The sequence below is a fragment of the Pinus tabuliformis genome, chromosome 4_2 (assembly GCF_031772625.1).
Source record: "Pinus tabuliformis cultivar Carrire ecotype Pingquan chromosome 4_2, CPIR1, whole genome shotgun sequence".
Classification (NCBI taxonomy): Eukaryota; Viridiplantae; Streptophyta; class Pinopsida; order Pinales; family Pinaceae; genus Pinus; species Pinus tabuliformis.
This window is the reverse complement of record NC_142304.1, coordinates 1,189,560,782-1,189,704,960: the sequence shown is the minus strand read 5'-3', so window position 1 is coordinate 1,189,704,960 and position 144,179 is coordinate 1,189,560,782.

The window sequence follows — 144,179 nt, the reverse complement described above, 5'->3', positions numbered from 1 at the left end:
ATGCATCGATGTGAGTGTATGACTAGTTACGTGTCAATTTATGTCGCTTACATGTATCGTTGTAGTATGCTTGGTTGCATGTATCATTCTTGCAGGTTTGATTTCAAATATTGTCCATTCATGCTTGGTCATGTGTGTTTATGCATATGTGTGAATGGTCATGCATCACTTATGCATGTTCATGTTTGCATGTGGTCAAGAATATAGTGACGTAATGATGGTAGTTTTCATGCATGAGGTCGTGATGTGTGTTGTTGTTGAGGTCATGCATTGATGATTGGACCCTAGCTAGAATGCGGTTGGATGGTCATATGCTTATGTTCTTTTTTTCTATATGCTATCATGATTATGTTATACATGTATCACACTAATTTGTTGGTCTTGCATACAAGGTATTCTCCCTGAGCTATATTAAGGTACATTGGCTTAATGTGATTTGGTTTCATTGAAATGATATACCTCACAGGAAGAAATATCAAATGTCTAGCAAAATGGTTGACTACAAAGAGTATCCCTATGGATTCAAAGAGCAGTATGGTGTTGGGAACCCTTCCGATTTGGCAGTTATATTGAGAAGCTTGAAGGAAGAAATAAGGAGTTGTAAGGTAGATAATGACATAATCATATAGGCACAGGAAAAGATAGCAGAGGTAAATGCAGTCATACTTCACAGCTTGTCATATTTGCAGCGACGGGGACCGCTTCAAATCAACCATGAGTAGGAGGATAGAACTAATGGGGCATATGGTAGTCAGTCACATAGGGGTCACAGATCAAATAGAGATGACATAGTGAGAGATGGAAAATTGTTGGACACTCCAGATAGGAGAAGGGATAGTCATAGGTACTGTTCTAGTTCTGGTTCCGACAGATATGATGATCGATATCATTACCACCCTTACAGGAGGAGTGATAAGGGGTATTTTCCAGATGAGTTTAAGAAAGAAAATCCACCTATTTTTGATGGAGAGGTAAAGAAATCACAAGATGCAGAAGCATGGTTGTTAGGCATGAAGAAGTTCTTCAGGTTGCATGACTACTCAAAGAACATGAAGGCTACATTTAGTCTCAAAGGTAAAGCAGACATTTGGTGGGAAGATGTGAAGAACATAAGAGATATACATGAGGAATATTTGACTTGGAGTGAGTTTGAGCGGCTATTCAAGAAGAAGTACTTGTTAGAGAGATACTTTGATGACATGGCGTAAGAATTCTATGAGCTAAAGATGGGATCCATGATAGATGATGAGTATACTAGCAGGTTCTTGGAGTTGCTAAGTTATGTGCCTTACCTCAAGGAGGATAAGGCCACGATTAAGGGCAGTGATAAGGGGTATTTTCCAGATGAGTTTAAGAAAGAAAATCCACCTATTTTTGATGGAGAGGTAAAGAAATCACAAGATGCAGAAGCATGGTTGTTAGGCATGAAGAAGTTCTTCAGGTTGCATGACTACTCAAAGAACATGAAGGCTACATTTAGTCTCAAAGGTAAAGCAGACATTTGGTGGGAAGATGTGAAGAACATAAGAGATATACATGAGGAATATTTGACTTGGAGTGAGTTTGAGCGGCTATTCAAGAAGAAGTACTTGTTAGAGAGATACTTTGATGACAGGGCGTAAGAATTCTATGAGCTAAAGATGGGATCCATGATAGATGATGAGTATACTAGCAGGTTCTTGGAGTTGCTAAGTTATGTGCCTTACCTCAAGGAGGATAAGGCCACGATTAAGAGATTTACCAGTGAGTTACTGATGGAATTTAAAGATAGGATCGGGTTCAAAAAGCCTAGATCATTAGTAGAAGCCATTTGGAAGCTGAAGCATTGCTAAGAATAGTCGAAGCGCCGAATTGAGACAAAGCCAGATTGGAGAGGTAATGCAAAGAATAAAGGAAAATGGGATAATAATTGAGTAAGAACACAAGATTAAGGTAACAAGGAGAATGTTGCACCACTTAAGAAGTTCAACTCATCAGATAGAGGACAGGGACACAGATCTGAGGAGAAGAATAAGGAGCCCGTGCAATGTTGGACTTGTGGAGGAGATCATTGCAGGATGGATTGTCCATAGTATAAGAGTGGTAGGCCTAAGATATACAATGTGTTGGAGGCACAAACCATTGGTGGTGTTGGTCAGATTATTCCACGTATCTATGCAACATTGGATAACAAACAGGCAGAGCATTAGGCATCTATCATTGAGATGGATGGTAAGCTTTGTGATCAAGTTATTTCTATTTTGACTGACCCTGGATCTAATTATAGCTATGTTAGTCCTGAATTGGTGGATAAGTGTGGTTTGAGTAAGGAAGTGCATGAAAAGTCTTGGTTAGTGTAGTTGGCTACAGGTACAAAGAAGCGAGTTCATCATTTGGTAAGAGCTTGTGAATTTGATTTGAATGGTATGCCTACAACATCACATTTGAATGTATTACCATTGGGATCATACAATATGTTGTTCGGCATGGATTGGTTGTATCTTCATAGAACCAAGGTATACTATTATGAAAAATCCATCAATTTTGTTGATGACAATGGAGAACCAAGAGTCTTACAGGGTAAGAAGAAAGCCATAACAGTTAGGATGGTGATAGCTATGCAAGAAAAGCGTAGCCACAGGAAAGGGTGTAAGCTATTCACAATGCACATTTATAGTGATAAGGGTAAGGAAGTTGAGGATATGGATGTGTTGAGCAGGTACCTAGTTTTATAGCAGTTCAAAGATGTATTTCCTAAGGACATTTTAGAGTTTCCACCTCACAAGGAGGTAGAATTTTCTATTGATTTAGTGCCAGGGTAAGCTCCAACATCAAAAGAACCTTACTGGATGAGCACCCCTGAGTTGGTTGAGTTAAAGTTGCAATTGAAGGAAATGTTGGACAAGGGGTACATCAGGGTGAGTGTATCACCATGGGGCACACCAGTATTGTTTGTGAAGAAGAAAGATGGTAGTCTCAAATTATGAATTGACTATCAAGAACAGGTACCCTTTGTTGAGGATTGATGACTTGTTCGATCAGCTAAAGGGAGCAACAGTGTTCTCGAAGATTTATTTGAGATCCAAATACCATCAGGTACGCATCAAAGAGGAGGACATTTAGAGGACTACGTTTAGGACCATGTATGGGCATTATGAGTTGGTTGTTGTTCCATTTGGCTTAACTAATTCCCCAACTACATTTATGCGTTTGATGAATAATGTGTTGTGTCCATATTTGGATAAGTTTTTTATTGTGTTCATTGATGATATATTAGTATATTCTAAAAATGAGGAAGAGCATGCTGAGCATTTAGCAACAGTGTTGAGGTTGTTGAGGGAGCATTAGTTGTATGCTAAGCTCAACAAGTGTAGTTTCTTTCAAACTGAGGTATACTACTTGGGGCATGTTGTCTCTAAGGAGGGAATTGCAGTAGATCTAGAGAAGATAAGGGCCATCATGGAGTGGGTAGCTCCTAAGAGTGTGGATGAGGTGAGATATTTCATGGGTTTGGCAGGCTATTATAGGAGGTTCATCAGGAAATTCTCACAGATTTCTTATCCTATTACATCATTGCAGAGGAAATGTAAGAAGTTTGAATGGATTGAGGAGTGTGAAGCTATCTTTAAGAAACTTAAGTAGTTGTTGACACATGCACCAGTGCTACATATTGCAGATCCAGAAAAAGAGTTTGTGTTATGCATAGATGCTTGCAAGAGAGGGCTTGGTGGAGTCCTTATGCAGGATGGGCATGTGGTATGTTATGAGTCCCGGAGACTAAACAAGCACGAGTAGAACTACACGACACATGATCTTGGGTTGAGAACGATTATACATGCATTGAAGATGCATAGACACTATCTTCTTGGCAGGAGGTTTGTGGTGAGCACCAGTATTGTAGCAATAATGCTGCAACTCTTCCGGATTTAAGCAGGAACGCAATAGATTACAGAGATAACCATAAATACAGAGATGCGATAACCATAAAAACAGAGATGCAACAGAAATAATAATATGCGACAACCATAAAAATAGAGATGCTGCGGAAATAATGCTTCATTTCATTAATGGAGAATACTGAAATATGCTTACAAATAGAAATAACCCAGCTAGGGCGATGGTAGCTTATCTCTGAGAAGAGATGTGTCGGCTACATGCCTCTGAACTGTTTTGAACTATGTTACAATGAGGCTCGAGGGCCTATTTATTGTTGAGAAACAATGGAAAACCCTTCACATTCCAAAACCTAACCCTAGAAGATGAAACGCCAAATTGTGGGCCCCGTTTTCGGGTAAGTTGGTACATCAACTTCCCGGGGTCGCGAATTGGTCATACTATCTCCGTTTGACGTGCATGATAACCCGTTGGAAAGATCTCTCCGAGGACTACGACGAAAAAGACGATTTTTATCAGAAAAATCGCTGCGGTGGATTTCCCAAAAAACGTCGTTTAGGGCCTCAAAACGGCTCCAGAAGTTTAGGACCCGAAAAACTGCTAAAAATAGTAAACTTTGCTATAATTAAGGAAACTGATAAAAACTGTAAGAAGAACTAGAGGGGATCCCAGTGGAATAAGCGGGTGGCCACCAATATCCACCTGGATCATTCCTCCCCCCTTAGGAAGCAATGGTCCCCATTGCGTTGAGTTCCTCCATGAGATGAGGGAACTTCTGCTGTACTTGGTCCCTGGTGAGCCACTTGCCCTGGTGAAGGAGTTGTCCTGCTTTGACAACTTGATACAGTTGGATATTCTACTGGTGAGTGTGCTTGATCTGTGTGTCCATGATCCGATCAGTTGCAACTTGTTCCATGCAAGCTGGATTTAACTCTGTGGGTGTGAGTTGTTCTGCAATGTCGGACATGTCTAGTAATGGTGGAAAGTATGGCCGAAGGCGGTCGACATTGAACACCGGGTGCAGGCCAAGGAATGGGGGAATGCTGAGCTCAAATGCATTGTCTCCCATCGCTTTGGTAATGGTGTAAGGACCATGTCGAAGTGGTCTGAGTTTCTGATGGGTTCTGGTAAGGCGCTCCCTCTGCAGATGTAACCAAACTTTGTCGCCCACCTGAAACTTGTGTGGTACCCCTCCAGGTAACGAGAAGTTGTTCCTATGTTCTGTCATGACTGTATCCCTCTGTTGCTGCTGCTGTGTGGAGGAACCCTTCACGGGGGTCATGGATGTAGCAACGATCTTCCCCTTACTTTGGGAACGAACCAGACAGAAAATAAATTTCCTAGTCTGTGAGATGAGCTTGCTGCCTTTCTTAGCAGTGATCAAAGAGGTGGCGGTAGGTGGGGCTACCTCTGGTATCCTGCATAATGAATTATCCAAAGAAATGATGACAGCGCGAGGCCTTGACTCATACACAGCATGTCGTCTCCACAAGTATGGCTGGCCTAATAGTACATCACAAACATCCAGAGGTGTAACATCACACAATACCTCGTCTGTGAAGGGCTTGATGCTGTAGGGAAGGCGGCACTGCTGGCGAACTTTGAGATCTCGTCCTTCGTGAAGCCAACCGATACTGTACGGCTGTGGGTGTGGTGTAGTTGGTAGGCCCAACCGCTTCACGACCTCTGCTGAAATGAGGTTCTTTTGGCTGCCACTGTCGACAATGAATTGCAGCGGTGAACCCTTCACCCACATCTGTGAGTGGAAAAGACGTTCCCCCTCCTCTGGATCTTCGGGCTCATTTTTCTTGATCTTGGCAGTAGCAACAGTGGCACTGGGATCCGCATCAATAATCTGCTTCCCTTTGTCACTCCCCTTGTCGGGTTCTGACTCAGAGTCGGAACATGCATCTGATTCGGAAGCCTTCAACTCAGCCACCAGCGACTGCTTGGTCCGACACTCACTTGTGTTATGAGTGGGACTCTTGTGGAACTCACACCACTTTCCTGTGTCCTTCTTCGGCTTCGTGGTGTTGTTCTTTTCTTGCAGCTTCAACGGGTTGTCTTGGGTCACCCCGCCTTGGCTTTGTCCTTTGGGCTTTGGCTTTGCAGATCCAAAGTCTCGCTTCTTTTGTTTGAACTTTTGCTCGATTTTGACAGCGTATCGGTATGCTGTGCCGAGTGAGGAGATGTTCAAGAACTCCATCTCTTCCTGGATGTATCTGTGTAGGCAGCCGCGGTATTTGAGTACCAGATGCAGCTCAGAATCTTTGATACCCAACTGTGTGCGAAGGGTATGAAAAATGTTTGTGAACTCCGGCACATCTTGGTCTCGTCCCTGCCGCAGTGTGGTCCATTTGATGTATTTGTCCTCATAGCTTCCGACGGGGTAGTACTACTCCTTGATGGCATCCCGGAAGTCATTCCAAGTGGGTGCAGTTGAAAATAGTGAGCCTGTACTTTCATCCTTCTGCTCGCAATAGGTTTCCCACCAGTCCTTGACGTGGGGGGCTGCTTTGAGAAGAGTGAAAACAATCTTCTCCCGACTTGAAAATTCGTGAACAGAAAAATACCCATCTAGCAGATTTAACTATTTATCTACGGCATCTGCGTCTATTTGACCCTCGAAGATGGGGATTTCAAAATTAACTTGTACCTTAAACGGTGCGGCGTTTCCAGAGTAGCTGTTGGAAGCCGATGCGTCGCCTCTGGGTAGCCGCTGAAGGATCTGCGCAAAGCTATCCATCATCGCGTTCCTTTGTCGCTCGAGCACTTCTTCGAGCAAGATTTTGATAGGATCTCCTGCCCCCTTGTCTTTCTTCTCATCCGCCATGGGAGGACGTCGAGATTTGCAAGGCTGGTCTTACAAAGGTTCGACCAGTTCAAGCCCTAACTCCTTATATCCCGACCTTGTTGGGGACATGCAAAGAAAAACAGAGAAAAAGCAGACCGCTCTTATACCACTGATCCGGATTTAAGCAGGAACGCAATAGATTACAGAGATAACCATAAATACAGAGATGCGATAACCATAAAAACAGAGATGCAACAGAAATAATAATATGCGACAACCATAAAAATAGAGATGCTGCGGAAATAATGCTTCATTTCATTAATGGAGAATACTGAAATATGCTTACAAATAGAAATAACCCAGCTAGGGCGATGGTAGCTTATCTCTGAGAAGAGATGTGTCAGCTACATGCCTCTGAACTGTTTTGAACTGTGTTACAATGAGGCTCGAGAGCCTATTTATTGTTGAGAAACAATGGAAAACCCTTCACATTCCAAAACCTAACCCTAGAAGATGAAACGCCAAATTGTGGGCCCCATTTTCGGGTAAGTTGGTACATCAACTTCCCGGGGTCGCGAATTGGTCATACTATCTCCGTTTGACGTGCATGATAGCCCGTTGGAAAGATCTCTCCGAGGACTACGACGGAAAAGATGATTTTTATCAAAAAAATCGCTGGCGGTGGATTTCCCAAAAAACGTCGTTTAGGGCCTCAAAACGGCTCCGGAAGTTTAGGACCCGAAAAACTGCTAAAAATAGTAAACTTTGCTATAATTAAGGAAACTGATAAAAACTGTAAGAAGCACTAGAGGGGATCCCAGTGGAATTAGCGGGTGGCCACCAATATCCACCTGGATCATGGGGCTTCCTTCTTTACTTTTATCAACCCAGTAGTTCGTAACAAACTTGGAAGCGACAGTGCTATATGCACAAGTACTAGCTCTTACTGCAGGCTGTCACTTGGTTAGCTGGCGCAAGATCGCTAGGAGCTTAAGACAACTTCTATGAATTCTTAGAAGAAGCTTTTAACTGTGATGAAAGAAAGCTAATGCTATAGAGGCTATTCTATTTGCAGAAAGAGAAGGAAAACTGAAACGTAACGCAAACCCTAGCAAACCCTAATTTACCTGTTAACCCTACTTTTGCAAGAAAGGAGATGGAAACTGATGAAATGAGTGCTATTGACTACTGAAGAGGTAAATTGCATTTATTCAAGCGACTTCTGAATAGAAATGAGAAAAAAACATCTTTTTGTGCTTTTGATTGTTTTTATGTGAAATCATTATGCTTGTGATTTATCTGGTTGTGATTGTGCAGAGGTTTGGTGGCGAAAGAAGGTGAAGTGGTTGTTGCAGAGGTGGAGGAAGGTGTGGAGAGGTCATAAGAGGACCCTAGTACCCTTCTGAATACTTTCATAGCGATCAGGCTTCGAAAAATCACTCACAGGAAGTTCTACAGGAGGCTGCAGGGGATCTATAGGAGGAGGCCGAGAGCTATTTTTGGAGTTTTGAAGGTGGAAAAATGATAGGAAAGGGAACTGAAGGCTAGATGAAGGTGTTAAGGTGTCTAGAACTTGTCTAGGAAGATCAAGAATGAACGTGATGGTTCAATTTGTTCAAATGGAAAGAAAGAAGCATATGGGGAAAAACGCAGAAATTAGGGCAAATTGGCAAAATGTTGCGAATGACTTGGGAAATCTATGAGAAGTGAGCTGGTGTTGGCTATTTTATGGATGGATGGTGAGCTGAGATGTCCTGCAAGATATCTACACATTTACTTATCAAAACTAACCAAATAAAGAACTAACTATACCATGAAAACAGAACTTCTTCTAGCTTGACCTAATTTCTGACTTACAAACAGAAAATGTTGAATGGTAACCCGTGAACAGAAAAGCATGCAGGGAGAACTCTGGTAAAATAACAGGAAATGATATAAGCAACTGAATCTGAACCAATATATCAATCTTTTCAAATCAAGTTATCACACTAGCAGTTGCATGGAAGAGAAAAAATTGTGTTTTTGGTGGCAGCAGAAGTGCCTTGACCTCAAATCATAGTCCCAGGAAGGGAGAAAGGAGATCAGGGCCTACTGTTGGCCTTTTTGAATCTTATTCTGTCACTACAGTAACCTACTTGAGCAACTGAAACAAAAACAACTATACTAACCATCAAAAGCAACCTAATCTAACAAAGTAAAATGAATCTATGCAACATAAATTAACTCATGAACTGAAGCAAAAACATATAAGTACACAGTAGGAGGTGTTGGGCAGCTTGGGTTGGGCCCTAACCCAAGAGCTTCAGCCCTCTGAAAGAGATCAGTGCTGGCTCAAAAACTATTTCATCTTCATTATCAAAAATAGCAGTTACATTACATAAACTGTTCTAAAAAAGGAACTCGAAAATGAGCTGAACACAATGCTACACAAAAGTGCAAAAATCTACTAATAACTGGCTAACCTACTGAGGCTCTAAGCCTTCCTATTTATACAAATGGAGTCCTTCAATAGTCCTCCTAAAATCAAGGAACTTGGTTTCCTAGGACTGGAGATAAACAACAGTGCTTCTTTACTTGCTCGGCCGCCCCTTGGAATCATCAATGTGGACCTTTGTGCTCCGAGTTGCGGATGGAGGATTTGAGGAAAAGGTTCATAAATGCAGGAGACACCCCCCCTACAAATCCTCTTCCCTGCTTTCCTCAAGTTTTGGCTGCCATTTGCTCATAAATCCCTTGACTTTGTCCAAAATTGGTCAAAAATCTGCATAAAACATACATTAGACTACATGGCAAAGTGACTATCCCAATTCACTCTATTAGCATAAATATATTCAAAAACATGCAATAAACTAATGAGAATGGTGGATTAAGTCGAAATAAGAGGCAGAATGAGCCCATATAATTACCCATTTCTGGGGCTCATCAATTTGTACCCATGAGTGATCACATTGGATTGAGGTATTTGTTTTACCAACCGAATCTGAACTCCAGACAGGCTAGATGGTTGGCCATGATCAACGAGTTTGATTTCAAGATTAGGTACATCAAAGGGGAATAGAACAAAGTGGTAGATGATCTTAGAAGGTAGGTACAGGTAAATCACTTGGAAGCTATGAGATCCTATGGGACTGACTTACAGGGTAGGATCTTGTGGGTAGGTCAGCAGGATGTCAGATATATGGATATTGTGCATAGGTTGCAACAGAGTACATGTACAGGTAGTGATACAAGTATTGGTAAATTTTATGTTACAGGTATAGGTGCAGGTGCAAAGGATATGGATTATTGTCTTATAATAGATGGATTGGTCAGGTTCTGAGACATGATATATGTGGCAAATAGCAATGAGCTCAAGAAGGTGATCTTGAGGGAGTTTCATGTGAAATTGTATTCGGGTCACCCAGGGTATCAAATGACACTGACAGCAGTGAAGATATTTTACTATTAGCCGAATCTGAAGAGAGATGTAGTAGAGTTTGTGGCTAGATGTTTTGATTTTCAGCGAGTGAAATTAGAATGTAAGAATCTAGGTGGACTGCTATAGCTGATTGTGATTCCAGAATGGAAATGGGAGGTCATTTCCATGGAATTCATCACAGGGTTTCCAAAGATAGTGAGACAACATGATTCCATCATGGTTATTGTGGACAGGTTGATAAAGGTTGCACACTTCATCCGATTAAGTCTACATTCTCAGCTAGCGATGTAGCATAGATATTCATTAGAGATGTGATCAGATTACATGGTGTTCCAAAGAATATTGTGTCAGATAGGGATGTGAAGTTCACTTCCAAGTTTTGGAAGGAATTGTTTGTAGGTTTGGGTACAAAGTTGTCTTTCAGTACAACTTATCATCCGTAGACAGATGGAAAGACAAAGAGGGTCAACAGGATATTGGAGGAAATGTTGAGGATGTATGTAATACATCAACAATAGAAGTGGGAAGAGTATCTTCCCTCGGTTATTTCACGTACAACAAAGAATATCAAGAGTCATTGAGGATGAGTCATTGTATGGGTGGAGTTGTAACACTCCCATCAGTTGGAGTGATCAGGTTAGCAGGGTCTTGATTGGACCAGATACGTTGACAAACATGGAACAAGAAATGTAGGTTATAAAGAGGAATCTAAAGGCATCACAGGATAGGCAAAAGAGTTATGCAGATAATAACAGGTTGTTCAAGGAGTTCTAGGTTGGGGAACATGTGTACTTGCACATAAAACCGAAGAAGAGATCCTTGCGGATTGGATCACGTGCCAAGCTAGCACCATGGTTTTGTGAACCCTTCAGTATCATTGAGAGGATTGGGCCAATAGCCTATCGACTTGCACTTCCTCGGATAGTGAAATTCCATGATGTTTTCCATGTATCTTTGCTTAAGAAGTATGTTAAGGATGCTGATCATGTGATTGAATGGTCTATATTATAGGTGGAACTAGATGGAGAATTCCAATCAGAGCCTAAGTGTATATTATAGAAAAAGGTCCTCATGCTCTGCAACCGAGAAATAAAGCAAGTTAAGGTGTAGTGGAAGCACTTTGGGCCTGATGAAGCTACATGGGAGATGGCAGATCATATGCGAGCTATGTATCCTTCTTTATTTTCTAGTTGAGTCAAAGTAGCTTTTGGCTTGGTGTTTTGGTCTAATTTTGGTATATGTTTTGATGATGTTGGTTTATGTACATATGTATATGGAGGTAAATACCGCCACGAGCTGTGCTATAAATCTCCATGCGGTATGTTGTTATGATGTTGTTATGTTGGTTTGCTTTCAGTAGGGTGATCATTGTAAATACTGCATCGAGCTAAGTTATAAAGCTCCATCAACAATATATATTTTGCTTACAACAGTTTTGTGGTTATAGGTGTTGTTGAACACTGAGGACGGTGTTCCCCCAAGGGGGAGGGTTCTGTAACAACACTGGTGAAAATTCCATGTAATAAAAGTAAATAAAGACAAAATAATAAACACAGATGATGGGATACTTATTCCAAGTTGAATGTTGGGTAGAATCCTAGTGATGGGGATCACTTGTGATTGGTTATGGCTAAGGAAATTGGCAAAGGAAATGACTAAGGCTTTCGAAAGGCAAAATGGCATTTTGGCACATTCATTTATGAAAATAATGGAAATTAGGAGAAAAGGGAGATGAAAGGTCACAGGTTGCATGTGAGGAGGAAAATGAAGGAAAATAATGGAAAATGAAGAAAATAGAGGCCTCATTCATAAAAAGGCTTATGAGGATCAGTTGGTAACCTTTTGTTAGTTCAGTGTTGGATCTCTCTCTCATACTCTTGGAGAATTAGAGTTTTCTTGGAGCACTCTTGGAGGGTGTGGCATATTTGGATTCTTGGAAAAAGAAGGCAAAGGAAGAGTAGGAAAGCATAAGAGGGCATCAAGATTAACAGCTACATCATATTTGTTTGCAGGGACCGAGTTGAATGTATGTTTCCTTCACTAGTTTTGGCATGCATGGCATATGCATGTGGATGTTTGGTTGTGATCTGTCATTGGAATCGAGGATGGCTGATATTGACAATGGATTGCCTAATGTTGCCATTTCCTGGATAGCCATGGTGATTGTGGGTTTATTTCCTTTTTGTGTTTTTGGTTGGTTCTCATGTTTCCTTAGCTTGGGTTGAGTTATTAGTCCCATACCCTGTTAGAAAATTGTATATTACAGATCAATGAAACACATAACATATTGCAGAAATATAAACACAAAAAACACATAAAACCAGAGAGACACAGATATACATGGTTCACCCAGTTTGGGCTACATCCACCCCGAACAGCCAGTCCTTCCTTTCTATTATCCAGCAAAATGAAGAGACACAACCTACAGCAGATCCGCTGTAATATCCTTTGTTTTCTCTCACAGTCTCACCTCTCTGTTTCTCGGTCAGAGAATACACATTTATTTTACAGCCTCAATACAATGCCCTCATACATAGAGAGGGGTTGCCTTCTAGGGAAAAAAACCATAAACTAAACATAAGTTCTACCGTCAGATCATCCGCTTAATGAACGGGCCAGATTGACTAGAAATTACTATACTTTTACAAGGCAATTTTACATCTGTTTTTAGCTTCGGGGGCGTTGCCCCCGAAACCCTCGCGGGGGACCGCTGGCCCCCATACCCCCCAGCTGGGGGGGGATTAGCCCCCCTGGACCTTCGCGAGGGGGACAAGTCCCCCCCACACCCCCCACGTGGAGGAGTGTACAAACTTCCTGGGGTATACATCCGGCTGAAACAAATACCTCTAAATAATCATGCTCCACACCCAACATAGCCTTGGTTGGACAAACACTCTATAGCCCTAGAAAAACTTGGGTTGAGTTACTATTCTTGTAGCCCAGGTTAGAAAAACACTCTGGAGCCCTTGGTGGGTTGATTTACTAGTCCCGTAGCCTTGCTTGGACAAACACTCTAGTGATCCAGGTGGATATTGGTGGCCACCTGCCAAGTCCACCTGGACCCCCACCATTGTCTTTCTCAGCATTTTCAGTTTCCTTAATTGTAGTACAACTTACTATTTTTAGCAGTTTTTCGGGTCCTGAACTTCCAGAGCCGTTTTGAGGCCCTAAACGACGTTTTTTGGGAAATCTACCGCTAGCGATTTTTCTGATAAAAATCATCTTTTCCGTTGTAGTCCTCGGAGAGATCTTTCCAACAGGCTATCATGCACGTCAAACGGAGATAGTATGACCAATTCGCGACCCCGGGAAGTTGATGTACCAACTTACCCAAAAACGGGGCCCACAATTTGGCGTTTCATCTTCTAGGGTTAGGTTTTGGAATGTGACGGGTTTTCTATTGTTTCTCAACAATAAATAGGCCTCCGAGCCTCATTGTAAGATAGTTCAGAGGCATGTAGCCATCACATCTCTTCTCAGAGATAAGCTACCATCGCCCTAGCTAGTTTATTTCCATTTCTGTTGTAAGCATATTTGAGTATTTTCCATTAATGAAATGAAGTATTATTTCCGCTGCATCTTTGTGTATATGGTTATCTCTGTAATTTGTTGCGTTCCTGTTTAAATCCGGATCAGTGGTATCAGAGCGGTCTGCTTTTTCTCTGTTTTTCTTTGCATGTCCCCAACAAGGTCGGGATATAAGGAGTTAGGGCTTGAACTGGTTGAACCTTTGCAAGACCAGCCTCGCAAATCCCGACGGCCTCCCATGGCGGACGAGAAGAAAGACGAAGGGGTAGGAGATCCCATCAAAATATTGCTTGAAGAAGCCCTCGAGCGACAACGGAACGCGATGATGGACAGTTTTGCCCAGATCCTTCAGCGGCTACCAAGAAGCAACGCATCGGCTTCCAGCAGCTACTCTGGAAACGCCACACCCTTTAAGGTACAAGTTAATTTTGAAATCCCCATATTCGAAGGTCAGATAGACGCAGATGCCGTAGATAAATGGTTAAATCTGCTAGAGGGTTATTTTTCTGTTCATGAATTTTCGAGTCGGGAAAAGATTGTTTTTGCTCTCCTCAAAGCAGCCCCCCACGTCAAGGACTGGTGGGAAACCTACTGCGAGCAGAAGGATGAAAGTACTGGCTCACTATTTTCAGCCGCACCCACCTGGGATTCGTTCCAGGATGCTATCAAGGAGCAGTACTACCCTGTCGGGAGCTATGAGGATGAATACATAAAGTGGACCACGCTGCGGCAGGGAAGGGACCAAGACGTGCCGGAGTTCACCAATCTTTTCCATACCCTTCGCACAAAGTTGGGTATCAAGGATTCGGAGCAACATTTGATACTCAAATACCGTGGTTGCCTGCACAAGTACATCCAGGAAGAAATACAATTCCTAAACATCCCCTCGCTCGGCGCAGCATACCGGTATGCCGTCAAGGTCGAGCAGAAGTTTAAACAAAAGAAGCGAGACTTTGGATCTGTGAATCCAAAGCAGGGGAAAGGTGGCCCTAAACCACAGAACAAAGGACAAATCCAAGGCGGGACAGCCCAAGACAACCAGCCGAAGCTGCAAGCAAAGAACAGCGCCGCGAAGCCGAGAAAGGACACTGGAAAATGGTGCGAGTTCCATAAGAGCTCCACTCACAACACAAGTGAGTGTCGGGCCAAGCAGTCACTGGTGGCTGAGCTAAAGGTTTCAGAATCAGATGCATGTTCCGACTCGGAGTCAGAACCCGATAAGGGGTATGAAAAAGGGAAGCAGATCATTGATGCGGACCCCAGCGCCACTGTTGCTACCGCAAAGATCCAGAAAAATGAACCCGAAGATCCAGAGGAGGAGGAGCGTCTCTTCCACTCCCAGATGTGGGTAAAGGGCTCCCCGATACAGTTCATTGTTGATAGCGGGAGTCAAAAGAACCTCATTTCGGCAGAGGTCGTGAAGAGGTTGGGCTTACCGACCACAGCACATCCACAACCATACACCATTGGGTGGCTTCACCAAGGACGAGATCTTCGCGTGAGCCAGCAGTGTCGCCTTCCATACAACATCAAGCCCTTCACGGATGAGGTATTGTGTGACATTGCTCCCCTTGAAGTTTGTGATGTATTACTAGGACAACCATACTTGTGGAAGCGACATGCTGTGTATGAATCGAGGCCCCGTGCAGTTATTATTACATTGGGAAATAATTTGTTCAGGATACCAGAGGTAGCACCACCTGCCGCCCTCTCTTTGATTACTGCAAAACAATGCAGTAAGATCATTTCCAAAACCAGGAAATTTGTTTTCCTGATGATACGCCCTCAAGGAAAGAAGAAGACAGTGGCCGTGGCCTCCAAACGGGGCCCCTCTGCACGACAACTACAGATGGACAAGATTGTGGAGGAGTACGAGGACATCTTCACCTCCCCGGCAGGGGTTCCTCTGCACTGTCAAGTCAAGCACTCCATCGATCTGACCCCAGGTGCACCGCTACCCAATGGACCAATTTATCGGCGCTCCGTTCTGGAGAACGATGAAATCAAGAGGCAGATTCAGGAGCTCCTGCAGAAAGGTCACATCCGTCCGAGTTCATCGCCCTGTGGGAGCCCGATCGTGTTGGTACAGAAGAAGGATGGGACGTGGAGACTCTGTATTGACTATCGGGCGCTGAACAAGATCACTGTCCGTAATAGGTACCCGATCCCACGGATTGATGACCTCCTAGACCAACTAAAGGGGGCGAAATATTTCAGCAAGATCGATCTGAAGTCAGGATATCACCAGGTACCAATCGAACCCTCAGATGTGTGGAAGACTGCCTTCAAATCCAAGGAGGGCCTCTTCGAATGGTTGGTCATGCCTTTCGGATTGACGAATGCTCCTGCAACCTTTATGAGGCTAATGGATGACATCTTGCGGCCATTCACCAACTCCTTTGTAGTAGTATACTTGGATGACATTCTGATCTTCAGCCAGAGTTGGGAAGAGCACCTCCACCACATCCGACAGGTTCTCCAAACACTGCGGCAACACAAGCTATGTGCCAATTTGGAGAAATGCACTTTTGGCATGACCGAGGTTCAGTATCTGGGATACATCATTGATGAACAGGGGGTGCATGTCGATCCAGCCAAGGTCCAAGTCATTCGGGATTGGCCCTCTCCAACCACTCTAACAGAGCTCCGCAGCTTTCTAGGTCTTGCCAACTTCTACCGCAGGTTTGTGTTGGGGTTTTCTCATATTTCTTGGCCCTTGAGTCAAGTCACCAAGGGCGGGGTGAAAGCAAAATTCTTTTGGTCTGAATCTCAACAGAAGGCATTCAGGGAGTTGAAGGATCGCCTCTGCACGGCACCAGTGCTCGCGTTACCAGATTTACAACAACCATTTGAGGTCGAGACAGATGCCTCTGACTATGCTATTGGGGCAGTCCTTACTCAACATGGACATCCAGTGGCATATCACAGTGAAACACTTTCAGACACAGTCCGGAAGTACCCCACTTATGATAAAGAGATGTATTCCATTGTACAAGCCTGCCGACAATGGAAGCATTACATTTTGGGGAAGGAAACGGTCATCCACACAGACCACCGACCTCTGCAATTCATACAGACCCAAGGGAAATTGCAGAATGATCGCCATCAGAAGTGGTCTACATACCTGCAACAGTTTCACTTGAATATCAAGTACAAAAAGGGCAGCACCAATAATGTTGCAGATTGCCTCAGTCGACCACCGATCATGGCGCTAACCACCGTGCTCAACTCTTGCGGGCACGAGACTTCTGATTGGCCACTTCTCTACAAAAGCGACCCAGAATTCGGCCACACATACCAGACACTCTTGGAGGGTCGGCAGGTTGCAGATTTTCACCTCCAGGATGCCCTATTATGCCACCTCGGTCACCTTTGTGTTCCTTCAAGCGAGCGTGCCAAGATGATTTGGGAAGCACACTACAGTCGGGCTGCTGGGCATTTCGGGGTCGAGAAAACAGTGGCAGTACTGCAAAATTATTTCTATTGGCCGAATCTTCGACAGGATGTTGGGAAGTACATCCGATCATGTACTGCCTGTGCCATTGCCAAACCGACCATTAAGAAGCAAGGCCTCTACACCCCGTTGCCTACCCCTAGTCGACCTTGGGAATCCATCTCCATGGATTACATGTCAGGCCTTCCTTCCACTAAGCATGGAAATGACTGTGTTTTTGTGGTCGTCGACAGGTTCTCAAAGATGGCCATTATGATGGCCTGCAAGAAGAATATCACAGCAGAAGCCACTGCTAAACTCTTCTTTGAACGAGTGTGGGTGCACTTTGGGATCCCACAGTCTATCATCTCAGATCGGGACAGTCGGTTTCTCAGCACATTTTGGTTCAGTCTCTGGTCAATGATGGACACCAAACTCACGAAGTCCACAGCCTTCCATCCTCAAACTGATGGCCAGACAGAGGTTGTCAATAGGATGATTGTGCACATTCTGCGCATGTATAACTCAAAGCATCCACGCACATGGGACGAGAGCCTCCCCTATGTTCAGCATAGCTACAACCGAGCTCTTCACAGCTCCACTGGCCATAGCCCTTTTCAGGTGGGTTTGGGATTCCAGCCACTATGCCCCATTGATGTGGCCATGCCACTTGCAGCTACTCACATGAATTCAGCTCATGTCCAGTCCGAAACAGATAAGGCCACCAGCTTCATTGAGCGCATCCAACATATTCGCCAGCAGGTCCATGAAATTCTTGAGAAATCAAATGCCAAGTACAAGCAGCGACATGATCAACATCGGGTGCCACACAAGTTTCAGGTGGGCGACAAAGTCTGGTTGCATTTGCAAAAGGAACGCCTTACTGGAGCCTATCGGAAATTGAGACCACTCCGATATGGTCCTTACACCATTACTAAGGCTATGGGAGACAATGCATTTGAGCTCAGCATTCCCCCATTCCTTGGTCTGCACCCAGTGTTCAATGTGGACCGCCTTCGGCCATACTTTCCACCATTGCTAGACACATCCGACATTGCAGAACAGCTCAAACCCACAGAATTAAATCCAAATTGCATGGAACAAGCTGCAACTGATCGGATCATGGACACACAGATCAAGAACACTCGCCAACAGAATATCCAACTGTATCGAGTTGTCAAAGCAGGCCAACTCCTTCAGCAGGGCAAGTGGCTCACCAGGGAACAAGTTCAGCAGAAGTTTCCTCATCTCATGGAGGATCTCAACGCAATGGGGACCCTAAGGGGGGAGGAATGATCCAGGTGGATATTGGTGGCCACCTGCCAAGTCCACCTGGACCCCCACCATTGTCTTTCTCAGCATTTTCAGTTTCCTTAATTGTAGCACAACTTACTATTTTTAGCAGTTTTTCGGGTCCTGAACTTCCGGAGCCGTTTTGAGGCCCTAAACGACGTTTTTTGGGAAATCTACCGCTAGCGATTTTTCTGATAAAAATCGTCTTTTCCGTCGTAGTCCTCGGAGAGATCTTTCCAACAGGCTATCATGCACGTCAAACGGAGATAGTATGACCAATTCACGACCCCGGGAAGTTGATGTACCAACTTACCCAAAAACGGGGCCCACAATTTGGCGTTTCATCTTCTAGGGTTAGGTTTTGGAATGTGACGGGTTTTCTATTGTTTCTCAACAATAAATAGGCCTCCGAGCCTCATTGTAAGATAGTTCAGAGGCATGTAGCCATCACATCTCTTCTCAGAGATAAGCTACCATCGCCCTAGCTAGTTTATTTCCATTTCTGTTGTAAGCATATTTGAGTATTTTCCATTAATGAAATGAAGTATTATTTCCGCTGCATCTTTGTGTATATGGTTATCTCTGTAATTTGTTGCGTTCCTGTTTAAATCCGGATCATCTAGAGCCCAGTAAAAGCTGTGGGTTGTGTTACTAGTCCCATAGCTAGGTTGGATAAATGCTCTGGAGCCCTGAATGGCTAGGATAGAGATCGATCTGATGATAGTTTTGTGATGTATGACTGTGAGGTGGAACCACTGTTTGATGGGTTGAGGTGGATGGCCTATGGAATCCCTGGATGAGTTTTGATTGATGTGTTCTATGAGATCCCACATTCATGCTTGGAATATGGCATGATGGTGAATGAATGAAGAGAGATTTGGATCAACCATTCTACGGTCGCATGGAACATGGAAGTCCCATCACGGGTTTGGATTTTGCATCATTAATGAAAGATTATTTCTCATGGTATTTCTATGAGTATTATTATGGACTAAATGTGGTTTATATGACTGTGATTTCATGGATAATTCTATCCCTATTATGCTGGTTATTTATATGTTTTATGACAACAACCATGTGTGGCACCCATTGTGTTTTTACTTGTAATTGAATGATAAATGTATCTATGACCTAATGGATAGAATGGTAGTTTATGTGTTGAGGCATAAATGGTTCTTAGTGATTCTCAGCTAAGTATGAGACCCCTATGCTCAGAATTGTTAATTACACTTGTAGATTACACATTTGCAATATGTTTGACGAAATGCCTGTCATGGCTAGTAGGGTTCCAATCAAGGTCTTGAAGAAGTATTTTCTTTAGTATTATCATTTCCATGTTATTTTACTGATCTGTAGAGATGGTTCAATTTTGGGCAGTGATTTGGGCTTTGGGCCTAAAAAAGTGGCTCAAATCTCTGAGTCATTGGCTTAGCATTAACAATTTTGGTCTCTGGTCCTTGGTAGGAAAGTATCTAAGAGCGACTTTGGGTTTCTGGTCGCCCTCATGCCTATAGCATGGGAGCGACTAAGCCTTAAATTGTCCAAAATCTCAGTGGGACCCCAAGGCAAGCTGTCTAAAGTATTGGATTGGTTCCTAAGGGTCCTGTAGCTGATGATTAATGTCTGTATGGTGTGTTCCCTGGGTTCGACTTCCTTAACGTAACTTAGGAGGTCGAATCATATCCTAGTGGCCTCTTGTCGCATGTTTACCCTAATTGGCCGGTTGCTTGGGTAGATGTGGGAGGAGGGTGTTACATTCCTTTTGTTCTATCTCTTCGAGGGAATTAGTTGCAATAACTTCTTGTTCAATTGTTTTTTCATTTTCTGTTGTTTATGTCGTTTTCTGCTTCTCCTTTGGAATTTCCACTACTGTGACCTCAACTTCTTTATCTTCCACAACAAAATATTATGTTTTTTCAATTTCAACCCTTTGTTCCTTTTGAGAAACAACAAAAGGATCTGAAGTGATTTGGTTGAAATTAAACTGAAAAAATTTAGAAGTCTTTAACTGTTCAAATGAAATGTTGAGATGGAGACCCTTTTCTTTTAGGAAAATTTCCAACAAATTTTCCCTAAACTTTTGCAATTGGTCTCTTGTTTCACTATTTAAGAGTTTTCCTCTTTCAATAGCCTATTGAAAGTTATCAATGTATATAAAATATCATCAAAAGGGGGTTCCTGATGAGTAAAAAATTTCATATAACTGACTATTATATAATGACTACTAATAATTCCATTAGGATCATAGTCATAATGAGGCAAAGAAAATAACTAAACTTCTTGAAGCTCTTCGGCTTCTTTAAATATGTGCCCTTTGTCTTAGATACTTATGTCAATGAACTTGATTGGAAAACCAAGCCAACTTTTCTTTTGTAGTTTAATCAAATTTTTGGCTTGGCCATTTAAAACAACTTTATTAGTGACTTCTCTTAGGGAAAAAAAAATTGCGATATAATGGGGCAAAAGGTGGGGACCAACTTCACTTCCAAAAACTATGACATAAGAAAATAGCTACTCCACAAACCAATGACCAATTGACTCTAGGCCTTCTCTCAAATTTTGATTAATTCTGAGATGTATTTTTCCAAACAGGATTTCATGGAAGGGAATCAAAAAATAATGGAAGATATCCAAAAAAATGGTATTTAAAATTAGACTCCCATAGGATAGGAGCATAATTTTGGATGGGTAGCTTTTGATCAAACAGGTAGTTTCATTTCATGAGTGGGAATGGAACCAAGGCAATGAAAATATCCATCAAATAGGCAGACATGTAGAAAATATATTTATAACTGGGGGAGATGATAATGACAACTTTAATGTATCTGTGATATTCTGTGACAAGATCTCAACCCAATTTAGACGTTTCCCCTCATTTAAAATGCTATGGATTATTTAGGTCCATTTAATTTTGGAATGTTCAGGATCTTGCTCCCCATATATTGTGGTTAGCATTTTGATAAGAAATCTTATGGTTTTCTTAAAAATAGTTATGGGATATTCCTTATTTTCTCTGAGTCTAAAACCTTGATTTTCTTCCCTCAACCAATCCTCAATCACTCTGTCATAATTCTCTCCACATTTCTTGAAGACATTGCCTCATAATTTCTTAAGGAACTCAACATTAAGATGAATTTCAGGGGGGGATGAGCATGTATATGGCCGATAGGACTTTAGATTTCCTTGAGGCTATGAAAATTTGTGATGGTTTGCTATTGTTTGGGTTTTAATATAACTTGAGAGAAAATCCATGAAACCATGTCATAATCGGGAAAAATTCTGGCCCTAGCTACTACTTTGTGTAACTTTGTTGTTATGATTGCTTCAAACTGATTGTTCTTTGTTTGAGAAGATATTATATTGCTTAACCATTATTTTTCTTGAAAGAAACCAAAAATTTCCTCCGATCTCATCAAACCTGCTTTTTGTGTTTTGTATGTTGAGATTGAGATGAGGAACAGATTGAAGCTGGCTTCCTCTAGTAGTATATTCTCCATTTTCTTAAGTTTCTCCTTTATTTTCTCCATCTGTTGTGTTACTACTACATATTTTCCAATGACCCATTTTTCAGATAACGACATTGAAATATTAATCCATTTTCATCAAAGTAGGGGCATCTACATAAAAAATCAAATCCAACAATGGAAAAGATGATGTAACCTTTGTTAGGACCCTAATATTAATGATTGACTATTTATAGACTAATTTTTGAATTCCCCCCTTCCCTCCATAAACAAAAAACATATCCATGACCACCCCTTGAATCAAGGAAGAGGAAATAAAAAAAAGCACAATAATATGACCTAATTTATGTCCAGTTTGGATAGTTATATACCATCCTCCCTGATGCTCCTAACCCTTATTTAAGTGACTTGGTCACACCTAGAGCATCCCACACAATAGATGGGGTGATCAGATTGGTAACCTACAACTAACTACATCCATGTCCACTAGGTCCAAATGAATATGACCAACAATATGGAGGAACTATTACCTCCTACATTCATCCCCTACTATTTCCTTTTTGCATCGCTTCCCAAGGAGGTAGTATCACTTCTCATAACTCCACCTATTGAAGAAGCTAGTTGGGTTGACTGACTAGTCAAATGGGAAAATGGCTAGTTGGCCCAACCGACTAGCCTCAATGTAACATATTGTAATACGAAAATTGAATAACTAATGATATACTAGACAATGTGATTAATTTGATAGTTAGACCCTTGTAACTATCTTATCAGCCTATATACCTGTCGGTATACCAATGTAAAAGGTGATTCCACATATAATAAAGAATACATATATGTGACTTGGTTATCTCCCCATTACTGTGTCTTGTCTATCTTACACACTTTCATGTATGTTTACTCATGTCTATCTACTGGTAAAAATGAACACATTTCGCTAGGTTACAACATTGGTTCAGTTGCCGGTAGAAAGAACTCGAGCCCAATATAATATGAAAGCATAAATGTTAGCCCTAAATGGGATAGATTTATGGTGGGAAGTGAATATTAATAACTATTTGAAAAATTATTCACGAAGGAATCAATTGTTTATCCTAGAAGCCAGGTCTAACTTCTTAAAAAAAACACATGAGCATTTTATCGAAGGAGCTCCGATAGAGACTAAAAAAGGTTACCCATGAAAAAACCTCAAAATCAAACTAACACCAAGTTGCTATTGAAACTATCAAACAATGATAGAACGAATTTACACGAGTGGCATGAGTCGATCTTGGAAGACTACTGCGAAGAATAAGAATTAGAAGACCGAACTTCTCTCGAACATATAAAACCTGTATTCTACAATGATCTACACGATGGTTTCTTCTGCACAATCCCAATCCTATTACATAAATTACTCCTAGAGAAAGGTGCAGACCACATTGTTGAATATCTCCCACTAGGGATTCCAACTAACATCGACTAGAAGAGAGACCAGATGAAGTGGCACAAGTTTTTGGATTTTTTGTGTAAAAAAAAGAAATAAGCATGGGATTATTTTTTATGTAAATAAGTATGATCGAAAAATACTCTCTCGTGAACCAACACTAGTCAGTTCAACATCGGGGGAGGGGGGTGGGTGTAGAAGATTGTGAGGAATAAAAAGGAAAATAAAAGAATGAAAGAAAAAGTTGGAGAAGTATTGCAGTTGACGAAAATGGAAGGGAAGAAGTCGTCTGTCAAGAAGCAACAACAAGAAAATAACTGACCAAATAGTGACCGACAATACAAACAATTGACTGATATACAAAAATTAGCAAGGGACCTGAGACAACATCGACGAGAACAAATTAGAGAACAAGAATACCAGAAGAAAAGAATGAAGAATCGGGAGCATGAGAGCGAATATGCACGTGACTCCTCAGAAGAGTTGAGAGGCGTAGCACCGCTTGCCCTAATAGGGAACGAAGGTCTACGGATAACTCAAAGAGAGCAAGTAGACAATATGGAAGTCGATCATTCTTGTCCAACAATAAGAAATACTCCGAGGAGATCCTTGTTGAGTCCCAACATTAGAAAATTCCTAGTCGAAAGTAAAACAATAAGAGGATAACCGGTCAAACATCCAAAACAACTTAGATTATACTTCTAAGTATAATTCCTTGGAGCGAACTCAGTCTGATGAAAAGATCATAGAGCTCAACCAACAAACAACCCATGTTTCAACTGAGTCGCAACAAGGAAACGTAGGTGGAGTACCAGTTGTTAATACATCTATAACTAATCCAGGTACCACCTCTATCCCGACTACTCAGTAAATGTAGATTTGACCACAACAACCAGTCCAACAACCAAGGAAAAGAAGAAACATGTCGATATCACTACTAAGTATGTTGAGATTAAGCTTGCTAGTGGCAAACAAATCTTTCAGGTTATGGAACATTTTGTCAAAGTTTCTAATAAACGAATCCAAAAAAGAAATAAATATATTGATAAGCCTCAATGCTTACAGGAACAAGAAAGGGAGACTTGGCTAAAGTTCCAAATCCATGCAACATAAAAATTAAACATTCCCGCCCCAACCAAGAGTGATGATCATCTCATTGCTATACAACAGTTCGTAGACTAGTTGATCGACCAAAATGTCTAGCTTAATGCACAAGTGTTGTACTTGTAGTCCCGACCTACACTTGTTGCTACTCCTAGCTTTATGCAAGCTTTGCATAAGGCCTACGATGACTTTTTAGTAGCAAAACAAAGATTGGAAGCTATACTTGATAAAGGATCTGCTATCACTGCTACTCTAAATAATTAGCCTTCCTATTTGGCTATTTTTCACTCGAAGATAAGGACCCAAGAAATGCTTTTCAAAGACCTCCTAACCAAGCAAGGCCTCAAATTCTAGAGCTCAACAGACAATAAACACTCAATTGGAACAAGAGAAGGAAAATTATGCACAACTTTTGCAACAACATTATCAATGGTTGTGTGAAGGAAATAAATCCCAACATGAAGCTTAAAATGCCTTAGGTTTCCTACAAAAAATTCTGCAACAGGTGAAGAGTATCGAGAAAAATATACCTTTCAATCAGAGGATAGAAGACTCTACAACAATAGAAGACAATGTGCAATAATTGTCCAACCTCATAGAGTCAAGTGTAAAATATCGAGTAGTAGACTACCATGCTCAAGGTCAATCCAAACTCACTCTGCCATGGTCAAGGTCAGTCCAAGAACCAACGTTGGAGGTAACCTAAAAATAATAACATCCAACCTTTCCTTCCATGTATAACTAGTGAGAATCTTACCAATTTTAACTAGCCAACCAATGATCCTTTTTTCCATGACCCGAATTGGCCTTCCATGCTAACTGAACTTCCATTAAACATCCCCAAATTTTAGGGAAATTTTGGAGAAGATGTTGCCTTTTTTTCTTCTAGATAAGGTGATTATTGAGGTCATGATTATGGATGATTTGAAGCACCGTTATGGATGGTTCAGTGTGTTTATAGTTGTTCCAACACACACTAGTTTTTCAACTCGGTGGTATGTTGATCAACCTTAGAATACCCATTTTACATTCATATCACTCATGGATATTTTCCTTTCATACTTCCAATTACCCATTTTTCATGATAACGACATTGAAATATTAACCCATTTTCATTAAAGTAGGGCCATATATGTAACAGATCAGATCCAACAGTGGCATAGATGATGTAACCTTTGTTAGGACCATAAGCTTAATGATTGATTATTTACAGACTAATTTTTGAATTCACTCCTTCCTCCCATCCCCAAAAATGTATACATGACCACCCTTGAACCAAGGAATAAGAAATAAAAAGCACAATAATATGACCTAAGTTATGCCCAATTTGAATATTTATATACCATCCTCCTTGATGCTCCTCACTCTTCTTTAGGTGACTTAGTTTCACCTAGAGCATCCCACACAATAGATGGGGTGATCAGATTGGTAACCTATAACTAACCACATCCATGTCCACTAAAACCAAATGAATATGGCCAACCATAGGCAGGAACTAGTACCTACTACATTTACCCCCACTGGATCCTTTTTGCATCACCTCCCAAGGAGGTACTAACACTTCTTACGACTCCACCCATCAAAATTAGCCTATGTTTGGGCAGGCTTGTGCTAGTCTCACTTATCCAAGTGTTATGGAAAACCCTTACTATTTATTTCACTATACATAACCTAGTGCCTAAACCCCATTGATCAACCAACATCTCCACACCAAGGGTAGGTGTATACACAAAAAATGTGGCCAATCCGTTAATATAAAATATAAAAGGAATAAAGGGAAGGGTAAACAAAATTCCCAATACCAAGAAAACCTAGAAGGATAGGGTGAACAAATTAATTCTAACATTGGGGGAAACTAGAACACCAAAACAAAACTCAAGATTCGTAGCCTAAGAAGGGAAAACCTATTCAAACCAATAAACTTTTGCCTATTACTGTGTTTATGGGAATTATATTGATGCGTGTCCCTTCCTTTTTTAAATGCATAGTTCATGGGAAGAAACTTATAATGCTAAGCATGCTAACCACTACCCAATTCATCTATCCAACTAAAATCTTCACAACTAGCTATGCTACGAAATCCTCCCATTATCCAAGGATACATGGCCACTAATGAAGGAAATATTTTTGTGCCACCTCTAGTTCCCAACTAACATAGGAACAAAATATATAAAATCCTTTACATGCATTCAAACGATATAAACTTGACCACATGGTTATTTCAATATGGTCCTCCACCTAAGACATAATCAGTTGAATTTTTGGAGCCTTTTTTGTCCACCAATGGATATTTACAAATTCCTATACCTCTCATTGATCCTCAACCCAAGGTCACAAATATCCCATTATGACGTAATGCACCCAATGCTCCTTTTTGGGCCACCCATAATTATACTATAGTGGGTGGCTTAACCCAATCCCTTGTGGCTATGTCAACTTTAGAGGTTCTTCAAAAATTCCAATTTAAAGGAAGTCCATACTATCTTTCTGGGTGTTATGGATACACCAAAAAATTACATGATTGTCTTTGACATCAATAAAATTGGATCCCTTCACCTACCTTCTTTCATTGCTTTCCCAATCCTATTCTCCATAAAGAATGTTATCATTCAATGATACATTGTTGATGAGGGCACATACATCTATGTGATGTTTTCCCAAGTGTAGAATAAATTAGGCTCTCCTGACTTGATCCAATCTACAATCACCCTTTATGTGTATGATGGAAGACCTTCTCAACCTAAATTGTTGTATCAAAACTATCCCATCTAGGTCACCATCAAGCAAGTCCTACTTAACATATAGGTTATTGACGCACCATTAGAGTATAAACTCTTCTTGGGCCATAGCTTCATGTATGCAATGAAGGTTGTTTACTCATCCATTTGCCACACAGTGAGCATGTAGAAATTAATGTGTAGATTCAATACTACTCATGAAATTTGCTAAATCACAAGACTTGAAGCTACTCTACTGATATGCAAAAGTTAATTCACCATCTAGAACAAGAATCATAGACATGAAAAAGGAAACATCATACATTCACAAAGATTTATCTAGGGGGAAGAAACTGATCAAAACCCCTTACTATATATATTGCATTAATCAGATAATAGAGATGAAATACATATGCTTTCTCAAGCCCGAGCACACCCTAAAAGTTTATAGTCTATCCCTCTTCCTGACTGACTGAATCTGGCCAAAACTTAGCCAATTTTCAAGCCCTCCAAGCTCCTATTTCCTTAAGTTGTTCCCTTGGGAAATTGCCCCTATTTTTTAAGAATTTCACACTCTGGATTTCACAATTCCTTTAGGTATTTCCTCTGACTTCATGCACCACATGTACACTTTGGAATAGTCTACAACTGAGAATACATTCCCTTAAAATATCCATCTCAATTGGGTAACTCGAATTCTCTGCATGCATGAGCTAATTTAGACTGATTGATTAGTTATTTGGATGAGCACTGAGTGTGGTTGAAGTTCCACTTCCAGAACTTGACCTTCCACTAGTTCCTCCAACAATTAGAAATAGTTTAACTGAAAATAACTCAATTTAATTGAATTAAATTGATACAACTGAAATTAACTCAACCAAAGATCCTAAAATTTAGGAACCTGTTGCACACAATTGAAATTCATGCCCCTAACTTGAATTAATTGAGCTAGATTCCTATTTTTTAGTAATCAACTCAAGTAAACTAAAATTCATTTAATTAACTCGAATTGAGTGTTGTTAACTAAGTGACAAGAGCCATGTCACCTCAGTTAACTCCTCCAAGTTTTTTGTTGATGTGGAATTTTGAATTTCCTCAATTTGATTAAGGAAAAATTCAAAATTGAGGATTTTTTGTTGCATTTTCAACACTCCCTCTCAGTAAGAAAGGGATTATCAACCACCCCTATCCTACACCTATGTAATTTATTACATGCAACACCTTTCACTGTTGTTGCTGCTACTGCAATATATACGACCGAGAAGCATGCAAAAAAAAATTGAATCAACTGTGTCTGCAACTATCTACTGGGAAACGTGTGCTGCTACTGACTCTACTACTCAGCCTCCTGCTTTACTGTCAAAACTCCTTAGTATTTGACTGAAACTGATCCTCCTGCTACTGAATATTATGGGCCCTCATAGAAAGGTAATGATCCATGAGGAGAATGCCTCGATGGATCCTACCCAAATTTCTACAACTCTTGGACTAAGGATCTACATCGCTCCACCTCACTCTTGGAGGTATAGTTGCCTGTGCTCCCTCTGCCTACTTGGTTCAAACTCTCCCCTTGTTGGAGATCTCTACTTGATTGGATTTATCCACTCTTCCTCTTGTTTGCTTCTCCATTTTTGGCTACTCCACAACTTCCCGAGGCTTCTTATGAGGCTACATGTTGAGAGGTAAATCATGCTCCCTCTCAACCACCATATCTATATTCTATGCCTTGCTCCTCAAGGATTTGCATACATCTTCTACCTCAAGTGCATACAAGTTCTTGAATCGAACCCTGATCTGCTTCACCTATCTCATGGCTATGTGTATTAGGAATTCATTTCCTTTGTTGAAGATCACATCATAACCACGGTCTTCCAAAACTAAAACGGAGACAAGACTCTTCTTTAGACCAGGAATAAACATCACATCCTTGAGTCTGAAAGGGGAGCTTGACTCCCTCTAAAAGGTGTCTGTACCAATCCCAATCACACTGTACCTTCCTTCGTCTCCAAACTCAATGTTCATATGTGGTACTTTCTCCTCCAAGTCACTAAAAAAACCTCTATTCCTTATTATGTGGAACAAGGCACCACTTTACAAGTACCTGTTGTGGCCACAACTACCACCCTATCAAAACATGCTCTGATAGCAAATTTTAAATGGGCCCCCTATAAGTCTGATCTATCATCTCTTTGAATGATCCTTTCATCCTAGTAATTTTAACTCTATGGAGGGCCTAATCTTCCATTCACAAAGGGGTAAAGCCCTTCGACCGATCCCTCGCTTAAGCCCTTCATTCCTATGTTTATCGGGATGTGTTTAACCCCTCAAAACCCTCATCGCATTATTATTCCCACCACAATGCCTTATGGTGGAAATCCTTTAAAAAGCATGCATAACCCCTTTTCGGGGCCTATCACAATAACACAAGGCACTCATGGCTTCCAGACTGACATGTTTTATTAACTCAAATGTATGCATCTCGGGTCCGGAGCCCATCGCAGATCGCTATCAGGCCGGCCCCAAAACCATGTGTATAAGCAGCGCACCCCTGGTCTCCAGACCCGCCGGCCCTATGAACCGCATTATATATATTGTTGGGTCTGGTCCCAATCACATATTGCATATCGGCGGAGCCTCGGGCCTTATACATATTACGCGCAGCGATATAGCGGACCCACCGACCTATCAAATACAATATATATTTTTTCGAGTTCGGAGCATTTCGCATATCGCAATTGGCGGGGTCCCAAGGCTTGAACACAAGGTGCATAGCGATGTGGCGGACCCGCCGATCCTATTCAACATATCATATAATATATCAGGTTCGGAGCATTTCACATATCGCAATTGGCCCGGTCCAAAGTTTCATATATAGCACACCATAACCTCCCAGACCTGCCGATGATTACAGAACCTGAGCGTATAACATTTCAAGTCCGGCGTTATGGCTAGACATGGTTTTCCCCGTATATTCCTTTGTTTCTCAAAAATATTGAAATCTCGGTTTTCAAAGGCAAGCCTGTATTGCGGACCCGCCAGCAGTATTAACATATATATATATATATATATATATATATATATATATATATATATATATATATATATATATATATTATATATATATATATATATATATATATATATATATATATATATATATATATATATATATATATATATTTTCGGGTCTGGGGCCATATCGCATATCGCATATCGGCAGAGCCCCGAGCTCATGCCTATTGCGATAGGCGATATGCCAGACCCAACAATATTTATAAGCACCGATATATAACATTTGAGTTCCGGTTTGAGTGATCAGGGCGGGGTTTTTCCTTGTTTTCCTGTGTTTTCCAAATTTTCTGAAATAACAAAGGGATTGGGTTTTCAGTGTAGAAGGCAGCGCTTGTGCTTTATATGAATATTTCTATTATATTGTTCATAATCATGAAGCTAATGATGGCTATCTCCACAGGTGAGAAGCAAAAGATGCAGGAGTGGATTTGAAGAGCCATATGTGCAGAAGCATTGGGTTTGAAGGTCTAGTCTCAAGCATTATGAGTCGGAGCCCCATGCGTTGGTTGTACAGTCCGAGAGAAAAGTTGGCTTGGTCTTCATCATGAGGAAGCGACACACAACCACCCCTTTTGCCCGCATCTATCACTTCTTCATGAAACTAATCGCTCCAACAGATATGCTTCCTATACGACAACGGTTACGCCAACGGTTTTATCTCTGCATACTTGATCTGCATATCGAAAGCAGCAGGGAAGATGAAGAGGCGGGGTAGACCCAGAGTCAAGGGCTTTTGCATAAATATTTCCTCTGAAGAGGAGAAAGGGCTTTTGATTTTCGGGAAGAACAGGTTGCTTTATTGTGAATAAGTAGGACCGTTTTCGAGGGAAGAAGGAGCTTGTAGTTTGAGACTCATTGTATTGTTTTGGATCAAAGTGTTGTTACTGGCATGGATGTAAATGTGATTTATATTTATGCATATTGATGATTTACACTTCACTATTAGTCTTGTTAAATTTAATATGATTAAGTTTCATGGTTAACTTGTGAATGGTCTCTAATTTGAAACAAAGTTAAACATCAGTTGTAGTTTTAATTTCATAGAAGAATGTGGATTCCTATATGAGTGATTGGATTGCAATCTAGCTTTAATACAGTCTTGTCTAGCTTTGAATTCAGTGATTGATTCATCTAGAGTTGAATCTATGCATGATGTTTAACCTTCTTTGTCACGCTCCTGCTGAAGATATATATGATGTTTAAACCTCTGTATTATGCTCTTGCAGGATAGATTAGGATAGCTAGGACTAGATTAGAGTAGTAGAAGTAGTATAGATAGGATTTAATACATAGTGGTTAGCTGTTTTATTTTGTTGATTTAATTGAGGTCTTCCTCCCGAAAGCAATCTTTCGACATGTTCAAGCAGTTTACGGGGTCCCTTAAAACCCGTTGGAGCTAGCCAATCCAAATGAAAGCAGGTCTAATTGGGGCTTGCGATCGAGTTAGTTCCCCTTGTTGGCATAGTTCACATTTGCTATGTCAACAAATTGGCACTAGAAGGAGGGCCTAAACCGCCCTCTCCATCTTTTCAAGATTTCATCTATAAGTGCCATACATGGATTCAAAAAGGTTAATGTATGGATCGTAAAGGTCGGAGAGATCTTGCCACACATTTGAAAGAGCCTTATTTTGGAGAAACAGAAACCCCTCTAAGTCCTGTTTCTAGGTCACCCAAGGAAGAGAGACTGTGGGAGTATCCTGCCACTCAAGAACAACTAGTCAGAGCACTTACTCGGGCTTATGCTTGTTCCCTCTCTCAGCTTCCCATCTTTCACTCTTTACCTCCAACAACTAAGAGAAAACCAACGATTTTTACCCTGAGCGAAGATACATCTGCAACTATTTCTCTTGAAGATATTGTGATAGAATCCTTGCAAAGTATTGAAACCCCTTGGGAAGAAATTCCTGAGGATTCCCCTTCTAAAGGTAACTCCTCGCTTGATTTTGAGAATCCCAACGGAGAAGCCTCCAACCAAAAATTCCTTGTCCATAATATGGCCAACGTCCCTCCTCGAGGTGGGAATCAAACTCCACCTCCTTTCAGGAGCACTCCCCCCCAGCTGGCACAAGATGTTGTAGCGGTACCTGGTCAGCAACATCTCTTACCCAAAAATACAAAAATAGTGTTACACAATTTCGACCCTGAGCGGGGAGATACCGCTGATAACCATATTCACTCTTTCTTCCTAGCCTTGCGTAGGTTGGGGGTTGCCAATGAAGATGTGGTATGCCGCCTATTCTCTTTTACTTTGACTGGTGTAGCCTCCACATGGTATTTCAGTTTGAGAATAGGGTCGATTACCTCTTGGGATGCTTTTCAGCAGGCCTTTTTGGACAAATTTGGTGATGACAAAACACCTGCGGCCTTAGTTTTAGAATTATCCCGTCTAAAAATGGAAACCAAGGAGAAGGTTAAGGATTTTAATATCCGATTCAACACCTTATTCAATAGAATCCCAGCCACTACTAGACCTATTGAGGAAGTGCTCATGGAGTTCTATGTATCCGCTCTCCCTGTCCCTACAACGATGTGGGTTAAAAGGAGTAATGTGCAGACCTTGCAAGGTGTTGTCGATGAAGCAGTGAAAGTTGAAAATGAAATTATTAGCCTCATAGCATGCCACCCTACAACTGGAGAAAAGAAATCCCCTCAGACATCCAAGAAGAATAATGGAAGTGATAACAAAGGGGCTGAAACTAAAGACAAGGACACCACGGATGTGGAAGAGTTGCATTGGATCATTAAGAAACTTACGAACATAGTTATTGATATGAGAAGGAATCATGGAGAGAGTACTAGTGGTAAGGGAGGAGATTATAATAACATAAAAGCCTTCAAACCTTTCTACCATAATAAAATAGAAGGTGGGCATGGTTAGCTTGCATTGCCTGCTCCACCTAATGAAGGGGCTTTAAACACAGAAGAATTGGCTCTGATTAGATCGCTCCTCAAAAAAGAAGAATCTATACTGGAGCTCAAGCTAGAACAAGGAGATGAGGAGGAATACCAAGTGGAAGAACCCTTAGATAAGGAAACCCAAATTCTGTTGGATTTCCATAGTGATGAGAATGACGACGAGGGGGATAACACCGTAGAAATCAACGCTAACGAAATCCACACATGCAGTAAATGGTCGCTTCCAGGTGCGACAAAGCCCTTAGACTAAACAAAGCAAGATGTTCGCCCTATGAAAGCATCCGTACCCAGAGCTCCTGTCGAGAAGAGTGAGCCTGGTGGTCAATCCAAGAATACGCCTATTGCAAGTCACCCAGAGAAAGAAAATGCATCTCCCACTACAACGAAGGCTACTCAACATGGTAAAATCCCACTTAAAAATGGCAAGACAGGTATGTTTACTCTACCCTATCCTATTTATAACATTGATTATAATATTGTGGATGATCTCAAGAAGTCTAGGGCCAATATCACATATTTTGACTTGTTAAAATTAACGCAGCAAAGAGATTTACTGTTGAAAGATATGAATGAGCGGAATGGAAAAAAACCCCACCACCTCAAGCACCCAAACCAAGAAGCCAATGTCCAAACCTGTTAGTACCACTAGCACAGCCCAAATACCATCAGCTATGGAGGCCACGTTATCCAAAATGAACCGAAAACCCCAAGATGTCAGCGCAGCCATGATAGGGAGGAAATCTAAATCTATGACTCCACCATTCCTCATTACGTTTGAAATTTTCAACATGAACGTCCACAATTGCTTGGTAGATTCCGACGCCTCATCCACTGTCATGCCTTATGCTGTCACTAAAAGACTTCAGGCCATACTTGAAAAACTAGAACTCGAATCATGCAATTAGATAGGACAAATGTGATAGTAATTGGAGAATTGAAGGATGTGTTGATTCGAATGGCTGCTAAACCACAGTATACACAGGTCATCGATATAGTGGTAGTCGATATACCTGAGGCCTATGGAATGCTACTTAGCAGGGACTGGTCAGCAAAATTGAATGGATACTTCTCGACTGATTGGTCCCATCTCTTGCTGCCTCAAAAGGAAAAGGGTGATATGTTGAGAGTCGATAGGGAAAGATACATGAAGTATGTGGTAACGGAACTAAATGGTCCTAATGAACCTGTAATGTTTACCAACTCCATCCTTGGGAACTATAGTTTCAATGTTTATACTACAGAAACCTGTTTTGGAGAGTTTCATGCAGAAACCGTTGAAGAAACTTTGACACACACAGTGGGAAATTCCCTCCCATAACCCAACTAATGAGTTATCCTGTATTATAGTTAATGATAGGACCAATTTATCATATACTAGTTTAATTGATGTAACATTAGATGCAATATCCTGGACACTCTATTTTGATGGTTCTAATTGCCTTGAAGGTGTAGGTGCTGGAAGTATTCTCATTGACCCACAAGGGAGCCAACATCTAATGGCCAGCCGGTTGGAGTTTGTATTCACCAACAACATAGCGGAATATGAAGGCCTGCTGCAAGGCCTGAAGAAAGCCATTGGTATGAATGTGAAAAATCTTAAAGTCTTTAGTGACTTGCAGATCATCATAGATCAGGTAAGAAAAAGGATACATTGCAATTCTCCATACCTGGTGAGGTACCAGCATGAGGTATGGGATTTAATTGAAAGTTTTGATTCCTTTAATATTACATACATACCACGAGGCCAAAACCAAGATGTTGATCTGATGGCTGATATGGCTGCTAAACTTTTGCCTAATTTTAGATTGAAGAAAAATAAATGTTTTGTTGAGTTGATTTTCAGACTATCCGTTCCTGATAACATCTCGAATTGGCAGGTTTTTGAAGATGACGAGCTAATCCTTGAGTTCCTACACTGTAAGAAGACATTCAAGAGTGCAGTCATTGACGAAAGGGAGCATGACAAGCTTATGAATGAAAGGGAAGATGAGGAAAAGGATCAGCCCAATGTGATTCCAAAATCAGTGGTTAGGATGGAGCACTTGTATGACTTGCATGATAAATTCAAGAAACCTACTAACTGAAAAACACACAGCTCATCCATGAAGTATGAAATGGTCAACCTTGGGACTGAAAAGGACCAAAAAAATGTCAATCTGGGCCTGGGGTGCTCTCCGCAAGAAAAGGTTGCATTTGTCAAACTATTTAAAGAATACAAGGATGTCTTTGCATGGACATATGAAGACCTAAAGACCTTTGATACCAGTATTATGCAACATGTGATCCCTTTGGAAAAGGAGGCCAAGCCCTACTGACAAAAGCTGCGTAAAATGCATCCAAGCCTACAACCATTGGTGAAGAAAGAACTGAACAAGATGTTGGATGCTAATATCATATTCCCAGTCAGACACACCCGCTGGGTAGCTAAACTCATGCCAGTGAGAAAGAAAAATGGAGACATCAGGCTATGTATTGATTTCATAAATCTAAATAGAGCATCTCAAAAGGACAACTATCCTGTCCCTTCTATGGAACACATCCTTCAGTGCGTTTCTGGGTCTGAAATGTTGTCCCTATTATATGGGTTTTCAGGATATAATCGGGTACTAGTATCGCATGGGGATCAGCTTAAGATAGCCTTCAACACCAACTGGGACACCTACACATACCGAAAAATGCCTTTTGGGCTCATTAACGTGGGTGCCACATTCTAGAGAGCTATGGACATAGCCTTCTAAGGGTTGATGAATAGATCGGTAGTGGTGTACATGGATGATGTCACTGTGTATTCATATCGCAGAAGGGATCACATTTATCACCTGAGGCAGATTTTCGAAAGATGCTGAAGGTATGGAATTTCCTTGAATCCCAAGAGGAGCATCTTTGCAGCCACAAAGGGGAAAATACTAGGTCATATCCTTTCTAAAGACGGGATTGTGATTGATCCTGAAAGAATACATACCATCATGAGAATATAGTCCCCTGCCAATAAAAAATCCATGCAATCTTTCTTCGGGAGGATTAATTTCATTAGAAAGTTCGTCTTAGGCTTTGTAGAAATAATACGCCCCTTGCAGCTGATGATGAAGAAAGATGTTGCGTACAAATGGAGCAATGAAGCCAAGGGAGCGATTCGGCAAATCAGGAAATCCATTGCTAAGGCTCCTGCACTAGTCAGCCTTGATTTCAGCAGAGGATTCTTCTTATACACCTTTTCTTCTGACCTTTCATATGCCGCAATCCTCACTGAAAAAAAATTATGACGGCAATGAAGTCCCCATTTCCTACATGAGTTCAAATCACCAAGGAGCGGAACTGAATTATCCAGACGTGGAGAAACAGTGCTACGCATTTTTCAAGGCCATTAAACATTTTCGCCCTTACTTAATAAAGGCCAAGACCAAAGTCATCATGCCCCATCCTGCTATAAGAGCCCTCTTCGTGGAGAAAGAAAAGGGTGAACGAAGAGGGAACTAGATAACCGCCCTACAAGAGTTCAACCTGGAGATAAAGTCGACACAAATGGCTCGGGGGCAGGGACTTTGCAGGCTGGTGGCAGAAGCCTTAGCAGACCAAAAGGAGGCACCCGAAGAATCAGGAACGCTGAGTGTGCAATATGCACAAAGGGAACTCAGGGAGGAGCTCTTATGGAGTAACGAAGCACTGATGTATGAGCAAGAAGCATCATAAACCTTTTTGGACCCCGAGTCATGGTACCACGACATACGCTTCTATCTAGTGCAGGCTTTGTGTCCTGAACACATGGATGTGTCACAGAGGAGAGCTCTCATATTAAAATCCAATCTGTATTATTTGGCCGACAGCATCTTGTACAGAAAAAATCATGATGGAATCTAGCTGAGGTGTTTAGAGAAAGATGATGCCAGCCACGTATTGAAATAAATGCAGGACGGCCCAGCAGGGGGTCATTATGGCGGAGAGACCACTACCCACAAAATATTGAGAGCTAGATATTATTGGCCCACAGTGTTCAGAGACTCGCATGCCTATGCTCACAAATGCAAGGCATGCCAAACCGCTGCAGGACGAGAAAGAAAGCCCGTTGTTCCCCTCAGGCCTGTCATGATTTATTGACCGTTCCAGCAATGGGGCCTAGACGTCATAGGTGAGATCACTCCAAACTCCTCACAACAGCACAAGTATATACTCACAACAACTGATTACTTCACTAGATGGACCGAAGCCATCCCGCTCCGGAAGGTGAACGAAGATGAGGTAATATCATTCATTGAGAAATTCATTATCAACAGGTATGGCATCCCTGATGCTCTCATCTTTGATAACGCTTCTTATTTTTCATCTCTGAGACTGACTGAGTTTTCCATTGATAAGTCAATCCACATAAAATATGCAACAAACTATTATCCCCAGGGAAACGAAGTTGTAGAGTCTTCCAATAAGAACCTTATCCGCATAATCCACAAGACAGTCGCTGATAACCAGAGGAACTGGCACAACGCCTTGACAAATTCCCTTTGGGCTAATAGGGTCACCCCTAAAGTGGCCTTAGGAAACTCTCCATACTTCCTAGTCTATGGACAGGAAGCCATCTTACCCCAAACGTTGCCCTTCCATCATTACAGCTCTCCCAAGCTTCAAGAGGAACCCCTTCAACCCCGCTTCAAGAAAGGATCGACCAACTGATGAAGTTGGAGGAATTAAGGGATAGAGCCAGAATTAAATTCAAAAATCACCAAATGATTGTAAAAAGATGGTTTGATCATCATCTGGCGGGAGATAAAGATCTCCAAGTAGGGGAACTGGTTCCGAAATGGGACAAGCTGAGTGAGCCAAAGGGTAAACACACAAAATTCCAACACTTATGGCTGGGCCCATTCCAAGTCATTGAAAAGATTGGTCAAGGGACTTACAGGTTGAAAACATTACAAGGGGAGACTGAAAAGCTCCCTGTTAATGGCCAGCATTTGAAGAGATACTTCCAGTAGCCACTGCATTGGTGGTTTCCTCCTGAGTATGTTAGAGTTCATTTCTTTTTGTTAATAGTTTAGATGTATTTCTGTCCTTTCCTTTGTTTTCTGCCAAGTCTAGTTTCCTGCCATTTTGAATTACATTTTTGTCAGCCAGCCAATTGTAATCCTCCAATCTCGTTCTACCTTTCAGATTTTCCCTCATTCGCTACTCTTGGCCTTTCCCTGCCTCATTAACTTGTTGATGATTCTGGTGTTCCTGAATCCATCATTTCCCCGCAAACCAAAAAAACTTTCTATCAACCCATGTGCACTTGAGAATCAGCAGTGGAATGCAAACCGAAACCCCTTATTGGCATCTGTTGGGAACTAGGTTAGATCTGTTGATAACTTGGATATCTGGAGCATGTAAAGGCATCTTTATAAAACAAAAAAATATGTAACTACAGCTGGACTGGCATGGAGGAACTCTGTATTTAAATAAATCCCACTCAGACCTAGCCTATACTTGCTTATAAGGTTTACAACCATTCTCCATTGGTCCCATCAACCACACTAAATGGTCCAATACCTGTTACTCACAAGTAAAATTCCTTTCATGGGCTAAGCTCACTGTCTCATTCCCTGTGGCAAATCTAATTGTGCTCTAGTCCTTGTGCCTGAAACTGGGAGGACTTATCTAAAAGGAAATGAAATGTCAAGTCCTTGTGCCAATCTGGAAGGACAGGTTGTTTGGGAATCTGGTTAGAGTAAGGACTGTTGCTAGACTCAGAGTATTGGTTGACACAACAAGCCCAACCTTGCTTAAGCGGTTTAAAAATATGGCATGATCCATGACTGCGCCCCATTCAATCAATAAATATAGCACTAAAATTCTCATATAAAGTGCAAGAAAAACATGTCTACATCAAGCTTGATGAGAAATAAAGAGCTGAGGTACACACCTAAACAGGTATGGACAGACCAGTGATGGCCCCAAAGGGATTTTTGAAAGTGGGAAATAGGTAAAGGAAGGTCAATAAACCCCATAATACTACCATTGGAGAATTCCTGTCAAAATCATATTAGCAAGTAGAAGCTATTTGTCTCTATCCCCTCTGAAGTAATAATGTTTAAGTGGAACCCATGCTTGTCCATCTGTGTAGTTTGCATTTCAAATTTATTTTAACATCTTGGTGTTCTATTGATCTAAAGGTTATTTGGAAACAAAGATAATTGGTTCACCCAGCGGTTGGCCATTTTTTGTCGTTGTTAGTGCCTAAATCTACCTCAAGCTGAAAGAAGGCAGGTCTAGTGTAACATCAAACCACACTTAACCTGGTAGCTAGCCCTAACAGGTCGGGAGAGGGCTCTCTCCTTATCAATCTCAGTGGAGATGAATGAATCAAATATAGATTTTAGGCTAGGTATAGTAGCTCAAGGGATTTGATTGGACTTGTTTTGGGTTGAAAACAGCAAGAGAAAGGGTGATTGGACTATGGAATTAATGTCAGTGTCTGCCGGCAAACCTAGGGCAAATTAAGTGCCATGTTCAGCCAAGTGAAGATTGTAAATGTTAGAAGTATGAGGAAGAAAGCCCGCTTCCCTATAGGCATCAGACAAAGGATGAATCTGCAACAACAACTTTAGATGAAAGAGAATCACGAGGTTGCTCAATAGAGCATCTAGCCAAAGATGAATTCTGCTAAGACAACCATTACAACTAACAGCAAAATCATCACGAAAGGAGCATCATTATGGATAAATTCCTAATATATCACTTAGATAATGCTGAAAAAAAGGAGAAAAACATAATGTGTATATGAATTACAGGAGAAAAACATACTAAACATCAGCACCGTGATGAATCCCAGGCCTAAAGGGAAAAAACTACTTTATTATGATATTCAATAAAACTTTACACAGTCCAAATGCTTCTTCCTATTGCAAAAATCGAACCTTTACACTATGAAATTCATAAAATATATACATTTTCTCATCCCTGTACTAAGGGAATTGAGCTCAACCATCTTCTTCAAAATAGAATCAGTTACATTAAACTTGGACCGAATTTCTGAAAATAGGTGTTGAAGATGAACTCGTATATCCTAAACCATAGCACCTGTTACAAAAATGAAAGAGGTTTTTGTAGATAAGGTCATGATGGAGAAAAATCTCTCTCAAATTTTGGAAATTCGTTTCCATTTGCTCGGAATCTGAAAATCATCTCTAAAACAGAAAATCATTAAAAATTTAAATTTGTGAAAATGAGCTGTAAAGATCTAGTAACATATCAAAATTCACGACACCTGTGAATAAACTGAAAGAGGTTTTTGTTATATGGCTCGTGGTTAACAAAAAAATCCTTGGGTTTTGCAAAATTACTTTCCATCTGCTATAAAATGGCACCGCACTAAAATGACTAAAACAGTTAAAAATATGAAAAATTTACTTTGTTTTAATGTAGGCTCTAAATATCACTACATATCTCCCACATAGTAGCACATGTGCATAAAATGAAGGAGGCTTTTGTTAGAAAATTATATATTACGGAGCAATGGAACACATAAAATATTGCAGAAATATAAACACAGAAAACGCACAAAACAAGAGAGACACAGATATACGTGGTTCACCCAGTTTGGGCTACGTCCTCCTCGAACAGCCAGTCCTTCCTTTCTATTATCCAGCAAAATGAAGAGATACAACCTACAGCAAATCCGCTGTAATATCCTCTGTTTTCTCTCACAGCCTCACCTCTCTGTTTCTCGCTCACAGAATACACACCTATCACACAGCCTCAAATACAATACCCTCATACAAAGAGAGGGGTTTCCTTCTAGGGCAAAAAACCCTAAACTAAACATAAGTTCTACCGTCAGATCATCCGCCTAATGAACGGCCCAGATTGACTAGAAATTACTATACTTTTACAAGGCAATTTTACAGCTGTTTTTAGCTTCGGGGGTGCTGCCCCCGAAACCCCCGCCAGGGGGGCTGGACCCCCCCTGCAGCGAATATTTTACGGGCGGCGTTGCCGCCCCCATTTCGAACTGGGGTCCTATGTGGCGATACCTTTGAATATAGAAGATAATCAGGCTCCACACCCAACAATCTCCCACTTGGAGAATGATTGTAGCAACTCCACCGCTGCTCCATTTGTTGGACAATGACTCCTCTTTGGACCTGGTTGTTTCTCATCTTCATCGTCATCCTTAAAGACCAACTGAAACTGAGCATATTCTCAGTTTCTCCCTGGTTACAACTTTTGTTAGCATATCTGCAGGATTCTGGCTAGTGTGTATCTTTTCCAGCTTCAACTCTCCATCTTCCAACACTGATCGTATGAAATGATACTTGAGCTGTATGTGTTTAGTCCTGGAATGAAACGCTGAGTTCTTTGCAAGATGAATGGCACTTTGGGTATCACTGTATAACGTGCCCATATCATGCTCCTTACCCAATTCACCCATAAACCTTTGTAACCAAATCATTTCTTTACTAGCCTCTGTAGCAGCAACATACTCTGCTTCTGTTGTTGAAAGTGCAACAACACTTTGGATTTTTGAAACCCAACTGACAGCTGTTCCTCCAACAGTAAATACATATCTTGTAGTGCTCCTCCTGTTATCTCTGTCACCTGCCATATCTGCATCAACATATCCTTGTAGGGAGATGTTTGAAGCACCAAAGCATAATGCTTGATTTGTGGTACCTTTCAAATATCTGAGAATCCATTTCACTGCCATCCAATGCTCCTTTCCTGGATTGTTCATGTACCTGCTTACAACTCCCACTGCATGTGCAATATCAGGCCTTGTGCAGACCATTGCATACATTAAGCTTCCAACTGCTGATGCATATGGAACTTTAGACATATAATCCATGTCTTCTTGGGTCTTTGGGCACATTTCCTTGCTAAGTTTGAAATGGCTAGCAAAAGGTGTACTAACTGGTTTTGCATGGTGCATGTTAAATCTTTTCAACACCTTTTGTATGTACTCATTCTGAGACAATTTTAATTTACGATTTTTCCTGTCTCTAGTTATTCTCATACCAAGGATTTGTTTCGCAGCTCCCAAATCCTTCATTGCAAATGAATTTGCCAATTTTCTTTTGAGCACATTTATTTCCTACATGTTAGATCCTGCAACAAGCATGTCATCTAGATACAGTAACAATATAATATAGCTGCCATCATTTTGCTTTTTCAAATAAACACAATGATCAAAGTGACATCTAGTATAACCTTGTTCAGACATAAACTTGTCAAATTTTAGATACCACTGCCTTGGAGCCTGTTTTAAGCCATACAAGCTCTTCTTCAACCTGCACACTAGTTTCTCCTTCCCTTTCACCTCATATCCTTGTGGCTGCTGCATATATATCTCTTCCTCCAAATCCCCATGGAGAAAGGTTGTCTTTACATCTAACTGCTCAAGATGCAAATCTTCAGCTGCTACAAGACGTAAAATAGTTCTGATTGAAGTCATTTTAACAACAGGAGAAAATATTTCATCAAAATCAATACCTTTCTTCTGTGCAAACCCCTTCACCACAAGTCTAGCTTTATACCTCTGTTTTCCTCCATCTTCTTCCTTCAGCCTGTAAACCCATTTATTCTTCAATGTAGTTTTTCCTACAGGCAACCTGACTAAATCCCAAGTCTGGTTATGCATTAAGGAGTCCATCTCTTCATCCATGGCTACCTCCCACTTCTTCCTGCTTTCAACCTGCATTGCTTCTTCATAACATTCGGGTTCACCGGAATCAGTCAACAATAAATAATATAATGAAGGAGAGTATCGTTCAGGGGGTCTACCTATCCTGGTAGATCTTCTAACACCACTTTCAGGTGTTTGGGGTGCCTGTTGTTGTTGTGGTGGTTGCTGTTGTTGTGGTTGTTGATTATTATTATTTTCAAGCACCTTTACTTTTTCAGTGATTTCATCAAGAACTGCGTATTACTTGTTTTCCTTTTCCTGCAACTGATTCTTATACAAGACCTTTTCATTGAATATTACATCTCTGCTCCTAATGATTTTGTGATTTTTGTAATCATATAAGCGATAACCAAAATCATTAACACCATATCCAATAAAGGTACATTTCTTTGACTTTGCCTCAAGCTTTGTTCTATTTTCTTTATCAATATGGACAAAGGCCTCACAACCAAAAGGCTTTAAAATAGAGTAGTTTACCTTTTTACCTGTCCATGCTTCCTCTGGAACACCACCATTCAAGGAACTTGAAGGCCCTCTGTTTATTAGATAAACAGCAGTATCTACAGCATCTGCCCAAAACTGTAAAGGCAATCCTGCATGCAATCTCATGCACCTTGCACGCTCCATGATTGTTCTGTTCATCCTTTCTGACACACCATTTTCTTGTGGTGTTCTTGGAACTGTCTTCTCTCTGCGAATTCCATGCTCTGAACAGTACCTATCAAACTCTTTGCTGCAATATTCACCTCCATTGTCTGATCTAAGACACTTCAATTTCTTTCCTGTCTCAATCTCAACCAAAGCTTTCCATTTCTTGAAAGTATCAAATACATCAGATTTATTCTTAATACAATAAATCCAAGTTTTTCTAGTTGCATCATCAATAAAAGTAACATAATAACGAGAGCCACCGAGAGATGATACCTGAGCAGGTCCCCATACGTCTGTATGCACAAGCTCTAATTTTTCGTTCTTCTTTTCTTTCCCAACTCTGAGAAATCTGACTCTCTTCTGTTTTCCATAAATGCAGTTCTCACAGAAGTCCAAATCAACATTCTTCAAACCCGGCAACAAATTCCTTGAGTGAAGAATCTTCATCCCCTTTTCACTCATGTGTCCGAGCCTATGATGCCATAATGCTGCATCTGCTCCTCTGGAAGTTAAAGCATTAACAGAGTTAGAAATACCATTGCATAAATACAATGTACCAACCTTTTCGCCTTTTGCTATTACCAGGGCTCCTTTAGTGACCTTCCAAGCTCTATCTGTGAAAGTTGTCACACAACCTTCACCGCCTAACTGCCCTGTTGAAATCAAATTTTTCTTTAGATCTGGAACATGCCTTACCTCCTTTAATAGCCATTGGTTTCCATTCTGCTGTTTTACAAGAACCTTACCCATTCCAACGATTTTACAGGGTTTATCATCACCTAGACGAACTTGTCCAAAATCTCCTTGAACATAGTCATGAAAGTATTTCTTATCAGGTGTGGCATGGAATGAAGCCCCTGAATCTACCACCCAGGAATCAGTAATATTTTCGAAAGAAAGAATCAAAGCATCTTGTAACACCTCACCTGTCACATTTGCTTCATGATTGTTTTCTTGCTGTGCATCTCCTTCTTTTCCCTTCCGAGATCTACAGTCTTTCTTTAGGTGTCCTTTCTTTCCACATTTCCAGCACACTATCCCCGATCTGGACTTGGATCTGCCTTTCCTTGATTTACTGCGACATCCTGAGCTCTTTCCTCTTTCCATTTTTCTTACTCTAGACTCTACACTCTAAGCATTTCCCGATGTCTCACCGGAGCTTTTCCGTCGCATTTCCTCGCTAAGGATAGCACCAACAACATCATCAAACTTTAAAGTACTAGATCCAGAAACAGAGTTACTAATGGCCATTACCAAACCATTCCAACTTTCTGGTAATGAGCACAAGAATAACAGAGCTCTAACTTCATCATCAAAGTTTACCCCTACAGAACTTAACTGACTTGTAACTGTATTAAAATCATTTAAATGGTTTGCAACAGATCCACCTTCCGACATATTCATATTAAATAACCGTTTCATAAGAAATACCTTGTTTGAGGCCAAGGGTTTTTCATATAGTTTCGACAACGTCTGCATCAAACCCTCTGTCGTGGTTTCCTTCGAAATGTTGAAGGCGACTGACGCAGCAAGGCACAACCGTATTGTTCTGAGTGCCTTTCTATCGAGAAGGTTCCATTCTTCGTCTTTCATACTCGTCGGCATCTTTGTTTTTCCACCCAATGGTAGGTATAGATCTTTCTGATACAGATAATCTTCCATCTGCATCCACAGCGAGAAGTTTTGGCCATTAAATTTCTCGACCCTAAACTTACCATCTTCCGCCATTGCTCCCACTCGAACCAGGAACCCTTCTTTCCTGCGAGTTTATCAGCAAAATAGACCTTCGGCTCTGATACCAGTTGTTAGACAATTATATATTACGGAGCAATGGAACACATAAAATATTGCAGAAATATAAACACAGAAAACGCACAAAACAAGAGAGACACAGATATACGTGGTTCACCCAGTTTGGGCTACGTCCACCTCGAACAACCAGTCCTTCCTTTCTATTATCCAGCAAAATGAAGAGATACAACCTACAGCAAATCCGCTGTAATATCCTCTGTTTTCTCTCACAGTCTCACCTCTCTGTTTCTCGCTCACAGAATACACACCTATCACACAGCCTCAAATACAATAACCTCATACAAAGAGAGGGGTTGCCTTCTAGGGCAAAAAACCCTAAACTAAACATAAGTTCTACCGTCAGATCATCCGCCTAATGAACGGCCCAGATTGACTAGAAATTACTATACTTTTACAAGGAAATTTTACAGCTGTTTTTAGCTTCGGGGGCGCTGCCCCCGAAACCCCCCGCCAGGGGGGGCTCCCAAAGGTCGCAGCCGCCCCCCCTGGTGTTATAGACATTTTTGTGCCTTACAGCATGAAGCATGAAATGTCAATAATCTAAGGGATCCAAAGTCCCTAAACATGATGTTCCTACCCCTAGAGGAACAAGGTCAGCAAACCAACAGCTCTGAATATCAGTTCTCCACCTGAAAACACTCAAAAACAAGCAATTCTGGAATCAATTCAACTGCTCCACTAAGCAACTGCGCTGAATGTCAAGTGCTCCATGGTGTACCTGCGTTGAAATGCAAAATCAATGAAGGCCACCTGCGCTGAGCGAGATTGGACAAGTGGCACAGTGAGTCATTGCTCAGGAATCTTCCAAAATGACACTTGGATCAGGGAATTCGCCTTGTGATGAGTAAGAGGCTCTGTTTCTCCAAGTGGAAGCAAGATCCTCCAAGTGGACTCAAGAACTGAAGATTAACTGAAGAGAGAGAGGACACAAGGCAGCTACACATCAGTTGCAAGCTGACTCATCCTTTCTCAATTCATCTATATATGGAGCTCTCTCCTATGAGCTCTGGAGGCTGGAATTTTGTGCAAGCAAAGAAATGCTGTTGGTTTCATCATAGAACTATTGGGTGATTGCTTGAAGGAGGTGAAGAGGAGATTTCTCTCTGCTGGGAGGTGTTGCTGGATTGGGCCTTCTATGGTTGTAACACTCTCAGAACTTTACTTCTTCCATTAATAAAAGCTGTTGAGGTTCTTCTATATGCATTTGTTTCAATGATGTATTGTTATGATTGTATATTTGATTTATTCTAATCCTTGAATCAATTATGAATGTATGCTTCTTGTAGTTTCCCTCTCTTGCCATTTTGCAGGATCTCATTGTAGCTGGGCCAGTGAAAGAGCAAGGAGCTGGGAGCAAGCAGCAAGGAGAGAAGATTGGATCAACCATTAAGCGCAAGACATCGGTTAGTGGATCCCTTTCTCCCCTTTTACTTTCATAAAGAAGGAAATCTTAAATAGCTTTGTTTTCAGTTGTTGCTGAGGTACTATCACCCTTAGAGTGGGATAGGGTCATCCGAGTCGGATACTTTTCCCTACAACACCTGGACCCCCCTGCAGCGAATATTTTACGGGCGGCGTTGCTGCCCCCATTTCGAACTGGGGTCCTATGTGGCGATACCTTTGAATATAGAAGATAATCAGGCTCCACACCCAACAGCTTTTTTTATTTGGTATGTGGTGGACAAAAACCTCGTTCACTTTTGTAAAATTCCTATCCAAAATGATTTTGTAGTAAACTTGTCCCTGTGTGCAACAACTGACCTCAAAACATGCATAACCAAGAATCAATCATTCATTTCGATCATATCTTATGATCCAGAAACCGGTTACAGGAGTGTGATATACCGTTGGAAATGTTTTTCCAAGATTCTTCTGATGAAAACATTTGTGACATGTTTTGTGTTGAATATCGTGTGAAAAACATCTAACCAAACCAAACCTAGTAAGAGCTCATGTTGATCCCTGGTGATAGGCTGCAAAGACTAGCACTAACATCGACCTTATTGGGGATGGCAGCTCCTTGGAGGTGTCAAGAACACCGTAGACCAAGTGCTTCATCCATTGGGCAATACGGTCAAACAGCTGCAAACTCAAAACAACTCATACCAATCCAAACATACACATATTGAAACCTGTACATAACAAATATTGGAAACTGAAATGTTGCCTTTGGCAGCTTATTTATATACAAATCTACCCTACTTTGCTGCAAAACCAATAGATCAAGTGATGTTGTAATTCTAGATCAACCAATCAAGTAATTGTGACAAGGATGCTGCTTGAAAGTGCTTCAACCAGGACACAAATGTAAATGCTGACAACCATCCATGCACAAACTGAAGTTGGTTGTGTGAAAGACAATCTGACTTATCATTCAAACTAAAAAAATACTGCATATATGTGACACTAGGATCAAAGAAACCAGACTTTTTTTGCTGCCCTAACTCCTCAACACAGACCTCCAACTGCAAAATGTCAATGCAAACATCCACGGGTAGCTCTATTGTTTCTTGTTTTGAAGGAGGGAGAGTTTCCAAGAACTTTTTGGGATCTCGGAATTCATATGATTGGATTTGATCCTTTAAATGTTGAATCGCCTTCTCAAAATTTTCAACAACTAACTCAAAGAAACCAATTTTAGCTTTAGGAGGAAACTTCAAAGATCTCAAACATTGAAGCACAGTAATGAAAAATACTTCATCAATTTCAATATCCACTAACTGATCTCTAACTTCTTTTAAAACTTCACAAAACACAGGGTTTGCCACATACCCTACCATTTTATTTTAGTGCATGAACAGATCAGTGAGCGTTGGAATCTCTGGATTGAGTTGGAGTCGCTAGGTGAATGTTTTAGCCTTCATATGTGTCTGACTATTGTCCACCATCAGCAATTAGATCTGCAACTTGAATGATCTTTCCCGGAGAAGATCTGTCACCTCTTCCCCAGTATGGTCGCCACTATGTTAGTGCCTAAATCTACCTCAGGCTGAAAGAAGGTAGGTCTAGGGTAACATCAAACCACGCTTAACCTGGTAGCTAGCCCTACCAGGTTGGGAGAGGGCTCTCTCCTTGTCAATCTCAGTGGAGATGAATGAATCAAATATAGATTTTAGGCTAGGTATAGTAGCTCAGAGGATTTGATTGGATTTGTTTTGGGTCGAAAACAACAAGAGAAAGGGTGATTGGACTATGGAATCGATGTCAGTTTCTGCCGGAAAACCTAGGGCAAATTAAGTGCCATGTTCAGCCAAGTGAAGATTGTAAATGTGAGAAGTATGAGGGAGAAAGCCCGCTGCCCTACAGGCATCAGAAAAAGGATGAATCTGCAACAACAACTTTAGATGAAAGAGAATCACGAGGTTTCTCAATAGAGCATTTAGCCAAGGATGAATTCTGCTAAGACAGCCATTACAACTAACAGCAAAATCATCACGAAAGGAGCATCATTATGGATGAATTCCTAATATATCACTTAGATAATGCTGAAACAAAGGAAAAAAACATAATGTGTAAATGAATTACAGGAGAAAAACATACTAAACATCAGCACCGTGATGAATCCCAGGCCTAAAGGGCAAAAATTGCTTTATTATGATATTCAATAAAACTTTACACAGTCCAAATGCTTCTTCCTGTTGCAAAATCAAACCTCTACACTATGAAATTCATAAAATATATACATTTTCTCATCCCAGTACTAAGGGAATTGAGCTCAACCATCTTCTTCAAAATAGAATCAGTTACATTAAACTTGGATCGAATTTTTGAAAATAGGTGTTGAAGATGAACTCGTATCTCCTAAACCATAGTACCTGTTACAAAAATAAAAGAGGTTTTTGTAGATAAGGTCACTTTGGAGAAAACCCTCTCTCAAATTTTGGAAATTCATTTCCAGTTGCTCGAAATCTGTGTCACAAAATCATCTCTAAAACATAAAATCATTAAAAATTTAAATATATAAAAATGAGCTGTAAATATCTAGTCACATATCCAAATTCACGACACCTGTGAATAAACTGAAAGAGGTGTTTTTTATATGGCTTGTGGTTAAAAAAATCCTTCTTGGGTTTTGTAAAATTTCTTTCCGTCTGTTGTAAAATGGCACTACACTAAAATGACTAAAACAATAAAAAGTATGAAAATTTTGCTTTGTTTTAATGTAGGCTCCAAATATCACTGCATATCTCCCACATAGTAGCACCTGTACATAGACTGAAGGAGGTTTTTGTTATTTGGTATGTGATGGAAAAAAACCTCTTTCACTTTTTTAAAATTCCTGTCCAAAATGATTTTGTAGTAAACTTGTCCCTGTGTGCAACAACTGACCTCAAAACATGCATAACCAAGAATCAATCATTCATTTCGATCATATCTTATGATCCAAAAACCGATTATAGGAGTGTGATATACCGTTGGAAATATTTTTCCAAGATTCTTATGATGGACACATTTGTGACATGTTTTCTACTGAATATCATGTGCAAAACATCTAATCAAACCAAACCTAATAAGAGCTCATGTTGATTCCTGGTGACAGGCTACGAAGATTGGCACTAACAGTGGCCAAAACTACCTCCCTATTAAAACATGCTCTAATAGAAAATTTTAAATGGGCCCCCTATAAGTCTGATCTATCATCTCTTTGAATGATCCTTTCATCCCAGTAATTTTAACTCTATGGAAGGCCCAATCTTCCATTCACAAAGGGGTAAAGCCCTTCAACCAATCCCTCGCTTAAGCCCTTCATTCCTATGTTTATCTGGATGTGTTTAACCCCTCAAAACCATCATTGCATTATTATTCCCACCACAATGCCTTATGGCGGAAATCCTTCACAAAGCATGCATAACCCCTTTTCGGGGCCTATCGCAATAACACAAGGCATTCATGGCTTCCAAACCGACGGGTTTTATTAACTCAAATGTATGCATCTCAGGTCCAGAGCCCATCGCAGATCGCTATCGGCCCAGCCCCAAAACCATGTGTATAAACAGCGCACCCCTGGTCTTCGGACCCACCAACCCTATGAACCGCATTGTATATATTGTCGGGTCTGGCCCCAATCGCATATCGCATATCAGCGGAGCCCCGGGCCTTATACATATTACATGCAACGATATAGTGGACCTGCCGACCTATCAAATACAATATATATATATATATATATATATATATATATATATATATATATATATATATATATATATATATATATATATATATATATATATATATATATATATATATATATATATATATATATATATATATATATATATATTCGGGTTCGGAGCATTTCGCATATCGCAATCGGCGGGGTCCCAAGGCTTGAACACAAGTTGCGTAGTGATGTGGCAGACCTGCCGATCCTATTAAGCATATCATATAATATATCGGGTCCGGAGAATTTCGCATATCGCAATCAGCCCGATCCAAAGTTTCATATATAGTGCACCATAACCTCCCGGACCTACCGATGATTACAGAACCTGAGTGTATAAAATTTCAAGTCCGACGTTATGGCTGGACATGGTTTTCCCTGTATATTCCTTTGTTTTTCAAAAATATTGAAATCTCAGTTTTCAAAGGCAAGCCTGTATTGCAGACCCGCCAGTAGTATTAACGTATATATATATATATATATATATATATATATATATATATATATATATATATATATATATATATATATATGTTTTCAGATTCAGGGCCATATCACATATCGCATATCGGCAGGGCCCCGAGCTCATGCCTATTGCGATAGGCGATATGACGAACCCAGTGATATTTATAAGCGCCGATATATAACATTTGAGTTCTGGTTTGAGTGATCAAGCGGGGTTTATCCTTGTTTTCTTGTGTTTTCCAAATTTTCCGAAATAACAAAGGGATTGGGTTTTCAGTGTAGAAGGCAACGCTTGTGCTTTATATGAATATTTCTGTTATATTGTTCATAATCATGAAGCTAATGATGGCTATCTCCACAGGTGAGAAGAAAAAGACGTAGGAGTGGATTCGAAGAGCCATAAGTGCAGAAGTGTTTGGTTTGAAGGTTTGGTCTCAAGTGTTCTAAGTTGGAGCCCCACGCGTTGGTTGTACAGTCTGAGAGCAAAGCTAGCCCGGTCTTCATCATGAGGAAGCGACACACAGCCACCCCTTTTGCCCGCATCTGTCACTTCTTCATGAAACTAATCGCTCCAGCAGATATGCTTCCTATGCGACAGCGGTTACGCTGATGGTTTTATCTCTACATACTCGATCTGCATATCGAAAGCAGCAGGGAAGATGAAGAGGCGGGGTAGACCCAGAGTCAAGGGATTTTGCATAAATATTGCCTATGAAGAGGAGAAAGGGCTTTTGATTTTCAAGAAGAACAAGTTGCTTTATTGGGAATAAGGAGGACCATTTTTTAGGGAAGAAGGAACTTGTAGTTTGAGACTCATTGTATTGTTTTGGATCAGAGTGTTGTTACAGGCATGGATGTAAATGTGATTTATATTTATGCATATTGATGATTTACACTTCACTATTAGTCTTTTTAAATTGACTGTGATTAAGTTTCATGGTTAACTTGTGAACGGTCTCTGATTTGAAACAAAGTTAAACATCAGTTGTAGTTTTAATTTCATAGAAGAATGTGGATTCCTATATGAGTGATTGGATTGCATCTAGCTTTAATACAGTCTTGTCTAGCTGTGACTTCAGTGATTGATTCATCTAGACTTGAATCTATGAATGATGTTTAACCTTCTTTGTCACGCTCCTGTTGAACATATATATGATGTTTAAACCTCTGTATTATGCTCTTGCATGATATATTAGGATAACTAGGACTAGATTAGAGTAGTAGAAGTAGTATAGATAGGATTTAATACATAGTGGTTAGCTGTTTTATTTTGTTGATTTAACTGAGGTCTTCCTCCCAGAAGTAATCTTATGACATGTTCAAGCAGTTTACGGGGTCCCTTAAAACCCTTCGAAGCTAGACAATCCAAATGAAAGCAGGTCTAATTGGGGCTTGTGATCGGGTCAGTTCCCCTTGTTGGCATAGTGCACATTTTCTATGTCAACAGTACCACATGCTCCCAATCATTGTGCTTGTCATGCATGCGATGAGAGTGAAGTAAAGCTTGAACTGTGAAGCTAAATCTTCACCCACTGTTGCTACTGCAGACTCCTTCTTTCTTTCCTTCTTGTGTGGACACTTCATGGCATAGTGTCTGAATTCATGACAGTGAAAGCACTTGATTTTGGACAAGTCTTTCTTCTTTCCCTCTTGGCTGGAATTAACCTCACCTTGGGACTTCTTCCCCTGGCCTTCCTTCCTTTGCTGACTAATGAAAATTCCTCTTCCTCTTCTTTGGATGAGGTCCCATATCTAGTATTTCACCTTATTTCCTCCTGCACCAAGTCAGACCATAGGCGCTCCCAATTTGGTAGTTTCTCCCTCCCATTCACCGAATCTTGGTAGTTGTGCCAGCTCTTGGGAAGGCCTAGAAGGGCTAGGCTCACCAAATAATCCTCTACGACAGTAACACCAACTTGACAAAGTTCATAATGACATTGTGTGAACCTACTTAGGTACTACAAAATAGTCTTGTTCCTTTGCATCTTGATATTTTGAAGCTTGTCCTTGAGTGCTAGCTTCCTGTGGTCACTACTATTATGGAAAAAATATGTCAGTGCTTGCCACATGGCTTACGAAGTCTCTTTCCCATTGATATTCGAGGCAATATGGTCTCGTACTCCCTCCAATATGATTCTCCTTGCCTTGGATACACACGTATTCCATTATGCTAGATCCTTAGCATGAGATGCTGCTGGTTTCACGATATCATTATTAATGAATTCATTCAAACCATTATCCTTGAGTAATGCATCCATGCATTATTTCCATGAAACATAATTCAAGCTTCCCCAAGGGAATACCTGAGCCTAAGTCTATTGAAATCCATCTTCTTAGTCTTGAAGAAAACCTGCAACACTGATTTGCAAATTTGAACCTCCTGCAATGACAACTTCAAAATATCTGCTCTACAGTGATTCCAACTCTGTTACCATGTAGAAATTAATGTGTAGATTAAATATTGCTTATGAAATTTTCTAAATCACAATACATGAAGCTACTCTACTGATCTACGAAAGTTAATTCACCATCTAGAACAACAATAATATACATGCAAAAGGAAACATCACACATGCGCACATATTTATCTAGGGGAAAGAAACTGCTCAAAACCCCTTACTATTTATATTGCATTAATCAGAGAATAGAGATGAAATACATATGCTTTCTCAAGCTTGAGCACACCTTGCAAGAGTATAATCTATCCCTCTGCCTGACTAATTGACTCTAGCCAATACTTAGCCAATTTTCAACCCCTCCAAGCTCTTATTTCTTTTTACTGTTCCCTTGGGAAATTGCCCCTATTTTTTAGGAATTTGACACTCTGTATTGCACAATTCCTTTAGGTTCTTCCTCTAACTACATGCACCACCTATACACTTCAGAATAATCTACAACTGATAGTACACTGCCTTGAAATATCCATATCAATTAGGTAACTTGAACATTCTGATGCATGATCTAATTGAGGTTGATTTATTAGTTATGTGGATGATTGTTGAGTGTGGTTGAAGTTCCATTTCCACAATTTGACCTTCTATTAGTTCCTCCAACAGTTAGAAATAGCTTAACTAAACATAACTCAATTTAACTGAATTAAATTGCCACAACTGAAATTAACTCAACCTAAGCTCCTAAAATTTAGGAACCCACTGTACACAACTAAACTTCATGCCCCTAACTCGAATTAATTAAGATAGACTCCTATTTTTTAAGAATAAACTCAAGTAAAATTAACTTCAACTCATTAACTCGAATTAACTATTCTTAATTGAGTGACAAGAGCCATGTCACCTCAGTTAACTCCTCCAAGTTGTCTGTTGACGTGGAATTTCAAATTTCCTTAGTTTGAGTAAGGAAAAAATCATAATTGAGACTTTCTTTTAAGAGAGCTTCATGTTAGAGTCCTATAGTGATAGGATTCATAATTTTGAATTGGCTAAGGTTAAACCTTGTAATATTGTACATACCTTTGCTTTCTGCAAATGTTTTCCATATTAAACATTAAAAAATGTAAAGAGGGTATGTCCTAAAAGAAACATCAAAGGACAAAAAGAATAAGAAAAGATCAAAAAATGAAAATATATGAACCCCAAAAACAAAAACAGGTCATGAAAGTGTGCAAGCCTAAATGCCACTACTCTTTTACTGCTTTACTGTCTTAAATAATGGTTGTGTGCAGCTTGTCATATGCCACAACCCATGGTAGTCAAACTACTTAATCTTGAATATTTCATGCTTTTAATTTTATGTTTATAGCTAGAGAATAAAATCTGACCAAACATCTTAATCTTAGCAGATCATTAGATAGGTATAGAAAACAAAAGGAGCTCATCAGTTTAATCTGAGCCCTTGGAAGATATAAGGTTAGAATTAGATAGTTTAATTTACAAAAGAAAAATGAATGATAAGGGTTTGCTAACCTAAATGCACCCAAATAAAATGAAGAAAAAATGTTAGGGTAAGTAATGGGTAAGTAGAACAAAGGTTGCAGAACTATAAAGTTGATTGGACAATAGCACAATTATCATGCTTAATCATATCTTTCAATGTGTAAGAGCAGTTAAGAAAGCAAAAAACAATGGTATATAAGTTGATTTAATTAGCTCCCCCTCATTCATTTCATCCCTAGACTTACTAATTTTCCCATTTACAAGTATGTTCTAGTACTAAAAATCTTTCAAGTCATAAAGGTTCTCTGACTTTTGGTGGGACCGGACCCTCGGGTTAGTGACTTATGGACATCAAGTATTAGAACTCCCTTCATAAAATTCATTTCCCTTAATTACCATAATAAAACCCCTTTTCCTAAGGTTAAACTCCATTTTCCTATGAAAAGTAAACAACTCCATGTTAAATTCCATTTCATTCAAAATACCCACAAAAAGATTTTATCCTAAGTATAAAGTGTATGTGAATAAAATGCACAAATATTACATTATGCTTAGTGGTACGTTCACTCCGCTAATTTCATTTCATATTAATTCTTAACATAATAAAATAGCTCCCTATATATCTTTTCCCATATATAAATAAATCCCTTATGAAATACCCCAACCCTTAGTTTAGCTATAAACTATACTTTTATCCCATATCCCCGACAAAACCCTCTTAACTCACCAGTTCTCGGTAAAGTTAAGATAATCTCTTCATTAAACCCCGCTCGATCAGTTAATCCCATGATTAAAATCCTAAATAATCCCAAACCACCAAGGATTAAAGCCCCCCCCTGAAACCTTTGCCCACTTCATCCGTGCACATCAGTCACCCGATTGTTGTCTGATTGTCAGCGCCCAAATCCAATACTAGAGGCCAGCCCAGATCTCTCATATTTTTTCCATCCAGTTATGACCATGCTAACATGAAGCCCTCCACCCAGGATAAGCCAAGAAATCAAAAGAGTGCTCCAATTGTCCAAGCAAAGTAAGGTGGGATATTGGTACCTTTACCAAAATCACACTGAAATAAGAATCTATGGTTGCCATCTTGCCCCATACAAACTGCCCAAATACCTCCCCATGAGGTTATTTTATCTAGAGTATTATAGGCAGATAATGAACTCTGATAATGTCAACTTTGTCTCAAACAAGAAAATAACTCAGTTTAAGGTCAAAAATCAGTTAGGCCCTTTCATTTTCAATTCTAGGGAAGCAGGGGAGGAAGCAGATCAAATTCTGCAACAAATGAAATTCCATAACAGTTTCATCTGGAGGTATGACCCTCAAGGGCTTATAACCAAACCAAGACAAAATTCCAAATTGGGACCTTACATTCATCACCCCATACCAGAAATAGGGAGATATGCCAATCAATCTGAGTGGTTGGAAAACACTCTCATAGACAAGGATAATACAAAGGTAGATGTTGAAAACACCTTGTTTGACTTATAGAGACAGCTTGATGAAAGCTCATTCTTGTAGGTACCAGGGCAAGAAGGAACCATGAGTACCCTTACTATTTTGCAGACTCATCAGAATGAGGAAAAGAATCCCAAAAGGAACAGAGAGGGAGCCTCCAGTTTAGGTATGGACACTTCCAATGTGTAGTATGAATCCAACTAGGGCAAAAGGCCTAGGCTCAATCCCATTTTAGAATAGGAAGACACAAAAGGCTCGGTAGAAATAACTAATACTAAGTTAGACATGAGGAAGGGCACAACTCCATCCGGAGAAACACAGGAGCCATCTACTTCACAAACTCAAATGTTAGAAAGACAGCTCAATGTAGAAGTCTCCTCACTTAATAAGCCTGTTGATAAAGATAGGGACATTAAGGACAGGTTCAAAGAAATCAAAATGAAAAATGAGAAACTAAAGGCACAATCCTATGCATAGTATCTCAAACTTACACCCACCAATCAAACTAGGTCGATGTCAACTTTTGACATCAAGGAAGGAAAGATGCAAATGTCCTTCATAAAGCCAATTGCACAACAACCAAGAACATCAAAAAATTTCAAGAAGATAGACTTTGAGGTATTGGCAAGTGATATTCATCCCATTGACCAAATTTAATTTCACAAACAGGCTAGAGAAATTATTTACTCCACCCTTACAGGAAAATCCATAGCTTCCCATCAGTTGCAAAATTCATTGAATAACATCTCAGTCTAGTATTAGTTGGAAAAGGCCTCCTCATAGGCCAAAGACACCAGAATCAAGTCTTTAGAAGACTTGATAATTGAATTGGGACATGATCCCAAAGACATCAAGGCTACTAAACAACTAATCAAAAAGAAGAATGATGACATTGCAGCGCTCAAGAAGCAGTTGAAAATACCTCAACTATAGCACCCCCAGACACAGGAAGTCTTGGAAAACCAAACAAGGCATGAAGAGTTGATGGACTTAGTCCTCAAACTAAATAATCAGTTGAGGGAGACAGAAAAGGAATTGGATAGCTTAATCCAATTAAAGCAAACTGATCTCGGCACTACCTCGGTGAATGTCATCCCAGCAATCACCACGACTGTTCCTTCCATATTAGCAGCCTCATTGGCTCTCACAACTCCAATGGACACAACACAACCAGTTTCCACAGAATCTACATCAACAACAGGTACATCAGGGGATGAAGCAGCAAAGTTGGCTAAATCTATGGAAGAAATATCCATACAGACAACAAAGATGAATAAGCTCAAAGAAAAGGTGACAAGCTTGGAAACTGATTACAATCTTGCCAAAATCATGCACAAAGAAGAAGTGCAAAAGTATACCAGGTTGAGTGAAAGATTGAAAGCATTTGAAAAGGACTTGACACTGAAAGAACCCCTTGGGCAGGTTAAGGAACAGCTATGGGCCAATATCATTGACTCCGTTAATGATATTTAGCCATCTATTTAGGTAATTTTTTAGCAAATAGATTTGATAAAGCTGGCCATAGAGGCCATCCAGATAGTAAGAGAAGAATTAGGACAAATTCCAGAAGAGGCTACCAGAATTATCCAATTCCTTAATAGCAAGAATAAGTATGAACTTCAGGAATTGGAAATAGAAGACAAAAAAGAGACAATTTTGGAGGTCAGAAAGGTCCTCTCCAAGAGGAACTTGATGCAGAATTTAGAGGATAAGTGTCAGAATATGCAGATAGCCATTAAAATATTTATGGCTAAGTTCCAAATTTTGAGAGAGAAGGGATTACCCATTCCCTTAGTGATAAATGACAAGATCATGACATAAGAGGATTACAACAAGAAAATCAAAGAGGTAGCAAAGGATCAGGTAAATACTTCATCAATAAAGGAATTTCCAACATGCAAAGTACTCTACCAAATATTTGAAAACTTGTTTTACCTCCAACATGAGGTGAAACACTTGTTTATCAATAAGCCTACGTTTTCCAAATACACCGAGGCAAATGAAGTATATAGAAATATGCTAAAAATCCAATTACTTGATGCTAAAACATGGGAGAAATTAATTGATTTACTATAGAAATATGCAGTAAAATGGTTAATGTAAAGTCAAAGTAAAACAACATGGTAAAATGATGAAGAGAGATCAGCAAAGTCAAAGTGTATCAGTATAAAAGTGTATCAGATGAAAGCCTAAAGTAAATGAAGCTTACAGCATGAAAGATCAAACAATAAAGCAACATAAAGGGATAAAAATCAAAGCATAAAAGCCAGCAGTACCAAAATAAAAGGGACAGCATGAAACAGTTCAATAGTTGTCTCTATCTTATTGCAAGAAAATATTATTCTTTCCTAGATTAAATCTCAAATTAGTTTGAGATATTTTGTAATAAATTTTTGTTTAAATACTTCACAATTCGAAGTATGTGGTGTGGATTCTATTAGACATTTCTATAGACTTTATGGTCAAGGTTATTGATAGAAGTTTATTGTATCAGTTGATGAGCTAGCAAGCTGGATTGATAAATAAAGATTAGACTTTTCCAAGGATTCATGTGTTGAGCGAATTTCAGACAAGTATTTTCATGTGTTATTGTCATTTTTATCAAAGTTATTCATAATATTATATGTGTTTCTCAATCTAAATGTTATAACTGGAATAATATTTCAGAACTTGTTTAATTACACTCTATCTTAACAGTTATGCATTTGAATGTTTTCTTCTGATATTTAAATTAAATAATTCTTAATTTCTCTTTGGTTTAGATTGAACAATCATAATCCAGGTTAAAGGATTCTTAACTACCCTTTGATATTGATTACCCTTTCCTTCCTCATTTATTATCTAGGTCTGAAAACCCTTAACTTCTTTCTCACCCTGAGTGAAACCTTTTCACCCCTCTGTCTCAAACATCTAAAATACACTCTGCTATCTATTGTGACCATCAAAAACCCCCCTTATTATTAGTGTTAGCAATAACACTAATAAATGGGGACCCTTCCAAAAAATCAAAACTTAGCACTTAATAATGCTTTTTGTTTAAAATAAAACAAGATATCAAAGTAAAACTTGCTAAAACGTGTAAATTTACCTTTTCCATACCTAAGCGCTATGTTGTCGTGAAACCCAAGAAAAGCCTTGAAAGCAGAAAGTCTTAAATAATAGGTAAACCTTTCAGAAAACCCGCTTTTCAAATAATAGTATCACATAGAAAAAAGGTCAGGGCAGGCATCTCTTATATAAAGAACTCCTTTATAATGCAATTTAGGAGAATGCGAGATCTAAGGCCTTACCACCTCATCACATATTGCATATTTCAAATTCCGTAGTACCACTTAATGTAAAACGCCCGAATATTACGAAATGCGATAAGCTTCTCGCAAATCGCATATCGCAGCCGCCTGACGAAACAATGGTTGTTAATGAATAATAGGTTTTGCGATATCGCGATCTGCGATATTGCGAAGCAAATCGCAAAATCGCTTTATTGCAAATCTAAGGGTTCAATGTTCAATGATATTACTTTCCGTCGTTCAATGCAAAAGTTATGACCATTAAATTTTATCTTAATGGTCCATTGATGGTTATTTATTAAAAACGATTTGAATCAGGGTAAAAGGACCATCTCACGCAAGGTGATATCTTTGATATGATTTAAAGAATTAAAAGCTTTCTCGTCACCTTATTTTTGTTCGTTATTCACTATCATCCTTATCGTATCTTTGTTCTCTGCTTGCAATTTTTAGGAGCAGTACGCAGAGCAACACACAGAGCGTAATGGGAAAGAAAAGCAAGGCTCCTGCATCTAAAAAGTCAGAAATGACTCCGTTATTTACAGACACCACTTGTACTAGAGAAGCAAGGATATCTACTTGGGAGGCCATGTACCGACTGTTAGAAGAGAAAATCCCGAGAATTATGAAGGTTATAGTTACAACAGATGGACGTGGCTCCTCTAAAGCATCCCTAACTGAGCTTGCATGCTTGTTTCTACATCATATTGCAGTGAGGCCAAAGATACTGCCCTACAGTGATATGGTTAAATGGGTCATAGATCATGCAGATATTTCTGATAGAGAGTTCAAGACGGCCAATCAACTAGTCATGGGGTCATTTACCCCAATCAATTTGAGACGCATGTACCACTTGCCAGAACCTCAACCTTCCTACAACAAGCAATTTGTAGAAAAATTCGCCAAAGAGAACAAAGATTTGGCGGACTACACAAAAAGTTGGTCTGCCAAGGAGGAACCACTAAATAAGGACAAAAATGGTATGTACACCACTGGCTCTCTATGTTCTCCTTATTTTTTCGTTGCTGCAATGTTATGTAGACTATTTGGGAAGCCAGATATCAACAAGTTTTCGTCAGAATGGTTGCCTTTATTGGATGTGGTCACCAATGCCACCATAATGGATTGGGCCTAGATTTTATCAGATAATTTAGCCTCTGCTATTTTAGGATATCAAACTAAAAGAAGTTTTGCTCAGAGGGTTTACCCTCCATTCTTTTTAAATGTCTATGTCATGGACACCATTTGTTTTGTCTCTGATTTTCCTATCATGCGGGGGAAATGGACAGTACAGAAACCTCTTCCTATTCAGGTTTATCACAAAGAAATGTGGGAATCCAATTTCATCCCACATTTCTACAAGGTTTTTCATGGAGTGATGCTCCCTATTCATAGAATATTTTACAACAAAGACGCCCCAAGATTCTCCCCAGAAGCTGAAGTTGACATTCTCCTCGTGGGAAGGTGATTCGCGGAGGAATTATTCACAAACATCAGGGTATTTAGTAGCATTGCCTCGCCTCATTTACTACCTTTGTATGTCCCCGACAAACTAATGGCCAGAGAGATAGCTTACCAGACCTGTGGTGTTGGGGGAATGAGCAAAGTTCTCAAAGATTCTAAAAAGGCCATTTGGCCTCAATTCCCTGTAGTTTGCAAGGCTTTTGCATTAATTGATTTAAGTCATGCTTTTAGAGAAGTTGATAATATGTTATGTTTACAGCTACCAAAATTCCCGAGGAGGCAGTACGATCCCTTTGGTGTTGTAAAGAATTTTACCACAACGGTTAAAATAAAAGTGTTTACCAATGAAGAAGATTCCTTTGACGATGTCTTTCTACAGAAGCACACTTTCAGAGAGGTCTTACATATGGCACAAATTCAGTTTGATCAGCAAAAACTTCAAGAGTTTAACAATTACAAAGAACAGAGGTTAAAAAAGGTCCCATTGGACAAATTGCGTATGGAACCAATAAGGGAGCCCACTCCCAGTATTAGCATAAGTGGAAGTTCAGATGAAGAGAAGTCTAAATCCAATTCCGAAAAAGAATTGGTTGAAAAGTCCGATGATCAGTCCAAAAGTGAAAGCAGCAGAAGTAAAGGGCTAGTTAAAGATACAACTCAATCTACAGAGAAGCCTTATCAGCGAATTAATCCTCAGAACAAACGGAAACTCCCACTTCCCTTCCAAAGCCAACAAAACCACTTGTAGTGGATCTAGAAAAGGAATGGGAAAATTTTAATGAGTTAATCAACACTGAGGAACAGAGCACAGAGCCACCAACAAACCTAGGAGAGACAACCACAGAAATGGTGGTGGAAGGGGCTACCAATACTCAAGAGACAGAGCATATTCCTGTTGCTCCATCATCCGAAATCATACTAAAAATAGAGGATATTCCTCCTCTAGATGTATTTTATAGCCCACAGCATAAGGTTGTTGTAAGGAGGCAAAGGAAGAAAATAAAAATATATGTCGTGATCTCCCCAGAAGTTGAATGTCTGGATGTTCTGTGGAAAGACCCAACTACAGACCCATCGGAAAACCTAACTAGACTCTCTCAGATCGTAGGGGCATATGCTTTTGCAACAATTGATAAGGCAACTGAAGTTCAAATGCTATTAAAAGAAAAGGAGGATAAGATTCTATTTTTGGAACAACAACTACAGCAGGCCAGCATCAGTCGAGAAGCAGAGATACAACTGACAAAACTCCAATAGGATTTCCAGCAAATGCAATTGGATTATCAAAGCAGTCTGGCCAATAAATAAGAACAGTTACAAACCATGATAGGACTACATAAGGATGATCCTAAGATTGAAGAATTTATCACAAAATCACTCGCTCTTAATGCCAAACTCTTGCAACAGGAAGAAACACTCTGCCAGAAGATCTCGCAATGGAATTCCCATTGTGAAAAGAGCAATAACATTACAAATCAAGTCGTAGACTTACGACTTGATTATGATTTAATTTTAAAGAAGGTTTCTGACTTTTTGAGCTGGCAGAAATCAGATGAAGGAAAAAGAGCGGAATTGCCCAGAATCGATGAATCTCATAAAGAAATGTTATTCGCAAAATGGGATTCCCAGCTTAAAGAAGCAGAGCAAGCGATGGAGGAAGCAGCGACAACAACAAACAACATCATTGAGTGCATCAATGAAAATCTGCACAAGGCAAATTTGATATCAGAGACCACTCTAGGATTCCTCCCGAAGGCACAACAACTTCAAACAAAGTGGAAACAAACAGCAGAGGAAAAGGCTGAGTCAATTAAATAGGTAAACAGGTTAAACTGGGACACATACTGGCAGTACCTGGTAAAGCCACATAGCCAAGAAATGACCCTGAAATGTCTCATAACCTTTGTTGAGAAGATAGTTCCAGCGCTCATCAATTCCGTATTTTCAGGTCAATTAAAAGCTGAGTTTGGCCAACCGACGCTCTTGAAGCTAATGTTGGATATTTGCAACTCAAAAGAACAGATGCATAGTTTATCATAGATATAGTTTAGTTTTATTTTTAGTTCATTTTTGCTTAAAATGAGGAAGGTAGTTTAAACCTCCTCATCTATTTTTGTAATATTTATTTTTAGTTTTCATTAGAGTAGTATTTAAACCCCTCTCATGCATTTAGAGAGGGGTCCATATTTTTATAAAAAAAAAAATCTTCAGAACGTGTAGTTTGCCCCCCACTGAGGAGGTTTCGATAAAATGAATGGAACGAGATTTATTTTTATATGAGTTTGATGTCTCCTACTGAAATGCAGTTTTGTACTCTTAGTGGATGTTGAGTTATTTGAAGATAAATCTATATTGTTGAAGCTCATGAGTAGAACCTATTATCAATGGTATTTTTATCTCCTAATACTTTTTGCTTATGTGCCAAGTGATAAATTATTTTCAGTTATTGATATATGAAAGTCTAAATGTTCAATTATCATTATTGCACTTCTGTACGGTGATAACTATTCTTTTTATGCTAAGTATATGAATAAATCTTATGCGATATGTTTCTCATAATTGTTTCGGCTAATTTCTTATACGAAACAATCATTTTTAATGGATTCCTTTCTCGTAGTGATTGAATGATTTTTATTATCAATTGCTGTTGGAAATTACTTTAGATCGCATAAGCGAAACGTTACTCCCGGGATAGTTTAAAGTTAGATGTTTTCTTTCATTAGAATAAATTGCACATGTTAGTTAAAGATAGGTTAGATTTAGAATAAGCATTCACCCCATAAACCAAAAAAAACAAAAATATCATCTCGATAGCACACCATCATAAACAGATTGGGAAACTGGTCCCATCACCCCCAGTCGGAGCCACTATTCCAAACGGAAAAGGAGCTGCTTTCAAGGTCCAGACTGGGTGGTTATCCCCCTTGTTGTAGACCCAATTTTCGGGCCTTCAACATATTTGGCACTAGAAGGAGGGCCTGACTATGAATGGCAAGTAAATCTACATCTTCACGCCATTCTAAGAGTAAAACTCCCTCACCAACACCCTCAACTTCTCATTCGCGTTCTAAATCTTCCATCACTGAACCAGAAGTTGAAAAGAAAAATATAGAGCACATTACTAAAATCCCAAGCAAGCCAGATCATTCTTCTTCAGATCCTCCTGAGTTACAGACTTTAATTCATAAGTTACAAGGAATTTCTTTATCTCAAGAAGAATCTGAGTTTTCCCAAGGTAGTGTCACTTCTCATTTGACCCCGACTCAACGACTGACTAGAGCACAAAGCGAAAAATTAGGAATCCCACCTGTTGAGTTTCCTTTACCGAGTCGTAAGAAAGCTAGAAAAACACCAGTAGAATCTCAGAGTGAGGTTTTATCATCATCTTCATCTACCATCCCATCCATATCATCGCAAGTTCATTCATCCACCCCACAACTTCAGATCGTGGTTCACACTGGTACAGGAGCAACATCCTCCTCTACCCAACCACCTTCATTTACTGCAACATCTTCCACTACTCATACTCCAACAATGGCAGGAAATCCACCACCAAGGCCATGGGCTAATCCAGGAGCTGTGAACATGCCTGCACCCTTATCACAATTACCAGCTCATCCTGAAAAATGGCTCCCTAAGTTCAATCCTGACGATGGTCTATCAGCCGAAGAGCACATAAATAACTTCATGTTGTCCATAAATTTAAATGGAGTAACGGAAGAGGACGCAGTTGTACGATTATTCCCTTATACCTTAAAAGGAGCAGTAGGGTCATGGTATTTTTCATTACCATCACGCTCCATTAATAACTGGGATACATTTCAAGATCAGTTTTTAACAAAATTTGGAGATGACCGATCTACAACAACTTTAATCAATGACCTCTCCAATTTGAAAGCCAAACCAAGAGAACCAATTAAGGATTTCAATTCTCGCTTCAATAAATTATTAAACAAAATACCAACAACGTCGAAACCTAGTAATGAAGTCCAAAATGAATGGTATATTTCCGCTTTACCTTCAAATTCAACCATCTTTGTAGATAGAGCTGCCAAGCCAACGTTAGCTGAAAACATGAAAGAGGCAATAGCTGTAGAGAAACGTATCCTAGCAGTAGAGAAGAAAAATGCTGTAGATGAAAGAAAATCTAAAAAAGTGTCTTTTAGAGATGACCCTAAGAAAAAACAATCAAAAGACCCGTTTGACTTGGAAGGGTTACAGAAAGTCTTGAAAACCATGTCAAACGAAATGGTAGATATAAAGAAACAAGTAGCAGAAACCTCTTCCAAGAAACCTTATAAACCTTTTAAGAGAAACCCTTCAACTGATCCAAAACCTCCCAATGCTATAACAAACGCAGAATCGAAAGGGGAAGAAGAGGAAGTTTCGAATGAGGAACATACTGATGATGAGGAGGTTGTAGAACTACAAGGAATGTGGGACTTCATTCTTCCAGATGAAGAAGATCAAGATGCTGGTGGGCTCCAGTATTGTAGCAATAATGCTACAACTCCTGGAACTCCCTTCTTTAATTTTATCAACCCGGTAGTTCGTAACAAACTTGGAAGTGACGGTGTTGTATGCACAAGTACTAGCTCTTGCTGCAGTTGTCACTTGGTCAGCTGGCACAAGTCCACTAGGGGCTTAAGCCAACTTCTATGAGCTCTTAGAAAAAACTTTTTAACTGATGGATGAAAGCTAACTCAAAGGAAGCTAATCTACTTGCGGAAAGAAACTGAAAGCCAAAAAGAAACGCAAACCCTAATTCTACTAGCTAGTCCTAGTGACGCAAAGGAGAGCATCCAAACTGTTAGCGCTTGAAATTTCACCTCAGGCTGAGAAAGGTAAACTCCAAGGCAACATCAAACCACTTAGCCTCGTAGCTAGCCCTACAGGGCAGGAGAGGTCTCTCTCCGGTCTATCTCGATAAAGATCTTCAACGGGCGAGATAACCAATAAGGAAACACTGATTTTAGGCTAGTAAACTGATAAAAGGTTTGATTTGAGATTTTTAAAATTTTGGGTGCGGGGATTGGACACAGTTTTTGCAGGGGGTTCTTTGGGGCAAGGTAGGAGACTGTATTGATGCCTTTGATTTAAGTGAATGGATAGGGAAGATCGGTGAGGAGCTAAAGAGAGTAAGAAACCTTCAAGAGTTCTCTTTAGACAGATGAAAACATAGATATTAAGCAAAGTTAAAAGCAGAGCATGGCAATCATGAATTCTACTTTAACACTTCATTTGCCTAATTTGCAGAAGGAAAAGTAAGGAGATGATTTCACATAAAAAACTTACAAGTACAAAGAGAAACACACCATCAATACATGTAACCACAGGAATCCCAAAAAGGACTGCAAAACCCTGGTCTTTCTTCCTTTGCCAAAACTGCAGAGATACAATGAATAATACAATAGAAGCTTCTCCCTCAAGAGTCCAACCATGAAAATGACCAAGAAAGTACATAATATAGGAAATCTAACATCTTTCCTTGCCTCTAGGGGTCGAGCTCACTATCCTAGGAGCTGTTTCAACCAATTCTAAACTGAGCACTAAAAACTAGGCAGTCAAAACAACTTGCCTCTATAAACTAGGAAACCAATTCATTCATTAAATTTTTGCCTATCTCATGAATGAATCTTCTAGAAGAGATAAATAAGTGTTAAAATATCATAAATTTACATCATTTACAACAAAGAGGATCAAAATCTACTCCAAAAAGTCAAATCCAGTCAAAACTGTGTTTTGTTGAGCTGTAGGTGCATTTCTGTGAAAATTGCCCAACACGTCGCGCCCTGATCCTTAACAGGTCGCGCGCCTTTGGAGCTGCTTTTGAGGCACTTCCAGGTGTCCAAATGAGGCAAAAGTGGGCTTGTTGGAAATTTTTGGATGTCTACTTTCCAACCCCAGTGGAATTTCTGAATTTGGTGATCATTTGCCCCTCCAAAATTGCAATCTCCCAAGACTGCTTCCTGTGTGTCAAAAAGGTGGCAGAAAGTCATTTTTTGCTTTTTTTTTTACCTTCTGGAGGCTCAAAATTTGATGAAATCTCTTGTTAATTGCTGAACAGGTGTATCTTTGCATGAAAATCCAAAAATTTTGAGTTTTCCCAAAATGGAGTTGCCCATCGAATAGGTCGCGCGCGACGTATTGGGGAAGAAAACCTGTTTTTTAACCAAAAAATTCAAAAATGACCAAAAATGCTCAAAATTTTCTGAAATTTGTGCTGGAGTTGAGTCATTTAGCATCATGATCCTTCAAGGAAGCCTCAGCCAAGATGTGGAGGGGATCGGGCCTTTTCCTTCGTTTTAGTGCCTTGGCCAACCTCCTTGGATCTGGCGATTGTAATTTTGACATTTCTCTAAAACCATGACACCTGTGCAAAAAGTGAAGGAGGTTTTTCTTCTTTGACATGTTGTGGACAAAAAAATCTCTCAGTTTTCCCAAATTCATCTGTTATTTCTCTGAAACACCATTTGAGTGAAACTTATCCCGATGTGTGAAACAAGGAGTTTTGTCGAAATGAAGTGAAATGAAGGGGATAAGGGGCTTCTAAATTTTTGGGGAAATTTTTGGAAGTAGGGAGGGATGTTAGGAAGCAGGGGAAAGTGGAATCTTAGAGATTGAGTGAGGGGAAGGGGTCCAAAAGGGAAAAACACAGGCCCAACCTAGAAAATTGCCAGGTTGTAGCTAGAAACTAGGGTTTGTGCGAAAATGAGGAATTTGGGGAATCTCAGTGATGGGAAGCATTTGGTAAGATACTTTAAGGATAGGGGAAGGTGTATGAACATCAGGAAACAAGTTTTGCCGATGATTTAACCGTCCAAGAGAAATTGCCTTCAAAACCCTAGGAGAGGGAAATGACCTTACCTAGGCGCAACTGAAGCATGAACAAGGTGTAAAATGACTCATTAGACACTGACATGATAATGAAAACCTTATGAATGATGATAGACTCAGCTGAATAGTGACATAGATTGGCATTTGGGCAACTTTGAAAAGAGTGAGAGCAAACCCTAGACCTAATGCCTAGTGACCAAATTTTGCTTGAAGACTCACTGAAATGACAAAATTTGACCTTGACACTTCAAAATCACTTTGTAAGAGCATATTTCATCACTGGAGGAAGGCTGGAAATACTGACACTAACATTGGTTCCAATGGGGATGGTAGCTCTTTGGAGGTGCCAAGAACCTCAGATCTTTGGGAGAGCAGACCAACGCCTTATTCATTGGGCAATGGAGTCAAAAACTCAAACTAAAATGCATGACTGAAAATCGACACAAACTAACTTAAGAACAAGACTGAAAATTGACTCACAAAAGACTCATGACTCAACTAAAAACTGACTCAATACTTAAACACAACCAACAAACTAGAAATGATGCTCAAAGGGGAGCTTATTCATCAAAACCTACTCTAACAGTTTCATTCATCACCTGATCAAGTGAAATGAAACAACCAATGCAACCAAGTAAGTATCCCGTTTGTTGTTCGAAGTCTCGGCAAGTGCTCACTTATGAATAGCTAGAGAGAACTACTGAACGGCAACTCCCATGATAACTTAGAAACATATCCGTTGAATGATATGAATTCTCTATCCGCCTCCAAAAACACTGCATAAGGATCTTGAAGTTCATGCACACTGGAACTTAGCTCATCCAATGGATTACTCCTCTTCTCCTCATACCATGAATGCAAACTTTGATCTGAGCCTTGTGACGAGACCTCTATTGAAAATGAGAAAGAAACCGGCTGCCGGATCAAATTCATATCAGCACATGTTTCAAGCTCACATGTAGTCAATGGAGAAAGACTTTGACTGCAAACCTCATCCAAAACATCAGCTATTGGATCATGAAAAACTTGAAAAGACTGCTGTAATGTATCCATTGAAAATGTATGACATCCTTCTAGCTGTTCATCTTTTTCTTGAGAGATTTTACGAAGATTCTTCCTTATAAACTGAAATGCTTCAAAACAAAAGGGTATAGAATCTTCCTGCATCATCAAATCATGTATTCCATCTTCCACAACTTCATCTGTAATCTGCCCTTCAATTTCATTTGGTGGCTGCAAATCTGATGCTACAGGCTGCTCAAGAATCTTGTTATTTGTCTCATCCTCTACATTAACACTGAGAGATTGTTGATTTGTTATAGGCTGTTCATTTGAAGATTTACTATGTAATCTACCCTTCAAAAACTGAAATGATTCAAAATAGAATGGTACGGAGTCACCTTGAATCATTAAATCATGTGTGTCCACTTCCAAGTCTTCAGATGCAACTTGACAATCAATGGCTTTCGGGGATTGCAAATCTGAATATGAGAAGTCTTGAACAAAATTTTCATTGCTCTCAAGATGATTCAAATCAAGATTTGTTGACATTTGATTTCTGATTGCATGGTAGTTATCTCTGATGAACTGAAACGAATCAAAACAAAAAGGCAAAGATCCTTCACTTATTTCAAAATTTGCTGCACTTTCCTCGTCACTGTCATAGCTGGTATGTGAGGGCTGAACATTGTATTCAAGCTGCTGAAAATGAACTTCTTCCTTCCACAAACTAGCTGTTGATTTGTCTGCAAGATTAGCTTCTGTTTGGAGAACATAATCATCATCATACTGATCAAAATGAGGCAAATCATCATCAAACATACACATCATATCAACAGCTCTCTCTTCTTCACAATGATCTACAAAACAATCATTATCAGATCTATGACAACTAGGATAAGAAACAAAATGTTTTGGATCAGCAACTTGTTCTTCTTCAATCAGCGAGCCATGAGCTTGAACATCATAAGCATTTCTTGCGGTGACCTTATCCATCATCTTTTCCACTGCACTTACCAAAATGTCAAGCTTTACCTCTAGAGATGTTGATTCCCCCGGATCTATGTTTTTCATCTCTTCTTCCTTCAACCTTGCCCGTCGGATCAGCAAATGCGCCTCTACATTTACTGCACGGTTTTGCATCTCGTGAAGTGTTGCAATATCCCTTTCTCTCAGCTGAAACTCCATTTCCGGATCAAAGGCACCCGGATAGTGCAAGAGATCAGATCTAGGAGTAGGCCTTATATCAACTGGCATTGAATAATAAACTTGGTTAAATCTGGCTGAAAACTGTTGTACTGTCTCCCCTGGTAGTCTTTTCAGATGGTTATACTCTTCTACAATCAAGAAAAGGTTATGCCCGATCATCCACCTGTCGAGAAAAAATTTGACAAACTGCTGGAAATCTGAAATGCTTGCATCAGGCAAGGTTTTGAACCAACTCTTCACTTTTCCTTGCAAAGAAAGAGCAAAAAGCCTTATACTAACATCCTCTTCATCAACTTCAAAAAGGTCAAGAAAAGACTCAAAATTCTGCACATGTTTCTCAGCGTTGACATTCTTACTTTCACCATCAAACCTCGGCAAGTATAGATCATAGTTTTTGGGGAAAGCATGGAGAACAGAAGGTAAAACAAGAGGTTTATACCGATCTGGAATTTTACAAGGTGTAGGGGTATGTACAGCAGGTATAGAATCAGTCTTGGTCTTTTGAGGTTCATCAATCTGAAGATGGTCATCACAAAATTTGGAAGAAAGGTCTTGATCAAGCTCAAAGGTATGCAAATCTTTGGTATTCACAATCTTCAAAGGGAAAGAATCAACTGCAGGCCGAGGATCTTTTCTCAAGCATAGTATACTTTTCAAAGCCTTCTTGACATTCTTGGGAAAAGAGAAGAAATAATTTATGACAAAGAACAAAATGTCTTGGATGCAATTCCAACTTGAATACCTGATATGTTCATATTGTCCTTTCATGTTTCTGCTGGTCGGGATCATCCTCTAGTGGAGTCTTTGGATCTGATCTTGAAAATGATTTAGAGTCACCAGGTGAATGATTTCAACCTTGCCAGTGTCTGATCGTTGTCCACCATCAACCATCAGATCTGAACTTGATACATGTACTAGGGTAAAATGCAATCGAAGTGTTGTATTCACAAGCTCACGAAGATTGACTGAAGCAGCGTTTATCTACTTCCGCTTATGCAAAGCAAAAGCGTTTCGAAGGCTACCTGGCATAACTTCAGGCTCCGTCTAAGACTTATGAAACAAACACATCAATCAACAGATAAGTTTTTTCTCCCCAGTATGGTCGCCAATATGTTAGCGCTTGAAATTTCACCTCAGGCTGAGAAAGGTAAACTCCAAGGCAACATCAAACCACTTAGCCTCGTAGCTAGCCCTACGGGGCAGGAGAGGGCTCTCTCCAGTCTATCTCGATAAAGATCTTCAACGGGCGAGATAACCAATAAGGAAACACTGATTTTAGGCTAGTAAACTGATAAAAGGTTTGATTTGAGATTTTTAAAATTTTGGTGGAAAATCGGGAAAAGGCAATTTTGGGTGCGGGGATTGGACACAGTTTTTGCAGGGGGTTCTTTGGGGAAAGGTAGGAGACTGTATTGATGCCTTTGATTTAAGTGAATGGATAGGGAAGACCGGTGAGGAGCTAAAGAGAGCAAGAAACCTTCAAGAGTTCTCTTTAGACAGATGAAAACATAGATATTAAGCAAACTTAAAAGCAGAGCATGGCAATCATGAATTCTACTTTAAGACTTCATTTGCCTAATTTGCAGAAGGAAAAGTAAGGAGATGATTTCACATAAAAAACTTACAAGTACAAAGAGAAACACACCATCAATACATGTAACCACAGGAATCCCAAAAAGGACTGCAAAACCCTGGTCTTTCTTCCTTTGCCAAAACTGCAGAGATACAATGAATAATACAATAGAAGCTTCTCCCTCAAGAGTCCAACCATGAAAATGACCAAGAAAGTACATAATATAGGCAATCTAACATCTTTCCTTGCTTCTAGGGGTCGATCTCACTATCCTAGGAGCTGTTTCAACCAATTCTAAACTGATCACTAAAAACTAGGCAGTCAAAACAACTTGCCTCTATAAACTAGGAAACCAATTCATTCATTAAATTTTTGCCTATCTCATGAATGAATCTTCTAGAAGAGATAAATAAGTGTCAAAATATCTTATAGTTACATCATTTACAACAAAGAGGATCAAAATCTGCTCCAAAAAGTCAAATCCAGTCAAAACTGCGTTTTGCTGAGCTGTAGGTGCATTTCTGTGAAAATTGCCCAACACGTCGCGCCCTGATCCTTAACAGTCACGCGCCTTTGGAGCTGCTTTTGAGGCACTTCTAGGTGTCCAAATGAGGCAAAAGTGGGCTTGTTGGAACGTTCTGGATGTCTACTTTCCAACCCCAGTGGAATTTCTGAATTTGGTGATCATTTTCCCCTCCAAAATTGCAATCTCCCAAGACCGCTTCCTGTGTGTCAAAAAGGTGGCAAAAAGTCATTTTTTGCTTGTTTTTTGACCTTCTGGAGGCTCAAAATTTGATGAAATCTCTTGGTAATTGCTGAAAAGGTGTATCTTTGCATGAAAAATCCAAAAATTCTGAGTTTTCCCAAAATGGAGTTGCCCATCGAATAGGTCGCGCACGGCGCGCGACGTGTTGGGGAAGAAAACTTGTTTTTTAACCAAAAAATTCAAAAATGACCAAAAATGCTCAAAATTTTCTGAAATTTGTGCTAGAGTTGAGTCATTTAGCATCATGCTCCTTCAAGGAAGCCTCAGCCAAGATGTGGAGGGGATCGGGCCTTTTCCTTCGTTTTAGTGCCTTGGCCAACCTCCTTGGATCTGGCGATTGTAATTTTGACATTTCTCTAAAACCATGACACCTGTGCAAAAAGTGAAGGAGGTTTTTCTTCTTTGGCATGTTGTGGACAAAAACCTCTCTCAGTTTTCCCAAATTCATCTTTTATTGCTCTGAAACACCATTTGAGTGAAACTTATCCCGATGTGTGAAACAAGGAATTTTGTCGAAATGAAGTGAAATGAAGGGGATAAGGGGCTTATAAATTCTTGGGGAAATTTTTGGAAGTAGGGAGGGATGTTAGGAAGCAGGGGAAAGTGGAATCTTAGAGATTGAGTGAGGGGAAGGGGTCCAAAAGGGCAAAACACAGGCCCAACCTAGAAAATTGCCAGGTTGTAGCTAGAAACTAGGGTTTGTGCGAAAATGAGGAATTTGGGGAATCTCAGTGATGGGAAGCATTTGGTAAGGTACTTTAAGGATAGGGGAAGGTGTATGAACATCAGGAAACAAGTTTTGCCGATGATTTGACCGTCCAAGAGAAATTGCCTTCAAAACCCTAGGAGAGGGAAATGACCTTACCTAGGCGCAACTGAAGCATGAACAAGGTGTAAAATGACTCATTAGACACTGACATGATAATGAAAACCTTATGAATGATGATAGACTCAGCTGAATAGTGACATAGATTGGCATTTGGGCAACTTTGAAAAGAGTGAGAGCAAACCCTAGACCTAATGCCTAGTGACCAAATTTTGCTTGAAGACTCACTGAAATGACAAAATTTGACCTTGACACTTCAAATCACTTTGTAAGAGCATATTTGATCACTAGAGGAAGGTTGGAAAGACTGACACTAACACAAACTATGGACAGAGATGCCATTACTTCTATGAAGGTAAAATACATGTGTCTAGACTACCTCTATCTGGAGAAAACATCTTTTTGTATTTTTGAATAAGTTGTTAGAGTTATCATGCATGTGCTTTTAACTATTTTTTTTACTGTGCATAGGTAGATCAAGGAGGAGAAATGCTTGGAAAAGGTTGAGAAGGTTCAGAGAGGGTCTAAGGAGACCCTAACACCCTTCCAGAGAGTTTCACAGAGTTTGGCTATCAAGAAACCTCATTCGTGAGCTTCTACAGGAAGTCTGCAGGGGTTCTACAGGATGTTTAGGATTTCTATAGGATGTTCTGTAATTTTTCTACAAGATGTTTAAATTTGGATTTTGGAGGATGGGTGAGTGAGGTAAGGTGCATGAATGGATAGGGAGGCAGGGTAGGGGCCTGAAATGACCCAAGTACTGATGGATAGAGTTGAGGAGAAGGTGGGGATGGCTGGACTTGTTCCAAGAAGACTGAAGTAATGCTGCACAAAATGTAGGGTTATGAGCGCAGTATGGAAACGTGAGGCAAGAAACCAAGTTAGGAGATGGAGAAGATGGGTTTGAGGGAGTCTAGGTAGACAAAGAAGTGGTACAGGTGCTCTGCAATTTGTGTTTCCAACTGAACCAACAAAGACATGCAAGAAAACAAAGATCTAGTTATGCTACCCTAATATGATCTAGCTAATAGGAACAAGAATGGACAACAGCTTTATTTGCAAGGAAACCATGTATATTAACTATGTGATGAAGCATTCAAAGATCTGAACATGTAACCAAATTCTGCAAATGAAAACCAAACACTAATGATTGCATGGCAAAGCAAAGTCAGTGTTTTTGTGGGCAGCAAAGTCATCCTAGTCACAGCTCCTGATCCCACTGAGGGAGAGGTGAAACCACAGATGTTTTTTGGCCCCTTTCTTGAAGCTTTTTCTGTTAACAACCTGTCAACTAAATCTGAGCATGACAAGCTATTTTACTCATCAAAAAAACAAACTAAATAACAAAACAAGATTTAGATCTAAATAGCAGATTTTATTCTAAGAATGCAGCAAAAACACATAAAGATAATCAAAGGAGGTATTGGGCGCTTGAGATGGGCCCAACCCCAAGAGCTATAGCCTCCTAAGAGAGATTTAGAGCTGGTGCAAAGCTGGATTCATATTTATTGAGCAAGAAAAGAAGAGTTACATCAAAACTGTCCACAAGGAGAACTTGAAAATGAGCTGAAAGCAAAGCTAATCTATTGCCTACAAATCGAAATACAAACTAGCTAACTTCTGCCTACAAAATGACTAACCATTGGCTACAAAATGACTAACCACTAGATAACCAAAATGAGGCCCTAAGCCTTCTTATTTATACAAATTGAGGACCCCAACAGTCCTCCTAAACATTAGGGACTCGGCTGCCCAAAACTTGTAGTTAACAGCAGTCCTACTTGACTTACTTGGCTGCCCTTGTGCTAATTGATTTGGTGGCCCTTGAACTCCGAGATGATGGTGGAGAATTCGAGGTAAGGGCCCATAAATGAAGGGGACACCTTCCTATGAATCCTCTCCCTTGTTCTCCCACGAATTTGGCTGCCAAGTGCTCATTAAAACCTTCAATTTTGTCTCCAAGTTGACCAAAAAGGCTACACAAAGCACACATTAGACTTGTTGGCATAATGACTAACCCAATTCACTCTATTAGCATAAATATAATCAAAAACATGCAATAAACTAATGAGAATGGTGGATTAAGTCGAATTAGGAGGTTGAATGAGCCCAAATAATTATCCATTTTTGGGGCTCATCATCACCCCCCTACTGAAAGTGTTGCTCATCCTCTGAGCAACCAATCTATCTCCTCATCTTTGATGGCCCTGGTGGCCTCCCTGTCATGCCAAGCTTCTGAAGTGATGCCCTCTTCTTAGTCATGAAACCATGCTTTTCTCTTTGCTTCTTCCCACTGCCTGTGCTTCTTTTTCTAGAGTATCTGCATGCCCTTTCTTGCCTTAAAATATAGTGGAAGCTCCCTCTTTCACTTCTCCTTCAGCTTGGGAGAGGTACTTAGGGCGGCCAGCACAGTTGCTGCCTCCCTAGCTAGGATTTCAGCCAATTTCTCCTTCTGCTTCCCTTTTTCAGGACTTCCTGTAGAAACAGTTCTCTGTCTTCCTGTAGAAACAGTCTGCTGGCTTCCTGTAGAACCAATTTTCTCTGATTTGGCTTGCTTGGCTGGGGGTGCCTTCTCCTTGACCTATGTTGTGGTTGCCTTGGGTGTATCCCTAGTTGTTTGACCTTTTTCAGTCTTCTCTGCCCGGGTTTGCAACCGCTTCTCCTTTGGCATTTGTGTCTTTATTTCACCCGCTTGCCTCAACAGCTTGTCCTTTTCTTGTTTTTCCTGTGGCTTCTCCTGTGATGGTTTACCCTAGGTTTTCTTTCCCTTAGCTTCCTTACCCTTAGTTTTCTTCTCTGCCTCAATATCTTGCTTCCTCATGCTCTGTTTTGGCTTGCACTGATCAGAATGGGAATCGTGTATATGGTTTCCTCCCCAGAATGTGGAGGACAGTATCCCTCAAGTGTTTTTTTTCTTTGCAAACCATTCAACCAGTCCTGTCATGTTTTTCACTCTATTGAGTCTTGCCATAGAAAAGATAATGGGATTTTTATGGTCATTCAAAATACACATGTGTTCAGCTGTCTGTTCAGGATTGAACAAGAGTTTTTCAATTGAACCATGTAAAGCAGTAAGATGATGCTGCTTCTCCGTGTAAGGGAAATAACTCTGCATGTCTGCTCCAGGAGAAACAATGTTGAACTTGGGATAAAAAACATCAATTCCATGAACCACACGATAAAGACCAGCAAGGGTGAAAGCAGTTCCTGTCATACTGGCCAATAGTATCCTTGCTTCCAACAATCTCTTGATATGTGCTAGTGACAATAGAATCTATATGATTCATTGCAATTAGATCTGCAGTAAACTGGCAAGAGAAATGGTATTTTTATTTATATTTTTTCAATGTCTGAATCTAAATATTTGGTCTTCTCCAAAGCATGGGCTATGTTGCACTGAAGACAATTCCAGGCAGCAATAAGAAAACGGCTTTTGAATTCATAGACAGACTTGCATTCACATTTTTCCTACCCCCTCAACACATCGAATTCACCACCTTTTGAATTATTTGCATGGGAAAGTTCTGTTCAGGCCTACCTCACTGAGAATTGCCACCCTCGATGTGAACAGTCCAAGCTTCATTGTATGTTGGGTCTCCTGTAGCGCAGCTTCCTGTAGAAACGCCTGTAGAGTGCCCCTGCGCCTCTGAACGATCTTGGTATGCGGGAGAATTTTGAACAAGCCGAAAAACTTGGTGAAGGACGTCAGTTTAACAGAATTCAGAGGCAGAGGATTCAGCCAAAGAGGTTTGCAAGTGTAAATGAACAACAGTTAACGTGAGTCTTCAGCCGAGCATTCCTTTAATTACTGCGTGATTTGTGGTGAGGTGGCAAAAACATGTGCTGTCTTCATTTGAACTACAGTGATGTTATAAACTGTATGTTCTCCTCTATCTGTTAATTATTTGATGTCCTGTGCACTAGAGTTCAACAGATCTACCACTAACTGTGTTTTTCAAATTTCTCATGAATGACCATACACGTATGATGCGTGATTTTTCCTTGAGCGCTAGAGAACTGGATGTCAAGTTAACCTTGCTATATTCGTGGCTTAATTTCACCATTCCATTCGTTCATGCATTTCTTTAATTAGATTCATGCAATAGAGGAACAGGTTTTAGTCACGTACCTGAAGTCAAATGGCTGCTGTGAAGTGCTTTTTGCTGCTGCATGCTCATGTTCTGCTGCTGCATGCCTGGATCCTTTGGTTGCATGAGGGCTTGGCTGATGATTTTTGGTTCTTTTTCCTTGTGCAGGTGTCCTCTGACCAGATCTAAGCTGCAGGCATTTGTTTCCACGTTCAAATCTGCACCTTCAAGCTGCTGCTGCTGAATTTTCACCGGACCAGAACTTGTTTTCGCCATTGCTCCCAAACGATAGATCGGATCGATCTGAAAATTTCTGAGCATGTTCCTATCATCATGATGAACCTCCCATAACAAAATCGTGATCAATGGATGCACAAATTTCGAGAAAAATGGAAAATGGCTGAAGATTTCAGAGATCAATTTCTCGAAAACCGTGCATCGGAATTGGCTGAAACTGCTTGGGTAGGCTACTATCACCTATTTGCATCTCCCCATGAAACAGTTTTTAAAACGGATGCATGGATATGGAGAAAATGCAAAAATGGCTGATGGTGATGGAGGCTGATTTCTTGGAAACCGTGCACCGGAATTGGCTGAAACTGCTCAAGCATGTTGCCATCACCCCTGTACAATTCCCTGTAAAATGGTTTTTCAAATGGATGCATGGTTTTCAAGTTATGGAAGAAACAAATTCTGTTCTAGGTATTTTTGCTTCAAGGCATTTTGCAGTTTTGTTGCATGGCATGAAAAATGAACTTGGGCTGTGACGCAGGTATGGAGATGATGGAGGATTTTTTAGATTGCAGGAGGACTTCTGAACCCTTGAGGAAGCTACCATGTTCGCCAAACCGCCTTTTTGAAATCCATTTCTAGCTTCCTACAATTTCTACAGGAACTTCCTGTAGAAGCACAATGAAGAAGCACAACGAGGTGGAAAAGATGATGGAAAAGGGTGAGGAATGGGAACATGGATGCTTGCAGGCATAACCAATGGATTCCAAGCTTTAGATCCCCTTCCAAAATCGAATCTGGCTCGCTTGAAGGTTCTACAGGATGTTTCCTGTAGAAATATAGAACTTCCTCTAGAAGGCACAAAAACTCCTTTGTCTTTGTTTTGAGTGATCCTCCTGACCTGCAATGTCATTGCTGCAACCTGAAATTATTCAATGGAAATTAGATTTATTTTTCTTTTTCTTTTTCTCTTTTTTTTTTTTGAAAAACAACTAGGGCGCCTCATGGAGGTTTTCACCCTAATTGCCTGCCCTGGGCGCCTCCAAGGGAGGTTTTCACCCAGAGATCTTATTCTATTTTCTCTTTTTTCCCAACCCATTGACCGCCTCATGGAGGTTTTCAATCAATGAGCCAATCTAAGGCGCCTCCGAGGAGGTTTTCACCTTAGATTTTTATTCTCTTCTTATTTTCATTTTTTTTTCTCTTTTTTCTTTTTTCTTTTTTCTACCCTACCCTACTTGAAAAACAAAATCATTCTCAAGTATAAGAATACTTCCAATGGAGCCATGTGCACATCGAGATTAGAGATAAACTAATGTGGAGGCTTGAAATGCATGCTTTGACAACGATCCAGATCTCAGAGACCAAATGATTTGACTTTGAAGGGATCAAACATAGCTGAAGAAGAGAGTACTGCTGCAACTTAGTGACCGTCTGAAACCATATCTCAATATAGCTCTGATATCCTTGGTTCTTTTGCTGATCTGGATCATGTTTCATATCTTCTTCCACCATGACCTTCACATCTTCCTCTTTGTGCTGATTTTTCTCTTGACTACATGGAGGGTTTGATGGTAGCCATGAGGGAGCTTTCTTGATTTCTGCCTCTGATGTTTTCTCTTCATCAAGTGCAGCCCATGGTGCTTTTACCTCCTCTTTTGACTCTTCTTTTGCCTTTGGTCCTTCAATGTTGTCAATATAATCTCTGCTTTGCAACACTCTTCCTGAGCTATGGTGAAGATCATTGAGCTCAAGAGGAGTCATTTGGACATGTTGTGTCTCAACATTGCAATTGTGTTGAGCTACTCCAATGGACAGGTTTGGAAATGGCGATATGGGTAGTTGAGTGGGGGCATGGATTTGAGATGGATGTGGATGGGGTTGTGGTTGGGCAGGCATTTGGCGTTGCCTTGGTGGAGCAGGAGGCGATGGTTGTGGACAAGCAGGTGCTGGAGGAAAATAAGTGGGAGGAGTGTTGTATTGGGGCCTCCACCCCTGATGAGGTGCATTCCACTGAGGCTGTGGCTGAGCATAAGAGTGAAATGAATGAGCAGTTGGTTGGGCATAATATGGATCTATGAAGGAACAAGGAGGAGGTGTGAACCAGGAAGGATGAGCAGGGGGACCCCAAGAAGGCATGAAAGTGGCTTGATAGGGGTCATAATAGGTCTCGGATGTCCCTTGCAGTTCCTGCTGATAAGATCTAGGTTCATGTGGCCTCCTTTGGTTCATATAATAGAGTGATTCAGTGGCTCCTTTGGCTCTCTGATATGCGGCTTTGATTCTGGGTAAGGAAGGGCACTGATCTGTAGGATGGTATTCTTCACATACAAAACACACTTCTATGGAGTACAATGGACATTCGTTCCTAGGATGCTTTCTAGTGCACCTAGGACAAAAAATGGCCAAAGCCCTCTTGGCTTTTTCTTGCTTCTTTTGGATCCGCAAGGTATCTAGTTGCATGGCAAGAAACTGCCTCATATCACTCTTGAAATCTTCGATCTGATCTTCAAATTCGTCTTTGGACAAGGGACTGCTCCCAACATTTCTGCTTGTAGCCATCTGCTCCAGAGGAATGGTTTCTTCTTCTTCTTCCCTAGAGGTTCTTTAAAGATGCCTTGATGTCCACCTAGGGCTTCTTCTTAATCACAGCCATCGAAGAAGAGAGAAGGTTGGCTGTGTGAAGCAGTGGGGGGTGTTGTGCAAATATTTTTCTAAATTATCTCTACTCCTACAAGGCATGAAAGGAAATCTTTTTGGTTGTTTTCTTTTTTCTGCTTGTACCTGCAAAAACTAAAATAGATTGAACTGCAACTAACTATCTTGCTGAAATGAAAATGCGGAATTGAAATAAAAGCAAGAAAAGACTAATCTATTTTGCTCAAATGAAATTGCAGGAATGAAATGCTAGTCTACGCTTGCGGAATTGAAATGCTAATCTACGCTTGCAGAAATGAAATTGCGGAATTGAAATGCTAATCTACGCTTGCAGAAATGAAATTGCGGAATTGAAATGCTAATCTATGAAAGCGGGAAATGCTAATCTACTTTTGCATAAACGAAATTGCATATTGGAAATGAAATAAACTACTTAGTAGAAGATTGTAGTGGAAAATAGAAGAAAAGCGGCAATCACCAATACTCTGACGCTTCCCCGGCAACGGCGCCAAAAAGATGGTAGGCTCCAGTATTGTAGCAATAATGCTACAACTCCTGGAACTCCCTTCTTTAATTTTATCAACCCGGTAGTTCATAACAAACTTGGAAGCAACGGTGCTGTATGCACAAGTACTATCTCTTGCCGTAGCTGTCACTTGGTCAGCTGGCACAAGTCCGCTAGGGGCTTAAGCCAACTTCTATGAGCTCTTAGAAGAAGCTTTTTAACTGATGGATGAAAGCTAACTCAAAGGAAGCTAATCTACTTGCAGAAAGAAACTGAAAGCCAAAAAGAAACGCAAACCCTAACAAACCCTAATTCTACCAGCTAGTCCTACTGACGTAAAGGAGAGCATGCAAACTATGGACAGAGATGCCATTACTTCTATGAAGGTAAAATACATGTGTCTAGACTACCTCTATCTGGAGAAAACATATTTTTGTATTTTTGAATAAGTTGTTAGAGTTATCATGCATGTGCTTTTAACTATTTTTTTTACTGTGAAGAGGTAGATCAAGGAGGAGAAATTCTTGGAAAAGGTTGAGAAGGTTCAGAGAGGGTCTAAGGAGTCCCTAACACCCTTCCAGAGAGTTTCACAGAGTTTGGCTATCAAGAAACCTCATTCGTGAGCTTCTACAGGAAGTCTGCAGGGGTTCTACAGGATGTTTATGATTTCTATAGGATGTTCTGTAATTTTTCTACAGGATGTTTAAAAATTGGATTTTGGAGGATGGGTGAGTGAGGTAAGGTGCATGAATGGATAGGGAGGCAGGGTAGGGGCCTGAAATGACCCAAGGACTGATGGATAGAGTTGAGGAGAAGGTGGGGATGGCTGGACTTGTTCCAAGAAGACTGAAGTAATGTTGCACAAAAGGTATGGTTATGAGTGCAGTATGGAAACGTGAGGCAAGAAACCAAGTTAGGAGATGGAGAAGATGGGTTTGAGGGAGTCTGGGTAGACAAAGAAGTGGTACAGGTGCTCTGCAATTTGTGTTTTCAACTGAACCAACAAAGACATGCAAGAAAACAAAGATCTAGTTATGCTACCCTAATATGATCTAGCTAACAGTAACAAGAATGGACAACAACTTTATTTGCAAGGAAACCATGTATATTAACTATGTGATGAAGCATTCAAAGATCTGAACATGTAACCAACTTCTGCAAATGAAAACCAAACACTAATGATTGCATGGCAAAGCAAAGTCAGTGTTTTTGTGGGCAGCAAAGTCATCCTAGTCACAGCTCCTGATCCCACTGAGGGAGAGGTGAAACCACAGATGTTTGTTGGCCCCTTTCTTGAAGCTTTTTCTGTTAACAACCTGTCAACTAAATCTGAGCATGACAAGCTATTTTACTCATCAAAAAAACAAACTAAATAACAAAACAAGATTTAGATCTAAATAGCAGATTTTATTCTAAGAATGCAGCAAAAACACATAAAGATAATCAAAGGAGGTATTGGGCGCTTGAGATGGGCCCAACCCCAAGAGCTATAGCCTCCTAAGAGGGATTTAGAGCTGGTGCAAATCTGGATTCATCTTTATTGAGCAAGAAAAGAAGAGTTACATCAAAACTGTCCACAAGGAGAACTTGAAAATGAGCTAAAAGAAAAGCTAATCTATTGCCTACAAATCGAAATACAAACTAGCTAACTTCTGCCTACAAAATGACTAACCATTAGCTACAAAATGACTAACCACTAGCTAACCAAAATGAGGCCCTAAGCCTTCTTATTTATACAAATTGAGGACCCCAACAGTCCTCCTAAACATTAGGGACTTGGCTGCCCAAAACTTGTAGTTAACAGCAGTCCTACTTGACTGGCTTGGCTGACCTTGTGCTAATTGATTTGGTGGCCCTTGAACTCCGAGCTGATGGTGGAGAATTTGAGGTAAGGGCCCATAAATGAAGGGGACACCTTCCTACAAATCCTCTCCCTTGTTCTCCCACGAATTTGGCTGCCAAGTGCTCATTAAAACCTTCAATTTTGTCTCCAAGTTGACCAAAAAGGCTACACAAAGCACACATTAGACTTGTTGGCATAATGACTAACCCAATTCACTCTATTAGCATAAATATAATCAAAAACATGCAATAAACTAATGAGAATGGTGGATTAAGTCGAATTAGGAGGTTGAATGAGCCCAAATAATTATCCATTTTTGGGGCTCATCAGATGCCTTACCAGTTACTACCAAAAGTAGAAATCAAATTGATCCTCCACAATCCAGTTCTACACAGAAAAACCCAAGCCCAGCTTCTAAGGATAAAATTGCAGGTAAGAAATCCTCACCAAAGGTGACTTAGACAAACCCAGTCCAATATGATTCAACAACTCCATCCAAAACACTTATCATTTCCGATGAAATGGAGTATAATATTGTTGAAGACATGAAGAAGACTAGGGCCAACATTACTTTTCATGAGCTGAGTAAATTAAAGCATCAACAGAAACTGCTCTTGAAAGAGCTGCATGCAGTACCTATTGCGCCTCTACCTACCGCTGTAATCTCACAAGCTACTCATGAAATGGGAAGACCTCCGACTAGCATGTCAAATAAAGTCGATCCAAATGACATTGCTTTAATTGGAGGAAGATCAAAATCCCATACTCCTCCATTCCTCCTTACTTTTGAAGTTTTCAATAAAAATTTGCATAACTGTTTGGTAGATTCTGGTGCTTCATCTAATATTTTTCCTAAGACAGTTTGTGCAAAGTTAAATGTCCAACCTCAGAAGTCTGTAGTACGCATAGTACAGCTGGATCGGTCTCAAGTCGAAGTTATCGGTGAGCTCAATCAAGTGACCATAAGGCTTTCATCGAATCCAAAGGTATGTCAAGTCATTGATATACTTGTTGCAGATATTCCTGAGTTTTATGGATTAATTCTTAGCAGGGATTGGTCAGAGAAGCTTCATGGTTACTTTGTGACCGACTGGTCTCATATGTGGCTCCCTTACAACGGTAAACCAAATCAGATAAAGGTTGAGCGAGAAAGACACCAAAAGTATATAGTAACGAAGTTAGAAGGAGAAAATGAACCTATAGCATACAGCAATAATATAATTGGAAACTATTCTGTTGATTCATTTTTAGGGAATTTCAATGCTCATACTTCACCTTTTTTAGAAAATTCAGTTTTATCTCAGATAGAAAATTTTTCTCAAATAGATACTTCTAGATGCATTGATTTTGTAGATAGGCCTGTAAATAAATCTTTGTGTTGGAAATTATTTTTCAATGGTTCTAAGTCCAATGATGGAGCTGGAGCATGTTGTATATTAATTAGTCCAAAAGGAGAGAAAACCATGCTAACCTATAGACTCGAGTTCGATTTCACAAACAATACTGCAGAATATGAAGCTCTAGTTCAAGGGTTATACAAGGCAATCAGGCTTGATATCAAATATCTACAAGTCTTTGGGGATTCTGAGATTGTTATCAAGCAGGTAAGAAATACTATACATTGTCTATCAAGACACTTGAAGCATTATCAATCGTTAGTACAAGACCTGACTTCACACTTTATAGCATTCAATATTTCATCTATTCCCAGACTCCAAAATGCTAGTGCTGACCTCCTTGCTAATGTAGCTTCCAAGCTCATTCCCTCAGAAGACTATAGTCCAGACAGATTCTCAATCGAATTAATCTTTAGACCCTCCATCCCGGATAATGTTACCAACTGGAGAGTTTTTAACGATGATCCTGATATTGTAAGTTTTCTAACTTCAAAAGGCTCTTACAATAATCAAATAATTGATGAAGACCAACATGGCAAGCAGCTAGAACAAGGAAGCACCAATAACGCTATACCCAAATATGTAGTCAAGTTGGAAGACCTATATGATTTAAAGGACAGATTCAAAAGGTCCACTAATTCAAAGCTTTAGAGTTCAACTCTGAGATATGAATTAGTGAATCTAGGAACTGACATAAAACCACAAAACGTCAACCTAGGTCTTGGTCTAATACCCGAGGAAAAGGCAGCGTTCATTCGTATTTTGAAACAGTATAAAAATGTCTTTGCCTAGAATTACAATGACCTCAAAACTTATGACACTTCAATCATACAGCATACAATTCCAATGATCGCTGACGAAAAACCAGTCCAGCAGAAGCTGAGGAAAATCCATCCTAATTTGGAAAACTAGATTAAGTTTGAGTTGAACAAATTATTGAAAGCCAAAATTATTTTTCATATTCGACATTATAGATGGGTTTCCAACTTGGTACCAGTCAGAAAGAAAAACGAAGATATTTGGATTTGTATTGACTTTCGAAATCTCAATAAAGCCTGCCAAAAGGATAATTTTCCACTACCCCTATGGAACAGATATTACAAGCAGTTGCAGGGTCTGAACCAGTCCACCCGGATGATCAATTTAAGACGACATTTAGAGCAAATGGGGCATGTATGCATATCAAAAGATGCCATTTGGGTTGATTAATGCCAGTGCCACGTTTCAAAGGGCCATGGACATTGCGTTCAAAGGATTAGTGAATAAATCAGTGGTGATTTACTTAGATGACATAACAATGTATTCTAAAAAACGTAGTAGTCACCTTAGATATTTAAAGCAGATCTTTCAACGATGTCAAAAGTATGGGATCTCACTTAATCCAAAAAAGTCCTTTTTTGCATTAAGTGAAGGAAAGCTTCTTGGATTCATAGTGTCTAAATCTGGAATCCATATTGATCCAGATAGGATTAAGGATATTTTTGAAATATCCTTACCCCATAACAAAAAAGCAATGCAATCCTTCCTTGGTCAGATCAATTTCGTTAAAATATTTGTCCTTGATTTCTCAAGAATTGTGTCACCTCTCCAAGCAATGATGAAGAAAAATTCTCTCTTCAAATGAGGTCAGGCAAAACATGAAGCGTTCAGCTTGATAAAACAAGCGATTATAAATGCCCCATCTCTAGCGACTCCAAGATTTTCCAATCCTTTCACTTTGTACATATTTGCCTCTGTGAAATCGTATGCTGCAATACCCACTTAAGCCAACCAAGATAAAGCCGAAGCCCCAATTGCCTTCTTCAACTCAAACTTGCAAGGAGCTGAATTAAATTACTCCGACGTTGAGAAACAGACTTATGTTGTATTCAAAGAAATTAAACACATTAGACCCTTTCTTCTCAAAACTCATACAAAAATAATAGTATCATTTCCGGCGGTAAGAAATCTTTTGGTACAGAAAGATGTGGGTGCAAAGAGAGCAAATTGGGTCACAACCCTGCAAGAATATGACGTTGAAATCAAGCCAGCAAATATTGTAAAAGGTCAAGGTTTTTACAGAATGTTGGTTGGAGCATCGCACATATTAGAAATACAGTCCCCAGACAGTGAGGTACAAATGTATGAGGTAAGCCTAAATGATACTGAACCAAGATATGCAGATAGCATGTTTTACTTAAAGAATGGATATACTCCTTCACATTTGAATCATACAAAGAAAAGAGCCATGAGATTAAAAGATAAGCAATATCAAATTGTAAATGATGTACTCTTTAGGATGAATTATGATTATGTTCTTCTTAGATGCCTTGAGAAATCTGAAGCTGAAAAAGTATTGCAAGAACTTCATGATGGACCAGCAGGTGGACATTATGCAGGTGATGCGACAGCACACAAAATCTTGCGCGCAGGCTACTACTGGCCAACGTTATTTAAGGATGCACATAGCTATGTAAGAAGGTGCCAAGTTTGTCAAACTGTTGCTGGAAGACAGAGGAAACCATCATTGCCATTACAGTCGGTCAACATCAATCAACCATTTGAACAATGGGGATTAGATATAATAGGTGAGATCGTTCCTCACTCTTCTAAACAGCATAAGTACATCCTTACAGCTACCGATTACTTTACCAAAGGGTAGAAACAATTCCACTCAAGTCAGCCAACTTTGAAAGTATCATCGATTTTATAGATCAATTCATAATTACCAGGTTTGGCTTACCTTCGGCTTTAATGTTTGATAATGCATCATATTTTTCTGGTAATGCTATGACTGAATTTTCACTCAAAAGAGGTTTTAAACTTAAGTATTATGCCAATTACTACCCGCAAGGAAATGGGTTGGCAGAATTCAAAAACCTTATCAGAATCATTAAACAAACTATTGATCAAAATCATAGAAATTGGCATAAGTCTTTGATGTATGCTCTTTGGTCAAATCAAATAACTCAGAAAACTTCTATTGGCACTTCTCCTTTTAATTTAGTTTATGGGAAAGAAGTGGTCCTCCCAACACATCTAGTTATTCCTTCTTTAGCCTTAGTTCAATTCATCGAAGAAACTCCTTCCTCATCCTTGCAACTAAGACAATTACAAATTCTTAAGCTAGAAGAGGAACGAGAAAAGGCTAGAATTACCCATGCGCATCATCAACAATTAGTAAAGGCTTCTTTTGATTCAAACTTGGTATCTAGAAAAGATTTTCAGCTTGGAGACTTAGTATTGAAATGGGATAAATCCCATGAAGAGAAAGGCAAGCATACTAAATTCCAATGGATGTGGCTTGGACCATTCCAAATTGTTGAAATCATAGGTCCATCGACTTTCATGTTACAAGACTTAGCAGGGAAAAGAGAGTCTTTACCTGTTAATGGGCAGATCCTTAAAAAATACTTTCCATAGAAGATGACCTCTTCTATTTTTTGTAAATTATTATTTTTAGTTTGTTTTTATTTTTGATAATAAAATAGGTTGAAAATTTTTACCTTTGGTTTCCACGAAAAGAGTAGTGTCTCTTGTCAATTTTGTTTTTTTGCTTGTATAAGTGGAAGTGGTTAGGAAAATTAATCTTTATTTTTGAAACATATGGTCAAGTGCTATAATTCTGAAAGATTTTACTTGTTCTTTTGTTTCAACTTTACAAGTTTTGATTAAAAACAACCTTAAGTAGGAGTTTGCTTCATATCAGTCATGAAAAGTATCAATAACAAGACAAAGATTCTCTACAGAAAAGCTACTTTTAAACTCTACAATTGTCGTCCAGAAGAACTCTTAAGGAACCAATGACTTCCTCCCCACTTTAGGAAATTGCAAGATTCAAAGAGTAATCCAGTTATGCACTTTAAACTTAAAGAATAAGAGGTCTCATCAAGAGCTGGCTTATCATGATCATAAAGATTATAACTAACTGACATTGCCAAACTGCATACCAAAACAGGGTGATGACTCTAGATTGTTTCAATCAAAAGACAAGGGGTCTCATCATGAGCCAGCTTGTTCAGTTAAGTTATAAATCAAGTGAATGGCACTGTCAATTTTGGCCACCAAACCAAGACATTGTTATTTAAGAATTAAAAGAAAAGAAAAATAAATAAGTGTATATGAGGATTTATCTTTGAAAATTGCATACTTCTTAAGTAGGATACTGGATCATTGCTGGGTAACAGGTAACCCTGTCGAGGCTATGGATGCCTGCTGGCAGCAAAGGCTCTACCTACGACAAATGAGTATACCTAAATTGATCTACGGAGATGTCTTTGTTTTTATCTTTATAAACCAAGTAATGACTAATGTAGGTACAATGACTAACTTTGGGAAGAAGATAATCAGAATTAGGATAGATGGAACAAGATGTTGTTGTTAACAAATAACATTGTTTACCTTATATTTCTACAATAAAGCTTGATTTTCCAAAAACATTTCTATTTTAGAAGTTTTAGAAAAATCGAAAAACTATCAGAGATAACTGGTTCTTTCAACTGAATCGCCAATTGTTGTGACCATCAACAACCCCCCTTTTTATTAGTGTTAGCAATAACACTAATAAATGGGGACCCTTCCAAAAAATCAAAACTTAGCACTTAATAATGTTTTTTGTTTAAAATAAAACAAGATATCAAAGTAAAACTTGCTAAAACGTGTAAATTTACCTTTTCCATACCTAAGCACTATATGGCCATGAAACCCAAGAAAAGCTTTGAAAGTGGAAAGTCTTAAATAATAGGTAAACCTTTCACAAAACCCGCTTTTCAAACAATAGTATCGCATCACAAAAAGGTCAGGGCGGGCATCTCTTATATAAAGAACTCCTTGAAAATGCGATCTGCGAGAATGCGAGATCTAAGGCCTTACCACCTCATCGCATATCACAAATTTCAAATTCCGCAGTACCACTTAATGTAAAACGCCCAAATATTACGAAATGTGATAAGCTTCTCGTAAATCGCATATCGCAGCTACCCGATGAAACAATGTTTGTTAATGAATAATAGGTTTTACGATATTGCGATCTGCGATATTGCAAATCAAATCGCAAAATCGCTTTATCGTAAATCTAAAGGTTCAGAGTTCAATGACAATACTTTCCGTCGTTCAATGCAAAAGTTATGACCATTAAATTTTAGCTTAACGGTCCATTGATGTTTATTTATTAAAAACGATGTGAATCAAGGTAAAAGGACCATCTCACGCAAGGTGATATCTTTGATATGATTTAAAGAATTAAAAGCTTTTCCTTCACCTTATTTTTGTTCATTATTCACTATCATCCTTATCGTATCTTTGTTCTCTGCTTGCAATTCACAGGAGCAGTACGCAGAGCAACACACAGAGTGTAATGGGAAAGAAAAGAAAGGCTCCTACATCTGAAAAGTCAAAAATGACTCCGTTATTTACAGACACCACTTGTACTAGAGAAGCAGGGATATCTACTTGGGAAGCCATGTACCGACTGTTAGAAGAGGAAAACCTGAGAATTATGAAGGTTACAGTTACAGCAGATGGACATGGCTCCTCTGAAGCATCCCTAACTGAGCTTGCATGCTTGTTTCTACATCGTATTGCAGTGAGGCCAAAGATACTGCCCTACATTGATATGGTTAAATGGGTCATAGATCATGCAGATATATCTGATAGAGAGTTCAAGATGGCCAATCAACTAGTCATGGGGTCATTTACCCCAAGCAATTTGAGACGCATGTACCACTTGCCAGAACCTCAGGCTTCCTACAACAAGCAATTTGTAGAAAAATTCGCCAAAGAGAACGAAGATTTGGCGGACTGCACAAAAAGTTGGTCTGCCAAGGAGGAACCACTAAAGAAGGACAAAAATGGTATGTACGCCACTGGCTCTCTCTGTTCTCCTTATTGTTTCGCTGCTGCAATGTTATGTAGACTATTTGGGAAGCCAGATATCAACAAGTTTTCGTCAGAATGGTTGCCTTTATTGGATGCGGCCACCAATGCCACCATAATGGATTGGGCCTAGATTTTATCAGATAATTTAGCCTCTGCTATTTTAGGATATCGAACTAAAAGAATTTTTGCTCAGAGGGTTTACCCTCCATTCTTTTTAAGTGCCTACGTCATGGACACCATTTGTTTTGTCTCCGATTTTCCTATCATGGGGTGGAAATGGACAGTACAGAACCCTCTTCCTATTCAGGTTTATCACAAAGAACTGTGGGAATCCAATTTCATCCCACATTTCTACAAGATTTGTCATGGAGTGATGCTCCCTATTCATAGAATGCTTTACAACAAAGATGCCCCAAGATTCTCCCCAGAAGCTGAAGTTGACATTCTCCCTGTGGGAAGGTGGTTCGCGGAGGAATTATTCACATACATCAGGGTATTTGGCAGCATTGCCTCGCCTCACATACTACCTTTGTATGTCCCCGATAAACTAATGGCCAGAGAGATAGCTTACCAGACCTGTGGTGTTGGGGGAATGAGCAAAGTTTTCAAAGATTCTAAAAAGGCCATTTGGCCTCAATTCCCTATATTCTGTTGGGATTTTGCATTATTTGATTTAGGTCATGCTTTTAGAGAAGTTGATAATATGCTATGTTTACAGCTACCAAAATTTCCGGGGAGGCAGTAGGATCCCTTTGGTGTTGTAAAGAATTTTACCACAACGGTTAAAATAAAAGTGTTTACCAATGAAGAAGATTCCTTTGATGATGTCTTTATGCAGAAGAAGACTTTCAGAGAGGTCTTACATATGACACAAATTCAGTTTGATCAGCAAAAACTTCAAGAGTTTAACAATTATAGAGAACAGAGGTTAAAAAGGGTCCCATTGGACAAATTGCGTATGGAACCAATAAGGGAGCCCACTCCCAGTATTAGCATAAGTGGAAGTTCAGATGAAGAGAAGTCTAAATCCAATTCTGAAAAAGAATTGGCTAAAGCAGCAGAAGTAAAGGGTCAGTTAAGGATACAGCTCAATCTACAGAGAAGTCTGATCAGCAAATTTTGTCCTCAGAACAAACTGAAACTCCCACTGCCCTTCCAAAGCCAACAAAGCCACTTGTAGTAGATCTAGAAAAGGAATGGGAAAATTTTAATGAGTTAATCAACACTGAGGAACAGAGCACAAAGCCACCAACAAACCCAGGAGAGACAGCCACAGAAATGGTGGTGGAAGGGGCTACCAATACTCAAGAGACAGAGCATATTCCTGTTGCTCCATCATCCGAAATCATACTGAAAATAGAGGAGATTCCTCCTCTGGATGTATTTTATAGCCCGCAGCATAAGGTTGTCATAAGGAGGCAAAGGAAGAAAATAAAAACAAATGTCGTGCTCTCCCCAGAGGCTGAACCTATGGATGTTCTATGGAAATGCCCAACTACAGACCCATCAGAAAACCTAACTAGACTCTCTCAGATCGCAGGGGCATATGCTTTTGCAACAATTGATAAGGAAATTGAAGTTAAAATGCTATTAAAAGAAAAGGAGGATAAGATTCTATTTTTGGAACAGAAACTACAGCAAGCCAATATCAGTCGAGAAGCAGAGATACAACTAACAAAACTCCAATAGGATTTCCAGCAAATGCAATTGGATTATCAAAGCAGTCTGGCCAATAAAGAAGAATAGTTATAGACCATGATAGGACTGCATAAGGATGATCCTAAGATTGAAGAATTTATCACAGAAGCACTCGCTCTTAATGCCCAACTCTTGCAACAGGAAGAAACACTTTGCCAGAAAATCTCGCAATGGAATTCCCATTGCGAAAAGAGTGATAACATTACAAATCAAGACGTAGACTTACGACTTGATTATGATTTAATTTTAAAGAAGGTTTTTGAATTTTTGAGTTGGCAGAAATCAGTGAAGGAAAAAGAGAGGACTTTCCCAGAATCGATGAATCTCATAAAGAAATGTTATTCGCAAAATGGGATTCCCAGCTTAAAGAAGCAGAGCAGGCGATGGAGGAAGTAGCAATAGCAGCAAACAATGTCATTGAGTGCATCAATGAAAATCTGCACAAGGAAAATTTGATATCAGAGACCACTCTAGGATTCCTCCGGAAGGCACAGCAGCTTCAAACAAAGTGGAAACAAATAGCAGAGGAAAAGGTTGAGTCAATTAAACAGGTTAAACTGGGACACATACTGGCAGTACCTGGTAAAGCCACATAGCCAAGAAATGACCCTGAAATGTCTCATAACCTCCACCGAGAAGATAGTGCCAGCGCTCGTCAATTCCGTATTTGCAGGTCAATTAAAAGCTGAGGTCGGCCAACCGACGCTCTTGAAGCCAATGCTGGATATTTGCAACTTAAAAGAACAGATGCATAGTTTATCATAGATACAGTTTAGTTTTATTTTTAGTTCATTTTTGCTTAAAATGAGGAAGGTAGTTTAAACCTCCTCATCTATTTTTGTAATATTTATTTTTAGTTTTCATTAGAGTAGTATTTAAACCCCTCTCATGTATTTAGAGAGGGGTCTAGAGTTTTATCAAAAACAATTCTTCAGAACGTGCAGTTCGGCCCCCACTGAGGAGGTTTTGATAAAATGAATGGAACGAGATTTATTTTTATATGAGTTTGATGCCTGCTACTCAAATGCACTTTTGTACTCTTAGTGGATGTTGAGTTATTTGAAGATAAATCTATATTGCTGAAGTTCATGGGTAGAACCTATTACCAATGGTATTTTTATCTCCTAATACTTTTTGCTTATGTGCCAAGTGATAAATTATTTTTAGTTATTGATATATGAAAGTCTGAATGTTCAGTTGTCATTATTGCACTTCTGTACGGTGATAACTATTCTTTTTATGCTGAGTATATGAATAACTCTTATGCGATATGTTTCTCATAATTGTTTCGGCTAATTTCTTATACGAAACAATCATTTTTAATGGATTCCTTTCTCGTAGTGATTGAATGATTTTTATTATCAATTGTTGTTGGAAATTACTTTAGATCGCATAAGCGAAACGTTACTCCCGGGATAGTTTAAAGTTAGATGTTTTCTTTCATTAGAGTAAATTGCACATGTTAGTTAAAGATAGGTTAGATTTAGAATAAGCATTCACCCCATAAACCCAAAAAAGAAAAACATCATCTCGATAGCACACCATCATAAACAGATTGGGAAACTGGTCCCATCACCCCAGTCAGAGCCACTATTCCAAACGGAAAAGGAGCTGCTTTCAAGGTCTGGACCGGGTGGTTATCCCCCTTGTTGTAGACCCAATTTTCGGGCCTTCAACACTATCTTGCCCTTGGAACATCCCCTTTAGTGAGTTAATCCAATTTTGCTTCCTTATTAAGTTGACTCCATAGCCCAATGGTCTAAAAGACATCAATTTATCCATTTGTCTAAGAAGATCCCACCACCCAATCTCAAACACAAATCAAACACCCCTTGAACAACCATAACTAGCCTAAAAACATCTTAACTAACACAAAGTTAAATTTTAAAGAGAGAGCCTTCTCTGAGCATCAGGAAGCCTAGGTCCTGATCTTCAAAAGCGGTTTGTGGTTACCTTTGGTTTTTCTTTTTTATTACCTCAAAGGAATTATTAGAGTGATAACATTTCTGGTGACCATACTGGGGACTTTGATCCCCAATCCCCAGTCTCATAAACTTTAAGGGAGCCTAAAATTAAATCTTGAGCCCCTTAAGGTCATTACCTGAAGTAATTTTTCAGAAAATTTTATAAAAAAAATTTAAAACTTAAAATTTTGGCTCCTAAAAAGATTCACTATACCAGGGCCAACCCAGATCCAAACCCTACAACTATAGTGGATGACCGAGAGAGGATTTTAAGACAACAGAAACTCAAGCCAATAGTAGCAGGTTAGTTAGATCCATTTAACTCGCTGAGGAATTGTCAACTTTAGAAGACATCCCTTTAGATTTATCATTTGACTTCTCAATATTTAGAACTAAATCTAAGAATTCAATCCATGAAAGAGTCTTAGATGTTAGCCTCTCTCATAAAACAATAATAAATCCAAAATAAATAAATTAATTAATTAAATATTCCAAGTTAGGAATTTGTGCCTAACTCTTGGGTTGTTCCTCTAAGATAGGAGTTAGTTTAGGTAACTCCTATATTGGTGTGTCTGGTGAGAGATTATCTCAACCAAAGGAGAAATTATCTCAACCAAAGGTGTCTAAGATAGCACGCACTATCTTGAGAACATTGTCTCTCATCTATTTATTTTTAACACTATATTCAATTTTGTAATGAAGTGTAATGAGAGAGAAGCATGAGGCTTCAGCCTTTTTCCGCCATTCTTTGAGGTCTGGTTTATTATGTGTGATTTATATATTTTTCTGAGTTAATTGCATTTTTAATATGTGGGTAAATTTGCCAGTTCAACGTTGTAAGTATGTTGTATTGGTTTATTATGGTGAGGGTGTGGAATTAGTTGAGCAGGAAAATGTGTAAGGAATGGAGCATTTTGATGATATGGTTGATTGGGTTGTGTGAATGGTTTTGATGGGCAAGCAAGATATTGTGGAAGAGCTGGTGGAGAATATGGAGAATGTGCTTGTGCTACAAGATGGGGGAGAGTAGTCATGCAATCATAAGGTGAACCATGCCAAGCTTGTAGAGAAAATTGTTGGTGGTTGTATTGAGATTGACATGGCTGCCCTAACACATTAGTATTCCATAATGGATTATGCAAGTAAGAAAGTGGAGAGGGAGTGTTTTGAACCATACCTGTAGGCCATGATTTCCATGGTTTTGACCTTGTTGCAGCTTCCTTACCTCTTTGATATGTTGCTTCCATCCTAGATAAGGAAGAGTGAGTATCTATGAGATGCTCCTTTCGGTCTTGAGGGTAAAACACTTCATCCAATTCTTGATTTTTATGAACCTGCAAAACATCCAATTTTTCATTTAGAGAGCTAATAAAATCAACTTTAAAATTTTCAAATAACACATTGATTTCAGCTCTTATGTCTCCTATTCTTGTAGCAGATTTGGAAAAGAAAGAACAAACATCTCTAGAATTCTTACCAGCCTTGGAGATTCCTCTTGAATACCTTATGCACAACTCACAAACATCATCATATGATAACTGAAAAACATCACCTTTTCCTATCAGATTTAAGATTTCTAAACATTCATCTTTGATTCCTTTAATAAGGAGTGTTTTTAAGATCTCTTTCTCCAAATGCTTATATTTTGATTTTTGAAGGTTGTATTGAAATCGATCTACATAGTCCTCCAAACTTTCATCTTCCCCTTGTATCATACCAAAAATATTTTCATTGGATTTGCAATAGTCTTGATACTTCTTCAAGAATATGTTCTCCATGTCCTCCCATGATTGGATGCAATTCCCACCTAGGCTCATGAACCATCGGAGAGCTGCTCCTTTTAGAGTAAGAGGAAACACTTTCAATATTTGATCATTAGTACAATAATCATATCCTCTACAAAGTATTTCGAACTCAAATAAAAATGTATCTGGATCTTCATTTTCTAAACCATGAAAATTTGGTAAAGATGGGGGAATTATGTGCATTTGTGTCACTTCTCCTAGATCTTTGATAGGAAATTCAAAAGTAGAAACGTGAGCCATTTCTTACCATAATATAAGATGTTATTCATGTGTTTCTTCGAGGCTCCTTCTTCAAATGTTCTTGTCAATTGGTTAGTGAAATGGGTGGTGCTTACATCACCACTTGCGTGAGATCATGTGATTCATTTTTTAAAAAATTTCTATCTTTTTCCTAATCATTCACACAAAAATTCAAACATCTATTTCTACCCTAGGTTCTTTAACAGTCCTACTGGAAAGCGGACGGGGGAGCAGGGCTTTTACATGCTCTGTATGCAGGTTCTTACCTTCCGTTTTTAAGATCCAACTCTTCCCTAGCAGGCACTCATCAGATTCACACTACTCTTTAGAAATGGCTACACTCTCCCCGGCAACGGCGCCAAAATGTGGAGCGATAAAAAGGGTCTTTTTCACCTCTAATTACCTTCACATTAATTATCAACCCAGGGACGACTTTGTATTTCAAGAGTGTACTCAGTCTGAGGCGGCTATTTACTCAAGAGTAATGTTTTGCAGTATAGTGCTTAAAACCCAAAAGTAAATGAATGCTTGAAAAAGAAATCTAACAATAACATAAACTCAAATGCTCTGAAATCCAACTATTCACTCAGCAAACACCAATTGAGGATACAGCAACTATTCACTGACCAAACTATGACTAAATTACTTTAAAAGAATAAAATCACACAAGGGAGCTTATCAGTCAAGGGTGCGGAAGCGATAACCCATCCCTCTAGAAACTGATGGAAAGGAAATTAGAGCATGGACCATAGGTCTGGGAGCTAAGCAGCGATTGCTGAGGCTCACGACAGCCTTAGACCTTCTCTCACACCAAAACAGCAAATGCAAGTAAATGGAACAGCAGAAAGTAAAATAGAACAGCAAATAGGAAATGGAACAGCAAGTCTAAAATGGAACGGCCGTAAATGGAACAGCAAACTAGAATTAAAGGAATCTGAACAGCAAACTTTAATTAATGGAAATGAACAACAGCAAAGCCAAATTAATAGCAATCTTTACTCTAAGAATAAATCGAACAGCACAAGGAAATAGAACAGCATTGATTAATGATGGAATATGAAACAATGCTGGAAAGTCAAATATAAATACACACGGCACACCTTAATAGTAATCTGATATGGTAACCCAATTATCAGTCTTAGTTATAAAGAATACGACTGTATTTTGTAATGGAACAGCAACGTTCATAGATTCAACAATCGCAAGGAAATATGATTTCTAAGATGAAAATAATACCAATGGTCAAATGTTACAACACAGGCACTCCATAATTGAATAGCAACGGTATCCTGTAAAAACCATTTATATCAGCACTTAAAGAAACAGCAATGCGTTGCAAAATCGATATGATATTTCTGTCTCAGAAAATGAGATTACGTGACAGAGCTGTGATGTAAAATAATATAACATACCAGATTACCAAATAAAATGGATAAGAAAATCACGCATAAAACGAAAGAATATAATATACAGTAGCAGCAGTAGCATACTCCACCAGAGGCTGGGCCCTTAGCCGCCAGCGGATGCTGCTGGGTTACTTCAGAAGGAAAAGAATGGACAGCAACTCCCAAATCATGTATTAATCAACAAACTGTGGAATCATTACAACAGCAAATGCTTGAGAATTACAGCATGCAACAATCCCTATCCTATCATGGATAATCCACCATCATTCTTCCATCATTCGAATTCTTTCTCTCTCTGATCTTTGTTTTCATTTAAATAGAGAAAGATCAGAGAGCAGTTATAACATAGATAATTACAACATGATTTCTTTTACAAATTTGGGTTGATTCTAACCAGATGATCAGCAAGAAAATATATTTCCTTTCATCTCTCAACAAAAGCAAGACGAATTTGGCTTTGCAGCTGAGATTTGGAGGACGGCCGTAACAGCAAATCTGAGAAAATCGTGCTCAAAGAACCCTGCGTTTCTCTCAGTACAAGCCGAATTTGGGCAAACCGTTCTTTGTTAAAGTTAATTGGGCCCGTTCTGGACAAAACCCATGTTCCAGATTTTCCAGATTCTGCTCCATTTGCTCAGAATCTCAACCGCAAAACTGTCACTCCTTAAACCAACGAATTTCTGAGTTGGCAGATTTAAAAATCAAATCTTCAATCTGGAAGTTACCTTGGAGGCTAAAAATGGTGAATAATGTTATAACCAACTTATTAGAACTATCATTGGTAAAATAATGCATAATCATCAATTTATTAGAAATAAAGGAGAATAAATAATATAAGAGCATAAATCATCATAAAATGGATTTATATAATAAATTATAATAAATGACATGATGAAGAATGGTAGAAATGGGTGGAATAAACGTTCACAAGTGACAATAATAATGGCATATTAATGACCCAACATACCCCCACACTCAATATGTTGCATGTCCTCATGCAACGAAAACTGAATATATTGCATGTCCTCATGCAACCCAAAGACAAAAACCATGTGTTAACCAAGCAATAAAAATTTATGTTCATCTCACGCATGAAATGGATAGAACAAATGAATTCTTCCTCAATTAATGAATATTCAATTTTAGGAATCTTGATGAAGGCATAACAACTACGTTGCAGCAAAATATAATATAAATAACAACAACCTTTATTAACCATTTTCCCAAAAACTACAAACCAGATTTTGTTGAAATGTGGTAAGTAAATTTTTAATATATAAATGCTTCTATGATCCAAAAATCAGATCGTTTTGATGCACGGATCATGAGATATAAACAAAATGGCTGTAGGTGAGAGTGCATGATTTCCGAAATTTTATGAACCAATTTAACTTGAAATGATCTAGGTTTGTATATTTTAATAGTATGTCTGTGTTTCCTAGAGATCACAAGAATCGAGTTCATACTTTTAAAAATATTATGGAAATCAATTTCTACACTGAAATTGTATGACTGAAATTGCATGCCTTAAATGAGAAAGAAAATAGAAAACATCCATCATGCGTAGCAATTCCTCCCCCTCTTTGAAAAATTAGCATGTCCTCATGCGATGCTAGAAAACAAATAGAGGTGGTTGATATCAGCTGTTGAATTCTATGCTTGGTGTAAAACAACATGAAATAAGGGAGGTGTTGAGAGTGAATAAGAATAGCAATGGATGATAAAGTATATGAATGGCGTGGTCATAAGAAATAAATGAATGAAAGGAACACTCCCCCACACTCGAAAATGACATGCTGCTAAAAAAGGGGAAGTGGTAAAGATGTGGAATGAAGGATGGAAAATAATGCTCAAAATGGATGTTCAGTAAATTCTCCTAAATTCGTAATAAATCAAAAAAAATTATGCTATTTTACCTCAAGTTTTACCTCCAAAAGAAAAATGTGGAATGACATATATGTATTGACAGTTGTTGAAGCTGATGTAGGCAAAGTTGGTGCTAAAAGTGATGAAAAAGGTGGAATCCGGGTAAGCACATAATGTCTGAAGAGTTGTTCATGTTCGCAAGTTGCTCGAGCCGCTTCTGTTAGTTGCAATAGTGTGGTCATGCTGTGAATAGAATTTCCCCTGCATACTTGTTGTTCTCCTGTAAACAAATCATACTTGTGCATACAATGTTCTTGAATCCATAGTGTTGGTTTTGAATAGCAACAGATAAAATGCATGCAAAAATTTCAATCAGAAAAACTTATCAAATCAACAAGTTATGGCAGAGTGTAGTAATCATATCACATGCAATCCCATAATGCATACATTCCCCCCCTCCAATTGGAAAAAGGGTTCCATAACCATAAAGCATATGAGAGGGGTGGTGCGGACGGCAAGGCAATGGAATGAACAATATATCAGTAAGTGAAGCAGAGTACACTTATCAATGATAGGACGGTGAAAATTATGGTTATATTGAGAGCAAAGTGTGTAAAGATAGTTATGAATAAGAGATAGGACGTTTTGGATTGATGATAGTTTATGCAAAACGAAAAAGGACAACAATATGCCAAAAAGATGCTTTACTGACGATATTCTAGCTGAAAAATGATGCGATTGATCATAAAACAATGTCTCATGCGTAAAGGTTCAAAATAGGGAAAAAAACAATTAAGGAAATAACTTCTCTGATAAAAAGAAAAAAAAAATAAGAAAAGGGTATTATAGTAATAATTGACGATAAGATATAACTTCAATACCATAAGCAGAGCCTCTGCTGCCAGCGGGCGTCCATAGCCTCGACAGGGTTGCTTTTTAACCGATATGAGCCAGGATCCTTAATTTATAAATGGAGAGTTTTAGTGTTGTTCTACAGAAGAGATCAGTGTGCTGGCGTGGTAACCAGATAACCACACCGCCATTCACTAGGAGGTAGCAAAAGTGATCAGGCCGGCTCGTGATGAGACCTCTTGTTCCAAGGATAATTTGGCTATCCAATGGATCATAACCCTGGTGTGGTGGCCATAATGGGAATGTCACTTTGTTACAGCCTTATGAACATGGTAGGCTGGCTCGTAATGAGACCCCCTATCCTCCATCTGCGAACAAAATTTTGTTGTTATTACACATTTTTATGATAAAAAGAGGGAGGCTCAATACTCCTTAAGAGCAGGGATGGCGGAAGAAGTTGAACATGTCAATATAAAAAAATATACCCATAATCTCATTTATTACAGACAGAGAAGATTATAACCAGGAAGGGTGGAACTAGCATGGTATTAAGATGATCAATCAGTATCATGTACAACAGAAAACAATGCAGTAAAGTAGTATATAAATAATTGTGTCCTTTTGAAAATAAACTATCATCAAGGAGCTGTCCTGTTAAAGATCATAACGTAAATGATATTAACTTGATTCAATAGAATCCATAATTCTTGTCCTCATAAAAATAGTGTACTTCATGCCACGAAAGGAAATCAATAAAATGTGGTTGAGATGAACTAGGAATAATCCCACAAGAGGAAGGAAGGGTTTCTCTCACAAATACTCTCAAAGTGTTGCTTTTTTGAAGGAACAGAAAAAACACTCAAAAAGAAAGTGGTGTTCTGTGTAGGGAACAACAAAGAAAATGCATACCAAAAAAACAAAAATACATACAAAAAAAAGTGTGAAAATGCAAATGTCGTTCCTTTGGAAAAGGAACAGCAGAAACGCAAGTGTCGTTCCTTTGGAAAAGGAACAGCAAAAATGAAAAGTGCATAAGTGCTATTCCATTAGAAAAGGAACAGTAAAAGGTGAAAGTGCAGAAGTGCTATTCCATTCGGAAAGGAACAGCAAAACGTGAAAGTGCAGAAGTGATGTTCCATTCAGAAAGGAACAGCAAAACGTGAAAGTGTTGTTCCATTCAGAAAAGAACAACAAAACGTGAAAGTGCAGAAGTGTTGTTCCATTCGAAAAGGAACAACAAAACGTGAAAGTACAGAATTGTTGTTCCATTCGAAAAGGAACAGCAAAATGTGAAAGTGCAGAAGTGTTGTTCCATTCAGAAAGGAACAGCAAAACGTGAAAGTGCATAAGTGTTGTTCCATTCGAAAAGGAACAGCAAAACGTGAAAGTACAGAAGTTTTGTTCCATTCGAAAAGGAACAGCAAAATGTGAAAGTGCAGAAGTGTTGTTTCATTCGGAAAGGAACAACAAAATGTGAAAGTGCATAAGTGTTGTTCCATTCGGAAAGGAACAACAAAATGTGAAAAAGGAACAGCAAAACGAGTCGTGGAAAAGGAACGGCAAAATGAACCATGAGAAAGGAACAAAAAAATGAATTGTTGACCAAAGAAAAATGAGAGCTAATTCAAATTTTTATCTCCAGTAGCAACAGGTTTTAGAAATTCAATGATATGATATGTCAATTTTAGTTAGAACAACCTACATAATAGAGTCATTGTCGATTACCCGGCTTAGACCAACAGTTGATATTTCAAGCATAACTTTTTCGTTTGATGTCGGATTCGAATGATTCAAATTGGAAATGAAATTATATTCATTTATTTATTTCAAATAGAAACAAGTTTTGAAGAGAAGAAGAATTGATGGGTCAAATACTGTAAGGAACAACCGGAAAGACATAGTTTTAAGGGTGCTGATTTACGATAGACAGTCAGTATTTTGATCATAACTTCCCCATACGATATCGAAAATGAGTGATTCCAATTGTATTGTAAACTAGATTCATAGGGGAATCTACCATAGAAACAGGTTTTAAAAATTCATTCATTTAGGCCTCCAAAAGCGGATTGTCCTAACTCTGTTCCTGAGCTGCCCACTAGACACCCTGTCAATGTTTTGTTTCTAACTTTTTCGTTTCAAATCCAAATTGAATAATTAAAATTGGGTTAGAAATTATACATCAAGGGATACCTAGGATAGAAACAGGTTTTAAAAATATTCACTTTTGGTCCCTCAAAACATGACTGTCCCGACTGTTTTTCCAGAAATCTCATCAAGCCCGCAAGCCAAAAAAATGATATTCAAGCATTTTTTCAAATTGGTGATAAAAATGAAAATGAGTGTTTGTATAAATTATTATTTCCATTATGATTCATCTACATACACAAATGAATTAAAAAATTATCACCAATGTTGATTTGCATAGCATGTTGCAACAAAAAACAACTAGTTTTACATAAAAAAACAAAATGCATTTATTTATTCCCCTATTTATTTTATTTTCTACACTAACCTATTTTGATTTGAAAAATGAATATGACTACGTATATGAGTACTTCCAGTGAAGCCATTTTCGAAGTAAGGCTTCACGTATGCACATACCCAAATTTGAAAAATGCATCTTAATGAATATTAGGGTATGAGAAGCCAACTTCCCTTGAAAAAATGGTATCAAAAATTGTTGAAGCATAGAATAATGTTCCAAACAAATGATGGAGTGAAACTAATCTTCAATATATCCTTTATTTTTTTGATTTCGCATAGCCATCATATCATGAAGTTCTTGAGCTTTTAAAGTAGCTTGTTGATGCATAGTAAAAGAAACCTCATTTTCCTCCATAGCTTCTACAATTTTTGCATTTGAAACATTCTGAATCTCATTGTAGGTTTTCTCTAATAACACATGTGAGATAGAATGGGTGGGAAGGGTGGGTAAATTTGCCAGTTCAACGTTGTAAGTATGTTGTATTGGTTTATTATGGTGAGGGTGTGGAATTAGTTGAGCAGGAAAATGTGTAAGGAATGGAGCATTTTGATGATATGGTTGATTGGATTGTGTGAATGGTTTTGATGGGCAAGCAAGATATTGTGGAAGAGCTGGTGGAGAATATGGAGAATGTGCTTGTGCTACAAGATGGGGGAGAGTAGTCATGCAATCATAAGGTGAACCATGCCAAGCTTGTAGAGAAAATTGCTAGTGGTTATATTGAGATTGACATAGCTGCCCTAACACATTAGTATTCCATAATGGATTATGAAAGTAAGAAAGTGGAGAGGGAGTGTTTTGAACCATACCTGTAGGCCATGATTTCCGTGGTTTTGACCTTGTTGCAGCTTCCTTACCTCTTTGATATGCTACTTCCATCCTAGATAAGGAAGAGTGAGTATCTATGAGATGCTCCTTTCGGTCTTGAGGGTAAAACACTTCATCCAATTCTTGATTTTTATGAACCTGCAAAACATCCAATTTTTCATTTAGAGAGCTAATAAAATCAACTTTAAAATTTTCAAATAACACATTGATTTCAGCTCTTATGTCTCCTATTCTTGTAGCAGATTTGGAAAAGAAAGAACAAACATCTATAGAATTCTTACCAGCCTTGGAGATTCCTCTTGAATACCTTATGCACAACTCACAAACATCATCATATGATAACTGAAAAACATCACCTTTTCCTATCAGATTTAAGATTTCTAAACATTCATCTTTGATTCCTTTAATAAGGAGTGTTTTTAAGATCTCTTTCTCCAAATGCTTATATTTTGATTTTTGAAGGTTGTATTGAAATCGATCTACATAGTCCTCCAAACTTTCATCTTCCCCTTGTATCATATCGAAAATATTTTCATTGGATTTGCAATAGTCTTGATACTTCTTCAAGAATATGTTCTCCATGTCCTCCCATGATTGGATGCAATTCCCACCTAGGCTCATGAACCATCGGAGAGCTGCTCCTTTTAGAGTAAGAGGAAACACTTTCAATCTTTGATCATTAGTACAATAATCATATCCTCTACAAAGTATTTCGAACTCAAATAAAAATGTATCTGGATCTTCATTTGCTAAACCATGAAAATTTGGTAAAGATGGGGGAATTATGTGCATTTGTGTCACTTCTCCTAGATCTTTGATAGGAAATTCAAAAGTAGAAACGTGAGCCATTTCTTACCATAATATAAGATGTTCTTCATGTGTTTCTTCAAGGCTCCTTCTTCAAATGTTCCTGTCAATTGGTTAGTGAAATGGGTGGTGCTTACATCACCACTTGCGTGAGATCATGTGATTCATTTTTTAAAAAATTTCTATCTTTTTCCTAATCATTCACACAAAAATTCAAACATCTATTTCTACCCTAGGTTCTTTAACAGTCCTGCTGGAAAGCGGAAGGGGGAGCAGGGCTTTTACATGCTCCGTACGCAGGTTCTTACCTTCCATTTTTAAGATCCAACTCTTCCCTAGCAGGCACTCATCAGATTCACACTACTCTTTAGAAATGGCTACACTCTCCCCGGCAACGGCGCCAAAATGTGGAGCGATAAAAAGGGTCTTTTTCACCTCTAATTACCTTCACATTAATTATCAACCCAGGGACGACTTTGTATTTCAAGAGTGTACTCAGTCTGAGGCGGCTATTTACTCAAGAGTAATGTTTTGCAGTATAGTGCTTAAAACCCAAAAGTAAATGAATGCTTGAAAAAGAAATCTAACAATAACATAAACTCAAATGCTCTGAAATCCAACTATTCACTCAGCAAACACCAATTGAGGATATAGCAACTATTCACTAAGCAAACTATGACTAAATTACTTTAAAAGAATAAAATCACACAAGGCAGCTTATCAGTCAAGTGTGCGGAAGCGATAACCCATCCCTCTAGAAACTGATGGAAAGGAAATTAGAGCATGGACCATAGGTCTGGGAGCTAAGCAGCGATTGCTGAGGCTCACGACAGCCTTAGACCTTCTCTCACATCAAAACAGCAAATGCAAGTAAATGGAACAGCAGAAAGTAAAATAGAACAGCAAATAGGAAATGGAACAGCAAGTCTAAAATGGAACGGCCGTAAATGGAACAGCAAACTAGAATTAAAGGAATCTGAACAGCAAACTTTAATTAATGGAAATGAACAACAACAAAACCAAATTAATAGTAATCTTTACTCTAAGAATAAATCGAACAACACAAGGAAATAGAACAGCATTGATTAATGATGGAATATGAAACAATGCTGGAAAGTCAAATATAAATACACACGGCACACCTTAATAGTAATCTGATATGGTAAACCAATTATCAGTCTTAGTTATAAAGAATACGACTGTATTTTGTAATGGAACAGCAACGTTCATAGATTCAACAATCGCAAGGAAATATGATTTCTAAGATGAAAATAATACCAATGGTCAAATGTTACAACACAGGCACTCCATAATTGAATAGCAACGGTATCCTGTAAAAACCATTTATATCAGCACTTAAAGAAACAGCAATGTGTTGCAAAATCGATATGATATTTCTGTCTCAGAAAATGAGATTACGTGACAAAGCTATGATGTAAAATAATATAACATACCAGATTACCAAATAAAATGGATAAGCAAATCACGCATAAAACGAAAGAATATAATATACAGTAGCAGCAGCAGCATACTCCACCAGAGGCTGGACCCTTAGCCGCCAGCGGATGCTGCTGGGTTACTTCAGAAGGAAAAGAATGGACAGCAACTCCCAAATCATGTATTAATCAACAAACTGTGGAATCATTACAACAGCAAATGCTTGAGAATTACAGCATGCAACAATCCCTATCCTATCATGGATAATCCACCATCATTCTTCATCATTTTTCTATCATTCTTCCATCATTCGAATTCTTTCTCTCTCTGATCTTTGTTTTCATTTAAATAGAGAAAGATCAGAGAGCAGTTATAACATAGATAATTACAACATGATTTCTTTTACAAATTTGGGTTGATTCTAACCAGATGATCAACAAGAAAATATATTTCCTTTCATCTCTCAACAAAAGCAAGACGAATTTGGCTTTGCAGCTGAGATTTGGAGGACGGCCGTAACAGCAAATCTGAGAAAATCGTGCTCAAAGAACCCTGTGTTTCTCTCAGTACAAGCCGAATTTGGGCAAACCGTTCTTTGCCAAAGTTAATTGGGCCCGTTCTGGACAAAACCCATGTTCCATATTTTCCAGATTCTGCTCCATTTGCTCAGAATCTCAACCGTAAAACTGTCACTCCTTAAACCAGCGAATTTCTGAGTTGGCAGATTTAAAAATCAAATCTTCAATCTGGAAGTTACCTTGGAGGCTAAAAATGGTGAATAATGTTATAACCAACTTATTAGAACTATCATTGGTAAAATAATGCATAATCATCAATTTATTAGAAATAAAGGAGAATAAATAATATAAGAGCATAAATCATCATAAAATGGATTTATATAATAAATTATAATAAATGACATGATGAAGAATGGTAGAAATGGGTGGAATAAACGTTCACAAGTGACAATAATAATGGCATATTAATGATCCAACAGTTAGATAACATGGAGAGGAAAAATCAATGGGAGAATCAACAACAACAACCCCTAATAAGAAACCCAAATTTTAGGAAAAACCCTAATACTGCAAAAAATGTTACACCAGACCAACAGATTAGGCCCCCCTTCCAAGAAAACTATGTTGAAGATTCACAGAACCAAGAAGCAGAGGATGATACCCAAATTAACTTACTGGAAACCACAGAAGAAGACACTATTTTTCTTACTCAAGAAGAACAGGAGTTATATATGCTTCAATAGTTACAGTTAGAATCTAGTGAATCTTTTGATTTTAAGCAAGGATATGAATCAACTATACATGAGGTACATAAACAATATAGCTTGATAAGTAAGAAGAATAACAAGACTCCCATTAAAATATCCATCCAAACCCAAACTAAGATAATAAAAGAAGCTCCAGTTAACAAAGTATTGCAAATTCTCCCTAGGGGAACACCTGAAAATTCAACCCCTAGGATTGTAGATATAACCTCCACTGAAACCCAAACAGAGCCAATAATTGAAAACAATCAAGATAAAAGAAATCAAGGCAAAACAATAGAAACAAAGATTGAAATTCCTACCACTGAGAAATAGGATAAAAACACTCAAACTGCACACATTAAGGAAGATCTGAATCAAACAAACAAACCTCAGCTCCCTTTCAATATTAAAAATGAAATAGATAAATTAAAGATATCAGTTCCTTTGACCGAACTGGTAAATAATGAATCTTATAGGTCACAGATAATTGAGACTTTGAACATAGGAGAGGGAGAGGATTCTGTTAATTTGAATGATGACCAACCTGAATTGTTGTTTGGCCTTGAGGCCAATGGAATTCATCAGCAAGGGGGAATTCCTCCTTTTTGATGATGATGATGATGGTGGTGGTTAACATCCACTGAGACCAAAAATTGTCTATCGGACCTATAATTTTCTTAGTTCTTAATTGCTTGGCTCCTCGTCATTCTTGGCAAGATTGGTGTTGTAGCTTTCTTTTTTTTTCTCTACGGTCTTCCAACTTCCTTTATCTTGCATCTCCTTCATCTCTTCTGATTCTTGGGACATTGGTGTCTTAGCTTCGCAATTTGTTGTGTTCGTCCTTTTGAAGATAGTCGGAGAAGAAGTTTGGTCTAGGAGATTTTCTTTGATGCTTGATGGGTTGTCGAGTTCACTTTTTTGCTGTTGGACGGGGCTTTCCCTATGCTTGTCTTGAGAGTTGTTTCTTTCTTTCCCAATTTCTTGCGATTCAGAGCTTTCTGGAGAGTATTCTTCCTTGATGACATTGAAATGTTCTTTTTGGGCTCCTTCCCACCATGTAGATTTGTGGTGATTCTTTCTAGCATAATTTTTTTGGGAGGCTTTTGGGCAATTTTTTGCTAGATGGCCTGTCTCAAAGCAGGATCGACATTTCATGATAAAATTTTGATAACGCTATGTTGGACTCAGGAGCATCCCACAATCTCATGCTAAAGGCAATAATGGAAAGACTGAACCTAGACATTACCATGCCTTATAAAGATTTATTTCCTTTTGACTCCAGCTAGGTTAAATGCCTTAGTCTGATCAAAGACTTATGTGTAACTCTTGTCCAGTGCCGTGCAAAGAGCATTATAATGTACATTGTAGTTGCATGCATCCCATAAAAATATGGAATGCTACTATCTCGCAGTGTTGTGAAAATCACGATTTTATTGTTTTATCGCGAGTTTTTCAGCAGAACGAAAATATCGCGAGTTTTATTCGAAATTATCGCCGGTATTTTTTTGCCCGATTTTTTGGAAATTATCACGAGTTTTTCAAATTATCGCGATTTTTTCCAAAAAATGGTGATAAAATCGGAAATTATCGCGGGTAGTCAAGGCAGCGAGGTTTTATAACGATTTTCTAGGTTTTTTGTCAATTCATTTGCACAGTCAGGCGCGCGGAGGGTAGAGGAGCATTGGAGAGAGCTGGGAGACATTGCTGGAGAGGGTTTGAAGATTTTTCAAGTGCTTAGAGGAGAAAATCAAGAGGAGGAGACCGATTTCTCCATAGAAACGGTATGGGGATCAATTTATTTTTTTTTTCATTGTTTTTAAACATTGTTTTCTTATTTTTCATTGTTTTTGGTTGGGTAACTTGGTATGGGCACCAATTTTATTTTATTTTTCATTGTTTTTAAACATTGTTTTTGTATTTTTTCATTGTTTTTGGTTGGGTAACTTGGTATGACTATGGGCACCAATTTTTTTTTGTTTTCATTGTTTTTAAACATTGTTTATGTTTTTTTCATTGTTTTGGTTGGGTAACTTGGGTTTGGAATGGTTGTTTTTGGTTGGGTAACTTGGGTTTTCATTGTACAATGTAAAAATTAAAAATTAAAATACTAAATTGTAAATTTGTAACTTGTAAATACTAAATTGTAATCCTTATTTTCCCATAGGTTCACAACTTCACCAAAACATCATTCAAGTTTGCAACTTCATAGTTCAAAAACAAACATGCCAAGGAAATTGGATCCTTTCTAGGAATATGGTGAACCTAAAGCTCCAAATGATAGACTAAACTTGACTTGCAAGTTGTGTGGCCACCCTATGTCTGGGGGGTGTACAGATTGAAGTATCACCTTGCACAAATCCCTGGAAATGATGTGGGGCCTTGTTCAAATACAAATCCTGAACTCATCCAAAGAGCCATGAAAGCATTGGAAGTTTTAGACCAGAGTAGAGAGGCCAAAGAAGAAATCAAAAGGAAACTAAAAAAGTCAGCTAAAGGAAGTGGCACTGGTTCTACTGCAGCATCAACCAATCCGGTAGTTGTCACATCATTTTTTGTTCCTTGAACCACACCTGGTTCACAGCCATCTATCAATTCAATGCTAAAAAGAACTGAGAAAGAACAAGATGACAAGTTGCTGGCAAAATTTCTCCTCTGGAGTGATATTCCTTTTAGCATTGTAAGGAATAATCCATTTTTCCAACTTGCTATTGATGCTATTGCAAGTGTTAGCCCAGCGTACAAAATCCCTTCTTATCATGATTTCAGAGGTTGGATTCTTTAAAATGAAAAGCTTGACTGCACCCAAAGATTGGAGGATTTTAGGGCATCATGGGCACAAACAGGATGAACTATTATGTCAGATGGTTGGACTGACCAAAAGGGGAGAACCCTTATAAACTTCTCGGTTAGTTGTCCCAAGGGGACTATGTTTATGATGCATCTGCACAAATCAAAGATGCAAGAACTTTATGTGATTTGCTAGATGTGTTTATTTTGGAGGTGGGTACAGAAAATGTTGTCCAAGTCATAATGAAAAATGTTGCAAATTATGTTGCTGCTAGCAAGATGCTTATGGACAGGCATCCTACTTTATTTTGGACACCTTGTGCTGCACACTATATTGATTTGATGTTGGAGGACATATGGAAAATTCCCTTTGTCAAAGATATTGTTGATTCATCCAAAAGCATTACAAAATTTATATATAACCATACATTTGTGCTTAGCTTGATGAGAAGATTCACCAACAACAAAGAGTTGGTGCGCCTCGCCATTACACGGTTTGCCACCAGTTTCATATCTCTTCAATCCCTCTTGAATTGTCTGTGGGATGTGAAGAGAATGTTTCTTTCAGAGGAGTGGCGCGCTTTGCCAATGAGCTACAAACCAGAGGGAGAGGCCGTATGCAGACTAGTTTCATACCAGGAAGACTTCTGGGTGGGAGTGCAGGAGGTGTGCGTCGTTACTGAACCTTTGGTAAAGGTTCTTTGGTTGGTTGATGGTGAGAAGCCCGCAATGGGCTATTTGTATGAGGCCATGGACAGGGCCAAAGAAGCCATTCGGACCTACTATGATGATAAGGGAGATGATGGGTTTCAAAGACAACTCCTCCTATGGGGAGTGATTGATGAGCGATGGAACAACACACTCCATCGTCCCATTCATGTTGCTGGGCGTTTCCTGAACCCCACATTTTCTTACGCATGTGGGTTTGTATTTGATTCTGAGATCATGGATGGATTCTTATCCTGTGTCCAGAAGATGGTACGATCTCCAGAACAACGTATAGAGATATCTAAAGAAATTGAGACATATAGGATGGCAGGTGGCACATTTGGCTTTGAGATGGTTGTCATTGATAGGACAATTAAAATGCCATTTATTTTTTAGTTTGTAACTTTGTTTCAAATTTCATTGTCTCTTCAAATTCCATTTTTTTTTATGTTTATTTAAAATTTTATTTGTAATTTTGTTGTAGATGCATGATGACAGGGTACCCCTTCTGCAAAAGTTTTCCATTGCATCCTCAGCCAAACATGTAGCTCCTCAAGATGTGAGCACAACTGGAGTGTATTTGAAAAAATACACAACAAGAAGTGCAACATGTTAACACTTAAACATTTAAAATATTTCAAATTTCCAAATAAATTTTTGAATTCATTAAACAATATTTTTTTTATAATTATTAATTATTATTTCATGATCTTTGTACAGGTTGGAGTCCCAGCGACTTAATGACATGGTCTACGTCTACTACAATCTTCGATTGTGGGTGAGGAAACTTGAGAGGACACCTGATGTGGAGGCCATCTCACTGGATGGGATTGACACCACTGTTGCATGGAGGGTTGAGGCGGAGAGGCCTCTCATGGAGTCTGCTGATGATTGGTTAATGCAGGGTGTAGTGGAGGGGGAGGAGGAGGAGGAGTAGGAGGAGGAGGAAGAGGAGGAGGAGGAGGAATAGGAGGAGGAGGTGACACCACCTGCCCGGGCTACCCCTGCCACCAGTAGAGGACGTGGTCTACCTCCTATAGCTCCTACTTCTAGTTCTTCAGCTTCTAGAGCACATCAGACTCCACTGCCATCTCCACCGGCACAGCCACCAGCATCTACATCTAGAGGGAAAGGGAAAACTGTGGCATTTTCTCGCAAGAGGGGCAAAGGAAATCAATAGGATTAGACTTTAGTTATTTTCTTCATTTTATTGTATATGACATTATGAAATGATGAGATACATTATTATATTTTTTGTTGATATTTTGAGGCTAAGTTGGGACTCAGGAGTCAGGACTTACTATTTAGGACATGATTCAATGTTATGTGTGATTTTAGCACTAGAAATGATCTTAAACATCTTATATATTAGTTCTTTTATCATATTTATGTGTCAATGTATTTATTTTATTTTGTAGATGGTTTAGATATTAAAAAAATTAAAAATTAAAAAAAAATGAATATTTTTGTACCAAACGATTATTTCCCAATAATTACGATTTTTTCATATTTTTTCCTCTCGCCGATATTATCCCAATAACGATTAATGCAACATTGCTATCTCGCTTATGGGGAGCAAAACTGCAGAAATCTTTGCAGTTGGATATGTCTTATGCCACCATATTTATTTTTGGCCAACCAAGAAAATTATATAGGGAGACCTTGATGAAGTACATGGTCAGTAGTGAGGAAAAGCCCCAAAACTTTCCCATATACTCCATGAATTCAAATATGGACTCTTTCATCTTATACAATGCAAAAATTGATAAAAAGGAAATTACAGCTAAAGACCTTAAGTACAGAACAACTGATAGTGAGAACATATTCCATGAGTCACTTTGGCATTTAGAATTTGATGGGTCTGTAAATAGGTTAGGGGCTGGTGCAGGAGTGTGGATCCATAATATGGAAAATAACCATGCTGAGGGACATGCTTTCAGATTGAACTTCAAATGTACCAATAACATGGCCAAATATGAAGCCCTGATTCTAGGGTTACAATTGGTTAGGAAATTGGGAGCCAAAAGAGTTTCCATCATGGGAGACTCAGAGCTGATTATGAAACAGATCAGTGGTGAATACTCTGTCAACAACCCTAGGCTTGGTAGATATAGGGATATTGTTTTAGACTTGATCAAGGACCTCCTGGAATCAAACTTTGCTGCCATTCCTAGAAAACAAAACATGCAAGCCCACAATTTGGCTACCTTTTCTAGTACTTGTAAATTGCCATTCCATCCAAACCACCAGTACAGTGCAGAAGTTAGGCATAGGCCTGTTATACCATAAAACCTTAAGTATTGGCAGATTTTCTCCCAGGACTCTCAGATCTACGATTTCGTGAACAATGAAGGTGAATTTCAGAACTGTAAGATAGATACTGACTGTACAATAGATAGTAATGAAAAAAACAACTTAGACAGTAATGTAGAAAACAACTTAGATGTAAATATTTTTTATATAACTAAACCAACTAATTTTTCTAAGCTAGAAATAGATAGTTTAGAAAATGTAGAGATAGATGAAATAATGGATGATGATCCTGAGATTCTTAATTTGAAAGATAATTTTTTGCCTAAAGGATTAGTACCTTTAGAGGATTTTTTTGACTCTAATGGTGTACCTAGGAAACCCAATATGGAACCTCTAAGAGCTGACATAGAATAGGTTAATATAGGAACTGAAAATAATCCAAAAATCATTAAGATATCTAAAGCCTTACCCCCAAAGGAAAAGGTCAAATATATAAATTTGTTTAGGGAGTTCTGGGATATATTTGCATGGAGTTATGAAGACTTAAAATCTTACGACACCAGCATAATTGAACACAAGATACCTCTAAAAGAAGATCATAAACCTTTCAAACAGAAAATTAGGAGGATAAACCCAGTTCTCATGCCATCCATAGAAAAAGAGGTTAAAAGAATGTTTGATGCCCAAATAATAGCCCTCATTAGATACTCAGATTGGATTTCAAACTTAGTTACAACTGGGAAAAAGACGGGTGAAATTAGACTTTGTGTAGATTTTAGAAACTTGAACAAGGTCTCTTTAAAAGACAACTACCCCTTACTGAAAATGGACCATATATTGCAAAGGGTAGTGGGCTTATCTAGGATTTCACTGTTAGATGGATTTTCTGGCTATAAAAAAATATTAGTCCAACCTAAGGACCAAGCCAAAATTGTGTTTACTACTCCTTGGGGTACCTTCATGTATTTGAAGATGCCCTTTGGATTGATGAATGTAGGTGCCACATTTCAGAGAGCTATGGATATAGCTTTTGCCAAGGAAATCCATGATTTCTTAGTAGTATACCAGGGTGACATCACAGTCTTCTCTAAATCCAACAATGAACACTTAGACCCCCTCAGAAGGGTATTTATCAAATGCAGGAAATTTGGGATTTCTTTAAATCCTAAAAATACACTTTTCGGTCTAGAAGAGGGAAAGTTGTTAGGAGACATCATATCTAAAGATGGGATTAAGATAGACCCTGCTAGAATATAAGCCATTTTAACCATTTCCCATCCCCGAAACATAAAGAGTTACAATAATTTCTAGGTAAGATTAATTTTCTTAGGAGATTCATCTCAAATATAGCAGAATTAATTAGGGAATTAAATAACATGCTAAGAAAGGACTCAACAATTAAATGGACATTGGAGGCCAAAAAATCCTTTGAAGCTATTAAGGAAGCATTAACCAAGACTCCAGTCTTGATTAGTCCTGACTTTAGCAAAGATTTTTTTATTTTTTTATTTTTCTTCAGAACACACCATTGCAGCAGTCTTGTTGCAAAAGAACAATCAAGGATATGAACAGCCAATAGCATTTTTTAGTAAATCCTTAAGAGATGCCACACTCAAATACAATATCATGGAAAAACAGGCTTTAGCTTTGGTTAAAGCTATCAAATATTTTAGAGTATACATTCTGTACTCTCACATTATTGCTTATGTTCCAAACTCTGTAGTTAAGGACATTTTGACTCAAAATGGGCATGAAGGAAAAAGAGGCAAATGGATTGCCACAATATTGGAATATGACATAGAGATGAAACCCACCAAGCTCATCCAAGGCCAAGGTTTAGCCAAACTCATGGCTGAATCAAACTATCAAGCCCTTAATATCAACTTCATTAGTGCCCTTGATGATCAGGAGGAGATGGCAACTCCACAAATCAGTGAACCTTTTACTGATTCACCATGGTATGCAAATATTACATTTGTATTACTAAACTTACAAGCTCCTCCTAGATTGACAAGAACTAAATCTAGATTCTTAAAAATGAAGTCATTGAGATATTGTGTTATAGATAATGCATTGTTTTGGAAGGATGGTAGTGGTATTCTCTTAACATGCTTATTAAAAGATGAAGTTGACAAGGCTTTGCAAGAGTTTCATGCAGGGCAATGTGGAGGACACTTGTGCTGGAAGAGTACTACTGACAAGATTTTGAGGCCTGGTTTCTACTGGCCTACTTTGTTTGCAGATGTCAAAAAACATGTGACCTCCTGCCATAAATGCCAAATGTTTTAGGGAAAGAGGAAACCGTTACCCTTGCCTCTTAAACCAATTTCCACTAAGATGTCATTTCAATAATCGGGGTTAGACTTCATTAGATAAATACACCCCCCATCCTCAGCTCAGCATAAGTGGATTTTAACAACCACAGACTATTTTACCAAATGGATAGAGGCCATACCTTCTAGGCAAGCCACGAATACTGTCATAATCACCTTCCTAGAGAGTAATATCCTTTCAAGATTTGGATGCCCCTAGAAGCTCATTACTGATAATTCAACAACCTTTAAATCCAAAAGAATGATATATTTTTGTAACTAATACCATATCACCCTTGGTCATTCCACAACCTATTACCCTCAAGGTAATGGACCGGTAGAGTCACCCAATAAAATCCTGGTCAATATTATTAAAAAATTACTGGAGGATAACAAAAAGACATGGCACAAGAAGTTAGTCAATGCCTTATGGGCAGATAAACTAACTACTAAGAAGTCCATTGGAACATTGCCCTATCAGCTGGTTTATGGGATGGAGGCATTTTTCCCATCATCCTTGGGAGTGTCAGTCATGAAGATCCTCTAGGAATTACAGGTGCAACCAAATGATATTCAGAGAAAAATAAATCAGACCATACACCTGCAGTAGACCAGAGAAGAAGTGTATGTAAAATCACAGATAATCCAGGAAAAGATTAAGAAAGTCTTTGATAAAAAGACTAAAGCAGATGATTTTCATATGAGAGACAAAGTCCTTAAGTGGGATTCAAGGAGAGAAGACAAAGGCAAGCATGGAAAATTTGATTTTCTATGGTAGGGGCCTTATGTCATGGTGGCCTGGGTGCAGGCGATATGGACAACCTCTCAAATCTGGCTGCAATTTCTTCAATATCTGGCCAAATTCCTCCTTCTATTTGTATTGGCGTATCAGTCATTTACTGTTAATTGACAGCCTCATGGATTCCCCTCTGATCGCCCCAACCCTTGTTATCGGTGGTATTTCTCACACAGAGCCCTTATCCTCTATCGGGACTGTAATTCCAAAGGAATTACAGTGTAATTCCAAAGGAACTACAGTGTAATTCCAAAGGAATTACAGTGTAATTCCAAAGGAATTACAATGTAATTCCAAAGGAATTATAGTAATACACTATCGTTGCTTTTAAACAAGTGAAAATGCATTTAGAACGCAATATACACGATCAACGGAGGTTTTGTTCCAAAGGAACAAAATACACTATCGGCACTTTAGAACCACTGTCGTGGCCTATAAACAATCTTTATGTTAATTCTGAAGAATTAACACTATCGGTGTGTTTAATGGCCCTTCCTCCTTCCTTCTTCCGATGCGATATATATATGTATATATCGGAGATCGCAATCGGCGATCCCGCTATTCCAAGGACTTGGCTTCCCCGCTCTGAACTTGCGACACGATACACTTGCGGACCCGACACCCTTTCCACCCTGCTCTATAATGTTTCGGGTCCGGACTATCGGGGCTTCGGCACTCGGCGGTTCCAAAGGTCTCTTCCACGCTCCAATTGTGATATTGCGATATCAATTCAGACCCGATATGGGTATGAACCAAATCCAATAAAGTTTCAGGTCCGGAACTATGTTCCGCCTAAGGAAATATCACAATTTCTCTGTGTAAAACAGAGTTTGCCGTGGAACTCTATGCAACGATTTAAGAGCCTGTGCTCGCCGATATGAAGGAAAAGCAATCTTAAAGGCTCCAGACTAAACATTTATGGGAAAATAAGACCAATTCGTCCATTTTCAAACTTAGAAGAAGCACTTAAACTGATACATGCATGTAATCATCAACTAACAGAGAACTATCAATGTAGATACACAGAGAGAGGTTTCTTCAAAGGATAATACTTCCAGGCACTGCTCTAACTTTGAGCCTCCCGTCATTTTATTTATAATCAATAGATAAAGCCTTTCTCGACCATTATCCTTTATAAATGCATGCTTTTACATAGAGTGATTTAAAGCGTAAAGGTTTGTTACAACTATCCATAAGCGATGGTTTTAGCATGATTTATTCTTAATTCTATTCTTATCCTAAACTAGGAAATCATGGAAATTGCTGGCTAAAGAACCCCACTCCTTTGCCTGTAGATTTTTTTTTGGATTTTTGGAACATGTTTGAAGACTTTTTTCCTGTTGTTCAGATTATCTTCCGGATACATCTCAAAAGGATTCTTCTTCATCGACGTTTCGAACCAACAACGGTGGTTCATCTTCAGGATGTGAAATAATATTGAAAGACCGGTCTTATTTTTCACTTATATATATAGAGATGCTTAGCCGACAGATGTAATTAATTAATTATTCTTTTTCCTTTTAGCTTTATGGTTAATGGTTATATTAATTTTATTTGTTTTAATTATATAATTATTTTAATTTAATTTTGATTAATTATTTTTATTTTAATTAATTTAATTTTGCTTTCAATTAATAATTTCTATTTTAATTATTCTAACTATAATTCTTCTAATTATGAAATTTAATTTCTATTGTTGTAATTATATTTAATTATTGATAATTAGTTTTAATTATTTATTTATTTTAATTAATTTTATATTATATGATTTTTTAATTATATTTATATTAATTATTTATTTATTTTAATTATTTAATTTTAATTAATTATATTTTTTTTTTCTCGGTAAAGACTAAATCTATTAAGAGAAATCAATATGGTACAAACAGGAGAGGCAAAAGACCGTCAGACCGGAAATGATAGATACATCAACCTCAGTCCCGGAAGAGAGAAACAATCACAGAGCCATAGGAAAGACAAAAGACCGACAGACCGGAAATGATAAATTCATCAACCTCGGTCTCGGAAGGAAGAAACAAACTCTGCTACACCTGAAGATTCGATAGCAAATACTAACTGTCAGGCTGCTACCCCAGCGGGACAGTGATTACACCACACTGTTTTTTCCCTTTCTTTTTGTTAACTTTTTTCCAGCCCTCATGAGGAGGATGGGCAAGAACAACTTGGAGACTGGAGTTTTCTATCATTGGGGACTCCTTCTCTAAATCAGAGGAGGAAGTCTCATGGGGACGTTTCTGGGAACTTGCTGAGACATGGGTGTGCTCCATAATGTTCGTGGGCGGATCCATCGTCTGCGGCATCTGATCTGGTTCTGACTTTTTTTCCTCCTTTTCCATACTTGGAACCTTTTCCATACTAGGGGGCCTGGAGCTTCCGGTTGGCGGCGGTGGGCAGGGAGCCTAGCGCTTGGGCTTAGTATGAGCAAAGAGGCCCTTTTTTGCTTTTGCTGACAGCGATGGGCAAGAGATATGAAGGTGCCCTGTTTGGTGACAATGACGGCATCTGAAGGCAGTGTTCTCGTACTCTATAAGCTGGGTCCAGATAGCGTTCTTGATCTTGAGATTGATGTACTCTGGAAATCCCTTACTTAAATCAAGCTCCACACAAACTCTGGCGTATGTATAGAGACCCTGCCTCTCTCTCTGGTAGTCTCCCTTCCAAAAGCTACCCAGGGCATTGCCTATTTTCCTGTATACTTCTGTACGCCACAGGTGAACTGGGAGATTTGGAAGCCTGATCCAAACCGGAGCCTTGGTGATGACTGCTGAAGCTGGGTCAAAGTCGGGAAACCATGGAGTTAGGAAGAGACCAGCTGAACCCATGAACCAAGGGCCTTTGTCTAGGGCATTGTAGCAATGCTCTAGGTCATCGAACAGCACTATGAAATATCCTTTTGCGCAGAAATAAACCTTACAATGATCAGTCCAGTTGTCTTTGATCCAGTCATAAAGATCCTGTGAGCGCGGCCAGAGCCCATTGAATCTGCAGATGATGGCCCTTTCAGCAAATTTCTGGGTTTCGTCTTCAAGTTCAGGGTAGGAGATTTCAACTGATGGGATCTCCTCCACTTTGTCAACCAAAAAGGGCTTGGGTGAAGTCTGTATTGGTGGCTCTGTCTTTTCAGTCTGCTTGCCATGGACTGCATCTTTGTACGAAAAAGCCTTAGCTGATGAAGGCTCTCCCCCAGCTCCTCCTCTAAGACGAAGGGAAAGGATAATAGATGCATCTTTCTCAATGCCATAAAAAGAAATAGGAAAGAGATCCTCAAGATGTTTACCTTGGTAGAGAAGTCGTTGGTCTGCCAAAGGGATTCCCAATTTGATGTTCAATGCATGCTTGAGATTCCACACTGGATCTGCTTGGCAAACCCATTGAAGCATAGTTCTTCCTGAAAGAAGCCTGATTTGAATCTGGAAGGCTGCGGATGATTCTGAAGGCCTTTTTCCCCAACCAATCTGAGGAGCGGGAAGGCAGATGCCTTGATAGAGTTTCAAATCCGGCCTTGGTCTAGTGTGCAGGGGTTGCTTGCATCTGATTAGTGTCGTCCCTTCTTTTCTGGAAGCGCTGGTCCGAGGATAGGCTAAGGGAGCCGCACGATTTTCCTTGTCCACTGCTTCAGCAGTCGAAAGGGGGCTGCTTCGTCGCGCCGTGGAATCAGGGGGATGGGGCCATGTTTTCCGGGAGCTCTCCGATAAGAGGATAGCAGGCTCTTCTAGATCTACAACCCCAGTGATCATGGCATGGAGATCTTAAGTACCTGCCAATGAGAGAAGACCCCAAGATCTTTGCCCAGATCTCTTCAATCCCTTCGCGGCCGGAGCGATTTGTGACCCACCGGCGGCCTGGGGCCTGGAAGCATCAAAGCTGGGGTTCGAGCCAGTGAAAATGGCGTGGCCTTGTTGCTGATCTGCATCAGAGAGACAGCCCCGGAGTCTGTGCTCCGATCTCTCAAACCTATTCTCCCGCAACGCAATCCAAGAGCTGATGGCGGCCGAGGGCATGGAGACGGGGGAGCTAGGGTTCGCCATCGAGCAAGCCTGCCTTACTAATAGTTATCTTTCAATGATTTATTTTAATTATATTGATTATATAATTGTTTTTAATTGTATATATTTTAATTATTTGTTTATTTTAATTATTATTTTAATTAATTATTACTTTTAATTTTAATTGTTTTAATTATATTTATTTATTTTGATTATTATTTTATTTTTTAATTGTTATAATTATATTTATTTCAATTTATTTCTTAATTTTAATTTTAATGGTTATGATTATATTTATTTCAATTTATTAATTAAATTATTTATTAATGAGTTATTTTTACTTTGTATTTGTATTAGTTTTAATTATAATAATTAAAACAAATACAAATAATAGTTTTAGTTTGTATTAGTTTATTAATTTTTTAATTTTAATTGTTATGATTATATTTATTTCAATTTATTTATTAAATTATTTATTAATGAGTTATTTTTGCTTTGTATTTATATTAGTTTATATTATAAGTCATGATTATTTATTAAGGCTCCCTACATATTATCCTATGTTGAGGAGTTTATTATAGTTAAGATATTTTCAATTGATGTTTATTTCCTATGAATTTTTTGTTAAATTGTATTTTATTAAGGTCTTTGTGTGTTATTAAATTAAAATGGATTAGAATTTTTATGTTTGTTCTAGGTTCATTAGGGGAGGATTATAGTTAGGGGTAGATTTGGATGATAGGATTGGAACCCAGTTTTTGCTTATGGTCCATCCCTCATCTCTGTTGAGGTTATTAGGGTGTTTGCTAATTTCTATGGCTTCTCTGAATTTCCTTATGAAGTAGTGATCACTCCTAGCTAAGATACAGGTATCTTCTATGCATATTTGGTGCTTAGTTTTATCAGAATGTTCAGCTAGAGCTGAGGATTTGGATCGATTGTGTTTTATGTCTGCTAAGTGTTCCTGGATTCTTATGTTAAAGGATCTCCCAGTCTCACCTACATAGGGTTTGCCGCATGAGCAAGGAATTAAGTAGACACCTTTATGGACAGACTCCTGCATCAGACTCCTGAGGACAAAATTTTTCATGGGCTCCTGTCCATGAGTTCATCTACAAAACTGCCCAGTTTCTGTAGCATGTATTTTGTAACCCAAGTAGCTTCAACGGTCGATTGTCCCTTCCATTTTACCAAATACTGGAAGTACTCTCGTCCCCTTGTCTTCTTACACACCTTCTTGTCGAGAATTCTTTTTGGTTGTAACTCCTTTGCTGTGGGTAACTGTTTCACCCAGTCAATCTCTTGGATCTCTTGATCTTGTGTTGTATCATCAGCATTTTCACCTTCATACTTGTACAGGTCTGCAACATTAAAAATTGGTGATATTCCAACATCAGGGGGTAACTCAATCTCGCAACATTTGCAGAAAATTTCCTCAACACTCTGCATGGTCCATTTTTTTTTAACTTTAGTTTGTTATACTCCCTCTTTGGAAACCTCTCCTTTTTGAGATGTGCTAAAACTAGATCTCCAACTTCAAAGTTCACCTCTCTTCTTCTCATGTCTGCTCTGGTTTTGTATTTGATGTTGCTATCCTGCAGCTGTTGCTTCACTTGTTCATGTATTGCTTGCATTTCTGAAGCAAAGTCTTCACCCTCTGCACTTCTCATCTCTTCTTTTCCCAAATTTCTCAACTCAGATATTCCTCTTGGATGCATTCCATAAACAATATGGAATGGACTCTGTCCTATACTCCTATTAGGTGAGTCATTATATGCATACTCAGCTTGTGCTAACACTTGATCCCATTGCTTTAGATGTTCTGCAGTAAGGCTCCTTAAAAGATTGCCTAAACTCTTGTTCACCACTTCAGTCTGTCCATCAGTTTGTGGATGATAGGCAGAACTAAAACTTAATTTAGTTCCTAGCTTCTTCCATAGTGTCCTCCATAAATGTCCAACAAATTTGGAATCCCTGTCTGAGACAATACTTTTGGGCAACCCATGCAATCTTACAATCTCCTTAAAAAACAAATTATCAATGTGAGAAGCATCACTAGTTTTATAACATGGAATAAAGTGTGCCATTTTTTAAAATCTGTCCACTACAACAAAAATTGAATCATTACCTCTTTGAGTCTTTGGTAAGCCCAAAACAAAATCCATACTTACCATATCCCAAGGCCTATCTAGAATTGGTAATGGGATATACAAACCTGTGTTTTGGCTCCTTCCCTTTGCATATTGACAGATTTTGTAAGTTCTCACATACTTCTCCACTTCAGATTTCACTTTCGATCAGAAATAAAATCTGTTTAGCTATTCATAAGTCTTCTCTATGCCAAAATGTCCTGCAAGTCCTCCACTATGTTTTTCTTTGATTAAATTATCTCTCATTGAATACGTTGGTATGCACAACTGATTTCTTTTAAATAACAGTCCATCTTGTAAGAAGTAATCCAACCATCTACTCCTATCCGTCAAAACAGGATTTTTACAAGCCTCAAATGCCTCTTTAAATTCTAAATCAGTCTCATACACTTCTTTAAGAAAATCAAAACCCAACACTTGGATTTGACTCTCTTGAAATAATACATTCCTCCTACTTAAGGCATCTACAACTTTGTTTGACTACCCATTTATATGCTTCAAAAAAAAAAATGGAAACCTTGAAGATACTCTGCCCATTTAGCATGTTTCTGGCTGAGCTTTGGCTGCTGCATTATAAATGATCAGGTGCATGTCCTAAGTGTCGTAAAAATGCTCAAAATTCAAAGTGCTCAGAACTGGTTCAAAGCTAAATGACTGCAAAGTGCTCGTCCTCCCAATTCCAGCGCCGCAAACGGTTCGAAAAACGGTCGCCGTATGAGGAAGATATAGCCAAAAGAATATTTTGCCCAAAACATTAGAAAATTGAATTTTTTTTAAAAAAAATTAAAAAAAGAATATTCCGTAGAATATTCCTTAAAATATTCCAGGGAATATTCCCTCTGCAGCAGCCAATCACAGGCCGCCACGTGGCCCCCATGATGACGTCAGCAAAAGGTTGGGCGGATGTATCAAAATTTTGTTTTGGTCGGTTGGGGAATCGAACCCCCTGTTTAGTCAATTTAGTGTTATCTAAATTGCTAGTATTAATTGTCAACCCGGGGCTCGTAAGCTGATGAAGTGAAGGTGTACTATATGTACTTAAGTAACCTCTTAGAGTTTTTCTTATCGTTGGGGTGTTGTTGTGGTTAATTATGTTCCTAAGATGGAGTGATAATTTATAAACAAGTGAGTGATGGTGTGTGTGTAGAGTGAATCCTAAATGAGTGAAAGTGTGTGTTTAGTGATCTCTAACTACTTGCTTGAAAGGAATAAATGAACTGAAATAACTTGAAATAAATTTGAAAGCAAATGACCACTTCCAATGGCACTAGACACCATTCAAGCTGCTGCTAATAAAAGAAAAGAAAGTCACTTTTAAAACCCAAAAATAAAGATTATCTCTCTCTAACTCGATGCTTCAAAGCACATGTACTGTGTAAAGCACGGATAGAAAGTAGCTTAAGTTGAATTAGAAAAGTGAGAAAAATCTGCTTGAAAGACTAATGATAACGGTTTGCTCTTTCTAATTCTCTACTTCAGCCATATGTACTATGCAAAGTATGATTAGAAAGTAGTGAAAGAATAGTCTAAGAAGCACTTAAAATCAAAACTCTACTTTAAAGACTAGTGGTAATATTTTGCTCTTTCTAACTCTCTACTTCAGCCATATGTACTATGCAAAGTATGGTTAGAAAGTAGTGAAAGAACAGTCTAGAAAGCACTCAAAACTAACTGCAAGTTAGCGATATTCTGATCTTAAAAGATAACAGTTTATGATGAAGATCATTCATGTGTTAGCAGCTCTTTGAGAAATAAGATTAAAAATCAGCTATAAAAACAAAGGCAGCACTTGAATTTGTCAACTTCAAATACCATTAGTTTGTAAAGCAAACACACACACATAAAAATAAATCCCGGGCTAAAAGAAACCTGCAAAGAAATAACATTGATCAGCTTGAAAGAAAGGAAAACAAGTAAATGAAACTATACATGCTTAAAGAAATGAAATAGGAAAATAAAGAAATACTGCACATAAAATACTTTACAGAGGCTGAGATGAGCAGGGGCCCTCTGTTCATTCAGCCACAAGAAAACTCAGAGATCTGGAAACTTCAAAACGGTGCTATGTCTATTCCTCCATTTGCAAAAAGTGTACAAAACAGAGTGCTAGAATAGCACTAAAAAAACAGAGTTCACAATGCTCTTAAATTTAACACAAGTTCAGAAATTACAACTGATAAAAGTCTAATGAGCGTACGCAGACGCAGCTATTTATAGAGGTTTCTAAGATAGCCTACTCGTACAGCTAATTAACTGAAAAACAACAAACTGTCATGCGTATTTATGGTCCCTTGACACATCATACGGCTGCGTGGATGAGTTTAATGGTTCTGTCGTCATGGGTAATGAATCCCATGTTGGATCATGTCCCCTGCCACCTGTAGAACGTGGACAAGTCACCGTTTAAGATGACGTGACCTAGCAGCTCACAATCACCGTTAAACAGCCTTGAGTTGACCGTAACTTGACCAGCTTTGACCATGGGTAAAGATGACGTGGATGGCTGGAAAAATGGGACAGGAACCTCGAGCACGTTGATACCTAAGTGCCCATGTGGCTCATCTGGCAAACCGACACGTGGAACATTGCGTTTAACAAAAAGGCTGCAGGATCTTCAGATAGCTGCAGGATCATCAGATAGCTGCGGGATTCCTGCAAGTAAGTCAAAATCTAAACAAATAGTCATCCATTAGCAAAACTTGCTTGATCATGCTTAATGACACCTAATGTAATGATCTGGGTGGTTTTATAGTGAAAACGAGGCAAAAGTGAAGAAAAGATGAGGAAAAACTGAGGAAAATGGTAGACAAGTAGGTGTAAAGTAGAGGCTCTACATACCCCCACTCCAAGGGTATTGCATGTCCTCATGCAATGAAAACACAATTCAATCCATCTGCTGGGATGCCTCAGCTAAGACATCCAATCTCCTATTCTTCCTTTGTGTGGAAACATTAACCTTTGGTCTCTTGAACATGCATCTGAATTTCAAATTGATTAAGGCTCTGTTCAGCCTTCTACATCTCTTCTTGAGTCTGCTGTTTTTCTTCTGCCACATGCCCATGTGAAGCAAGGTGTTATCTTGGATTGCTTTGGCAATATCAGCTTGCTGCTTCATTTCTTCATTTCTCTGTTTAATGTGACGGTTTAGCACCTCAAGTTCATAGATCTCTTGTTTGAGTAAGTCTATTTGCTACTCATGAGGTATGACATTACTTGGGCCAGCAGTGTTCTGCTCCAATGTTTCAAAATAGTTGTACACCTCTTGTTGAACTGGGTCAACAATTGGTGACTTCCTTGGACTATATTCATGCTCAATTTCAGTTTCAAACTCCGGCTGAAATGGACTGTCCTCCCTTGGAGGAGTAGCTGCCTCACGTTGTGGACTATCCTCAAGGTCTGTTTTTATAGCACCCTTCTCAGGTGTGCTTAGATCAATGAAAAGTGTCCTTGTGGCTTTCCCTTTATTCTGCAATCTACTACTCCTTCTTACAGTGGCAGCACTCTGTGTTTCTTTTTGTGCCTTTTTCCTTGGTTTTTGTACTTTTACTTTCTTGGAGAGGGCAATTTTCTCATGGAGTTTAGCTAACCTTTGTGCTAAGGGCTGGCTATCTCTTTCTTCATCACTAGAATGCTCTGGAGTCTGATCAGTTTCTTGAATTATGGATTTTCCCTTGTCTTGTTTTTGTTTCTTTTTATCTTCTCTTCTCTTTTTGGCAGCTTCTTTGGCAAGTTCAGCGAGGGTTTCTGAGATAATCTCTTGAGCACTGTCCTCAGTAGGTTCAATCTCAGGTTCAGGATGATGTACTTCTATTTCCTCTACAGTTTGTCCTTGAACAGTTTCCTCTAAGATATCAGTCTCAGAGATACTTTCTTTTCTCTTCCTTCTGCTTTTCCTAGGTATAGAAGTTTCTCCAGGTTCTTTAAAATGATTCCTTACAAGGAATTTCTCCCATGTGTCTTGTTTTTCTTTTAATTGTTCTTCCACCAATAACTTAACAAGACTATGATGACAGAGGTAAGCTTCAATGTTTCGTGGATTCCGTTGGGCCATGGAACACATTTTCCTAAGGCTTTGGAATAGAAAGTAGGGAAGATTTATATCATGTTCTCCTTGAAATTGCAGCATAATTTTACCATGATAAACGTATAATACCCCAAATCTCCCTTCACACGTGAAAAATTTTTGCACTAACAACAGTAGAATTTTCCATTCTTCCTTAACATGAGAGATAGGAATTCCTTTGGTGAAAACACTTGTATCCATACCTGGGTTTTTAAAAATCCGCTTCCATTGTTGATCCTGGACTGCCCGGTTTTTGAACCAACGTTCACCGGTTTGTGGAAGAGATGTAGCCCTTGCTATGCTTCCCTCACTGACTGCAAATGTTAAATCGCCCACCTCTACTTGACTGTCTTTATCCTTGAATGACCTTGCAAAGGCTTTTGTTACTTCTTTGTGGTAGCCCTTAAACTTCTTGATGCACTGTAGCCAATTGGCTTTTTGCAATGCCTCCTCAACCTGAGGGTATGCCTCCAAGAATTTCGAACCTTCTGGTTCAGCCCTTAAAAGTTTTCCCATTGACTCCTCAGCTCTGTTTAAAACACGACTTTGATGGTGGCTTTACACAGTAATTCCTCGGTTCTTGTTCAGACTTTGTGGAACAGAGGATATATGGGTGCATCAACAGCCTCAGACACCGAGAATTCACGGCTTGAATCAGAGTTAAGTGGTGGATAACAGCGTGAACACAGTGAAACGGTGACTAGCAGTCGTAATACAACTGTATCACACGTTTACTGGCTATACAGCAGAGAGAAAAACAGAGTATGGTTTATGAAGGTAATCGTAGTGAGTGAAACGGAATAAGGGAGATGATAGCGTGAAATGGAGTGTTATGAGCGCAGAGGGTTTCGAAATGATGAATGGAACGGCTATATTCTCCGATTTCGGCTGTGGATTAACACATGGCTGCGGGATGAGGACTGAGAGAGACGTAATACGGTAGGTTACGTCATTAGGGTACGAAACCTTAATGACAAAAACAGCCATATGTGATTTCAAAAATCGTGGGTATTATGAGCTGGTAGACGTGGAGGATTCGTAGATTTGTGGTCGTATGGGAAAAGAAAATGGGTAATCATTACAATTAGTGGCCAACAAGACATAACCCAGAAAATTCTGCGTAATGAAATAACTATAGGTTTAAAATTTTAAACATACCTCAGATCCGCATTTGATTTGGCTTCTGATAATTTGCTACTAACCTTTTGTCAACTTTATTGCTAGCACATGATTCTTTCCTCCTTATCTTTGATGATTTTGAACTGTAAATATTTTCTTCAAACAGACTGTGTTTCTTGTGCAGGTACAGAAGGTTGCAGAAAGGCTAAACGGCTGCAGAATTGCCAAATAGCTGCAGGAACTGCAATGGTGTCTTCCAGCTGCATAAAATACTTTAGTTGCCTGAAAAAAAACTTTATTAATGAAATGAAATGGAATAAATGAATGAATGAATGGGTGGAAAGCAGTGAGGTGAAGTGAGGATGGTGAGATGGAAGGAAATGGTGAGATGGAATAAATGAAATGAGATGAAAGAGAGAGAGAGATTTTTTTTTTTGGAAAACATGAGGTGTCAGGTGACCCTGATTTTCACCTCATGTTTTCTGCATGAGACTGCCAATCAGAGATTGGTTTTCAGGCTCATACATTTATTCATTTTTTTTTCTTCTTTTTTTTTTCTTTTTTTTTTTTTTTTTTTTTTTTTTTTCATTGAAATTGAAAGAAACAGAGATTAGGCTGATGGAGGAGAAGAATTCTTCTCAACCAGCCTCATTTCAGAATCGCCTTGGAATAACTTAACAAACTCCTCTTTTGAGAGTGGCTTGTGGTAAACTTTCAACCGGTGGCCATTCACAATAAAGGGAGTTTGAAGTTCATCAATAGTCTTCACTCTAACTGCTCCATTATTAAAGACTTCATCAATCTCATATGGCCCAAGCCAATGAGTTTGAAATTTTCCTTTGAAGTCCTTAAATTTTGAATCAAACAAGAGTGCCCAATCACCCTTTTGAAACTTCTTTTCTTTGATATGTCGATCATGCCATTTGCTTCTTTGGTGCTGAACTAGATCGGTCCTTAGAATTGCATCTTGTCTCATTTCATCTAGTTCGTTTAACTGGTCCATTCTGTGCTTCTGGGCTTCTGATAAGCTCATCCCCAATTGAACTGCTGTCTTGAAGGTCTTGATTTGGAACTCAATGGGGAACAGGACTTCCTTCCCATAAACAAGTTCATAGGGAGAATGTCCTGTGGTGTTCCTCCATGTAGTTCTATAGGCCCATAAGGCTTCAGGAAGCCTTTCTGCCCAATCTCTTCTATGAAGATGAACAGTCTTTGTGATGATGCTTTCAAGAACTTTATTTGTAGATTCTACTTGACCATTCGCTTGCGGATGGTATGGAGTAGATGTTCTATGCTTGATCTTATATTCCTCCATCAGCTTCTCCATCATCCTTGATGTAAATTGGCTTCCCTGATCTGTTACAATTTCTCTTGGGACACCAAAACGAGTGAAAATATCCTTAAAAAGAAATTGAACAACTGAATTTTCAGTAGCAGAAGTTAATGCTATAGCTTCTACCCACTTGGTAACATAATCAGTACAAACCAATATATATCTGTTTTGCTTGGATGGCGGATTAATTAGTCCAACAAAATCTAGAGCCCATTTCTCGAAAGGTTCGATGCATACCTGTGGCTGTAGTGGCATTTCATTTGAAAGAGTTGGTCTCCCAATTCTCTGACAACTGTCACACCTTTTAACATATTGCTTCGCATCCTTAAAGAGAGAAGGCCAATAATATCCTGATGAAAGGATTTTATAGGCAGTCCTCTTATCAGAAAAATGTCCGCCACAAGGTTCGTCATGACATGCCTTAAGGATGTCAGGCATTTCATCCTCCCGTACACATCTTCTGATCATCAAATCTGGCCCTGTTCTGAACAATTCATTAGAAATCCAAGAATAATGTGAACTATCCTGAATGATTTTCCTTTTCTCATTAGGAAATAAATGTAAAGGTAACTTTCCAGTAACTAAATAATTAGCAATATCAGCATATCAAGGGGTTTTGGTAGTTACTGCAAACAAATACTCATCTGGAAATTTATCCTCTATAGGAGAGTCCTCATTAGTGTTTTGGATTCTAGACAAGAAGTCAGCTACTGTGTTCTGTTTACCTGGTCGATCTAACACAGTTATGTTGAATTCTTGTAAAAGCAAAATCCATCTTGTAACTCTACCATTAGTGACTGGTTTGTTCATGAGGTATCTAATGGCAGAGTGATCAGTGTGGACAAAGGTTTCATAGCCGGTTATATAGTGTCTAAACTTGTTTATAGCATGAACAACGGCTAGAAATTCCTTTTCAGTAACAGTATAATTTAACTCAGTAGGAGTCAAATTCTTACTCGTGTAATAAATGGCATAAGGGATCAAATCCTTTTGTCCCAAAACAGCTCCTAAAGCTGTATCTGAAGCATCAGTAGAAATGTGGAAAGGGAGTTTCCAATTTGGACCCCTTAGAATGGGTGCTTCAGATATTCTAGTCTTTAAAGCTTCAAAGGCAGATTGACATTCAGGATCCCACTTAAATTCACAATCTTTAGTAAGTAGTCTGAAAAGAGGGGATGCTATCTTAGTGAAGTTTTCAATAAATCTTCTGTAATAACCAGTAAACCCAAGAAAACTTCTAACATCTCTTTGGCAATTTGGAACAGGTAACTTAGAGATGACTTCTACTTTAGATCTATCAACTTTGATTCCATCTCCTGAAATATGATGTCCTAAAACAATCCCTTCAGTAAACATCATAAAACACTTTTCATGACTTAAAGAAAGATTTGTTTCCTTACATCTTACCAGTACTTTTTCCAAATTTGCCAAAGCTTCTTCAAATGTATTACCATAGACTGTGAAATCGTCCATGTATACCTCTACACAATCATGAATCAGATCTGAGAAGATTCCTAGTACAGCCCTTTGAAATGTAGCGGGTGCATTGCACAATCCAAAAGGAAGTACTCGATAGGCAAAAGTTCCCCAAGGACAAGTAAAGGTGGTTTTGTCTTGATCTTCAGGTGCTACCTGAATCTGATTGTAACCACTAAAACCATCCAAGAATGAGAAATACTTTTTACCTGCTAAAGTGTCTAGTACCTGATCAATAAAAGGTAGAGGAAAATGATCCTTTAAGGTTGCCTTGTTCAATTCTCGATAGTCAATGCAAACTCTCCATTTACCATTCTTTTTGGGCACTATAACCAAGGGAGAAACCCATTGGCTATCTGAAATGGGGTAAATGAAGTGTACCTTGAGCAATTTCTAAAGTTCTTCTTTCACAATTTCCCTAAGATTTGGATTCATCCGTCTTTGTGGCTGCCTAATGGGTCTGTTGTTTTCTTCAATATAAATGTGGTGAATACAAGTCTTAGGGTCGATTCCTTTCATGTCAGTATATTCCCATGCAAAGGCAGTGGAATGTTTTTGCAACAGTTTAGTTAATTCTTCTTGTTGTAGTCTTTCCAAGTTCTTGTTAATGTTTAATGTTTTTTCTGGAAAGATTTCAACTGTAGAACTACCAAACTCTTCCATTGAGAAGAGAGACATCTGTCTAGAGGAGAGATATTCAATGTCTGCATCTAACTGAAACTGTGAAGAGTCATATTCTAAAGGTATCTCAAAATTTTCTAATGTATTTAGAATTTGACTGTCCTCACTGATCTCAGAGATGGTTAGAACAGGTTGAAGAGTATCCTCATCATCAATCCACTCATCTTCTCCTATTTCTGTTATTGCCTTTGCGGGAGGATACAAGTTGAATTTCTTGGTAGAATTACCATCTGATATATACATGTCTCCAGACCTACAACTTATGAAAGCATCAGCTATGGCCAGCCAAGGTCTTCCTAAAATAAGAGGATGTCCTCCTAGATTGTTCTTGGGAGTTAAAATCATAAAATCAACTGGATATTCCCAAGAGTCTAGTGAAACTGGAATGTCTTCAAATACACCATCAGGTTTAATGATTGATCTATCTGCAAGTTGCAACAAATTAGGTGTAAAGAGAAGGTTAGGAAGTTTTAACTGATCCATGGTCTGTCTACTCATAATGTTGATAGCGGCTCCTAAGTCAATCAAAGTATTTGGGATTTCAACCCCATTAATATGAGTTTTAACAATAGGGCTACCGGGATCTACATATTTTTGCATGGTAATTTTACCCATCATAATGTCTGCAATTTTTCCAACTAGATGTATCCTTTTGGTATCTCTGGTTCTTTTTATTGTTTTTTTCAAACTCATCTTCTTTATTGTCTTTGCTAGAATGGGAATCTCCTTAATGGCTGTTAACAAGGGAATCTTGATACAGACATTTTTCAATTCATCTAGAAAGCTATAGTCAGGCAACCAAATCTGCTTCTCCACTCCTTTATCAATTTGCAATCTTTCAGGAAAAGGAGGAGTAGCTGAAGATGTGGGTTGCTCTACTAAGGGAGTTGATTCTTTTTCTTTTTCTTTAATGCTTGGGTTTTGAAGGGATACTTCAGAACCCTTATTGGCTTTGAGAGATTCTTCCTCAGAAATGCTTGGTTGTTGAGCACTTGTAGAAGGTTGGTCTAGGATTCTACCTGATCTGAGTTGGACCTCATTGAGAGGAACAACCATATAGGTAGGGAATGGTTGACCTTCCATGAGTGGTTGACCTTCCATCACGTAAGCACTTTGAGGATTCCTATTATTGGGGTTTGGTTGAGGTTGAGAGGGAAGTTGATTTGGCCTCTGTTGAGATTGTAACAAGAGTTGAGAATTTTGATTTTGTGGAGGAGGTTGTTGTTGTTGAGGGAATGGTAATGACAATTGTTGACCTTGATTTGGAAGTTGGGGAGCTTGCTGATTTTGAAAGGATTGAGGATATTGATAGAATTGGGAAAATCTCCCATAAGGATTTTGCATTTGCATGCTTTGCAACCATGCTTGGAAAGGATTTTGTGGTTGTGACCAAGGTTGTTGCCAAGGATTCCAATTTGGTGGGGGTTGGAAATTCATAGAGTTGTTAAACCCTTGATTTTGCTGCCCCTGCCAAGGTCTTCTTGCAACAAAACAAAGGGATTCAAGCGTACTTGGATCTTCTTGAAAGACTGCTTTGAGGCCAGGGATTGAAGGACATTCCTTGGTCTCATGGGTTTCTGAGCAAATTACACAGGTTTCCACAACTTGTGCTTCCAAGGGACATTCCCTTAAAGCATGCTTCTTTCTACACTTCGGGCAAAAGATAGTCATAGCCTCGGCTTCTGCTTTTTGTTTATTTTGAATCTTAAGGGTATCAATTTGTTCACTAAGACTCCCTAAGATGTCAGTTTTAAATTCATCTAGCATATTGCCGATTTCAGCCCTACTCACTGATCCTGTTGCAGATTTATTTGCCCTAAGGAGAGAAGGATCTCTAGGCCCTTTTTGAGTTTTTGATTTACCCCTTGAGAGATGGATACAAAGTTCTGCTATATCATTGAGAGAAAGTTGAGAAATATCCCCCTTCCCCATCATGTTTAAGATATCTATCCATTCATCCCTAATGGCTTTTAATAAGAGGGCTTTTAAGGTCTCTTCATCCAAGGTACTCATTTTTGCTCTTTTTAAATTATATTGAAATCTCTCAAGTAAATCTTCTAAGCTCTCATCTTCTTTTTGCATCATTTTAAAAACCTCGTCCTTATGATTAGTAGGCATACAATAGTCCAAATACCTATCCAAAAAGGTTTGTTTCATTTCATCCCAGGTCCTAATGGATTGAGTAAGTAACCCCATGAACCATTTCAAAGCTTGATCTTTTAATGTTGATGGGAACAGTTTGAGTTTCTGAGTATCATCCAGATAGTCATAGGTTCGACACACAACTTCAAATTCAAACAAGAATGTTTCAGGGTCCTCAGTTCTTAATCCATGAAAATTTGGGAGGACGGATGGTGATATGTTTTTCATGGTGGCTCGGGAGTCCTCATTAACAATGGGAAACCCAAATGAGTTATCCCCATCTCTATTTCCTCCAATGGGACCTCTACCTCCTCCATTGTTATTGTTATTTCCTCCTCCTCCTCTACCTCTACCTCTACCACCTCCTTCTTCCTCTGCCATGATGATTCTCCTAGGGATTTCAAAATCTTCTGGTTCTTCTACAAAGGGTGAATGAGAAGAGATTTCTCCTTCCTCTTCAGGTGAGTCTATTTCCTCAATTACAATTGGTTTTCTTGTAGGAGAAAGAGAAGAGTCTCTTCCTAGTTCAAACTCAATAGAAGGTATAGGAGAGTCAACTCTTGGCTCTTGAATTTCAGGACTAGGAGTTTCGGTTGGAGATAAGGGAGGTGTCTCTTGTCTATCTCTTGAAGCAGATGGACTTGTAAAAATTGAACTTCGAGCTCTAGCTAAAAACCTTCCCCTAGAATCTCTAGCTCTATGCATGTCATTTTTTATTTTATCTTCAAGTCAAGTTAAATAGTTCTTTTTCTGATCTTCCAGTTCACTCTAGGTGCAAGAAGAGAGCATACTCAAGAAACTATTAAATCAATAACTTTCTCCTTTCTGATCCTCCAGATCACTTCAAAGTGCAAGAGGAGAGCATACTTAGATAGGCTATTAACTTCTTTCCTTGAAACTTTATATTTTTTTTTTCTTCTAAGAATATGGCTACTTAATTTCACTTCCCCGGCAACGGCGCCAAAATGTTTAGTCAATTTAGTGTTATCTAAATTGCTAGTATTAATTGTCAACCCGGGGCTCGTAAGCTGATGAAGTGAAGGTGTACTATATGTACTTAAGTAACCTCTTAGAGTTTTTCTTATCGTTGGGGTGTTGTTGTGGTTAATTATGTTCCTAAGATGGAGTGATAATTTATAAACAAGTGAGTGATGGTGTGTGTGTAGAGTGAATCCTAAATGAGTGAAAGTGTGTGTTTAGTGATCTCTAACTACTTGCTTGAAAGGAAATGCTTGAAAGGAATAAATGAACTGAAATAACTTGAAATAAATTTGAAAGCAAATGACCACTTCCAATGGCACTAGACACCATTCAAGCTGCTGCTAATAAAAGAAAAGAAAGTCACTTTTAAAACCCAAAAATCAAGATTATCTCTCTCTAACTCGATGCTTCAAAGCACATGTACTGTGTAAAGCACGGATAGAAAGTAGCTTAAGTTGAATTAGAAAAGTGAGAAAAATCTGCTTGAAAGACTAATGATAACAGTTTGCTCTTTCTAATTCTCTACTTCAGCCATATGTACTATGCAAAGTATGATTAGAAAGTAGTGAAAGAATAGTCTAAGAAGCACTTAAAATCAAAACTCTACTTTAAAGACTAGTGGTAATATTTTGCTCTTTCTAACTCTCTACTTCAGCCATATGTACTATGCAAAGTATGGTTAGAAAGTAGTGAAAGAACAGTCTAGAAAGCACTCAAAACTAACTGCAAGTTAGTGATATTCTGATCTTAAAAGATAACAGTTTATGATGAAGATCATTCATGTGTTAGCAGCTCTTTGAGAAATAAGATTAAAAATCAGCTATAAAAACAAAGGCAGCACTTGAATTTGTCAACTTCAAATACCATTAGTTTGTAAAGCAAACACACACACATAAAAATAAATCCCGGGCTAAAAGAAACCTGCAAAGAAATAACACTGATCAGCTTGAAAGAAAGGAAAACAAGTAAATGAAACTATACATGCTTAAAGAAATGAAATAGGAAAATAAAGAAATACTGCACATAAAATACTTTACAGAGGCTGAGATGAGTAGGGGCCCTCTGTTCATTCAGCCACAAGAAAACTCAGAGATCTGGAAACTTCAAAACGGTGCTATGTCTATTCCTCCATTTGCAAAAAGTGTACAAAACAGAGTGCTAGAATAGCACTAAAAAAACAGAGTTCACAATGCTCTTAAATTTAACACAAGTTCAGAAATTACAACTGATAAAAGTCTAATGAGCGTACGCAGACGCAGCTATTTATAGAGGTTTCTAAGATAGCCTACTCATACAGCTAATTAACTGAAAAACAACAAACTGTCATGCGTATTTATGGTCCCTTGACACATCATACGGCTGCGTGGATGAGTTTAATGGTTCTGTCGTCATGGGTAATGAATCCCATGTTGGATCATGTCCCCTGCCACCTGTAGAACGTGGACAAGTCACCGTTTAAGATGACGTGACCTAGCAGCTCACAATCACCGTTAAACAGCCTTGAGTTGACCGTAACTTGACCAGCTTTGACCATGGGTAAAGATGACGTGGATGGCTGGAAAAATGGGACAGGAACCTCGAGCACGTTGATACCTAAGTGCCCATGTGGCTCATCTGGCAAACCGACACGTGGAACATTGCGTTTAACAAAAAGGCTGCAGGATCTTCAGATAGCTGCAGGATCATCAGATAGCTGCGGGATTCCTGCAAGTAAGTCAAAATCTAAACAAATAGTCATTCATTAGCAAAACTTGCTTGATCATGCTTAATGACACCTAATGTAATGATCTGGGTGGTTTTATAGTGAAAACGAGGCAAAAGTGAAGAAAAGATGAGGAAAAACTGAGGAAAATGGTAGACAAGTAGGTGTAAAGTAGAGGCTCTACACCCCCGACCTATGGTCTATCAGCCGAGCGCCTTACCATTAGGCCACGGGAGTGGGACTTGACAAAAAGGGCAACGAAATTTAATTTAAATTCAAATTTGTGCTGTGCGGGAAACCAAAGGGGGCCAGCCCCCATACCCATATGACCGTGACAACAGAACCGTGGGCTTAACCCAACCGCCAACACAAATTGCTGGCACGAAATCCGAGGTGGCCATTACCAAACATTTATTGTAACTGCAGCTTTGGCGGATTATTTGGCGGTGGCGCCAAATTTGGCGGTCCTGCCATATTTGGCGGGGCTAACTGGACCTTCACTAAAGTTAGCTGGAGTTCTTTTAGGCCAAACTAGCAGTCAGGAGTAAATGGCCATAACTTTGGCCCAGAAAGTCGGTTTTGGACGAATTTTTTTTTGATTTTGGATAATTTCGACCTTCTGAATCCATTGGTGCAGGTATTACAGCCATCAGAGGTCATTTGCATACGTTTTGGAGCCGTGAAAGTTCTAGGAGCCACCAGGGCCCAGTATTGGGAAGATTGTACAGGGTTGCAGGTATCCATTGGAGGTGATCCAATAGTCTATCCTGAAGGATTCAAGTGTTCTGAATCCATTTCTACCATCTATTTCTCCTGTAGATGCTTCTATTCAGCTGTATTTTCAATTTGAGCATTTAATAAAAACAAGGACAAGCCCAATTGGGAGCTTTGGACCCAGCAGACGTAGCCCTGGAGGGGGTGAACTGCTTTATCAACTTCTTTTGCATATGTGGTTGATTTATTTTGCAGAACAAATTCGTTTTAATGTGTTAAACAGGAAAAGGAAATAATTCTGCTATGCTTCAATGGGTCATGAACAGCTGAAAATTTCATGTGTTTCTTTTCTGCAAGATATGGAAGTCTTTTAAACATGTTTATTTCTGAATTGAATACCTTACAAACAAATTTCAAGTAGTTTCAAATTCAGATCAAGTGGTATCAGAGCTCAGGGTTTTTGTGCAAAGATCTTCTAATTGTCTTGCAAGTATTGATGCTTACCAGGTTGAAACTTAAAAGAGGGGAAGGACAGTTGACTAGAGAAAGAGAGAATCCTCAGTCAAGGAAGGCCAGAGAGCCATCACCTCCACCTTCAATTTCACCCTCAAGAGTCTCAGCAGAAGCTTCAAGGATGTCTGAGCATGAAGGAGAAATTCCTATAGAGACAGATTCAAGAGAAGAAGAAAGAGTCTTCAGAAAGGCTTTCTTAGATCTCACTGAAATGGTGAGGATATTGTACCAAGAAAGAAATGAGAAATTGGCTGGAGAAGGGTCCAAACATCCACATGAAGGAGAGGGCTCTTCAGGAGGTAAGAAGGATGATGATCATTCCAAGAAAGGACATGGAGGTAATGGTGATCCACCACCCCCATCTTCACCTTCTTCCTCTTCATCCTCGTCTTCTTCTGTTCATAAGCATAGATCCTCTGGAAAAAGTCCTTTTTTGAAGCTTGATGTAAAATTCGAATTACCTATGTTTAATGGTGAAGTGAATGCAGAAAAGCTTGACAACTGGATTAGGCAGTTGGAAGTTTACTTGAGGATCCAAAATATGCATGATAATGCCACAAAGATTCAGTTGGCTTCTTTGAGAATGGATGGAGCAGCCTTGGTCTGGTGGGAGGCCAAGACTAAAGAGGAGATCAAGAAATTTGGTAAGGTTACCTTAACATGGCCTGAATTTCTGTTAGCCATTAAAAAACAGTTTTATCCTCTTGCTCACATGCAGAAAGCCATTATGAACTGGCAAAATTTCAGACAACTTAAGGGTCAGAGTGTCCAAGACTACACCCAAGAATTAAGGAGAAGAGCTCTCTTGTTAGGGGTAGATTTACAGTCCCAAGACACCTTGCTGAAATACATTGGTGGCTTGCATAGCTACCTTAGACACACCATCTTGATGTTTAACCCTACTAGCGTGGACGAGGTTTGTGTCCAAGCTACCCATTTAGAGGCAAGGGGAAAAAACACATTTGAAGAGGGTAGAAACAAGCCCCCCAAGGGGAAAAGCAAAGAGAAAACCTCCAAGGGAAAGGGCAAAAAGAATGCATCTGTCAAACAGGAGAGTGAGAAAGTGATCTGTAAACACTGTTCTAAACCAGGCCATGAGGAGAAAAACTGTTGGAAATTACATCCTGAAAAAAGACCTCAATCTAACAAATCCAAAGGGAAACAGAAAACTGCTGCTGCTACATCTACACCACAAGATTTAGGGGAAGATTCAGGTGATGAAACCAAAATTGTAGCCATGGGTTTGAAAAACTTGAAGGGAAAAGAAATTGAAACTCAAGCTAGCACTAGTACCTCAAACTGCCATGTACAAGCTCCTAAGGAGGAAGAAAGAATTGAACTGTTTCATGTGAGGGTGATTTCAAAACATACTAAGATTGACACACTTTTTGATAGTGGGTCACAATCAAACCTTATATCAGAGGACTTGGTCAAGCAGCTTAAACTTGAGACCGTTCCACATCCGAAGCCATATCCACTTGGATGGATTTGCAAGGATGCAAATTTACAAGTTTCAAGAAAGTGCACATTGCGCTTTGCAATTACTGCACATTTTATTGATACAATTGAACTTGATGTGGTACCTTTTGATATAGCAGGAATTGTTTTGGGAAGTCCTTACTTGTTTGGCAGGAAAGCTATCTTTCATCGCCATGAAAACAAGTATCATTTGTTCAAAGATGGCAAGGAGTTCATTGTTAGAGCTCATCGCAAGAAGACAAATATAGCGATGGTGAATGCAGGACAGGTAAAAAGGCTGGTCAATTCAAGTAAGAATTTTGTTCTTCTTATGATTAAGCCCAAGGTTGATGTGAATCATGAGTCATTTGACAATTGTGATCCAAAACTTAAATCAGATCTGTATGATGTAGTTGATGTATATCATGAGATGTTTCAAGAGCCAACAGGTTTGCCTCCTAAGAGGGAGATTCAGCATGAAATCCATTTGCATCCAGATTGTCCTCTTCCAAACATAGGCATGTATCGCATGTCTATTATGGAGAATGCTGAAATAAAGAAGCAAATCAAGGACTTGTTGGACAAGGGTTTCATACGGCCAAGTACTTCGCCATGTGGGTCACCGATTGTATTGATTCCAAAGAAAGATGGCACTTGGCGTATGTGTGTTGATTTCAGGGCCTTGAACAAGATAACGGTAAAGAATCGTTACCCACTCCCAAGGATAGATGATTTGCTAGACCAGCTGAAAGATGCTCGATATTTCACTAAGTTAGACTTGCGTAGTGGATATCATCAAGTAAGAATTGAAGAAAGTGACATATGGAAGACAGCCTTTAAAACCAAACAAGGACTCTTTGAGTGGCTTGTGATGCCATTTGGTTTGTGCAATGCACCTGCAACTTTCATGCGGGTAATGGATGATGTCTTGCGTCCTTTTCTTGATGATTTCGTTATTGTCTACTTAGATGACATCTTAATTTTCAGCAAGTCTAGAGAAGATCATGTCATGCATGTTAGAAAAGTACTTGATGTTTTGAAGAAGAATCAGTTATATCTTAAAATGTCAAAGTGTGAATTTCGAAAGAATTCTTTGGTTTATTTGGGACACATAGTAGGAGGAGGTGCTTTGAGAATTGATCCTGCTAAGATTGAGGCTATTGTGAAGTGGCCTACTCCCAAATCCATAACAGAGGTAAGAAGTTTTTTGGGTGCAGCTCAATATTGGAGGAAGTTCATCTCTAACTTCTCTTCTATAGCAGCTCCTATGCATGCAGTGACAAGTGTGAAGCATGCTTTCCAATGGGGAGGCAAGCAGCAAAAAGCTTTCGAATCTTTGAAAGAGAAGATTAGTTCAGCTCCAGTCCTTGCATTACCGGATTTGAGACAGCCATTTGAGATACAAACTGATGCTAGTGATTATGCTATGGGTGCAGTTCTTCTACAGCATGGTAAGCCTATTGCATTTCATTCTGAAACTTTTAATGGTGTTGTTGTAAATTATCCTACATATGATAAGGAGTTGTATGCGTTGGTACAAAGCATCAAAAAGTGGAAACACTATTTGATGGGCAAAGAAACTGTTATACATACCGACCATCAGCCCTTACAGTACTTGCAATCACAAAGCAAGCTACAACAGTCACGACACTTCAGATGGATGGGCTTCTTACAACAGTTCCATTTGGTAATAAGGTACAAGAAAGGTACTATGAATAAGGTTGCTGATATGCTTTCGAGGCCTATTATTGGTGCTATTACTTTAATTAAGAATGATTCCATTGTACATGATAGTTACATAGAACAATATGCATCTGATGATGACTTTAAAGATGTGTATGCTAACTTGAGTAAAGGGAATCATGTAGAGGAAAATGATTATCACATGCATAAAAATTTGCTGTTTCATTTGGGAAATTTGTGTATACCACAGGGGGAGAGGATAAATGTCATAAGAGAAGCTCATTCTTCTCTTATTGCTGGCCATTTTGGTGTGAGCAAAACAGTTGCACATCTACAGAGGTATTGCTATTGGCCTCGCATGGTAGATTCGGTTTCAAGGTTCATAAGAGGTTGTTCATTATGTGCTACAAGCAAGCCTAGCAATAGGAAGCTTGGTTTGTATACTCCTTTGCCGGTACCTTCTAGACCATGGGAGAGCATCTCTATGGATTTTGTAGGAGGTTTGCCAAAATCTAGAAAGCAGCATGATTATTTATATGTAGTAGTTGATCGTTTCAGCAAAATGTGTATACTTATGCCTTGTAAGAAAACTATAACTGCTGAACAAACTGCTGAATTATTTTTTCATCATGTATGGATTCACTTTGGTTTGCCTACTTCCATTATTAGTGACAGGGATTCCAGATTTGTGGGGAATTTTTGGTCCAACCTATGGGAGATGATGGACACAAAGTTGAAAAAAAGTATTGTTTTCCATCCGCAAACAGATGGACAAACCGAAGTTGTGAACAGAACCATTGTGCACCTCTTGAGAGGTTATTGCAGCAAGCATCCCAAGCTTTGGGATGAACATTTGCACTACATACAACATGCTTACAATCGTGCCAAGCACTCTTCCACAAGCACCTCACCGTTTGAAGCTTGTTTTGGTTACTTGCCAAAATCACCTCTTGATTTCATTCTTGAGAAAGATGTTGCCATTGAGGGACATAGTGATATTGACAAAGCTCGTTCATTCATTGAAAGAATTCAGCAAATACATCAGCAAATTCAAGAACAGCTTGAGAAGAGTCAAAGCAAGTACAAGGAAAGACACGACAAGCATAGAGTCGATCACAAGTTTCAAGAAGGGGATGAGGTATGGTTGTACATTAGTAAGGAAAGGATGCAAGGAGAAGGTAAAAAGTTGAAGCCTATTCGTTATGGTCCATTCAAAATCCTCAAGAAGGTTGGAAATAATGCTTTTCAATTAGATTTGCCTTCCTACATGCAAATGTATTCTGTTGTCAATGTGGAGAACTTACGTTTGTATGAACCTCCTTTGATTGATGATCATGAAAGTGCTGTTCAGTTGCCATCTATAGAAGATTTCTCGCCAGAATTCTTAGATGAGCTGAAAGAAGATACAATCCTTGACAGAAGGACACGCACTTCAAGGAGGGGCAATGTAGATTATGTTCGGGTTGGTTTCAAAGGTAGCAAACCGATCAAGGCAAAGTGGATGGAGGTGGACAGAGTGAGGGAGCTGTACCCTCACCTCTTTAACAGGTAGTTGAAGGCTTTTGGGGTCCAAAAGCTTCCCAATGGGGAGGCGTGATCAGGTGCATGTCCTAAGTGTCGTAAAAATGTTCAAAATTCAAAGTGCTCAGAACTGGTTCAAAGCTGAACGACTGCAAAGTGCTCATCCTCTCGATTCCGGCGCCACAAATGGTTTGAAAAACGATCGCCGTATGAGGAAGATATGGCCAAAAGAATATTTTGCCCAAAACATTAGAAAATTGAATTTTTTTTAAAAAAAATTAAAAAAAGAATATTCCGTAGAATATTCCTTAGAATATTTCAAGGAATATTCCCTCTGCAGCAGCCAATCACAGGCCGCCACGTGGCCCCCATGATGACGTCAGCAAAAGGTTGGGCGGATGTATCAAAATTTTGTTTTGGTCGGTTGGGGAATCGAACCCCCGACATTTGGTCTATCAGCCGAGCGCCTTAACATTAGGCCACGGGAGTGGGACTTGACAAAAAGGGCGACGAAATTTAATTTAAATTCAAATTTGTGCTGGGCGGGAAACCAAAGGGGGCCAGCCCCCATACCCATATGACCGTGACAACAGAACCGTGGGCTTAACCCAACCGCCAACACAAACTGCTGGCACGAAATCCGAGGCGGCCATTACCAAACATTTATTGTAACTGCAGCTTTGGCGGATTATTTGGCGGTGGCGCCAAATTTGGCGGTCCCGCCATATTTGGCGGGGCTAACTGGACCTTCACTAAAGTTAGCTGGAGTTCTTTTAGGCCAAACTGGCAGTCAGGAGTAAATGGCCATAACTTTGGCCCAGAAAGTCGGTTTTGGACGAATTGTTTTTTGATTTTGGATAATTTCGATCTTCTGAATCCATTGGTGCAGGTATTACATCCATCAGAGGTCATTTGCATACGTTTTGGAGCCGTGAAAGTTCTAGGAGCCACCAGGGCCCAGTATTGGGAAGATTGTACAGGGTTGCAGGTATCCATTGGAGGTGATCCAATAGTCTATCCTGAAGGATTCAAGTGTTCTGAATCCATTTCTACCATCTATTTCTCCTGCAGATGCTTCTATTCAGCTGTATTTTCAATTTGAGCATTTAATAAAAACAAGGACAAGCCCAATTGGGAGCTTTGGACCCAGCAGACGTAGCCCTGGAGGGGGTGAACTGCTTTATCAACTTCTTTTGCATATGTGGTTGATTTATTTTGCAGAACAAATTCGTTTTAATGTGTTAAACAGGAAAAGGAAATAATTCTGCTATGCTTGAATGGGTCATGAACAGCTGAAAATTTCATGTGTTTCTTTTCTGCAAGATATGGAAGTCTTTTAAACATGTTTATTTCTGAATTGAATACCTTGCAAACAAATTTCAAGTAGTTTCAAATTCAGATCAATAAACTGTAGTGCATGGTTATCTGAATAAAGGATGAATTCCTTTGACATTAGATAATGCCTCCATTTCTTCAATGACTGCACAACTGCATAAAACTCCTTATCATAAGAAGAATACTTCTTTTTGGAACCATTTAGCTTTTCACTAAAATAAGCTATTGGTCTATCTTCTTGGCTTAAAACACCTCCAATTTCTTCTTCACCGGCATCACACTTCACTTGAAAAGGTTTGTTAAAATCAGGCAAAACCAAAATAGGCTTTTCAATGATTTTTTTCTTTAACAGCTGAAAATTCTTCTCTGCTTCAACAGTCCATCTAAATGGTTGTTTGTCCTTTTTTATGGTCTCAATAATAGGTGCATTAATCTTACTAAAATTCTTGATGAATTTTCTATAAAATCTAGCAAGACCATGAAACCTCCTTACCTCAAAAACATTCTTGGGTGAAGGCCACTCAATGATTTCCTTGATCTTTTCTGGATCCATCTTCAGCCCTTCAACAGAAATAAAAAAATTCCAAGTACACTAGTTATTCTTTCATGAATGAACATGATCCGGATTTAAACAGGAATGCAACAAATTACAGAGATAACCATATACACAAAGATGCAGCGGAAATAATACTTCATTTCATTAATGGAAAATACTGAAATATGCTTACAACCAGAAATGGAAATAAACCAGCTAGGGCGATGGTAGCTTATCTCTGAGAAGAGATGTGATGGCTACATGCCTCTGAACTGTGTTACAATGAGGCTCGAAGGCCTATTTATTGTTGAGAAAAAATGGAAAACCCTTAACATTCCAAAACCTAACCCTAGGAGATGAAACGCCAAACTTTGGGGCCCCATTTGGGGTAAATTGGTACATCAACTTCCCGGGGTCGTAACTTTGGCATATGATCTCCGTTTGACGCATACAATAGCTCGTTAGAAAGATCTATCCGAGCACTATCATTGTTGGAACAGGCAACATCAGTCCATTTCATGGACCCATGTTGCCCCTGGATTCCCCAAAAAACGTCGTTTAGGGCCTCAAAACGGCTCCGGAAGTTCAGGACCCGAAAAAACTGCTAAAAATAGTAAGTTGTGCTACAATTAAGGAAACTGAAAATGCTGAGAAAGACAATGATGGGGGTCTAGGTGGACTTGGCAAGTGGCCACCAATATCCACCTAGATCATAACACTTCTTCAAATTCAGCAATAATTTCTCTTGTTGTAGGCTTTGTAAGACATAATTTAAATGCCTCACGTGCTCCTCCCTAGACCCACTGTAGACTAATATATCGTCCAGATATACTATTACAAACTTACCAATGAACTCTTTAAGAACTTCATTCATGAGTCTCATAAATGTACTTGGTGCATTGGACAACCCAAAAGGCATTACTCTCCACTCATACAGTCCTTCATTTGTCTTAAAAGCAGTTTTCCACTCATCCCCTTCTCTTATTCTTATCTGATGATACCCACTTTTAAGATCTAGTTTTCAAAAATACTTTGCTCCACTCAAGCAATCCATTAAATCTTCAATTCTAGGTAATGGAAATCTGTACCTGATTGTGATTTTATTGATGGCTGTTGAATATGTACACATTCTCCAGCCTCCATCTTTATTTGGGCTCAACACTGTTGGTACTGTGCAACGACTCAAGCTTTCTTTGATCAGCCCTTTGTCAAGAAATTCTTGCACTTACTTCCTAACCTCTTCATTTTATGTAGGAATCATTTTGTAAGTTGCTTTGTTAGGTAGACTTGCTCCAGGTATCAAATCTATATGATGGCTGATTCTTCTAATGGGTGGTAATTCATTAGGCAAATCATCAACAATAATATCACAATATTTCTCCAACATTTCTTGAATTTCAATGGGTAAATCAGAAATTTTAGTAGAAGTCATTATTACCTTGGGCTTGCAAATTACAACAAAATTTACCTCATTTTCTTCAATCTTCTTCAAGTATTCCTTTCCTCCAAGTAACATATTTTTTGGATCAGTCTTCTTTCCTAGTACATCTTCTTCTTGCAGAGGCAGCAACGTAT